Raw genomic sequence first — 115,278 nt, forward strand, 5'->3', positions numbered from 1 at the left:
TCCGGGCGGGCCGGTGATCCTCTGGGCTCCATAGTACTGGGAAAGACTCATGAGGACAGAAGCCATGTCTCCTGTGTTCCCAGCTGCATTCTTGGTGCTTAGCCCGGTGTCTGGCACACAGATGGTGCTCCGTGAATATCTGAGCACAAAGTTGAGCATGATGAAGGATACAGGATTCAGAATACAGCAGCAGCAGCACATTTGTGGTAGCAAGCACAGCGGCTGTGCTGGGAGACTCCAATCTCTCTCTTTACCTGGTGTTTGCAAAGGAGGAGTGTTCTACTTTGCACTGGATTCTTACACTATTCAGGCGGAAGAGATAGGCCTTGAGAAGGAAATACTCTAAATGTGAATAAAGGTAAACTAATTTGCAATCAGTTGATTGGAAAAATAAAGAAATCTAACTGTGTTTACACCCCAAGCCTGTGGAGCAAGTCTTGCTGGTTGCATAAGGTATTGTTTCAAATATTTGAACCCTGTAGATCACAAGTGATGATTCCAAGACGGATTCCTGGAGGGGATGTGCCCGAACAAGGCTTATTTCAACTGGGTTTGTCCTTAACACACCCACATTAATTTTTTTACGTTAGAAATAGCTCCAGATTCCTCAGTGGGCTCAAGTTACTTTTCAGGGGTAAAAGGAAAATCTCAGCATTTTTAGTTCCCCAAACCAAATCCCCAAATCGGGTCAACTTTCCCCTATTTCAGGCTGAGAAATCAGAGGCAGTAAAGATGACAGCAAAAATACTATCTGGCACTAACTAATATACTCTCAATAACCATTATGTAAATAATTCCAATAAAATATTAACTTTAATAGCCTTGCTTGAGTTTTTAGGGAGTTAAAAACTGCTACTTAAAACCCACACATGCAACTTAAAAACTGTATGTGAATCTGTTTTTATAAACTAAACGGCCCTGAAGTACTCTGAAATACTTAGAAACTACGTCAGTATTGAATTTATTGTTGTAAGCTGAATTAAATTTTAAATGAAGTAAGAGAGTCTCTTAAAGAAACGTTTCCAAATATGTCATTTGGTACAAATGAGTATTATTTTTTTTTTTAAGAGCTAATGTCGACATTTGATTTTTCGTTTGTGCAGCATTGCGTGGTAGGAAAAGAGTACTGGATTGTTTTGATCAGACCTCACTTAACAGCCTTGTAGAGAATGTTGGATTGTTGATCTGCAAATGGCAATAAGAAAACCTAGCTCAAAAGATTGTTGTGCAGTTAGAGAAGGAGATACAACACCTAAAGAATAGCCTGTCTCTGAGAAGAACGGTGATGCGCTGTGAGAAAAATCTGACCGACTCTTGCTGGCTTAGAGCCATGGGGGGGGGGGGGGCGCCCACCCTGAAAAAAAGCAACATCTGACCATGAGGTCGGTGGAATTACACGGTATCTGAATTGAGCATCAAAATAATGTGTCCCTATCTTTTAGTCACACGTGCTATTTGTTCCCCAGCAGGAAAATAGCTTCTGTTTCGTTGATTTGCACTGGGCAGGGAAGAAGTTGGGGAATGTGGCACAGCCTACCCGCCCCCCTTGCCCTTTCTTTACCAAGAGACCTGGATGGGAAGAGCTGGAGAGAAAGAGAACACAATAAAGGGTAAAGTACAGCAGCAGCTCTTCATGATAAGGGAGTTTGTAATGTTTTTGTTGTTTATTTTCCCTCTGCTTCCACTTTTCACCAAGCCTGCTTCCCCAAAGCCATAGCGGAAGATCGACAGCAGTAACTGTTTCGGGCTCTCCAGTGTTCTCGGAGCGCGTCAAATCACCGAAATTGAAGTGTAGGATGATCATCCGTGGTATACTCAATTATGGGCCCCCGTGCTTTGTCTTTCCCTACCTCCACAAGTCACTTTGCAGTTCCTGCCGCCAAAGCAGAGTGTATTTCCCCTCCTTTCGACTTTGCACTTGACCCCATGATTTGCTTTGGCAAGTTAGCAGATGTGAGGTAAATAGAAACTCCAAAAGTCCTTATGTGGCGAGGCCGAGCCTCCTGCACTGTCACTGGAGAAGAATCCTCCCCTCTGTGCAGCTAGCTGCTCCCTCAAGTCTGGGTCCCAGAATGAAAACACACGGAGAAGAGATCTGAGCTGGCCAGACCCACAGCTTGAACGGGAGCTCTCTGCTGAACCTCGCCTAAATCAGTTGGCTAACCTGTGGACGTGTGAACAAATAAATGATTGCTGTTTTAAATCACTGAGTTTTGGAGTGATTTGTTATACAGTGGTAGCTAACACACCACATTTCTGGTGGAAGAGAAGTAGAGAGAAAGGAATACTTTTTCATGTGGATTCACAGATTCATATGGATTCATGGATTCACAGGGGAAATGCTGCTCCATCAAAGGCTGGAGGAGAAGAAAATAGGTAATTGGGCCAGGGTGACAAGGAGACTACAAGAAAAGCAAGATAGGGGCACCTGGGTGGCTCAGGCGGTTAAGCGTCAACTTCAGCTCAGGTCATGATCTCACAGTTCATGAGTTCGAGCCCCATGTCGGGCTCTGTGCTGCCAGCTCAGAGCCTGGAGCCTGCTTCCGATTCTGTGTCTCCTTCTCCCTCTCTCTGCCCCTCCCCTGCTTGTGCTCTGTCTCTGTCTCTGAAAAATAAATAAATGCTAAAAAATTTTTTTTGATTAAAAATTTTTTTCTTAAAGAAAAACAAGATAAATCTGGAGGATGAGAGAAAATAAAATAAGAGAAGTGTCACCCCTAAGATTGGGTTGTGCAAAGTGACTTCCTTTCAAAAAGTATAGTATGGGGAGGGAGAAAAGAGTAACTTGCAAGTGGAGAAACCTGACAAACACTACCTCAGCCAGGTGACCAGTCAACGTTACCACTGGTAAGTCAGGCTGATCGTGTACAACCTGGGCATGATGTGATGAGAATGGTGTCTTCGCCTCTGGTCTTCTTCCAAAAACCCAAAACCCAGTCTAACCATGGCAAAAACACCAAACTCCAATTGAGGGACATTCTGTAAAACAGCTGACCAGCACTTCTCAAAACTGCCAAGGTCATCAAAAACAGAGAAAGTCTGAGAGGAGGAGAATTGGATGAAGATGGTCCAAAGATGCAAACTTCCAGTCATAGGATAAAGAAGTCCTGGGGCTGGAGTACACAACATGGTGACTCTAGTTAACACGGCTCTGTGGTTTGAAAGTTACAGAGAGGGGCACCGGGTGGCTCAGTAGGTTAAGCTCCAACTTCGGCTCTTGTCATGATCTCACGGTTCAGGAATTCGAGCCCCACGTCAGGCTCTCTGCTGTCAGCACAGAGCCTGCTTCGGATCCTCTGTCTCCCTCTCTCTCTGCCCCTCCCCTGTTTGTGTGGACACGCATGCTCTCTCTCTTTCTCTCAAACATAAAATAAAACATTAAAGGGGCACCTGGGTGGCTCATTTGGTTGAGCCGCTGACTCTGGATTTCAGCTCAGGTCATGATCTCACCATTCGTGGGATCGAGTCCTGCATTGGCGGATTGGAGCTGCTTAGGATTCTCTCTCTCCTTCTCTCTCTGCCCTTCCTCCTGCGGTCTCTGTCTCAAAATAAATAAATACACATAAAAAAATTTTATAAAGTTGCTGAGAGAGTAATCTCATCAAAAGGAAAAAACATTTTCTTTCTTTCTTTCTTTCTTTCTTTCTTTCTTTCTTTCTTTCTTTCTTTCAGGATCTATATGATATAATGATATTAACTGAACTTATTGTGATAATTTCATAACATATGGAAGTCATGCGAACATCATGTTGAATACCTTAAACTTATACAGTGCTGTATGTCAATTATATCTCAATTAAACTGGAAAAAAATATTTAAAAGCAAAGCAAAATGATACAGGGAAATTCTGAGAAACTGCCATAGTTAAGGCAACATGATGATGTAATGTGGTATCGTGGACGGGATGCTGAAGAGAAAAAAGAGCATTAGGTAAAAGCTGAGGAAATCTAAATTAGTTCATGATAATGTATCAATATGGATTTATTAATCATGACAAATGTACCATATGTAGGACATTAGCAATAGGGGAATCTGGATGTGGGGTATAGGAGAACTCTTTGCACAATATTTGCACTTTCTGGAAATCTAAAACTCATCTAAATTAACAGGATATTTTTTTTAACAATTAGAACACTAGATTTTCTTAACCAAATTCTCAGTTTCTGCCTCAAAGACCTTCTTTTTTTTGCTTTGATTTCACTCGTTGACATCTCTTCCTTCTCTTTCCTCAAGGCTTGGAAATTCTAGCTCACTCACCTCTCTTTGAGAGTGTGTTCAATTTCTCTTCTTGCCCTTCATTTGCTCCCATGTTACCTGCTCTTATCCTAGTACATCTGGCCAGTTTTCCTGCTCCTTGATTTGTGAGTGTCGGTAGCGTGCTGCCCTGGGCAGGGCAAGACAGAGCAGGTCTGGGCGGCCAACCTACTATCATCTCAGCAACTCCAACTTTGTCACCTGAAAGAGCATATCTTGTCTCCTTTGAGCAGAGATTATTTCTTTGAGGAACTGACAACATAGCATTCTCATCTCAGGCGCTAAAAAAACCTTAGAAGTTAAGAACATCATGGCAGGAACTCTGAAAATCATTTGGCCTACGCTCTCATTTTAAAGATGAGGGCCAGGAGAAAAATAAAGTGAACAGGATTAAGTTCAAAACCAGGTTTCCTAATTCAGAGATCATATGTGCAGTTAGTTGCACAACATTTTAAGAGAAATAATGACCCAGATCAATTACATTCATATCAGAAACGAAGGATCTACTTTGGGCAAAGCATTGTACTAGATGCTAGAGGTAATAGAGACATGATCCAGAACTGTCTCTGCCCCAGGGAGCTTTCAATGTAGGGATGGGTGGGAAAGAACACCAATATGTGGAATAAACATAATATAAGCAAGAATAATACATGTGCCATAAGTACTATAAGGTTGTGAGGAGGGAGACATGACATCCAACTGAGGATATCAGGAAAGGATTCATGGAGGGGGTTTCATTTGTGGTGGACTTTGAAGGATGGGTGAGATCTTGATGGGTAGTGTTGGGGGCAGAGGCGGGGAGTGGGCAAGACATTGGAAACAGAAGATCACAAGCCAAGTCAGAAATGTGAGAAAGGGTAGACTGCATTTGAGGAAAAACAAACCACCTGGTTTGGTAAGAAGAATCTTCAATAGATTAGAATAGTATTCTAGAGGGCTGTCGGTGACTGTGGCTTTGGTATGTAATTCTGTAACTAATAAGGGATGCCCAGTTTGTGTCACTGGTAATGAAGATGTGGTGTTTATCACTACAGAATAGTAAGGTCAGAGCCACACTTTACCTCCAATGCGGAGACACAGCGTAAGAGTAACTGGAGGAAGGCATGTCCTTTGAATGAGGTGGGAACAACTGGGGAACCCAGAGTGTTCTATGAAGACATGAGGCTTAAGTGGAACAACACAAGTATAGCCAGTTAAATGTGTGAGCAGTGAGTTATGCAACACGATGAGGGTGAGGCTGGGAGGCTCAGGACACTACAAATAAGGGGCTCATTTTTCTGGAATATTCTCTCGAGCTGAGCATCAAGAGGGTACTTAAGGAAATGAAATGGACACAATAGAAACAAAATTCCAAAGTGAGTGCTGGAATAAGTTGCAGATTTTCAAAGGAAATGCTCAACCACTAGTTTCATAATTCTAAAAATACTCACCCTGTAATAAGGGTGTCATGGACGGTTGCATGTATCAGTTTAGTCAGACGACAGTACCCAGCCACTCAATCAAACACAAACCTAGGTGTTGCTGTGAGAGTATTTGGCAGGTGTAATTAAAATCCGAAGTCAGTTATTTTTCGTGTGATTCTCTAGATAATCTAGGTGGGCCTGGTTCAATCAACTGAAGTTGAGAAGCATTAAGAGCAGAGCTGAGGTTTCCCTGAAGAAAAGAAGCGTCACCTGTGGGACGCAGCTTTGACTACTGCCAGAGTGTTCTAGGCTGCCCTTCCCGATGGCCTGCCCTATGGATTTGCCTCCACAATCATGTAAGTCAATGCTTTGCAATACATTTCTTAATATATATCTCCTATTGGTTGTTTCTCTGGCTGAACCCTGACTGATCGAACGAGTTGAAAGAGGAATGCTCGAGAGACAATTTACTGAGGATAACGTCTTTGGACAGAGATTTTGACCTGCGTTCCCTGAAGTGGGGGCAGCCTGGACTGATGGCAACCTCAGAGGCTGAGTGGTGGGCTTGCTCCTTTAGCAGAGGAGCTCCTGAACCCAGGACAGAAGCTTCCAGGTAAAGGTATGAATGAAACATACTGACATGTGCTTCCTAGTGAAAGCTTACTAAAATGATCATACATGGATTTTCCAGAAAGCCATAAACCCAGCGGCACCTGGGTGGCTCAGTCGGTTAAGCTCTGACTCTTGGTTTCAGCTCAGGTCATGATCTCACAGTTTCATGAGTTTGAGCCCTGAGTCGAGCTCTGTGCTGACAGCATGGAGACTGCTTGGGATTCTCTCTCTCTGTCTCTCTGTCTCTCTCTCTCTCTCAGCCCCTCCCCCACTCACGCTGTCTCTGTCTCTCTCAAAAAGAAATAAACGTAAAAAAAAATAAATGAAAAACAAAAAGCCATAAATCCATAAAGATAGGAAGCCTAGAAAAAGGGACAACAGGAACATCTTGGCAGCAAGGGGATAAAGGTGTGGTAAAAATCCCAGCAGAGCCTGTGGTGGACCAGGGAAGGTCTTTCTCTGAAGGGCCAGGCTGATATTGCAAGTTACTGCATGGTGGAGAACAGGGGGCATGCTGTTTCTGCAGGCTGACTGCCTACAGGAAGGGAGAATTTATCTCTCGTGTCTTCTTCCAAAGCCTCTAGTTAAGTAAGTTACTCCTTCCTGCCAGGGGAAAGGAGAGAAAGTAGGTATGGAGAGGCCAGTAGAATTATACAGTCATGTCCTCCACATGCCACCCCCTTCCCCCCCAATAAGGTCTATGCCATTTTTTAAAAGTGTTTATTTTTGAGAGAGAGAGAGAGAGAGAGAGAGAGAGAATCCAAAGCAGACTCTGCACTGGCAGCAGAGAGCCCCACGCAGGGCTCAAACTCACGAACCATGAGATCATGACCTGAGCCAAAGTCAAGAGTTGGATGCTTAACCGACTGAGCCACTAGGTGCCCTAAGGTCTATGCCACTTTTATGTTTTTTCTGGGTTTCACAAGGACTGATTTTAAAAAGGCACAGGCACAGTTGGATTATAACACATATCAGTTAAAACCCCACATTCAGAATCTCCCAATAACAAAATAGAGAATGAAATAGCTTCAGAGGATTTTTCTTTAACATAAAATTAAGTATAATAAATTCAGCAAAGTACAACCATAGATAGCTAGCCATTGTATTGGCCACCATTTCTGGCTGGTTTCAGTAGAAAAGGGATTCATTGCAGTGATGTTGGGTCTCATGGAGAGCTTCAGGGAAGGCTTAAAAGGCAGGATTGGAAAATGGGCAGAAATGAAAGGAGGCTAGCCAGCCAGGAAGGGCCTGCCTCCCCTGCCGAACACACACACCAGGGCTGTGGCTTGCATCACTGCTCCTGAACACATTTTTGGCCTTTGCTCACCATCACCACTCCCCAACCCCCGCTCCACCCCACGAAAATGGATGGTGCAGCCACTGTCAGAAAGAATGCTCTACTTGCTTTGCTTCTTTCCAACGCTAACTTCAGGTTCAAAGACCTAGGTGCATGCATCTGACAGGCTAAATCCAGGTCATGTACCCTCTCCCTGTTAGGTGATGTGACAAAGTCGGTATCTGCTGTTCTCACCTGATTGTGGGAGGGAGACCATTCATGGGGAAGTTCCTAAATATAGGAATGAGGTCCACAGGCTCAGAGGTGAAGATAAAAAAATGACAAATGCACACTACAACACTTTTCGGCAGTGGTGCCTACAACCAAATATTCTTGTGTATTGAGGCAAATCATACCTAACCCCACCATTTTGTATTCTATAGTGCTGTTATGATCACCAGAGAGATAAACACAAAGTGCAATTTATCAGGAATTAAAGTCCACAAAACAAAATGTTAGTACAACAATAAATCTTGGTTGCAAGGAGGAGAATCAAGGAAGAAAACAGCTAAGACAGGAAATATGGAAGTTCTCATGTGCACTATATCACACGTTTTTGCTACTTTTTAAACTCGAAGCATTTGTCATGTGAGTACAGTGATTTAACATCCTCTTCTCAGTTCAGAAATGGAACCTCAGGCCAATATTTAAAAATGGCAACCAAACTTTTGTTTTATTTCTTCCTGTCTTTTTCTTAAATATTCAGCTTCAGTAACAATGTTGATAAGTGTTCTTGGCAGATTGCCCCTTAATTATTCTTTAACACTCGCTACAATTCAGGACTCTCATTTTGAGAGTAAGGTTATGCTGGAATATAAACAGTTACTATTTTAAAATAACGTTTGCACAGCAGCATTTCCTTTCCTTGGTTGGAAGCGGTGAGATGGAACTCGCTGCACGCTTCCCACATCAACTTGTCAGTCCTAGACCGGACATACCTGCATGCGTCAAAGAGAGCTTCAAAAATATATTTTAAAATACGTTTGCGAATTGGCATTCCTTATTCTTGATTACGTGTTTTATGTGCCAGCACGTTTCTCCAGGCAACCATACTTGAAACTGGCATTCTGAATATATCATAATGAGCATGATAAACTTGACTGATGTGAGTGTACTTCTGGTTAAAGTTATGGTTCCCACACTGCTACTATCCTCTTTGCCTAAAATAAATTAGGATCATTCTCCCCTCCCCCGCCCCACCTCCACCCTGCCCCATCTCCAAGTCTGGCTAATGCCTGTTAGTTCTTTAAATTCAGCTCAGTCATACTTGTCTTCTGTCTGTTCATCAGACAGGGGTCATTTATTTCTGTCTCAGAACCTTTGTACTTGTTCTTCTTGCAAGTCCCAGGGCCTCCTATGACTGGCTCCTTCTGATCATTCATTTCTCAGCTCGACTTTCACAAGAAATGACTGTTTTCCTAGCCCCCTCATGTATCACCATCCTCCTCCCAGCCAATCACATTTTATCCTATTATCCTGCTTCATTTTCTTAGTATTGTCTCTGGAAACATTGCAGCTTATTTATTAACTTATTTATCAATTTGCTTACATATTTCACTGGCTCCTCCCCATCTTTAACACTGTGACTTATAATTAGAAATGTATTTTTGGTCTGTGTCCCATTTCTGGCACAGAGCTACAAAAACCCTTGGAATATCCTAAGTGGTCAGAGCGATAAATGTGTCATTATTCATAACAAACCCCTTTCAACCACACTTGAATTTATGTTGATGAGGTGACTTGAGGAAAGCACCTAAAGATGCTGGCTGGTTTTCAGGGGAACCAACCCTGTGTTTAGAGGATTGGAACTTTCAGTCCCTCTATCCGCCCCCTGTCACCCACCCCCCCGGGAGGGGAGAGGGGCTGGAGACTGAATTCAATCAACCATGCCTAAAACATGAAGCCTCCAAAAAACCTCAAAAGGAGAGGGTTTGAAGAGCTTCTGGGTTGGTGAACGAGAACCTACCTAATGCTGGGAAGATGGCACACTCCAAACTCCATGGGGACAGGCGCTCTTGTACTTGAGACATTTATGGATCTTTCCCTACGTTGTCTTCATTTGGCTGTTCGTTTATAGCCTTAAAATCCTTTGTAATAAGCCAATAATTACTACTGTCTAGTAAGTAAACTGGTTTACTGAGTGCTGTGAGTCGCTCCGGAAAATTAATTAAACCTAAAGGGGGTGCCATGGGAATCTCTGATTTATAAGTGGTGGGTGAGGAGCACAGGTAGTAATCAGGACTTGTGACTGTGCCTGAAGTGGTTTGAGAGGGAGGCAGTCTTGTGAGACTGAGCCTTTAACCTGTAAGATTGGATGCTGTTTCCAGGTAGATAGTGTCAAAATTGAGTTAAATTGCAGGACATCCAGCTGTTGTCGAAGAATTGCTTAATGCGTGTCAGAAGTGAAGTTGTGTTAGAGAAAATGGAGGAAACATATAGCAGTGTGTTTTTCTTTAGACCACCCCACTAGAAAGAAAGTTCTCTGGGCACAAGGACATCGTTTGTTTTGTTTCAAATTGTTAACCTTGTGGGATGGGAATCTTGAGCAAGGAAGGTGCCTTTCTGAGAAAAATGCCAACACCAAGGAAATCATTCTCCACAGTTGTGGAGAGTGCTATAGTAGTAAAGACATCAACTGACCACTTGTATCCAATTTTCCTAGAAAAAAAACGAACCTCCTGGATTTTTCATTATACAAACACATTGATTAAGTTAGTTGATGTTGGTTTCTGTTCTTTGCAACCAAAAGAGTATTGACTAATACACCAGTGAATGGACTCTCCAAATTAAATCACCCAGTTAGGCAACCAGTTAGGGTTTGAAGGGTGTATATTGCCATAAAATCCCACGTCTGGCAGGAAGAGTCCTGGGATTACTCAACCTTCAGGCAGCTCCCAGACACCCATATCCACACACAGGAAGGTGGCTGTTCAAGTAGAACTCCTCCATATGGCAGATACAGTTCCTGCCTATGCTTTAGTCTTTTGCTCCGTATTCCTTATAAATAGAACCCAGAACTTCTTTTAGAGAAGGCTGAAGCTAATAATGATGATGGTATTCCCCCATAATGATTGATTTAGGAATGGGCATGTGATGCCATTCTGCCCAATGAAATATGTGAGAATCCAGAGAGGCTTTTGGAAAAGTTGTCTTTGCTCTTCCAAAGGGATTTTGGGAAGGAAGCCCTTTCCCCCTCTTCCAGCCTTTGGGTATTGTTAGGCAAAGACATAAATCTTAGACCTGTTGCAACCATCTTGTGATGTGACTAAATAAGCCTGAAGACAAAAGACAAACAAAGCCATGGGGGTAGCGGAGCGAAACCACGGCCGGATCTTCCCGCAACAACCACACAGCTCTTACTCCCTGTGTGCTATGAGACCCTTTACATGCATCTGTGGGAAGCTCTGAGGTTCTCTTTCATACTCCTTTAGTGTCATGGTGTCATAGCACAGGAGCCGTCCTCTGTCTCCTTCGCAGGCAATTCCTCATGCGACCATTCCAACACATTTTCTTTAAAAAATCTACAGACCAAAAGTAGGCACTAACCTTTATATTTAATGTGCTCCCACCCTCCCCCCCGGGGGATGTATGTAAAGTTCTTCCAATTCTTCCTCCATGCCCCAAAGTGCTCCTAAGGCTGCCGTGGGACAGGACTTCAGGCCCTGCAGCTCAACAATCAGGCAGTCGAGGAGGGGAATGTCAGTATTCTCTTCCTGTCAATAACCAAAAGTTTAATTTAACCTGGGAGCAATGGAGAAAGAACCACCCTTCCTCCAAAGGGCAAGAAGAAATTGCCCTCTCCCTAGTATCCCAAACTTCTCTCTGGACTTATGTCTCGTGACCTCCCCCTCTTCCTACCCTCACCACCCTCTTTTCTTTTATGTTGTGGAGGTATAGTAGGTGGTGGTTGATTGCAGAAAGGTTTTTCTTTCACCAATTCAAAATCTCTTTGTAGGAATGAAACTGGCTCCAGTGTTGCTCTTTATAGACTGTAAGGTATTTAGTGCGTCTTTATTTCTCAGCTTTGGGCCCCAATGCTCAGTGCCGGCCTGGGTGCTCCAAATCTAGGGTGACTCACATTGAGTAACTCAGGCTATCTGTGAGCTGGACACTATCTTAACATATTCCTTCCATACACTACTGTGAGGGACAGTGAGGGCAGTATGTGTTTTCAGGAGGTGGAGTCTTCGGTGAGGTACCCCCTAAGGACCCGGAAACTGGGTCATCCGCTGAAGAATAACCTTTAAGAAGTTGACACATACTGAAACAGAGATAGAAAACGTCACTTCAAAGAAACCAAATGTTACTCAGGCAGTAAGACTAGACTTTAACCTGATTGATTGTACTGACTTGTTTAGGGAACAGAATGGGAAGTAGAGATGGTCAGTCATGGCTTCATAAAAAAGAAGTCACAGATACAAACGCAAACTATGCCCAATTAAGAATGGGTCACAGAAGAGATTAGGAGTGGATTGTGTATCCAGTGTTCTTGAGCCTTTGGCAAAGCCAGTCTTCAAGTGGCATGGGCGAAGTTCATTGGTAGTTTCGTGGCCTTGGCATATCTTCATTCCTATTTGGAAGACCGTCCTATTGAAAAATGGATACGTCATGTCACCGTAACCTGATGGGAAGAGGAGCTTGAAAGAGCTGTGTTTCTAATTTTCTTCCCAATTCCATGTGTACAATCAATGTCCGAGGATGACACGACGTCCCGTGTTGGTTAACCTAGAGGGTGAGTCATGCAGACTTTGAGGGCTGGGGTCCCTTTTGTACTATCAGTAGTGAACTGGCATTCTGATTTATGCATCATAAACATGGTCAATGTAGTGCACCCCTCAGAGACGGACTTGTTCTTAGCAGGCTGATAGAAGACGTCTGCTGAGCCCAGGAGCCAGGCACCAAAAGAGTCCCCAGGGTACTCGGTGCTGTCCTCTGAAGCCTCTTGGGAGAAGTTACCTACATTGCCTTACTCGACATCTACCACCCCACCCCAGTCTACCCTCTTTGAACACAACTGTGTTTCTGTATACACAATAGTAGAAGGAACATGGGTTTTGACATCACAAGACCTGGATTTGAATTCCATTTTTGCTACTTTTTAATTGAGTAACTTGAAACAAGTTACCTAACTTCTCTGCACCTCATTCTCCTCGTTTGTAAATTGGGTTTTACACAGTGGTGAATTAGAGGGATAGTGTATACAATACACATATTATAATCTCTGAAAAACACTATACACTCAATAAACCCTTACTACAAATGTTGACAAGTGAGAAGTAGCTTAACCTCAAGATCACACTGTAGGAAGAACATTCCATTGAACTCACTCCCTTGCCTCCCAAATTATATGGAAAACATATCATACTCTTGCTCTCTTAACACTCCTTTTACCTGAAAAACCCAGCACGAGGGAAATTTTACTGGAACTCACCACCACTTGGACTTAGGCTATCACTCTTGATTGAAGTTGCAGGTCCCACATTATACAGTTGATGGTTCCCTTTCCCTGAAATGATGCCCCCTCCCTGGTCCACGACCCAGATATCTCCTGTCACTCCTCCAAAACTCAGCTCAGACACATGGGCCTTTTGTTTTCTATTCTTCAACTGGGCAAACCTTTGCCCTTCCTGGCCCTTTCACTCGGCATCCCTCTGACTCCAGAGCTAGAGAGGTTCTTCCTCTCCACCTCATGGACCTGTCCACCCAACAGGCATTTTCTTGTTTCATTACTCCACTGCATTCTTTTCTTCATGGTATGATCCCTGCCTGAAGAGACATCAACTTATTCTTTTTCCTACATAATGTTTGGTTTTCCTCCACTAAGCTTGACTGGATCAGAAACTGTGTCTGTCTTGTGTGCCACAATGAACCCTTGAGCCTAGAACAGTGCCTGGCACACTGTAGTGTTCAATAAAGATCTCTGAATGTGATAAACGGACAAATACCACTTGCTCTGGAAAGCCTTCCTTTGCCACCAGGATGAGTTAGGTCCTCCTCCTCTGAACCTCCAGTGTCCTTTGGGCATGCTTCTTTGTATAACGCTTGAACTATGGTGTGATTACTAATTGTGTTATTTAAGAAATACCTGTCATGCGTCCTCACACAGTAGCAACCCTTTCAGGGGTAAGGTGGGAAAGAGGAAAGGCAAGAACCCTAGAGAGGAGTTGTGTTGGAAACACCACCTGTTTGTGGGGGTAAAAGTGCTAAGTCAGTAGGGTTTTCAATCAAGTTCCCATTAAGAAATTTTGGGAAGGGGGTAGGCGATGGTTCTGGAGAGAGGAGACTATATCCCTGGGCACCACAAGCCTACTGTGGAGTGCAGCAGTGGAGGTGAACTAGTGTCATTGTGCTGTCAGGTAGGGACAGGTCCCGAGTTGCGTGGAAGCAGTACAGAAACTCCTCACCTTGCGCAGAGCACAGAAGAGCTGAAACTGACCATGTTGAGGGGCTGTGCTGCAAAAGGGGCTGAGGGAGCCTCTAGCAGAGGTCTGCTGTAGGACTGCTGGTAGGGCATCCAATGAAAGCCATGATGAGCCTTAGGACTGTGCAGAGGTGAGCCCGGGTTCCTGTGAGCACAGGGAGGCCAGTATGAGGACCCATGGGCGTGGCTGAGCGCCCTACCCTCCTCTGATGTGACAACAACCCAGTAAGCAAATCCAGGTGCCATCTTGCCCAGTAGAGGGACTTGTGGAGAAATAGCCCTGAGAAGGAATTAAACTTTCAATCTATGGAATATTTAGGCAAAATAAAGCTGTTAAACCCGAAGAGACAGAATTGCAAATTTGAAAATTCCTCCTACCCCACCCTCTCCTACTCTTTATCTAGTGAAATAAAAGCTGGAAACCCAGCCTTTTGCCATTTTTACTTTTCTCCATTCTTTAGACTATGAACTCTTTGAGGAAAGAGTCTTTGGTTGTGTCTTCCTACCGTCTAGCACAAGTGGGAGCCCAGACAAAGTTTTCCATTTTCCAGCAGTTACACGAAAACTAAAAAGAAACAGGTGAAATTAATTTTAATAACATATATTATTTAACCCCACATAATCAAAGTATTATTGTAACATGTACCAATATGAAAATAATTAAGGTGATATTTCCTTTTTTTGTACTAAGTCTTTAAAATCGGGGATGTATTTTACACTTCTCTCACTTTGTGCTAGCCACTTTTCAAGTACTCAAGAGCCACATACAGCTAATCCTTGTTTTATTGGACAGCATAGGCCGGGCACAATCCCTGCTGCAGAGCAAGTAAAAAAGTAAGTGTTTGTCCAATGGGTGAATTTATAATACTAAATGCTATCATAACATCTTCCTGCCTCTAATAAAATTTTTGTTCCTTTCAAAGCAGGGCCGAACAATAAACTATATTTTGCCTTTGATGTGTAGCATCTATAGTGCTTGACCAACATGACTTAGCATTCAACTTAGAAACTATAAGGAAACATAGATCTTAATGTCTTAAAAATGCACATTCAAGTATGACGTTGACTTGACTATGCTTGTATAAAATCGTAACTCAAAAAAAACTTGCAGCCCCTTCCGAGATAAATATATGTATATTTTGTCCTCAACTGCATGGGCCAGAGCTAATATTTGTGTAGCTTGGTATTATCTATTATGTTTCACAGAATCTCTGAGGCTTGTTCTTAAAAATTCAATTAAGATGCTCTGTATCTAATTATTAACCCATTTCATGGTTTATTGCTTAGCTTCCCAGTTATCAATAACTGTGCTCATTTTGCTTAACTGAAGATTAATTCGATCAAAAAGACAATCTGTGCCTTGTGGGAATTTCCTGTTGTGCAAGATGATCATTCTCACGACTCACGACTATCTGGCTAATCATTTCCTACTATGAACTCCCGGAGTTGGAACTATTTGCTCTCCCTTTCTAAGAATAAAGCTGTATCTTCTTTCTTCTGGTTGTCTTTACTGCTTTTCAATGCATTCTATGCCAAGGATGTTTAATTCCCCCCCCCCCCCCCAATTGCTGTTGATCACAACCAGCCAATTTTTGTCTCTCTTTAACATCTACTTTTTGAGTGTATGAATTGGGCAATACTATGGAGTGACAGCCATTGAGTGGCCTGTTCCCCCCAAGTAATTTATGCCAGCAGTTCACAGTGGTTCCATTGCCAGTATATTTTGCCACTTCGCTGTTGAGAATGTCTTTTACTAGGTTAATATCTATAGTGGATAATAAATTTCATATAACAGTAGTTGTGCGATGCACAGAATCATCAATGACCACGTATTAGCAGCATTCCTGGGTCTCAACAAAACAGAGGGGGAGGGATACGAACAACTCTCAGGGTCCCCCACCAAAGCAAAGTTTACAGATTCTCAGTCTGAGGAGGAGATGGGGCAGAGTCTAATTTAAGGCCATAATTATCCTCCTTTGGATTCTCCCAAATGGTGTTCCCGGCGATTTCCTCCAGCTTGCTCCTCTCTTGCTCCTTTCTCTTTTCTGGGGAAGTTAGGTAGTTTATATCCCATAGATTCGCTACACTGGCAATTATGGGGCCCTTCCTTCTTTCAACAACCTTTTATTTGGCATCTACCACATATCAAGCTCAGAAGGTACAGTGGGGTCAGATGGAGCTCCTTTCCTCAGAGTGCGTGGGCTACCAAAACTCCTACAATCGTGATCAACTTCCCTGCTCAGGCCAGGAAGTCACTGGCGTCCTCACTGGTGTCTAACCCCAAACTTTTTTCCAGTTTCCTTAGGAAGAATTGTACCAATAGCAGTCTCTTAAAATTAAGTCAAGGTAGTTTTGAATAGAGGTATTAGGTACTTACAAATCGGGTGTTTAGAATATTTACACATTTACAAATTCTGAGTGATATCCTGTTCCAACTTGTAACGTAGGCGTGCTTGGCTTCTCTGGAAACTAGAAAACGTTAAGATTGAATTCAAAATAAGTATTTCAGAAATCTTACAGGTGAAACCCAGATCTGTTGCTAGGCAACCTGACACAGTCCCAAGTGGGGACCAACTTGCCTCCCACACTTGACCATCTCTCCCCAGTGGTGGGACGCGGAGACCTCATTGGCTCCCGTCTCCTCTCACTAAACTCCCATTGGTCGGAGAACCTCTCACTCCGTTCCTGTTGGCTCTCGCTGTCTCTCGCCGCTCTGTAATTGGCAGGCCGGCTCTCGGGCCACCCCACGTCACTCTCTCACCCCACTTCCTCGGCCCTCCAACTTTATCCCCGCCCCTTCCCCCGCCCTTCCAGCCACGAGGGAAAACCCTAGCAAGATCCCGCCTCTAGTTTTCTTCGGATTGGTAGAAGCCGGGCTGGGGGGCGGGCGCTGCCGGGCTACTCTGTGGGCCACGATTGGCTGCTGGAACCACTGCCCAGCCTCCCACCGACTGCCGGCCTTGCCGGAGTCGGGTGGGTCGGCGGCTATAAAGCTGGTGGTGGAGGGGAGGCCCCGCGTACTGCCCTTTCGTGGCTCGCTCCCTGTCCACGACCACCACCCGGAGGTCACGTTTGGGTGAGTGCCCCGCGCGGAAGAGAGCTAAGTTGCTGCGGCGCTGCGGGCGGGCGAGGTGAGGGCCGGGCCGAGGCGGTGTCCTTGACTAGGCCCGTAGGAGGTCCTGCTTGGTTCGGGTGGGGAGGAGGTATGGACCCGGCCCGAGAGGAAGGGGCGCCGCGAGCAGGGCCTTGAGGGGCCTCCCCTGCCAGGGGCCCTGGGGCTCTCACCGCGGTAGGTCTGACGAGGGGCCGAGGAGTCGCAAAAGGAAGAAGGCGAAGGGGCGTTGAGGGCTAGGGTTCTAAATGACATAGCCAGGTGCTGGAGGTGCCGGGGACGTGGCCGTGATCGCCGGGAGGGGATTTGGGGGCAGGGAGGTGCATCAGGAGGGGACGATGAGCTGGGCTGCCAGGACGTTCCTGGAGCTTTGGGTTAAGGGTGGACGCCGAAGGATGGGGAAGATTATAATTAGATGGAGGCTTGTAGGTTGGCAAGTGGGTGTGTCCTCCTGCAGCCACATAGAGAGTTGCTGGCAAGTGGGCATAACTTTTGTTCCCTGGCTCAGGTGCAAGAAAGCATCACAACCGTGATTTAGCCTGGAGGAATACTTGGGCTCTTGACTGCTTCAGGCAGCTTGCGTCAGATATCACAGATTCCGCCTCCCACCTTCCCGCCTCCATATTTTTTATGCCCATATTAAAAAAAAAAAAAAAAGGTTTCCTTGGTGTTCTGAAATCCCGTACCTCCCTCCTGCTAATAGCTTCGGGGCCAGTCCGACCTGATATGGTGATGTAATGGGCAGGCACCCACAGGGCCTTCACACACAGTGGGTTTTGGATTAAGCCAGGGACATTTCAAAGCCAAGTATATGGTGTCTTTGAAAAACGTGCGTCCTGCTTTGACCAGTGGTGGAGAAAAAGATTACTCTCACCTACCCTGGAGGAGGGATTTGGACAACAGATAATGAGGTGGTCTCTGCTTGTCATGTTTGCCCTATGGCCTTGGCCATCACAGGCTTTTTTTTCGAGGCTCACCTCTGGGGCATGTCTTTCCTGCTCCTGATGCTCTTGTCATCCAGCTGCAGTAGAAGGAGATGTTCTGGCTGCTGCTAAGTAACATTTGCTCGATTGCACGGATGAACTATGAAAAACAGTGGCAGGCTACGTGACAAAATTAAGACAAATGGAAGTGCTCATATAGTTAACAGGTTTTTCCTTCTGCGATGGAGCTTGGGCTTTCATTGTACAGATTCTGTTAGAAGGCGGATTGGAAGTCCTTAACATGGATCTGTGCCAAATGGTTCTTTGCATCTTGAGACGTCTAAGCCGTTTGTGTTCTTTCTTTGATCAAAACTTTGTTTTTAAAATTTCAGTTATTTTTGTGGGGGTGGGGAGGGTAGGGATAGCATATTTTATGGAAGAGGAGAAAGACTTTATTTCCTTAGTGTTTAACCTTTGCAAGTCTCTTTCTCCTAAATGTGTAGGTTTATCCTTTATTCAGTTCTAGTTTAGTCAGGAACCCCAGTTCTCAGGAAGGTGTTTCCAATGGGGAGAAATTATGGGATATTATGTTTGAGGCCATAAGAGGCCACATCATCTACTGGTAGTTTCTGGGCCTTGCTTTTCATTTCGTTTTCTTTAAGTACTTATCTAGAGTGCTTTTATACCTTGTTATTCTTTTTTATTTTATTTATTTTTAATTTACATCCAAGTTAGCATATAGTACAATAATGATTTCAGGAGTAGATTCCAGTGATTCATCCCGTGTATAACACCCAGTGCTCATCCCAACAGATGTCTTCCTTAATGCCCCTCACCCATTTAGCCCATCCCCCCACCCACAACCCCTCCAGCAACCCTCAGTTTGTTCTCTGTATTTAAGAGTCTCTATGTTTTGTCCCCCTCCTTGTTTTTGTATTATTTTTGCTTCCCTTCCCTTATGGCCATCTGTTTTGTATCCCAAATTCCTCTTATGAGTGAAGTCATATGATATGTGTCTTTCTCTGACTAATTTCACTTACCATAATACCCTCTAGTTCCATCCACATAGTTGCAAATGGAATACATTGTTATTCTTAACTGTGGGAATGACTAAGATTTTTTGATTGAATTGAGATTTTAGCTAGCTTTTCTGGAAGGAAGTGCAAAACCCTGATATTGATGTAATGTGTGTTTCCTGGGTACCCTAAAATTATTTAAACCCATAAAGCAGTGGAGCTGAAGGGAGATGCAGTTGAGGTTCTGGTTCGAGGAATTTGATCGGCTATATATTCAGAATCTATGTTTAGTTTCATGTAGAAAGGAACAGAGTCTTATAATTTTATGTTGGGTTACTAACAAACCAAATAGAAGGGTGTGATATTTTTATGTTTCTCAAGATGGTGGTATAGATTCAGAGGTTTGAAAACATGTTACCCAATCTAATGAGAGGGTGGTAGGACTCAATTCTTAATAATCTATTCATTCTGACACTTGGCATGTGATGATCAGTTGCTGTCTGTCAATCGAGTGTAGATAGAGTAGAGGAGCTCAGTCTTCATCTTGGCAGGGTGTGTGCCTGGGGATGTATACATACGGGAATGTTGCTAAGACCAACAGACTCCTTACATTTTTCAGTAGAAAGCCACTCTTCTGAAACACCTTCTAGGCACTATTTGGGGCTGCAGCTCATTTACAAAGCGATAGCAAAAGGAACTGACTAATGAGGGCTGCTCTGTGTACTTGAATCTAAACGATTTGTCCTCTAATTGTGATAACTCCAAATTTAGCTCCTCAAAAACTGGCAGTAGAATGCCCTTTACTTCAAGGTCTCAAAGGGATTTCAAAAGAATCAAAATACACCCCCTCTCCCATTAGGAGCCAAGGAATCTAGTATGGATAAGAAGACTGTCAATAACTAGTTTTCCATTGAGAGTAGAATATGAAGACTTTGAGTGAATCACATACTTGCTGTAGAAGTGCGGGACCCTGATGAGAAAACTCTAGGAAACCTTGCTGGAAGAGGCAGCTTAGAACAGGGCCTTGAAATAGGAGTAGAATTTATGAGCAGACCAGTAACTCTGGGGAGAGGCAGGAATGTCAGTTTTTACTTAGAGAACTAGACCAGAGTGTACAGGCGTTGCCAAAGCCTTCACCGTAGTTTTGCATGCTTGCTCCTAAGGGGGAAAGATGGCCAGCTCTTTCTCATGAGAAAGGGTGTCCTGGATTTCTCTCCTTTTATAGCGAAAAAGATCAGCAGGCAACTGCTTACCATTTATCATGGACCAAACTGTGTGCTGGGTGAACTTTTCTGACTACTTGTTTGAATCAAGGCTGTAGAGGGATGCCAAAGATGGAATTCAGAACTCTGAATAAGCCCCAGGAGAAAGCATCACTGCATGAACCTGGTTGGCCCTGGCAGTCTCAGCAGTTTTCAGTTTTAATCTTTGCCAAACTAGAAGTGCCTATATTGGGCCTCTGGAGGCTCCAAACAGGCTTTGTGGTAACAGTGCCCAGCCGCTTGCGGTTTATTAACTGCTTATTATCCTGACCCATGCTGCTCCATGATTTGCCCTGAAGGGACCTTCTATTAGAAATAAGCTGATGGTCAGCTGGAGACTTTGGCCTTGCTGTTTCAGTCACGATAGAGAACCCTTCTAGCAGTTGCAGAAGAGAAAGGAAATCCCTTTCTAATGGGTTATTCCCCAAAGTGGCATTTACACCCTCCGTTTCCTTTCCTGGTCTCCTGGCCTCTTCTTCTCCTGGGAGCTTAAGTAGCACAGCAGTCCTCTGTGAATCTTTTTTCTTGTGTTTCTTTCTTTGCTCTAATGCCCTTTTCTCTGTCTCCTTTTCTTTCCCCTCTTCCCTCTCCTCTCTTTCTCTTGCTCCCCTTTCTCCTCCTCCCCTCCTCTTCTCTCTGCCTGTCTCCCCCCACACCCCCCCCCCCGAATTTAAATAATCAAAATTGAAAGAGGGAATATTGGAAGTTCAGGAGAAATTTCCTTGGGAAAATAGTGTCAAATACATATGCCTACATGGTTTCAAGAAGAAATATTACTAAGTTATTTAAATAGTCTCAACATGGAAGGGGAATCATGTTTTCCCCTCACCAGTGAGGACTAGTCCCTGTGGTCTGCTTAATTTGCAAGTTACAAAAGCATAATTGAAATAGCAAAGAACAAAATGCAGGTTATTTCTCAAAGTGTATGTATAATTCTGTAATCAAAGAGATCTTTTGAAAAGTTTTTTTTTTTTAATGTTTTTTATTTTTGAGAGAGCATGAGCAGGGGAGGGGCAGGGAGAGAGGGAGGAGAGGATCTGGAGTGAGCTCTGCACTGACAGAAGAGAGCCTGATGTGGTTCTCAAACTCACGTACCGAACTGTGAGATCATGACCTGAGCCAAAGTTGGATGCTTAACCAATTGAGCCACCCAGGTGCCCCAAAGAGATTTTTTGGAATGTAGTAGTCTTATCAGGGTTTATTTATTTGGGGTGGGGGGGGGGTTAAACTTAATGAAATAAAAGGAACTAAATCTGGGAGGAGCTCTTAAATGTAATCATGTAAAAGAAATAAATCTTTACTAAATTATTTACTAACAATAATTCAGACTACTGAATGCGGTCTCTGGTTAATCAGTCAAGGGCAGACGCTAAGTTTGCCAATAATTACATAGAGAGAAAAGGTAATTGTGTTTTCGTTAATATAGGAACTATTGTCTCGAGCAATACTCCTTCAGAACAGATGGCCTGAAGAAAGTGCTCCAGTGTCACCTTCCTATTGCATTTCCACATAATTTAAATGATGATAAAGCTTAATGCTCGTTTGTCTTGATACTGCATGCTTATCTTTTTAACAGAAGCACTATAGGGAAAATTACTTTTTAAAAAGTTGGGAAGGGTGAGGGCGGACCTGTTGAAAACTAGGAGCACAAGATTAAATACAGGAAGGTAATTAGGTCTTGCTAGAAAGATACATATTTCATTTGAAAAATTCTAAGAACTAGGATAATGATGAGTTGGTGCTTGATATTACAAAACATTTTTTAAGCTTATTTATTAATTTTGAGACAAAGAGAGCACAAGAGAATGAACATGAGCAGGGTAGGGGCAGAGAGGGAGAGAGAGAATCCCAAGCAGGCTCCACACTGTCTGCACTGAGCCCCAGTGCTGAGCGGATATGTGGCTCAATCTGATGAACCCGTGCAGTTATGACCTGACCCCAAACCAAAGAGTCGATCATTTAATTGACCAAGCCACCCAGGAGTCCCTTCACTCCATTTTATAGAAGAGGAAATTGAAGCTCAAAGAGGCACAAATCACTAAAGCCACCAACTCTTAAAAGTGTAGAGCAAGCTCTTGAATGTATCGATCTCATTACTCCAGAGCTTGCTAGTCCTGTACAACTTATTGATATTTCTTTCCTTCAATTCTTAATAATGCAAAGTTAGTAAAGACAACTAACAACTCTCCCAGCATCACACTTGATTTAAAACCTGAATCGGTAATACGAACTTCGTATGTCAGGTCATTACCAGGACCGAACCTACCATTATAAGCACTAATGAAATAAGGTGCAGATGTTTAATAAGCTTTAAGTACCATTTTTCCAAGCAAAGTCAAATTTGTTCTATGGCATGTGATTGGGCAAGGAAATGCTTATTTGAACACACTTGGAATTGGAGTCATTATTTGAATTCGTGTGGTGGTTTATGACTTTAAAAGAAGTTCTTATTTGAAATTCCTAGCGCCTGAAGGAGGAACCAGAGTGACAGACCTGGAGACTACAGTCCTTTATCCCTCACACAGGTATGGCATCCTGTCGTGCTGCCGAAGGAAAGTGTTCCTCTCCCATGGAAGGGGGAGATTTAATTTTCATCCCAGGGCTAATAACCATTTGTGTGCCCCACACATTCTTAAAATCCATTACAGAGTTATACCTTATCTTTAAACACGAGTTAATGCTGTAGTGCCTTGGGAGACCATTCAATTTTGTGATTGTCAGACTGATGTTTAAAATCTAGAAACTGATTTTTTAAAAAAGTGTGCCTTTTCTCTCCTTTTTAAAATTTTGAAAGAAAATTTCTGTATTTTATTATAAATGCAGAATAGAATCCCCATTATCCCACTTACATATTTTTTAATTGCGCATACAGTGCTCTGAAAAATAACGAAATACCTTTTTACGGGCAAAAGGTTAAAAATATTTGAAGGGGATTTTTTAACTGTCAGATCTTTTTTTAAGTTCATTTATTTTGAGAGAGACAGAGAGGTGCGAGTGAGGGAGGGGCTGAGAGAGAGGGGAGAGAGAATCCCAAGTAGGCACCATGCTCAGTGCAGACCCGACAGAGCCCGATGTGGGGTTCGATCCCTCAACTGTGAGACCATGACCCAAGCTGACATCATGAGTCAGATGGTTAACCATCTGAGCTACCCAGTCATCCCTAAACTGTCAGATTTTTAAACTATATTCTATTTAGAGTTTTTTTTGTGGTATTTAGAATAGTGAATTAACCCATTCTGTATGGAGTTAACACCATAATGTGAAAATCTGAGATCTTTAGCTGGCTTTTTTCTTTTCCTTTTTATAATTTATTTTTGGCCTGCTTCAGAGAGCATTGAGAGGACAACACAAGAGCATATGCTTAATAGGATAGTTAAAAGTAAAGATTACAGTTCAGAAACTATACCATATTTTTTGTTGTTTGAAATGCCATGGAAACAATTACTTCCTTGTATTAATTTTCCATTCTTTTCCTACTTAATCTTACTCTCCCTTAATTTCAACCAAAAGCTAAATATTTCAAATTAGATGGGTTTTTATTGGGAATATAATAAACATCTTGGCCATCAAAACCCCTCAAACAATGAGCAATATTGATTGAGTCAGATACTGTAAAACTTTTTCCATACCAAGATTAGGGTCATGATTGACTTTCAACCTGATGTGAGTGGGTTAGTTAAGCTACATTTTTTACCCCAAATGAAACAAGGTACTTAGTTAACCCCTCGGAGGTTTAAGAATAACAGAGTTATACCTTATTTCTTAAGTACCGTAATATAAGAACTGATCAGAGCTGGTCAGATTATGGTAAATATGGATTAATTCTGGGATCAAAGCCTTGCATTGTGGCTTCTTATAAACTGGTTTATACCTTCAGAAGATTGTATATATTTGTCCATTTTCTTTCCAAAAGCATTGCAAACTGTTGGGCCAGGCAAGGGAAATCACAGTGTCCTCAGGACGTTTAGAGCAGTTTGGAGAGTTGTAAAGAACCTAAAGTGTCAGCTTGTGGGAAAGGCTGGGAAGGTGGGTGATCCTCCTGCCCCTGGTGACTTCAAGGATAGCATGTAGGAGGGGTTCCTCTTCTAGGGATATGGACTGGTCTTTGTTTTTAAACACTAGTTATAGAACTCTTTTCTGTGGATTATGCAGAGGACTTCATGTTATTTTACTATAAACTGAGAATCTGCCTAGTGACATTTTAGTTCCATTATGTCTTTATTTCAATTTCAGTGTAACGCAGTGTAGATGATCATAAACTGCTAGGTTTCCAAGGAAGAGGGGAAAGAATAAAAGAAGAAAACAGATGCCTCTCTGTTAATGTAGCCAATTTGACAGAATTTCTGTCTAGTCATGACGGTTGAGGATAGAAATCTGGGAGCCATCCTAAACACTTCCTTCTTTTCTTAACTTCTAGTCAATCACAATTTCTGCTAGTTTTTTGCTTCCATATCTTTTGAAGCTGTTCCTTCTTCACCCATCATGTAGTAATTGCTCTGGTTCATGACCTGTCTTCTCTGGACTGCTGTATCTGCTCCCCAACTCACATCTGTTCTCTACACAGCACTGGTGATTGTGCAAAATGTTGACTCTCAAAATTTTTGACCATGACCCTCAGTAAGAAATATACTTTATATTGCAACCCAGGGTATGTGTGAATAATTGAAACATAATTTTCATGAAAAAATTCTTAAATTTACTGTGTGCCATGCAATCTGATATTTTCTGTTCTTTACTATTACATTTTAAAAAATGTTGTTTGCCACCCACTAAATTGATTTCCAGAGTTGGAAAAACACTGATCCGAACACTAATATGACCCAGGTCACTCCTGTTTAAAACCTTGATGGCACCTTAATGTCTTTATGATGAAGTCGAAGCTCCTTACAATTAGCATAGCAGAACTGTTATGACCTGACCCTGACCTAGTTCTACTGACGTGTTACTTGTCTGATCTACTCCCTGGGCCTCACATTTCACTTAGTAAATTAGTAAAACTTTTCATAGTTCTTTGCTCTGTGCCTTTATGTATGCTGTTCACCCTGCTGAAAATCTTCTACCACCATTTGCTTCTGTAGAGCTTTACTGATTACTCCTTACTCATTCCTAAGACTCAAGTCAGCACCAGTAACCAAGAAGCCTCTCTCCCCACTCTTGCCCCGCCACCAGGTTGGGTTGGGTAGTTCTCCATAACATAATCTGACTGTCTCTGCTGTTTCACTTGTTTAGTATTAGGTGTTTGTATCTTACACACAAGATGGTGAATATTTATTTGAAAGGGCAAGGGTTATCTCCTATGAAACTGGTCCCAAATGTTCGGCATATAACATGTCATTGTTTAGGTGAATAAAAAAACATATACATAAGATTCTTGTATTTAGAAGGAAGATTCAATGATATCCCTTAAGACCTTTTTTTTTTTTTTTTTATGTTTGTTTATTTTTAGAGAGAGTAAGCATGAGTGGAGGAGGGGCGGGGAGAATCCCAAACAGGCTCTGTGCTGTCAGTGCAGAGCCTGACGTGGGGGGCTTGATCCCACAACTGTGTGATCATGACCCGAGCTGAAATCAAGAGTCAGACACATAACTGACGGAGCCCCCTAGGCGCCCCACCCTTAAGACCTTTAACTTAGATTTTGTGATTATATCTCTAGGGGCTTATTTTTTAAGTTTTAATATACTCATGGCTTGATGGCTTATGGGCTCAGAGTAGATTATTACATGATTTAAGGATAACCTCTCTGTTTTAGATATTCTGTCAAGATTTCCATAATTAACAACTCACTATGTCCGTAGTTTGTAATTCATTATACCTGATAATATACCAGAGTTTGCAGAGTGGCAGGGGACAAATGACATAAATATAGGATCTTATTTTCACGTTTAGGAGTCAAAGTAGTGAGTTGGTCAATGCTGTAGAAGGTTGGTGAACCAGTAGGACACAGGTAACTCTCATAAGCTAAGACCTTTAGGTCAACGAAAACCTGAAATTCTGTCACCTAAATAGCACCTTCCAATTGTGTGATGCCTAAAAAGGAAATTGAGTTGTAGAAGTTTATCTTTTTAAAGTTTATTTATTTTGAGAGAGAGCGGGGGAGGGGCAGAGAAAGAGGGAGATGGAGAATCCCAAGCAAGCTCCATGCTGTCAGCACAGAGCCTGGTGCAGGACTCGAACCCACCAATCGCGAGATCATGACCTGAGCTGAAATCAAGAGTTGGATGCTCAACTGACTGAGAGCCACCCCGGCTCCCCAAGTTGTGGAAGTTTAAACAAAGAAAAGGTTCTTTCTCTAAAACTAACAGGCTGTGCCATTCTTCAAAGCCTGACGACTATATTCCTCTGACTCCTGTGCCGGCTGGGTTCTGGGTAGACTGCCCATGGAAGTACTCAAGAGAGATTGGAAGGTGGGAAGAAGGGGCGGTCTTGTTGTCAGTGGCGGTGGCAGGAAGGGTTGGGATGGGAGGGGTATCTTGGCTCTAGCTCAGTAGCAGAGGTGCTAGTGCTGACAGCCCCAGCGGCTTCAGCAGGAGTGTGAGCTCTGGGGATTTGAATAACCACCTTCCCCTTTTTGCTCCTCTAGCCCAGCCAACAAATTTGAAACCGTTTCCCTCTATTAAATTCTCCCCTGTGAGAAATAATTTAGAATAACTTCTCTTAATGAATACAATCTCTTAAAAAAATTGAGACTCTGGTAGGTCATGTGACTTGCCCGTAGGCAGGCACGTAGCAATGGTGCTGAGTGGCTAGCACATTTATTTTACTGTTAGTAAATAAATCTAGGCACTACTGAAAGTATGTGTAGTGTGGCAACAGTTTTCTATAGTGCCCTTTTAAAAAAAAGAAGGGGTGGTTTTAAAAAAAAATTTTCTTTTAACGTTTATGTATTTTTGAGACAGAGAGAGACAGAGCATGAACGGGGGAGGGTCAGAGAGAGGGAGACACAGAATCGGAAACAGGCTCCAGGCTCTGAGCTGTCAGCACAGAGCCCGACGCGGGGCTCGAACCCACAGACCGCGAGATCGTGACCTGAGCCGAAGTCGGCCACTTAACCGACTGAGCCACCTAGGTGCCCCAAGAAGGGGTGGTTTTAAGAGGTGTTATCTAGATGCCACATAAGTAATATATGGATTACCAGTTTTCAAATTTGAATCAGTTTTTTTTTCCCCTGATTTAGAAGCTAAGTGATACCTTGTGATCATTTGTTGCCTATATACTGGCTGTAGAAAGTATAGGATATTGGCATATCACCCTGTGATGGGTCCTGGAACTTATTTTTGCTTAAAATTTTAATCATATGGGTTCTGGGTGAGGGAGTGGGGTTCTTTATAATAACAGGGGCCTTGTACGGATTGATTTGGTAGACTTCTATAGTATGGCTTTTCTTTAAGTTTGTCTGTTTGTTTATTTATTTAGAGGCAGGGAGGGGCAGAGAGAATCCCTGGCAGGCTCCACACTGGCAGCGCAGAGCCCAGTGCAGGGCTCGAATTCATGAACTGTGAAACCATGACCTGAGCCGAAATCAAGATTCAGAGGCTTAACTGACTGAGCCACCCAGGCGCACCTCATTTAACAATTTTTAAAGTCCCTTAAAGTCAATAGCTGTGAATAATCCATATATCTATGATGACTGACTGACTGACTTATTTAAACGTTCTTGGGTGGCCAGGAATGGATTAGGTACTTGAATTCTGATTTGTGGACCATATTACTAATTGTCATTGTATTTTATCTTATAGTTCTTTACAACAGAAGGATCTTATTTGAGTTTTCTTTACCTTTAATAATCATTTCTTAAATCTAAAGAGGTCCAGGGTTTTGTTTGTTTTGCTTTTTAAAGATTTTATTTTAAGTAATCTCTGTGCCCAGCATGGGGCTCAAACTCATGACTCCGAGATCAAGAGTCGCACATTCCATCAACTGAGCCAGCCAGGGACCCCTGAAAAGGTCTAGTTTTAAATCAGGTGCAAATCTTTGTAAAAGACAGTAATTTTAAATAATAGTATTCCATTCATACTACAATGACTACTTTCACGTATTAAAATTGCCCCTAATATAGTCAGTGGTATTGCAATAACATTGTGTGGTGACAGATGGTAGCTACACTTGTGAGCAGAGCATATTGCATGGAGTTGTCGAATCTCTATGTTGTACACCTGAAACTAATGTAACATTGTATGTCAGCTATACTTCAATAAAAATAATAATAATAATAATTATTATTATTATTATTATAAAATAAACTTGACTCCCCTAAGTAAAATATACTAAACTTAGAACTTAAATTAACATTTTGGGTGATAGTTGAACTTTTAATGTTGATGTCTTAAGTTTGAACTTGACAATCTGGAATTTATAACCTAAAACAACATTTTTTTTCTGTTTTTCTTTCTCAAGCTCTTTCACCATGCCTGGGTCACTTCCTTTGAATGCAGAAGCCTGCTGGCCAAAAGATGTGGGAATTGTTGCCCTTGAGATCTATTTTCCTTCTCAATATGTTGATCAAGCAGAGTTGGAAAAGTATGATGGTGTAGATGCTGGAAAGTATACTATTGGCTTGGGCCAGTCCAGAATGGGCTTCTGTACCGATAGAGAAGATATCAACTCTCTTTGCATGACTGTGGTTCAGAATCTTATGGAGAGAAATAGCCTTTCGTATGATTGCATTGGGCGTTTAGAAGTTGGAACGGAGACAATCATCGACAAATCGAAGTCCGTGAAGACTAATTTGATGCAGCTGTTTGAGGAGTCTGGGAACACAGATATAGAAGGAATAGATACAACTAATGCATGCTATGGAGGCACAGCTGCTGTCTTTAATGCTGTTAACTGGATTGAGTCCAGCTCTTGGGATGGTATGTTACATGTTATATGTTACATGTTATTCCAAAGAAACTCTCCTTGAGGATGCATAGGCCCAAACGACCTTTTAATTAATGCCATGTGCAATCTTGCCAGTTACGCTTGTTTGAATATGCTCAGAAATATAGCTCTTTCAACTAATCTGAATTATAAACTTGTTATCTTTATCATGTAGGACAAAATTATAAAAATTTGGAATATTTTTTTCTTTGCCAAAGATGAGGAAAGCACATTCTAGAAAAATAGAAGACTTCAGTTTATATGTGTGATATTTATAGTGGTGATCACCTTCTTATATATTAACAAAAATATTTTTCAGGACGGTATGCCCTGGTGGTTGCAGGAGATATTGCTGTCTATGCCACAGGAAATGCTAGACCTACAGGGGGAGTTGGAGCTGTTGCTCTGCTCATTGGGCCAAATGCTCCTTTAATTTTTGAGCGAGGTGAGTGTTTGAGAGAGCATTTCTTTTTTTATTAGCAAAGTGTGCCAAGAAAGTTGAAAACAGAAACAGAAGCCGGTATTTACTGAGTGTTCATTAAATGCGGGTACTGCCTGCTCAGTGCTTTATTTGTGTTACTGTATTTAGTCTTTACAGCGATTTTATGAGGTAAGTAACATCATTCTCATTTTACAGAGAAGTAAGATGGGTTTAAGTAACAACCAAAAAGAGCAACTGGCCCATAGTCACTCATTAGTGACAAGTTTAATTTGTTTTCAGTTCAGTAGAGCAATTGTGATGTCCCATTTAGACATATGAAGCTTGTGTAAAATGTTGCAGTGAAAGAAGTCTTAGGCCTATCCATGGATACTGTTGTTTCATTTCAATTACATGTTGGTCTCACCTTGTGATTTCTATACTGCAAGTGGCAAGAGTAGATTATTAAGGAAAGTCCCCATATAATGGGATATGCTTACTAACATACAAACATCAAGAAGCAGAAATACATATCATCTTCCTTTTTTGTTCTAATAGGACTTCGTGGGACACATATGCAACACGCCTATGACTTTTACAAGCCCGATATGCTTTCTGAATATCCTATAGTAGATGGAAAACTCTCCATACAGTGCTACCTCGGTGCATTAGACCGCTGCTATGCTGTCTACCGCAAAAAGATCCGTGCGCAGTGGCAGAAAGGTGGGTTTCATCCATTCTCCTTGGTTTTGGTATCTGTTGAGGGCAGTGCGATATACTAAGTATCTTTAGTGAGATGTTGCTTTGTAGGAGTGTCCTTTAACCATTTCTTCCTCACCTACCAGATTGCATTTTCCCATAGTTTTTGGGAATGTGTAATTTCGGAAAACAGGTAAGCTTTGGAAATGAGGTATGCCTGTGCAAAAATACTTACATTTATCCTCAGTAAAAAATTAAAACTAGGGTTAAAGAAAGTGACTTGGGGGCACCTAGGTGGCTCAGGCAATTAAGTGTCCGACTCTTGATTTCAGCTCAGGTCAGGATCTCACAGTTCATGAGTTCGAGCCTTGTGTTGGGCTCTGAGCTTACAGTACAGAGCCTGCCTGGGATTCTCTCCCTCCCTCTATGGCCTACCTAGGATTCTCTCTGCCCCTCCCCTGCTTGTGCTGTTTGTCTGTCTGTCTCTCTCTCTCTCTCTCTCTCTTTCAAAATAAAAAAACTTGAATTTTGTTCATCTTTTGACAGAGGTACTTTTATAAGGCTTTACTTTGCAACTGTGATCCAGAGCAAACTCTAATGAAAATAAATCGCTGAAGTGACTCCCTCCGCCCCATAGGTTGTTTGCATTTGACCTGTGAATTCATACTTGCTTTTTCAGTGTCCTCATTAATCTCTATCTTTAATCCTAAAAAAATTTCTTGAGATATACTCAACAGTACAGTATTTGAATTAGTGCTATTAAAACACACAGTATCATATAAATCAGGCTTTTTCCATAAACTAACTTTGCTTTTATAGAGGTTGTGAGAGAGGGTTAAAAATTGAATAACATAGTAAGATTCAATAACATAGTAAGATTCATGGTGGTCCTGGAGAAGAAGCATTCTTGCATTGTGTAAAATGTCATACTGTTTAACAGTATTTAACAATACAGTGATTTTCTAGCTTTTTATTAGGATCCATAGTGAGAAGTACATTCTACTTTGTCTATGCTTGCTAAATGGAAACAAAAATATCATGAAATTACTTATCCATGCCACAAGTTATACAGTTTGCTATTTGCTACTGTATTGTCTTTCATTAAAAAAATACTGTAAGGTTAAAAAAAAAAAAAAACAGAAAAAGCTGGCCCCAACCCACTAAATTAATTACAGACTCTTAAGTATGGAAACAGTGATGTGGTAGTGGATATTGTTCTATCTCTGGATGTCTTTTTGATCTGCATTTTAAGCCATTAGAGATTATTTCATTATACAGTATATTTTTGGTTGCTTTTTAAAGATATAAGAACATCGTAGCCTTGTTCTAAAATCAGCCTTCCAAAGATAGTGGTTTAAATGAATTTCATAATTTCTTTGCGTTTCTCTTTCAGAGGGAAATGATAGAGATTTTACCTTGAATGATTTTGGTTTCATGATCTTCCACTCACCCTACTGTAAGCTGGTTCAGAAATCTCTAGCTCGGATGTTGCTGAATGACTTCCTTAATGACCAGAACAGAGATAAAAACAGTACCTATAGTGGCCTGGAAGCCTTTGGGTAAGAGGAGTTGTTATGATTTTTTTCCTTCTGTGTGAGAGTATCATTATTTTTATAGACATGAAAATTTTAGAGTCAAAAGGATCTTAAAAGTCATCTAGTCTAACCCATCTATGTCATTAGTGAAGAAACGGAGTCCCAGACAGGTGGTGGCTTACCTACATGAATTCTTTAGTTATTTCTCATATTTTCTGATTTCCTCCTTTTAGATCTGTTCCTGTTGTCACCATAATAATATAGCCTGATGAGTGCTCATATTTACTACTACTACAGCCTCTGAAATCTTTTCCCTGCCTCTCAAGCCCCTGTGCCCCATCCCATCTCACACGCTGCCGCTATCAAAGTCGCCTTTCCTACTCCTTCCACATTTTCCCCACTCCTGGGGCTCCCTAGAATGCCATGCCTGTTCCTTCTTGCCTGTGGCCCTTCTACGTCTAATAAAATTCTACTCAACTTTTTAAGACCTGGCTCCTGTAATATCGTGACTTTTCTAACTAAATAGACATTATTATGGACTTGAAAGAGTAGTGTATTCAGCTTGGTGGCGACGAAGCTTTAGTGAGTTTATAAACCCACTAGAATTAAGTTGTCTTAACATGATTATAAAAAACTTCAACCAAAAAGACTGTATGTGTGCAACTGTTACATCTTCCATAACCATTAGCATGTTGCTACTTGGCTTTTAATAAATAAGGAAACTAAATCATACACACCGATTAGAATATTAGTTACGTCCACTAGTATAATAAAAATGTAGTCTTTGAGCATTGTAAGATGGTCTTTTTTCTTAATCTTTCAGGGATGTTAAATTAGAAGATACCTACTTTGATAGAGATGTGGAAAAGGCATTTATGAAGGCTAGTTCTGAACTCTTTAATCAGAAAACAAAGGCATCTTTGCTTGTGTCAAATCAAAATGGAAATATGTACACATCATCAGTGTATGGCTCCCTTGCTTCTGTTCTGGCACAGTAAGTACCCATTTCGGCTGCTTCACTCCTCTCATTTGGGGATGTTCAATTTCGAAGACTGAAGCTGCTGGCAGGCATGTTGTTGGCAGGTCACAGGATGACATTTTATTGCTAGGCTCTCTACCTACTGTCCATTGACCCAAAGAGAAATGGGACGAGGCTGCAGTTACTCCTGGGTACTTCGTTTCATACTGGCTTTCCTGGCTCCTGTTCTCGTGGTCTTCTTACTCTTGACCCGCAGTTGAACTGTAAATCCCTGGTTGGCAGAGTAACTCATTTTATGACATGATGACTTTCATAAAGCCCCATCATTCCCAAAGAGGCGAATAGTCTTGTTTCCAGTGTGCTTGTTGTAAAGCGCTAGGTTGGCTTCCTGCGGCTTCAGTATGAATTTTGACTCCCAACTCAGTCTTCCCACACCTTGTAGTTTTAGACCAGTGGGACTTTTTCATGACATTTCTTCCCTCTGCGCAGGTACACGCCTCAGCAGCTGGCAGGAAAGAGGATCGGTGTGTTCTCTTACGGTTCTGGCCTGGCTGCCACCATGTATTCCCTTAAAGTTACGCAAGATGCCACACCAGGTAAATGCCAACACTCCCAACAAGTGTGTATCGAGAAGCTGCCGTACCAGGGTCCATTCAGCGGGCTTCCCAAGTGAGCGCTTGAATCTGTCCCGCAGATAATTACATTTGAATCTTCATCACTTCTTTCAACGTCACCAGAGTTTTACTCTTGAATGATCTGCCTTAACTGGGTAAATAAATGGCAGGATTATGTCTGAGTTGGGAGATCTTTTTCCCTCTCATCTGAGTCAGAAAAAATATATAATGAGCTTAAAAAAATCTTATTATGGCGGGGTGCCTAGGGGCTCAGTCAGTTGAATGACCATCTCTTGATTTCAGCTCAGGTCATGATCTCATAGTCTGTGAGATCGAGCCCCATGTTGGGCTCTGTACTCAGCACTGAGCCTGTAGCCTGCTTAGGGTTCTGTCTCTCTCCCTCTGCCCTCCCCTGATCACGAGTGTTCTCTCTCTCTCTCAATCTAAAAATAAAGAAAGAAAAAGAAAGAAAGAACACAGCACTGCACTATACTTCCTCCTCCCCAACAGTTTTAAAATATATATATTTTTAGAGGTTTTATTTATTTTTGAGAGAGAGAGCTCAAGGGGGGAGGTGCAGAGAGAGAGGGGGATAGAGGATCAGAAGCCGGCTCCGTGCTGACAGCAGACAGCCCGATGTGGGTCTCGAACTCACAAACCTCAAGATCATGACCTGACCTGAAGTCGGATGCTCAACCGACTGAGCCACCCAGGCGCCCCATTAAAAAAAAAAAAAAAAAAAAAAAATCTTATTATGGCATAGTGTTTGACTTTTCCTTCTTCAGCAAGTAACTATTTTTATCCTTTGTGTCAGTTTTAAAGCATTTATAACCAGGGGATATAGGTAGGGAAAGGGATGCATATCTGTTTACTACAGGCAACTTTTGAGTCTGATCATACGAGTAATAGCAAACCGTTTCTTTTTGGTTTGGTTTTATACTAAGATATTTGATTTTTATAGGTTTCTAGTTTTTGGCTTATATTTTGAGAAACTTTTGCCCCTTCCCTGAGTAGGAAGGAGCAAAACATGGAGAAAAACTGGTGGAAGACTTGGCATTACTCTAAGACTGGATCATGTATTGACCATAGACAAGTTACTTATAGTTTCACATCCCACTGATTTCCCGACTTGTCTATTGTCTGATACCAAACAAATGTCATAGGGAGGCTGCACCAAACAAATACTATCATATCTTTCAATTAAACAATATCAGGTAGTTCTACAAGGAACAAAAAGTTGTTTTTCCATTTGGTAGCATTTTGTTCAGGCTTTGGGGCATGCTACTTTTGTCTTTTAATTTTGGTGTTTACTGTTTTAGGGTCTGCTCTTGATAAAATAACAGCAAGTTTATGTGATCTTAAATCAAGACTTGACTCAAGAACTTGTGTGGCACCAGATGTCTTTGCTGAAAACATGAAGCTCAGAGAGGACACTCATCACTTGGGTAAAAATACCAAATTGTGTTTAAACATTTATACCCAAAAGCCTATTGGAGGGCTCTAATAATATGAAACATGTTACATGTAAGATAAGGATATCTAGGCTTTATTCGGTACTAATCCGGTATCAGTAAAAATTGTGGGGAAATACGCAACTTTTTATCCCTAGTTTTATTACCAGGTGAATTGTATATCATAACTAACGTTTCATATTCTCTTCCTTTCCTTTAGTCAACTATATTCCCCAGAGTTCAGTAGATTCACTCTTTGAAGGAACATGGTACTTGGTCAGAGTGGATGAGAAGCACAGGAGGACCTATGCCCGGCGCCCCTCTCCCAGTGACGACACCCTGGGGGAAGGAGTGGGACTTGTGCATTCAAGTACAGCCACTGAGGTGGGTAAAGCTCGTCGTGCTTGTTCTCTGCCTTTGACAGTGTAAGAAATTTCCATCCCCACATCTCCGGGGGACCCAAGACTGAGCCACCTAAAGGAATGTCGAGAAAGCAGAGTAATTCAGAGCTAGGGCTCTGGTGTTGGATTCCAGCTGTGCCATTTTCTACTGTATGAAGTGCTTTGCACTCAAATTATTAGCAGTTTGAAAATGGATAGTAAATACTAGGTTTTATTAAGAATACCAACATTTAAAGGAAAACTGATGTAGAGAGAAGGCTCATTTTGTGGTAATGTCTTGGTGAGAGAGGAGCCCCCCTCGTCTCTTCAGGCCATTGTCAAATCTCTATAAATTGTCAAGCAGCAACAATAATAGCAATGATTTGAATTCCTATTATATGCTAGGAACTTCATCTACATTTTATTTTTTTAATGTTTATTTGGTTTTAAGAGCAGAGAGAGAGACCAGGGAGGTACAGAGAGAGAGGGAGACAGAGAATCCTAAGCAGGCTCTGTGTTGTCAACGCAGTGCCCGATGTCGGGCTCGAACTCACGAACTGTGAGATCATGACCTGAGCCAAAATCAAGAGTCAGATGCTTAACCGACTTAAGCCATCCAGGCGCCCCTATTTACATTTTCTGATTTAGTCCTTACAAAATCCATCTTGAGTAAATGATGCTATCCCCATTCTACAGATGAAGCTGCAAGAAGTTAGATGATTTGCCAAGTCAAGGCCACGCTTTAAACTAAGGACTTTATGACCTTGAAGTTGTTTATTTTATCTGCTCATCACAAACTTGATGAATGCATAGGCTCGCTTCTTGCTCTTACACAAATTAGGTAGCAAGTCGTGGCGCTAGAGTGAGAGTTGGCAACGCAAGAGTAGCAAGTAGAATACTGTGTATGGAAGGTCTCGGTGGTCTTCTCTCCCTCGCTCTGAGTATTTGTGTATTACTTCACCATTAGGTAGCGAATCGCTATTTAGTTCCTTCCCTGAAAGGTTCTATAGGATATGTGTTTAGCATCAACCTCTCCAAAGTTGTCCTTTCTCAGGTTTTTCTTTAATGAGAATTTTAATTAGCACTCTGTCTCTAAAAAAACCCCAAGGAGTCAACAACTCTTTTTCCTTCGATTTTAGCACATTCCAAGTCCTGCTAAGAAAGTGCCAAGGCTCCCTGCAACAGCGGCAGAACCCGAAGCGGCTGTCATTAGTAACGGGGAGCATTAAGATACTTGTGTGAAGTGGAAGACTTAAGTCAGTGTGGGTTCGGGTGGGGGGTATGTATGGGAACAGTTCTGGGAATGGGATGTCTGGGGACAATTTTAAAGGATTACATGTTATGTAACTTTTTATGTGACTGACATGGAGCCTGGAAAACTATCGTGTTCTTGGGAAAGTCTCTTTGCTCAATTTGCTAACATGCTTCCTGTCGTGGTCTAGCCAATGCTTAATGTACCGGAATGATGTTTAAGGGCTCTGTAAACTTCATACCTCTCTGGCCATTTGTATGCATGAAGCTTAGTTTTTAAATGTAGTATGACGAATTGTGCGCTTTGGGCGAAGAAAGCAGAGGTACTGGTCTCCGATTTTAATTTTTTTAAACACGTAAGAATTTTGTACTTTGAACAAACAAGCTTACTGAAAGTACCTGTGGTTTTTGAAAAAAGTTTCTAGTTCAGGGCGTATCGTCTTAAAATGTGATATGCACAAACCCTGTTTAAAAATGGCAAGACAAACCTGCTCTTTTTCTATAATTTATAAATCCTGAAGAGGGAGAAGAGTTGGGATGATATGGCACTGGTTCTGGAAACCGGAATGTTGCTTTAAATCCAGGCCAGCAGGGATGAGTTATTGCAATGACCTCTGTGAACAGAGAGATGCTAGCGTTGAGTGGACGTTTGGCATAGACAGCGTGCTGCACTGGGAGCTATGGCTGTACCTCTGGGTCTGCTTCTGGATCGTTGGCTCAAGGTGGATTATACTGAACAACACTGAGATGTCGGTGGAGCTGTGTATGAGGAAGTGTTGGGATCCTTCTTTGCACCTTATTTTGAAGAATAAGTAAAACGTCTTTCTGGCTGCCTTTAAAACTTTTAAAACAAGATGGAAGGATGAGGCAGGGCATTATTAGGTTACTTCTGATGCTTCAGTGTTATGAATTCAACTTAAAGACTGACAGCCTAAATTCATGGTGTAAGTATTCCTTTTTTTTTCTTTTTTTGTTTTCTTTTTTGGGTATCTTTTCAATGAAAAAAACAAAAAAAAAAACAAAAAACTGCAACCCACGTTTTTATATAGTATGACCAGCCAAAAAGAGTATTCCATTTCAAGTTCTGGAAGTAGGATTTATAAAGCATTTTTTTAGACTTTCACCTTAAAAAACCAACAAAAACTATCACATAGGATGAATAAGAAGACTGGTTAGATCGTTTTGTAGATCTTCTTGGTGCTGAATATGACATGAGCCTTATAGATTGTAACATAGAGATAGTTGGAACTAATGTACAGAACTCAATTTTTTAAACTTTATTTGCTGTTAAATTCTGTGAAGTTTCAGTTATCTCAGATAAACTTACACAAATATGAACTGTAATGTTTCAGATTGCAAGGTAATATGTAATGTAGTGTTTGTAAAATACTCTTGTCTGATATTAACTAGTGGTATTTTGATTTGTACAGTCATAATTTGTTAAAATGACTTCATTTTAACATCTACTGATGTAGATTAATAATGTAAGTTCACATTTAAAGATTAATGGGAAAATGGTGCATGTAAGACTTTCACAAGTATTGGGAGTTTGGTATGTTTTGAAAAGAGTTAATTTAACTTTTGGGTGTCAGGAAATGGGTTTCTCAAAGTCCATTGCCGGCAATGGGCAAGCCTGGTGAAATTGTCAGAGCATTAACTGTACACCTCATCGACAGTGAGGTGAATAACTTTGAATAAAGTTTTAGAGAAATATTTCGGATATTTGAGTATTCTTTTTTTTCCCTCCTGAACTAAGAATTTAGGCAAGAAATCAGCCAAGGTGCTATTTCTAAATATGGGCATTTGTTTCATTTCATTTCATTCATTCACTAATTTATTCATTCATCACTCAGCAAACATTTGAAAACCTGATATAAGCAAGGCACTCTGCTTAGGTCAGAATTAAAGAGTTATAAGGCATAATGTCTTGTCCTCAAGGAGCTATTCATCTAGTGTGGAAGAATTTGTACTCATAATTTATTATTTTTACCTTTTAAACAAAGTGGGTGATCAGCATGTATAAATTTGGCTGTAAATATTTATGAAGAGAGTTACTGTGTTTTCCCGGAAACAACCTAAGATTAAGAGTTACCAATTAAAGATCAAACTTTACAGCCAATGAACTGCTTCCAACCAGCAAGAGCCTCCAACGTAAGGGGAGCCTCCAACGTGGTGCTGGTGCTCCCAGGGGTTTTATAGAGAATTTTCACATTGGCAGTAATACTGGACCAGATCATCTCTAAGAGCCGTATCAACTCTTAGGATTATATGAATTAGGAATTAACCCAGATTATTTGCTAATCCCAATCAGCTCATATCATCGTGTCATGTCTACATTCAATACTTAGTGATAATTTCTTAACCTTCTGGGTTTTTGTTTTTATGAACACTAATGAGTAAGTTTAAGATTAGCGGTAGATCAAACTCAAACAGATGCAAACAGGTACTTTTGATCCTCCTGTGATTCAGTTGAAACGCTTCTTCCCTTACCTCCTGTTTGAAATGTCCTGAAACACTAAAGACGTCAATAGAGCAAGGAATGAATGTAACAGGGTCTTGAAATCATTTCAAGCGAGGTAATCTTGACATCAAAACGAACACTTTTAAAATTTCGCAACTACTTTTAATTAAGTCCTAGGTTCCTTGTGTTTTTCCAAATTGGTGGTCAAAGAAAACAGTCGTCCTGTGATTCCCCTCCCCCAAATTATTATAATGGTAGTAATTTGGTGCTGAAGATTATGAATAGCAATCCTCAAGAAGTTTATAGATCATCAGAGTTCTGGCTTATAATAATAATGCATTTTTATTTTAAATGTTTAGAAGTAAAAAGGAATTCATCTTTTCTTTGCCCATGTTTCATCATTGTGCAAGCCTCTACAGTAAAAAAAAAAAAAAAAAGAAATGAGGGGCACCTGGGTGGCTCAGTCGGTTAAGGGTCTGACTAGCTCAGGTCATGATCTCATGGTTTGTGAGTTCGAACCCCGTGTCGGGCTCTGTGCTGTCAGTTCAGAGCCTGGAGCCTGCTTCGGATTCTGTGTCTACCGCTCTCTCTGCCCCTCCCCCACTCATGCTCTGTCTCTCAAAAAATGAATAAATGTTAAAAAATTTAAAAAAGGAAAGATTAAAGTTTTGTTAGACTGATTTTACAAAAGCATCCCTGTGCCTCCATGTCTTTGAGATGCTATTAAGCAAGCACCTCCAACCCACCTTAGCAAAACTCTTGATCTTTAGGGCCTCAAGAGTTGCTTCCTCCCTGAAGGCTGCCTAGACTGCATATGTGCTTACTGCAAATGTGCTTACATTTCACTCTATCAAATTCCTTATTCAGGCTTGCAAACTCCTAGAGGATCTGTTCTCTGCCTACTTCAACTCAGTACCACACTCACCAAGATTTACAATGTTTCCATCTACCCTGTCTTCTCGGCTCCTCAAAATGTGCCAGGTTTATTCAGGCCTTAAAGCCTTTGGTCTATGCATCAGAACCCTTCCACACATTTCAGATGCTCTCTGCCTTGCCTTCAACTCCAGCCACAAGGGTGGCAACTGTCTCCATTCAGTCTTTGCCCAGGACCCCGGAGAATGTGATAACATCTCCCTTTGGATTCCCGCTATAGACCTTTCGCCTCAGCCTCACTGTGATGTGGGGTCCCCGCAGAACTCACATGGCACTAATTTCAACAGGCTGCAAGTGCAGAGGAGTTAAGTTCCCACGGCCACCCTTGACCAATGGTGGACCTTTGGCTGGCGGATAAATGTTTCCTCCTTTTCTCCCTTGGGCAGACAGTTCTGAGAAGCGTTTCAGAAGTTTCCTCAGAAGATGCTACAGAATCAGCCACCAGTTGGCCCATGGCCAATTTGCGGTGCATCCTTATGTGGCTTTCCTCTATTCAGTTTTACTCCTGTGCGTCTCCTGCGTCCTGGGTCATTTCCCAAATATGTGAGTTGCATGTAAGCTTTTGTCTCGGGCTTTTTTTTCTTTTCTCCTCTCTCTCTCTCTCTCTTTTTTTTTTTTTTTTTGTTAGAATCCAGGCTAAGACGATTGATACCCAGAATAGCCCTATAATGCAGACCCTCAGGGTAGGGGTTGAGGGCTGGTTTACTCACCAGTCATGGCAATCACCCCATTGCTGTTTGTAGTAGGCATACGACTCCCCCCGCATCCCCAAAGATGACCATGTCTAGAACTTGTGAATATGTTTACCTTACTTGGCAGAAGCAAATGTCATTAAGGACCTTGAGCTGGGGAGATTATGCTAGGTGGTCTGGATAGGCCCACGCTAACCATGCAGGCCCTTAAAAGCAGAGAACTTTTCTGGGCTGTGATCAGAGGGAGATGTGAGTTATAGAAAGATGGTCAGAGAGATGTAACATCGCTGACTTTGCAGATGGAGGACGGGGCCACAAACCAAGGAATGTGGACAAGGAATTTGACAATTCTTTATCAAAGTCCAAGCCTTGGTAAGAAGAGATTGGGATACTGGGGCCTGAGTTAGTAACCACAGTGTAGATGAACCTGAAAATGCTGAGAACAAGATTCTGCTTACATAGGACTGGCAGAAGCAGCTGTTCCCCCTTGTCTGGAGCCGCTGCCAAGGTCTCTGGTGAGGCAGATGCCTGCAAGCTGAGGCATGACCTCCTCGAGACCATCTTCCAATACCCTTATTATTCTCCAAACCCAGAACCAGGTCAGGCCTCAACAGCTGCCACACAGACTGAGGAGAGAAATACAGCGTCTGTGTGGGAAGAAGTAGCTTGGGCACAGGAGGAATTGCAGAATCAAGCTAATATGTATTATCAGGAACCAGGGCAAAATGTGTTCGAGTGGATCTTGAAGACATTGGGCCCGGGGTGGAGGTCGAGGGAAAAATAGCAGGTGGGATAAGGGAGAGCTAATCATCCTGGGAGCATTTACCCATGACTTGGAGAGGACACCATAACTGGTCCTAACATGCAGCCAGGATGGCTATAGAGGTTTGGACATGAGTGTGGCCTGCAGTAAATGAGGCAGAGATGGCACAGTGTTAAGGAAAAGGTAAGAAAGTTCCGGGAGGTACGAATATTAGAAAGGTTTCATTAAGTGAGACTGAAGAACCACCTACGTACATTCCCCAGGAGGACATTACCTTCACTTGAGGCAATAAAGAATGTTCTGGGAGGGGTGTACCAGCACTTATGTAAAGGTCAGTGATGGCTACACACTGCCAGCAGGCCTTGGCAGTGGGAAATGCTGCCAAGGAACCAGGCGTGCTATGATCAGCGGGGATGATGGGATTCTAGAATGACAGAGGCCATGTATTATCACTTAAATGTCAGAGGTGAGGTGGACATAATAGAATGGACAGTCTGGCTGGAGTGAAAATCAAGGAGCCTTTGTTTTGTGACAAAGGCTAATAGTTCACAGAGTTCTGAGTGACAGCTGGCTAGAGTGTTACCTGACTTGTATAACCAAAAAAAAAAAAAAGAAAAAGAAAACGAAAGAAAGAAAGAAAGAAAGAAAAAGAGGCAAGCTGGTGAGGAGAGGCTGATACAGCCTGTCACGAGAAAATCATGGTCCCAGAGCTAAGTTATAGACTCAGTGCACAGTGACTGGGAGGCCAGGTCTTGAGGAAAAGCCTGCTGGCACAAGTATATATGGTATACGTGCCCAGAATTTTTAAGGACTGTTGGCTAAAAAGTCCAAACTGAACTGGATAGCAGGAAATCCTAAACACTATTATGACCCTAAGTGCGGATGGGCGTCTTTAGAAACCAGGTGATGAGTGGAGTTCTGGCCAAAGTCTGTCTCCCAGTGGGTCCCACCTTGGGGTTCCTTCCCCAGTCTCCAACTATCTACTTGGGATCGATACTTTTAGACCACTGACCTGTGGAGGAAGAGCCACGTGGAAACCTCCAGGGCTGTACCCTCTCCCAGGCCATGTTTGTAAATCACGAGCAATCACACGAGGAAATGAAGCCATCAGTATTACCATCCAAACTCAGCTTCACTACTAAAAAAATTTAAAGGCACAAAGGTAATGGGCTCCATCAAAACCTCCTTTAACTTATCCATCAGACTTCTAAGAAGAGAGCAGGCAGATAAGAAAGGATGATGGCTGTTCTCTGTTGTCGCCCCCACGCAGGATGCGGCATCTTCACTGGCAGCCTCTGGCACTGATAGGCAGCTGTTACTTTGGAAAATGCATTCCTTTCAATTTGCATCAGAAAGGAGGATCAAAACAATGCGTGGGACGGGCAGCTGGTCTCATTTGCTCCAGGCAATTGTCAATCTCCGGCTCGAGGTCACAATATCATCTGAAGGACTTTAGCCTGACAGTGCGGAATATCACGCTAGCCCACTGTATTGTGACAGCGTCCTAGGTGGGTTTAGCATCAGAAAGTGGCAAGAACTCAGATGCCCTAGTGAGACTTATGTGTGCCAGAGCGTGGGTGATAAACACCCTGAAGAATCAGGGGCCTGTTACATTGACCAAGTATTCAGAGGCCCAATGACCTGGGGCAGGCCTACACATTCCAAGGTAAAGGACAATTTGTTGCATCTTTTACCCCTTAGTGCTGAGACAGAGGCACAGGGTTTAGTAGGACTCTCTGGGTTTTGGAAGTACATTACGTTTAGTACATTCTTCCAGTTCTACCTGTCATGGCTGCCCGTTTCCAGTAGATCTCTCTCTCTCTCTCTGTCTCACACACACACACACACACACACACACACACACGATCCAGTTTCAGGCTTTGCAGCAAACTGCATTGCCACCCTGGCTGTATTACATGACGGTGAGGGATACTGTGGGGGGTCCGGCAATCCCAGTGGAAGGCTACAGCACAGCCCTGTAGGGTCCTGGAGTGACACCACACTTTCTGCAAAAGAGAACTCCTTGGGCTCCTGGTGTGTTATGGGGCCCTAGGAGAGACTAAGCACCTGATTACGGGACGCAAAGAGACAAAGCAAACGGAGCCATCTCCTCATGCACTGGGTCACTATCAGATCCATGGAGTCATAAAAGCAGATGGCACAGCAGCGACCTTACTGGAATTGACATCTACTCAGGATACAGGTTTGCCTTTCCTGCCCGCAGCATACCCTCTAACACAATCATGCTATGACACAGAGAATATCTGATCCGTTTTCATGGTATCTCTCATGGCATTTCCTCAAAGACTTTCGTGGCAAAGGCAATGGGCACTTGACCATGGGATCTACTCATCTCACTATAAACCTCAACACCTGAAACAGCCAGCATAAATAGGACAATGTAGTGGTTCAGCCAAGGCACTGGCTCTATAGGACAGTATCCTGCAGGGTTGAGGTTGGATCCTGACAGTCTCCAGGACTGGGTACAAGCACTTTAACCATGGCTGATGGATATGTGTCCCCTGTTGTTAAAATACACAGACCGGGTGGGGTGCCTGGCTGGCTTGGTCAGTGGAGCATGGGACTCTTGATCTCAGGGTTGTAAGTTCAAGCCCCACATTGGGGGTAGAGATTACTTAAGAAAATCTTTATTAAAAAAAAAAAAACAAACTATAGGCCTGGGAATCAACAGGTAAAAGTAGGATTGCCTTCTCTCACATCAGTGATGTGAGAGTGATCCACTTGCAGAATTTGTACTTCTCTTTCCTACAACCCAGGTTCAGCTAGATTAGAGGTTTGGGTTCCCAGGGGCAGGGGGATGCTTTCACCAGGGGACCCAGTAAAGGTCCAGTGAACTGGAATCCATGACTATCGCATGGTCACTTTGAGGTCTCTGTGCCAGTTGACAAGCAAAGAGAGGAGCTATCATACTCGTGGAGATTATTCACCCTGATCATCACAAGGGGATAAAGAGGAGAATGTCTGGAACCCAGGAAGTTCACTGGAGCCTAACTTTGGGGCCTCATGACACCAGTGAACAGGCAACTGCAGCAACCACGGCCTGACAAGGGCAAGGCAACTCAAGGCTCAAGTCCTTTTTTTTTTTTTTTTTTTAAGATTTTTTAGAATCTTTACACTAAATGTAGGGCTCAAACTCACAACCCCAAGATCGAGAGTCACATGCTCCACCAACTTAGCCATCCAGGCACCCCTAGAGGCTCAAATCTTTGATGATAAAGATTTACACCATACTAGACCAATCTAGGCCAGCTGAAATGCTGGCCAAAGGTGAGGGACCTTTAGAATGGGTGACAGAGGAGGGAGGGATGAATCCAATCCTAGCCTCGGGACCAGCTGCGGTAGTGACTGTGGCTCCATAGTCTTCAAAGCGTGGTCCCTAATGGCATCGGCATCACCTAGGAACTTGTTAGAAACGCAGGTTCTTGGGCCCCTCCCCAGATGTGCTGAATCAAAACTCTGGGGGTGGGTTCTCAAGGTCTGTTTTAACAAAGCCTCCAGGAGATTCTGATGCACCGGACCTGAGAACCACTGTTGTAACTTGTCCTACTAATCCTCCTGCATGGAGTGCCAGCAGTGACTTGGATTTAACAGAGGGTGGGTCGGGGCAGAGCCTGGGGTGGTGTGTGTGCCAGGTAGCAGCTATGCGCCCATCAGATCCTTCCAGCCACGCTTCTCCCTCCAGCCACTGAGGCTGTGACTGTTTCCATGCAAGTTTGAACAACCTTACGCAGGTCGTACTTGATCGTATCTTGTCACCTGACCCTGGCCACCTCCGGGGCTTCTCTGACACTATGGCACGGGAAGCACCAGGAGCTCATCTGGCACTCACACATCATAATCTGCAAATGTTCTTCCAAAGCATGCTTCAGGGGTACTTACACACAGCAAATTCTGGGGATGCAGGGCAGGTGACACCATGGGACCACTCTTGACTAGTGGTGAACAGGAGGTGATGGGTAAATGTTTCTCCATTTGTGCCCTAGGCAGACACCTGAGATGTGTTCCATAAGGCTCCTCAGAGCGTCCTGCAGGACTGAGTGCCGACCACCCATAGCTCTGGCCAGTCTGTGTTGCCTTTTCCTGTTTCTCTCCCCTGCCCCTCTCTCCTCTCCAGGATCATTTCCCAAAGAAACTATTCTACATGGAGCCTCTGTCCTAGTCTTTGTTTGGGAGGAACCCAGTCTTGAACCCCTAGCTGCCTGGAATGCTCTCGGCCTGCTTTCCAAGGGTCACTGCTGCTTCCTATTCAGATCTCAGACTATCTACTCCAAGTATCCTCTCCTAACAGTCCCATCTAAGGTAGCAAACCTCTAATATCACATCACCCTATTTGCATTCTCTTTAAAGCATCTATCACTATCTGACATTTTTTCTGTAAAAAATGCCTTTGTCGGTGCCTTTGTCCGGCACTAGAATATCCTGCACAGGAGGGGAGGGGCCGGGCCCGTGTCATTCTTTGCTCTTTCCTCGGCACCTTAAACAGTTCCTGGCAGAAATATTTCTTGATTAAATAAATGAATGAATGCTAGAGTTGAAGAACAAGAAAGCCAATCTAGGCTTTTCTGGGGGGGAAATGCAGATCTTAAATTTAAATTTATTTAAAAATTACAAAAATGTCTCCACCCAAGTTGTCCATGAAAAAATTTAAAAGCAGCAACAATGCTCTTGGTTAATTATCAGCAGTTAACGCAATTTATAAAATTGAACAAAACTTAGATGTGTGTCTTATGCCTCTATAGACACGGGACCCTTTCTTCAGGTCCCTTTCTTTCGGGTCTGGTAGTATCATTATCGGGACACTTTCCAAAGCCTTTTTTCTTTGGACTCTATGTAAAATGATCCGATAGACCCCTGTAATGGAGCTTCGGGCATCTCTCCCTTGGTTGTTTCGAATGTGCTCTTCTGTAATACCCAAGTGTTCTAAAGTGCTTTTGACCTCGTTTTCTTCTTCCTTGAGGGTGCTGGTTTCGGACAAATGTTTGGGATCCAGTTGGAAAGGCTCCAGAGGGGTGGGGTACGGCACCCCTTGCATCCACTCATTGCTCATGATGGAATCGATGCCGTGCCTGTCGGTGGGTACGGGCTGAAGGACGCCCCGGATGAGGCGGAGGCAGGGCTCGGACACGTGCGGAGGCACGCTGTATGCGCCCTCCAGGATGCTCTTCTTCAGCTTGGCCACGGTCTCTGCCCGAAACGGCATGGTGCCGGTCACCATGAAGTACAGAAGCACCCCCAAGGCCCAGATGTCCACATAAATGCCGACATAATGCTCGTCTCGGAAAAGCTCGGGCGCCGCGTAGGGAGGCGACCCGCAGAAAGTGTTGAGCATGTCGCCTTTTTTACTTACTGTGCTGAATCCAAAATCACCCACCTTCACACAAGTATTACTGGTATAAAACACGTTTTCTGCTTTCAGGTCTCTATGAATAATTTGGTTCTCATGCTGTGGAAGAAGACACAGGGAAAAGCTATCATTTTCAAGGAATAATACTAACAGAAGCGAATGTGTCAGTTGCTCTGAAACAGTGAAGTGATAGATGACGGAGTAATAACCAGTTCAGCGGATGTCAACCTAACTCAGATTGCAAGCCTCAAGGGCCGCCCGGCCATGCCCTTTAGCCAACGTGACACCCACACATCCCCCAAACAGACCAAAGGTTCTGTTCTTCCGTGGGGCAACGGTTGGACTCTGTCTGACACTTGTGACTCAGGAATCAGTACCAGAAATGAAACTTAGATCTTTTGAAACTACATGCTCCAAAACACAACGAAACGGTAATCCTTCATGTTTGAGGCCATGAATGAGTTTTTCTGGCTGAGCAACTCTTGACTAGAGCCAACACCAACGAGACTTAGAGCCCTCCCCAACTTTTCAACCTTGCTCCTTTGTGGGGGCTCCTCTCCAGAATTCAGTAGAAGGAAAGAGGCTATATTCAGCAAGTTCTAGCAAGTCCCATTGTGGGTGGCGAGCATGTACCCCACCCCCACTCTTGTATTCTGGATCCATACAGAAAACCTTGAAGACCCCTGACCTACTTAGTCCCGAGGGCTCTTGGGATGGTTTAATGTGACTTTGCTGGGCTTCCTGGGGTAAGAATCTGGGCTTTGGAGCCTGATGGCTGGGTTAATTTTAGGTTCAATGATCCCAGCAGCGTAATATGAGTGTTTCCCTTCTTTGTAAAACGAGATACCGGGAGCCACCTCATGAGATTGTTGTGAGGGTGGCCAGTGGTACCGTATTTGCAGTGCTCAGCAAGGTCCCAGCCCAGAGTGGACATGCTCAGTGGAATCTGGATCTGTGTCCATGACTCACCACTGGACAGATGGGAGAAATGTCAGGGCATGGAGCTTCGGAGGCCTCAGTCTGAGTTCCCTCTGCTCTCCCACTCAATTTCTTTTCCAAATAGGATGTGAAAGACTCTTTGCCCATCTGCTCCATTGCTCAATGTGGGTCTGGCTTACTGCCTGGCCCTGGGACAGTTCACCACAGCATGGGGCCACTTAAATGACACCTGGTGGAACTGAAGATCTGAAGCACCCACCCCCATTATGGTTGGGCTTTTCTCTCTCACTCACTTCCTTTTCCTTCTCTTCTCCCTCCCAATGCCTATCTCGGGTCCCTGGGTCACTAATTTCCCTTAGTAATTTGTCCAGGAGGTCACTGATGACAGCCTTGCCTCCACAGCATCCAGTCAGAAGAATGAACTAGAAATAGCCTCTCGCCTCACATAGACCCCAGACGAGTGTCTCTTTTCTGCCAACTGTACTGAGACTGCACTAGGTAAAGAGGACAGCCCAGACTTCTGCACTAATGGAGCCGTAAAGATGGTGGTCAGGCCCACGTGTCAGGCTCCTCAGTGTGTGGGGGCAAAACAGCCAACAGTGGAGAGGGCACAGCAGAACCAGTTCTGGGAGGAACTAGGGGTGTGTGTGTGTGTGTGTGTGTGTGTTTTAGGAGTCCACATTTACCTAAAGAAATGATCAGAGGACTGAAGTAAGAATGACATAATAAATGCTACTCAGCTGAGCACAGAGGGAGCAAGAGCTGGAGGAATTCACCAAAGGCAAGAAGGGTCTGTATGAGCTGACGTGACATTGAAGAAAATTCCAGAGAGAGACAAAACTGAGCGGAATCATGAAGGGTGGAGAGGATTTGGAATGTGAGACGTGGTAAGAGGGGAGAGAGACACAGAGGCAGGGAGACAGGGCCCTGAAGCAGCGTGGAGCCAGCTGTCTGGCAGTGACAAGATGGGGGCAAAGAGTGTAATCTCGTCTAGACTCTCACAGAAGGGACTACTGTCTGCCTTTTGCAGGACCCAAAGCCTCTGGGGACGCTTGGAGAGTGGCCAACTGGAGCCCACGCTCCCACTGTGGGCCACGTGGGGGCAAGACTCCATCCCTCACACCCACTCACCATGTGCTTCACGGCAGACACAATCTGGGAGAAGATGAGCTTGCTTTCTGGCTCTGAGAGTTTCCCTTCAGTGCTGATTTTCCCAAAGAGTTCCCCACCCCCTGCATACTCCATCACCAAGTGGAGCTTGGATAGGGTCTCCACCACTTCATACAGACGGATGATGTTGGGATGGTGCAGTTTTTCCATGCTGGAAATTTCACGGGACAGTAGCCTTTGGGTTTTCTGGTCCAGCTTGGTCTTGTCCAGGATCTTAATGGCCACCTTTTCTGGAAAAAAAAAAAAAAAAAAAGAGACGATGTGCCCATGTTTACAGGTGCATAGATAGCTAGAAGTGTGAGGAACCCACAGGGGCCCCTTTGCTTTACTGGACACAGAGGTTAAATGGCTGTTCTCAAGCTCCTGGAGCTCATCAGTGGTGATGACAGACAGACGGGAGTTCCTTGAGCTCACGACAGTGCTCATTCCTGGGATCGGTGTGAGTTTTCCTCACACAGCTTTTGTGTGTTTTCCTGTCTTCTAGGACTTCCGGACTTCCAAGACTCCTGTCTTCCAAGGAAGTTTCAGTTTGATGATCTTTATCTAGTTGTCTGGGTAAAGTGTAAGCTTCTTTGCTTAGCCCAGAAAGCCCCTCCTCATCAGACCCAACCCCCCTCTTCTGCCTCATCCTGCATCGCTCCTGTCCACAGTCCCCCCAGCCCCACGCACAACGTTACACAACTGTTTGTTGTCCCCTGAAAAGGGACTGAACATCCATGCCTGGGACCTTTCCTCCATCTGGATCATTTCCTCTGCTTGGCTCGTCACTGCTTCCCTGTTCTGTACTCAGGTAACTCCTGATTACCCTTCAAGGCTAGCCTCAGAACCAGTCCCAGGATGTCAATTCTGTGTATTCTCCGTACGATAATCTCAGCACACCGGCCTATAGATGCTGATTCCTTGTCTGTCTCCCCCTCCTCCCTCTTCCCACGTGGCTACGTTTTATCTGACTTTGGCAGCACAAAGCACATGATGTAAGAGTACGGGCCACACAAAGGTCTGTGCAGAGGTCAGGGGGTGCACGAGACTGACTGGCAGGGTGACATGTGGCTGGCGGGAGGGTTCGCTGGTATGATGGCTCTGGACTGCAGTTTACTGTTATGTATTGAGAGCCTTAAGCATGGCTGCATGTTTTGAGCCAGCCATTTTGGTCGATTAACCTTCAAGAAATAATCTGACATGGGCACAAGACTCCCTATGTCAGAAGACTTTGGTGACATTGGGAACAGCACCCAGCAAGAGAGACAGCTAAAATGAAGTGTGGTCCATCCATCTCTATAATGGTACACCATGCAGCTGTCAAATTAATGATGCTGATTTTTATTAATTGACATGAGGTGATGTTCAATACAGAACAAGTGAGAAAAAAATACAAATACACATTTGCATAGAAAAAAGTCTGGCAAGTTATTCACCAAAAAGTTTAGAATACTTATTTTATTAATAGGGGGATCACGGGTGGTTTTCCGTTAATTTTTTTTAACTTATCTGTATTCTCTAATTTTCCTACAATTAATCAGACAATTAACATATATTGCATAATAAAAATGGTTAATGTTTGAACACAGTGAATCTACTCCAAAGTAAAACAATTCATTTTTTTTTTTTTTTTTGGTTCGAATTGGACCACATTTTGTATTAGGAAGAAAGAAGTTTCCAGGCAAGTAAATGGGAAAACAGGATTGCAGGGCCCCTGGAGACCCACAACTGCTTTGAAGAAGTTGGGCACAGTGGCTGTGGGCGCAAAAATAGATGCCGCTAGTTAAAAATAGGAGTGTTGTTTGTATATTAAAGTAGCTCCTCGGGGCTTCTGGAATGGAAAGGGGCAGGGTTCTCTGGTCTCTGAGGTCATGCTTGCTCTAGAGGAGGCAACACTAGGGAAGAAGGAGGCGAGTCACAACGGAGCAGAACCCTTGGGGTTTTGTGTCACCTCAGTGGGCAATCGGCCCCGGGGATGCACTGCCACTACCAGCCGTCCGGGCCTTCTGCCTCCCCCGTCATGTCTTTTCTACTGTTCCGTCCTTAGGAGTAAGATTCACTTCACCTGCTTACCAGAAGCAGAAACTCTTGGTCTTGGGTAGCCTGTTAGGTAGAGCTGCTATTTTAACAGCTGGAATGATGAGCCCCATCCTTTAACCTGGCAGATCGGCTGCAGAAGAGCCCCCACCGCCGCTCTTCCCTGATCCTGACCCTGAACCTGACCCAGACTCCTGTTAGGGTGCATATCCTCTTTGCTGCGTGGCAGGCAGAGGCACGTGGTCGCCCACATTGCGGGCACCCAAGAATCAGGTCGCGGTGAGGTCAGGCTGCTGTCACAAACCTCCTCTGAGCACAATTCGAGTCTTATTTTATTTTTTGTTTTCTTTTATTTCTTAAAGTTTATTTATTTATTTTAAGAGAGAGAGAGCAAGCAAGGGAGGGGCAGAGGGAGAGGGAGAGAGAGAGAATCCCAAAGCAGGCTCTGCATTAACAGCACAGAGTCCGACACATTCCCATGAACCATGAGATCATGACCTGAGCAGAAGTCAGGAGTTGACGTTTAACTGACTGAGTCACCCAGGTGCCCCATTTTTTAATTTTATTTTATATTTGAGTGGCTCTTGGCAAAGGCTGCCCTCCCAGGGCCTGGACCAGAATAAGGCAGGAGAGGAGCTGCGAGAGGGAGGCCTTTCTTTTTTATTATTATTATTTTTTTAACGTTTATTTATTATTGAGAGACAGACACAGAGCATGAGCAAGGGAGGGGCAGAGAGAGGGGGAGACACAGAACCCGAAGCAGGCTCCAGGCTCCGAGCTGTCAGCACAGAGCCTGACGCGGGGCTTGAACTCACAAACTGCGAGATCATGACCTGAGCCGAAGTCGGTCACTCAACCAACTGAGCCACCCAGGCGCCCCGAGAGAGGCCTTTCTTAAACTCTGTGCCCTGGATCCCCCCGGGCCTCACTCCTGTCCACCTGTTTCCTCTACTTGGTGTCGAATCAGATTATTGCCATGTCTCCTAACATAAATGTATGATCATAGAAAACATGAAAAAGGCTCCAGCATCCTGGATTGTCACTAAGTGAAAGAAACTGCTCTTCCAAGGAGAGCGAGGTCTCCAAATCCACTCTTTCAACAAGGGTTCCGTGAGCACGGACACAACGTGCCAGGCTGTGAGGAAGACACTGTCCCTTCAGCTCAGCAAGGGACAGAGACTTTTAAAAAGCCCATATTACAAGTGCAGCACGTGTGAGGAAGGGGTGTGGGTGGAGCATGGAAAGGCCTCCCTGGGAAAGGACATTTGAGCCGTGACCGAGAGGTGAGGAGGGAGGCCAGGCACGTGGCTGTGGGATCACATGTGTGCCAGGCCCGGGTGAGGGACAGAGGGACACCATGTATGCTCAAGGACTCGAGCGGGAGCCCACTGTGCTGGACACAGAGAATGAAGGGAGCCCAGTGGGGTACGCGGGATCAGAAAATCCGGAGCTTTGGAGGCTTTGCCTGTGGGACAGCGGGAAGACAGTCCACGGTTCTCGGGAGAGGGATAATCTGACTTCTGTGTCTGAATGAGTACTCGGGCTGCACTGAGGGAAATGGATAGAAGAATAGGCCTGGGAGCAGGTTGGCGGGTTGGGAGATCCCAGAGAGAGGACTCTCCTGATGCTGGCAGGAGGGAGAGAGACTGGACACACTTGAGTAACCCTCCCCTTTCTCCAAATCTGGTCAGGAGTCTGACACAGGTCCCATGTAGTGGGCAACACATTCCTTAAACTAGGACTTGCAGACTTGAATATCTCAAGAGGCCAGGGTGGCGATAGGGTGGCGAGCTTGCATAAAGCAACCGGGAACAGTGGGGACCACGGTGTCCTGAGGAGGACATGCCCCGGTGCAAACTCAACTCCAGACAGTTGTCGCTGTTTGCCACGGAGACTCGGTGTTGTCACATCTGATTTTTTTCAAGAGAAGCCAGACCTCTGAATTTTTATGCAAACGTTCCAATTGCTAAATGACAGCAACTAATTCACATTTTTAAACCTAAAGTGAACCAGGCAGAATATATCTGGAGGACCAAAGGGAAAAGGGGAGAAAATCGATATTAGAACACAGAGGGTGGTGTCAAAAATTTGCCACGAGAGGATCTAAGATCGTCTTTACAGACACAGAGCCAGGGGCTGGGAGAATAGGTATCAGGTCCTCCCTCTCGTTCCTTTGATCCCCTGCACGAGACCAAAGCCAACTGGAACCCAGAGAACTACGGAGACATAACACAGTCTGGGGCAGAGAGCAGAATGGGGGGCGGAGAGTGGATCTGGAGAGGCAGGTGGAAGATGCTGGGCACAGCAGGCTTGCAGGGTAAAGGTGCGGGAGGTGATGTGGGTGTAAAGCAAGAGGCTGTGCTTTCCCTGGAATCTGACTAAGTGTCAGCTAGAGGAAGGTAGTGCAGAGGCAGTGAGGGAAGGTTCTAGTGGTTGGGATGTATAGGAAAGAAGATCTTGAAGCAGGAAAGGCCCTGATACCTTGGGGTATTGGTCCACACACCTTTTGATTGGCTTTCTTTACCCATGAAATATTTTTGAGCACTACTCCGGTTTCACTCAGAGGAAAAGCCAGAGTCCTTCCTATGACATAATGACCCCACATGATCTGGTGGCTGCTGTCCCCTGGCCTCATCCCTCTGGCCGTTCCTGGACTACTACAGGAACTACAGTACTACACTCCCTCCTTAGGCTTGCTACCCTCTCTGCATGACTGCTTCCCCCCCCCCCCCACATCTGTGGGCAGCAACCTTATTTCTTTCAGATCAGTGATCACCCCCTCAGGAAGGCTGTCTCTGCCAACTTATCTCAAATAAATGTGGCCCTCTCTGTGTATATATATATATATATATATATATATATATATACACACACATATGTATATATGTGTGTGTATACACACACATATATACATATGTGTGTATATATATATAATATATGTGTACTAATATACACATTTTAAATGTATATATAATCATGAAAATTAAAAAGATATCGTGACAAATAAATATAAATGGAAATCCTTTTTTCCAAGTTTATTTATTTGTTTTGAGAGAGAGAGCACGGGGGAAGGGCAGAGAGAGAGAGAGGGAGAGAGAGAATCCCAAGCAGACTCTGAGCTGTCAACACAGAGCCCGGTGTGGAGCCTGAACCCACGAACTGAGAGGCCATGACCTGAGCCAAAATTAAGAGTGAGCCGCTGAACTGACTGAGCCACCCAGGTGCCCCCGGAAATTCTAATATTGCCTTCCCTTATCCAGTGATCATCTTGGGCATCCCCTAAGGAATGGGCACCTTACTTTGGAGGCCTCTCGGGGTCAGCAATGACTCCCAATTTGCTAAGACCAATTGTTATTTCTTAGGCTTTATCCCTTCTCCTTGAAACACCTTTATCACTTGGTTTCTATGGCATTTCTCTTCCCTCTTTCTTGTGGTTTTTTTTTTTCTTATTGAAGCTGACATACGATGGTATATTAGTTTCTGGTGTACCATATAGTGATTCAAATTCCGCACATAACGCTCACCTCGGTAAGTACTCCCCACCCGTCACCATGCAACGTTATTGCACTATTATTGACTATATCGCCTGTGCTGTGCTTTCCATCTCCGTGACTTATTTATTTTATAACTGGAAGCTTGTGCCTCTTAGTCCCCTTTGTCTATTTTACCCATCCTCCCCCCACCTTCCTTGCCTCCGGTAATCACCAGTTTATTCTCTATATTTAAGAGTCTGTTGGTTTTGTTTTTTAGATTCCACATATTAGTGAATGCACATGGTATGTGTCTTTTCTACTGCCTCTTCTACTTCTAAGCCTCTTTTGCTGTGTCCTTTTCATCTCGGTAGCCCCTGAGTGTTGGCTACCTGGAGGCACAGTCCTTGGACTCCCTCCCTACAACCATTTCCTTGGTGATTCCAGATGCAGAAGCATGTCTGCCTGCATGACCTCTCCACTTAGTTGTCTTAGTTTGGATTCTGCCTGAAGCAGAGTCCGAGGCAGGGATGCAGGTGCAAGTAGTTTATGAAGGAGATAACCCCAGGAAATACAGATAGGAGAATGAGGAAACGAGATGGGAAAGGAAAGATGGCCAGTAAATGATGTGTTACTAAGCAAGTTATCGGTCATCCTGCTGAGTTACTATGCCTCGATATCACAAGAAGAGCTGGCGTATTTATGATTCAACTACTGCCAGTAATTGGTTTTTGGCCACTCCTGGGGGATGTAAATTCCCCTCTCCTTCTGGCCTCCCATGCCTGCGGGAAGAGCAGGCTCCAGAACCCAGAGAAAGTCCAGAGGCAGAGAGATAGAGAGACTGGCATGTGAAGGTTAGGCTTGCATGCACCGAGGTGGTAAGGTGCCTGGAGGCGTGGGTGAGGCCCCGACATGTGTGCGTAATGGATGTGTAAAAGTACGTACGACACAGCATGTTCCGTACTCTGGGTCTCCTCCCCCCACCCCCAGACGTGCTCCTCCTACAGTCTCCCCAGTTTCAGTAAACGGAAACTCTATTCTTACACTTGTCAGGACCAAAACCTTTGAGGATTTGACTCTTCTCTTACACCCCACTTTGAATCTGTCAGCGGATCCCTACTAGGTACAGCCAGAATCCAGCCGCTTCTCAGCATTCCACTGCTAACTTCCTGCTCCAAGCCACCACTAATCTCTTGCCTGGATAACTGGCACAGACACCTCCCTGATCTCTCCTTTTCTGCCTTTGACCCCTCGCAGTCTATTTTCAACAGAGCAGCCAGGGTGATCCTATTAAAGCATAAGCCAGATCGTGTCACTTCTATGCTTGGCTCCAGTTTCACTCAGAGGAAAAGCCGGAGTCCTTCCTATGACATAATGACCCCACATGATCTGGTCACTGCTGTCCCATGGCCTCATCCCTCTGGCCGTTCCGGAGTACTACAGTCACACCCCCTCCTTAGGCTTGCTACCCCCTCCGCATGACCACTTCTCCCCCACATCTGTGGGCGGTGACCTTCTTTCAGGTCAGGGATCACCCCCTCAGTAAGGCTGTCCCTGCCAACGTATCTAAAATGTGGCCTTCTCTGTTCCCTATCCCCTTTGTTTGATTTTCTTTTTATCACTCACCACTATGTAACATAATGAATATTCTCCTGACTTATTTTTGTCTGTCTCTCCCCAGTAGAATGTAAGCTTCATAGCACCATACTGTTGTCTATTTTGTTCCCTGCTGTATTCCCAGTCCCTAGAAGAGTACCTGTTACACAGCAGGTGCTCAACAAATATTTGTGGAATGAATGCTCTGATCTAACCTCACAAGAACCCAGGGTGAGGAATATCATCACAGAGTAAACTCAATTTGGCACTTTGCTTTTTCATTGACTATTCTGTTCCATGCACCTTCCACGTTACTGTAGACTCTTCATTAATCCTGATTTTTAATGGCTGTGTAACCTTCTATCCAGTGTATATGCTCTCATTTACCTGGCAATTCTTATATCATTGGATCACGTAAGGGATTTCTAGTCCTTTGCATGATAAATAACACCCGCAATGAGCATTTTTTGGTTACAGTATTTCCAATATTGGACCTATTTAGGATGGATTCACCAAAGCCGCTTTAAACCGTTTTTAAAATAAGAAAACATTGGGGTGCCTGGGTGGCGCAGTCGGTTAAGCGTCTGACTTCAGCCAGGTCACGATCTCGCGCTCCGTGAGTTCGAACCCCGCATCAGGCTCTGGGCTGATGGCTCGGAGCCTGTTTCCGATTCTGTGTCTCCCTCTCTGTCTGCCCTTCCCCCATTCATGCTCTGTCTCTCTCTGTCCCAAAAATAAATAAAAAACGTTGAAAAAAAATTTTTTTTTTAAATAAAATAAGAAAACAAGCTTTCATTGCTGTTTTAATGAATGTGTTCAAGAGGAGGTATCATTTCTTTAAAATCCATGAGCCTTCTCTATGAAGCTTTACTCAATCTCTTCCCTGTCCCCACTGGGTTCTCATGAGGAGTTTTATACTAACTTAAGTTACCAAATATTCGTTGAATGTTTAGTTGAATGTTTACTATTTATAACCCATGTGGGGAAATTCTAAGGATCAAAATGATACAATGACACCAAGGAGCCTGTAACCAGAACACCCAAGATTTTCGCTACCCCCTGGATGTGTTAAGACCCAACTCTTTATTTCCCGTTCTTACTTTCCCTCAGGCTCCAGGGTGGCTGTTAGACGCCATGACCTTCATGTTCCCCCAAATCAGTGCTTCCAAATCTTCCCTCTCAAATCTGCTTCTTTTTCTATAGTCACTACCCACTTCTGAGTTGCTAAATAAATGGGACCCTGGGGATCACTTTCAATGCCTCTTCTCCCTTCCTGCTCTCACCCATGCAACTGACCACAGGGTTTTCCAATATTCTGAAATATTTCTCAAATGCATCTCCTTCTCTCCATCCTTCCTGTCACTTCTTTAGTTGAGAGGACATCATCGTTCATCTGGACTATTAGACTAATACTTTTTCTGACTTCCCTGACTCTTGTCATGCCCCAACTTCAATTTGCTTTCCTCACTGAAAGTTGATCATATTAATCACTTTGTATTAATTGCTTGCTTAAAGCTCTCCGGTGGCTCCCCAATACCTAAATGACAAAACCCAAATGCACAGGAAGACTCTCCATGATCTAGTCCCTGCCTGTGTCACCTTCTGCATCCCCCTTGCGGAATTCCTTTTAAATTTCCAAATACTCCCCTCACTAGCTCATACCTCCATGCGCTTCATAAACCTCTAGGCCTACTGCGAGCCCGTCCCGGTCAATGACCCTTTCCTGCTCCCCTTGAGCACAGCTGAACACACCCATTTACCTTACTCTGTGGCCACACCTTCCAGTCATATCCCATCTCCAGTACCTACTGTGAGTTCCTAATAGGCTACCACCATATTGTACTCGACTCTGTAAGGCCCAGAACAAAATATCGGTACGGGAGTGTTTATTATATTTTTAAAAAGGAAGGTGAGGGGGCATGAATAAACTGATGAATAAATAAATTGAGAGAAAAGAAGAAAGGGTTCTAGAAATATGAGACTAGAGCAACACACAGGAAGACCAGGGAAGAAGAGGTCAGGAGGGGCAGCAACAGAGAAAGGGACAGGCACCCGTGGCCTCATTTACTTTTGTTTGTGACAACAGATGGAACATAAAATATTCAGAGGCTGAGTGCATCATCTCTTTTGAGAAATTTCTAATCAGCTTAAAAGGGGACTCATAGCTCTGCCCTATCAGCTTGCAAGGCCCAAGGGAATCTAAGCTGTTAGCTATAAAAATAAACTCCAGCCAACAGGGGCCTCCACTGGAGCCTTCCTTCTAGAGATCCAAAACAGCTGGTGCCCTTTGAAAACGACTGTCCTAGGAGCTGCCCCCCCCCCCCCAGCACTGAAACTCTCTGCTTTCCTGGGAATCTCCTCCATTGTCTTGTCCAGGCTGTCCCCAGTGCCTAGAAAGCCTGATAACAATTCCAAGCCAGCTGGCTTTGATGGGGACCATACTTACACAATCACTGTCCACATTGTACAATCTGATGTGGCTGGGCAATGGGACAGCTGTTTGAAATTCCCAGCGAAGCTTTCTAAGCCACTTGCTGGTAAATCTCCTTCCTCTCTCAGAGGTAAAGATTTGGAAGGCACGTTGCTTCTCTCTTTCTTTTCCAGTCAGCTCAGGGTGGCCAAATGTCCCTCCTCCTTTCCTCAGGCCAGTTCTTCGGATCCCTGAGACTCCACTTCCCAGTACCGGAACCACCCTCCTCTTTCCTGAGCCTTCCCTGTCGTTGCATCTGGGGGCTCCCCCTGCTCCCCTGCCCAACCTCTCAGCTCCCTTCATTCTCACCTTCCTGCTCCTTCCTGACCGGGGGCCCACCGAAGGCAGAACCACCCAAGAGAGGCGGGGCGTGGAGCCAGGACGAGCCCGTTACAGGATGGGCCTACCAGTGAGGCCCAGGATTTCCTTTTCTGTCACTCAATTACCTGCCATTACGTTTTCTGTTGTTCAGACTTGCTTGTTGAACTGATTTTTCCACTCCCTGTGCTTTTGGCCTTCGTCCCCCTCTTTTGCACATATGTCCCATAGCCAGAGGGTGACACTGAACCTTTGACAACAGGGCTACTCAGTGGTGGGTCAGCACTGAGGAGAGCATGTCAGTGAGGCCACTGAGGCACCCAACTTGCACAGCAGAAAAATGCCGTGTTCTCTGAAACTCAAGGAACTAGAATTCAGTTAATTTTGTAATACAACAGACGAGAAGCCTTCGGCATTTGAGCAGGAAGTCACCGTGTAAATGCCAGTTGTTGCTGTCATGCGTCTTCTTCTGCCCTCCTTACTTAACAGCCTGTCTGCAGACTTAGACACTTGCTTGCTAAGGGCTTGCACTGATTTCTGTGCTTAGCTGCTTATCGGCTCTGGCGGATGTGTCCGTTGATTTGCTGTGCTCTCTACTCTCCCCTCTCAGAGACACTACTTTGGACCTCAGGCTCTGCTGAGAGAGCCGTGGGACCTGTGGCCCTAGAGGCTGCAGCTGACCCAATGCAGGCGTGCCCTTGAACTCAGTGGTGGCCTGTCATCGGTTGGTGGCTGAACAGTCACATTCTCTCTCCTCAAAATTTGAGCTGTCATAGAATGAAACTAGTGGTATGGAGATGGGTAATAAAGCTGGGACATCGTGTAGACGTGGAACTGGCAACAACCATTTGTGGCCGTGCATCTTCCAATAATCATGCAGAGAAAGCCACTCTGCAGGAGGAAGTATAGAGAGGCAAGACTTTCATCAAGGGAAGCAGAAATGAGCAACCACGAGCCCCAGAGAAAGAAGAGATGGAGAGTGTGATATCTTGAGACCCGGCTCTGCTTCCCTGCTGTGGGCCCACAGAATTCCCCTCGTACACACGAGCTAATCTGAGTAGGCTTCTGTTCCACGAACCCAGCTATGTGTGACTCGGCAGGCCTAAAGAACAGAGACTTTTTTGAAATCAGACTAATAATAGCATCTGATGAATGGTTAGTGTGGCTCTGTCTAGGCACATGGTAGATATTCAGTGTGTTAGATTTTAAAATTTTACTCATGAAGAAATTGAGGCGCAGGGGTGCCCTGGTGGCTCGGTCAGTTAAGTGTCCCACACGACTTCGGTTCAGGTCATGATCTCACGGTTTGTGAGACTGAGCCCCACATCGGGCTCTGCACTGACAGCAAGAAGCCTGCTTGGGATTCTCTCTCTCCCTCTCTCTCTGCCTCTCCCCGGCTCATGCTCCCTGCCCCCTCAAAATAAATAGGTAAACATTAAAAAAAATTGCACAGAATGATAAAGTAACTTGTTCTGGGTCACACAGAAGTAAAAAGAATAATAATCCCACCCAGGTCTCACTGATTCCAAAGCCAGTGTCTTTCCACAGTATTCACTCCATGCCCTTCTGCTACTTAATGACACGGCTCTCACTTAGGCACCGTCTGAACAGGGAGAAGGGCCGGCAGAAAGCAGGCTGCAGGAAGAACCTGTGTCACTTCTGGGACACGCGGGAGGGCTAGATGAGGTCCGTGTTTCCCAAAGTGGAGCCGGTAACACTCACGGGGCGCAAAATGATTTTTGTGCATGGAAACCTCCTTAAATGGCACTGATGCACAGCATAAAAACACTATTCCTGCTTCAGTTATTCTTGAATCCTCCTAATTAAGGCAAAGAGAAAGTCTCAGATCGGTTTTTGGAATGTTTTACTTTTTTGTTACTTGGCGGTTTTCCTTTAAAACCTTGTGGAAGTTCCTAAGAGACTAAATTTTAAAAGTTCTCACCATACACAAAAAAATCCTAACTACGTGAGGTGACAGATGTTTTAAATAACCTTACTGAGGTAATCATTTTTCAATATATACAGACATAATAAAATCACTGTGGTGCATATTTTAAACCTACCCAATGTTATATGTCAATTATGTCTCAATAAAGCTGGGCAAATACATAAATAATAAATCTTTTAAATTTGTTTGCATCATATCTGTTTTTGCCATTACCTTCTATTCATAGCAAGTGACGTTGGTTTTTCATTATTTAAATAACATTACATTTCCTTCCGAAGTAAGTTTAAGTAAAAAAATCGAGTTGCACCAATGATAGCTACCCTTTATTGAGTGGCTACTATGTGCCATATACTTTGTATACGTTTTTTCTAATTTTCCCAACAATTCTAAGGTAAGAATCATTATCTCTATTTTATGGCTGAGGCAACTAGGGACCAAAGAGTAAGTGCCTAGGAAGGGACTGAACCAGGACCTGAAACAAATTCATCTGATTCTGAATCCCTGTTCTTTCCATTGCCCCACGCTGCTTCCTCACCACTGGAATCTAACACCTGAACTCACACCCAGGAAAAAGCTCCAAGTTGGCCACATCTGGTAGCCTTTGCTCAGCCTTTGCCCCGTGGCCTTTCTGATGCGCTGGACATGCTCTCCTTTCTGAGTTCCTCCCCTGTTTTGCCTTTACCCAACTTCTCTTCTCCCCTTCCTGATCATGTCTTCTCTCCCAGTTTCTGGCCCCTCGTCTCCCTGTGTCCCCTTTGTCTCTCATTCTTGCTCCAGACCACTGAAAAGCAACACATGTCCCAATTAGATTCGAGTTACAGCACTAGACCTACTTTTGTGGATAAAGTCCGCACTGTCACTGTCTGCTGAAGTACTGTCATTTACCCAGGGAAGCAAGGTGAGTAGCCGAGATGTGAGGATGTGAACCCAGATGCTTGGGCTCTGAGCAAGACAGAAGGAGACCTGGAGCTCCAGTGACTTGGGACTATGTATGTGTGCACATGTGTGTATATGTGTTGGGGGGCGGGGGTGACTTTTATATAGGGGCCGAACATAGAGATGGAATTGAAGGTTGGAGCAGAAAAGAAAATAAGAGTCAACTCTAATATGAGAGAAGAGTGACACTGGAGATAGGGTAGCAGGCTGGGCCTATGGTGAGAACAGGTCAGTACAGTACTCTCAGGAACAGGATAGAGTCCACGGGGTTTAGGAAGTTGGTAAATTATATCAAGTCACAAATGTTATTTTCCTGCCTTACAACTCCCTTATGATAATCTCTAGGCTTCAGCTAAGTTACACGTGGCATGGGGGAGAGTCCACACTGGGCTGGGCCAACAAAGGGCTGCCGGGCTCTCTGTAGAGTTCTTCCTTGAAGCCAGAGTCGTGGGCACTGCTGGTCTGGGGTCCTGAGTGTCTGGATCCAAGGAAACATGGGTCTTTGCTAGACGGCAAGGAGCCAAGCAACAACGAGAACTAGCACAGAGTAGACTGAAGCAGAGAAGGTCCTGAGATCAAAAGCCTTTCCCCCAAAGGTAACAGAAGCAGCAGCCTCAGGTGTGGAGGGGAGACTGAACCCTGCTAGCTACTGGCAGTGGTGACCTGGGAGGCCTCCTGTGCCATTTGCATTGACACACAAACACAAACAGAAGTAATAAATAAGGACTTGGAATATGAGTTGCCTGGGAACCAAGCCCTACCCCACCCCACTTCTCCCTGGCCTGACTGGACACGGTCCCCTCAACGTTGAATGAGCTCATCCACACGGTACAGTGGGAGAGGTTTTAGAGTCAAAATCCTCTGAGATTGAACTGCCAAAAACCACATTTGACTTCTTTGGATCTTAGTTTCCATATCTCCAAATGGAAATACAAATCCTGACCTCACACCATTACTGTGGAAACCAACTGAGGTAACAATGGAAGGCGTGTGGCACAGGGCTTGCGCCCAGCAGGGCCACCGTAATGTCGCTTCATCTGCTTCCCTGGCTCTGGCCTCCTAACCCTGTCCCCACACTAGGTCCTGATACCACAGGAGACAATCCAGGAAGGTCAGATCCTACCTTTAGTTAGGGAGTGAATCCCGAGCTTGACTTGGGAAAAGTTCCCACTTCCAATTTCCCCTCGGATTCTGTAGAAGCCAATACGTTTCCCCAGCGTGATCTCTCTCACCACCTTCTCATCTTGGGACATGTCCTGGGTCAGCTTCTCGAAGGGTGTCAGCTGGCGGGGCTGCCCCTCCTCATCCTCCTTGCTGCACTCCGTCTGACGGCCACTTTCCACGCTATCCCGCCGTTCCCACCTGGCATAGTGGGGGGTTACCAGGCCGCCTCCATTCACGTACACTGCAGTCATCGTCCACCCCAGGCTCACATCTCCGTCTCGGCCAAGGGCACCAATCGAAGGCAGGCTTGGGGAGCAGTGCCAAGGGCCCGGGGGATGGGAGATGGGAGTTAGGGCCTGCCAGAGCCCCGTGTCTGTGACAGCTGGCCTGCAGATCCGGGTAGGCTCCTTGATGAGCAGACCCCTTCTTGGTCTGATGGGGGCAAAGGCACACGGGCCAGCAGAGTCTGCCCAGCCAGGCCAGGAGCCACCCACCTCACTCAAGACATTTCCCACCTTCCCTCACGTGGCACTTCCCAGCTCTCACTGTATAGGCCCGCACATCCAGTTACCATAACCACTCTCCTGCTCAGGCTCCAGGAACTTTCTGGCCCACCATGTGGTCTGATGCTCTGTGGAAGGTGGCTGCGTCCCAAGACAAAGCCTCCAGTTTGCTATTTCCTTTGATGGCCGGAGAATCTTTCATTGTGGTGTGTAAGAGCCCCGTGGAGGCCCCCGGGTCCCTGCTGCTGGCGTTCCCTTCTGACCTCCTTCATTTTGCACTTCTGCTGGCCAGCCTCAGGGCCCCCGAGACCCAGTGATCTGGACCCTAGGAGAGTGGAAACTTGCAAATCAGCCTTCTGGTCACACGGGCTGCCAGAGAAGGATTAAATCCCTGCAATGTCACTTTAGCCGGCCTTTATTTAGATGAGGCTTCCTCTAAGCCGTGAGCTGTCTCAAAAGTTTGGCAGGTGCTGAATCACCCTAAGAACAGAGAATAAGAAAATTTATTAGCCTATGCCAATGTACTGTACAGGATTTATAATGAATGTGAAACTGCCTTGTAAGCATTGATCTAAAAAGAAAAAAAAAAAAGCACTGTACAAATTTCAGTTATGACTGTCAGTAGTAAATGCTTGATTATAGATGATTTAGTAAGAAGAAAATGTATACACACACTCCTCAATCTACACTTTAGAAAAGCACTCACAGCCTGTAAATAGTTTTAGCAAAACTATTTTTCTGTTTCTTGATGTTTAGGAAATATGCATGTTGCCTTAAATTGCTTTAAAGCCAGACTTTTAAAATAATGATATGGCATTAATGATGATAAAGGTTTCCTATTAATATCAGTTTTCAAAAATTCTTACATTGATTCAAAGAACAATGTTCTTTACAATTTTTCCTATATTGCTTGTTCCCACTCTTTTTTTCTGTGCCATTTGATGACAAAGGCTAATTTTTCTCCAAGCTTATTTTCTGGGTATTTCTAATCAGGTATTAGCCTCCAGGCCCAACAGCTCATTCTGAAGGTGCAGAAACAGAGGATAATGTTACTGGAGGGTAAAAGTCTATGGCATCCTCAGTGATAAGAAATACTGTCCAGTGTGAATATCTTCATGACTTTTTCTCCTGCATCTTCTAGTAAGAAATAATCACTTTCTGAATCCCTACTGTGCTTTGTGCTTTTTTCCAAAATGTCTTATCTCCATGAAAATGGGCACTGGGTTTAACTCATCTGTATTCCCTGCTCCCCTCCTCTTTCCCTCAGCATGGAGCACAATGTCTTACAGAAAGAAAGTCTTTCCCTATCAAAATAACACTAGCATTCTTCACAGAGCTAGAACAAATAATCCTAAAATTTGTATGGAACCAGAAAAGACCCCGAATAGCCAAAGCAACCTTGAAAAAGTAAACCAAAGCAGGAGGCATCCCAATCCCAGACTTCCAGCTATACTACAAAGGTGTAATCATCAAGACAGTATGGTACTGGCACAAGAACAGACACTCAGATCAATGGAACAGAATAAAGAACCCAGAAATGGACCCACAAACTCATCTTTGACAAAGCAGGAAAGAACATCCAATGGAATAAAGACAGTCTCTTCAGCAACATTGTGCTGGGAAAACTGGACAGCGACATGCAGAAGAATGAACCTGGACCACTTTCTTACACCATACACAAAAATAAACTCAAAATGGATGAAAGACCTCAATGTAAGACAGGAAGCCATCAAAATCCTTGGGGAGAAAGCAGGCAAAAACCTCTTTGATCTTGGCCGCAGCAACTTCCTACTCAACATGTCTCCAGAGGCAAGGGAAACAAAAGCAAAAATGAACTACTGGGACCTCATCAAAATAAAAAGCTTCCACACAGCAAAGGAAACAATCAGCAAAACTAAAAGGCAACCGACAGAATGGGAGAAAATATTTGCAAATGACATATCAGATAAAGGGGGTTAGTATCCAAAGTCTATAAAGAACTTATCAAACTCAACACCCAAAAGATAAATAATCCAGTGAACAAATGGGCAAAAGACATGAATAGACACTTCTCTAAAGAAGACAGCCAGATGGCCAACCGACACATGAAAAAATGCTCAACATCACTCATCATCAGGGAAATACAAATCAAAACCACAATGAGATACCACCTTACACCTGTCAGAATGGCTAAGGTTAACAACTCAGGCAAAAACAGATGTTGGCGAGGATGTGGAGAAAGAGGATCTCTTTTGCACTGCTAGTGGGAATGCAAACTGGTACAGCCACTCTGAAAAACAGTATGGAGGATCCTAAAAAAACTAAAAATGGAACTACCCTACGACCCAGCAATTGTACTACTAGGTATTTATCCAAGGGATACAGGTGTGCTGTTTTGAAGGGACACATGCACCCCCATGTTTATAGCAGCACTATCAACAATAGCCAAAGTATGGAAGGAGCCCAAATGTCTATCGATGGATGTAATGGATAAAGAAAATGTGGTATAGGGGTGCCTGGGTGGCTCAGTCGGTTGAGTGTCCGACTGTGGCTCAGGTCATGATCTCATGGTCTGTGAGTTGGAGCCCTGCATCGGGCTCTGTGCTGACAGCTCAGAGGCTGGAGCCTGCTTCAGATTCTGTGTCTTCTTCTCTCTCTGCCCCTCCCTCACTCATGCTCTGTCTCTCTCTGTCTCAGAAATAAATAAACATTAAAAAAATTAAAAAAAAAAGAAAATGTGGTATATATATACAATGGAGTATTACTTGGCAATCAAAAAGAATGGAATCTTGCCATTTGCAACTACGTGGATGGAACCGGAGGATATTTATGCTGAGTGAAATTAGTCAGAGAAAGACAAATATTATATGACTTCACTCATATGAGGACTTTAAGAGACAAAACGGATACACTTAAGGGAAGGGAAACAAAAATAATATAAACAGGGAAGGGGACAAAACACAAGAGACTCATAAATATGGAGAACAAACTGAGGGTTATGGAGGGTTTGTGGGAGGGGGGGATGGGCTAAATGGGTAAGGGGCATTAAGGAATCTACCCCTGAAATCATTGTTGCACTATATGCTAACTAATTTGGATGTAAATTAAAAAAAATTAAATTAAATTAACAAAAACTAAAAAAACAAAGTCTTTGCCCAATGTGTGTTGAACATGATTTTTGAACTTGAGCATTCTGAACCAAAAGCCTGAGTGAACATAAGAGATTGTCTTGGGAATGTGAATTTCCAATTCTGTTTGATAATATCACATTATTACAATTAAGTACAGAGTTGCTTACATTATTACTGTCATTAAGTATGGGGTTGCCAAATAAGCTAAAGACAGGAAAAGAGTCAAGTGCCACCCAGCTCTGTTCCTCTTTTTGCACAGGGAGAGAGGAAGCTGGAAAAAGGATAAGGGATAGAGGTTTAAAAGGGGCCAGGTGTTAGGAACCACACACATCTCTAGATTAGGGTCTGATTACAATGTTTTTAAAATGTTAAGACAAGAGATCCTTAATTAAGTTTAGGAAAATCTAGCCACTGGTTCTTTTTTTTTTTTTTTTTCAGAGAGAGAGAGAGAGAGAGAGAGAGAGAATGAGAGCACAAGCAGGGGAGAGGGACAGAGGGTGAAAGAGAGAGAATCCAAAACAGATTCCACACTCAGCATGGAACCCAACATAGAGCTCAATCCCATGACCCTGAAATCACGACCTGAGTTGAAATCACCAGCCAGACACTTAACCGACTGAGCCACCCAGGTGCCCCTAGTCACCGGTTCTTAAGCTTTCTGGGATCACACTCTCCTTTGAGATTCTCATGGAATCTATGGTCCTATCCCCAGAAATAAACAGCACGCATGTATAATTTGCATCCAATTTTAAGGGGTTAACAGACCCCCCGGAATCCATGCTCAGACTAAGAATCTCAATGCAGATGGAGTGGCACTAGATCTCCCCCGATCCCTGGCAGAAAGTTACCACACAGATGACAAGTGGAGTAACATGAATTATAATTCTGAAATTATAACTCTAGCTTTACCTACATAAAGAGAGTAGGGATTTTAGACAGGAAGCAGTGCTTGATCACCTCCTGTTCCAGCAAACTCTATGAAGAACTTGGCTTGGTGTCCTTCCTGGGCCTTTCATGCAACTCCAGAGCACCTCACCACTCTGCAGTCTCTGCTGCTGACCTCCTCGTACCCCAACTAGATACGCACCTGGAGGGAAAGGACCTGCACCTTATTCTATTTCCCAGAGCTCAGCACATTGCCTGGCACGTATCTGATAAATGTAGACGAAGAGGGAATGCATTAATTTACCAATTTATCAACCATTACATTTGGATATGATTTAGTAGAGGTAAAGATTTTTATTTATAAAATAATAACGCTATCCCAAGATTTACTTGAATTATTCAGAAAGCTTATTTCAGTCCATACTTCCGAGGCCAGAGCTAACCTCTCCCAGCTGTTAGGATTCTGGGCCCAACCTAGTGTAGGTGAGAGTTTAATGGGAATTCCGACATCCCTCGGAGAATTACCATAGGGCTGCTTAGAAATGCAAAATCTTCCTCCTCCTTGCCCCTTCCAAAGGATCAGCTCTCCCCAGGCACCCGCGCCACCCAGGCCTCCTGGAACCTACTCTCTGACTCCCCAAGCTCGGCCATCTCTGCTGGTTCTCCCATCTCCTGATTTGGGCTCCGTATCTTGAACCCCATTCAGGCCTGGGATTTACAATTGGCTTTTGGGCTTGCTACCCTGATTAGTTTCAGGTGCCCCCAGGAATTGCTCCTCTTTCTCTTCCTAATTCGACAAAAGAAGGTCAGACTCAGTTGTCAGGTGTCAGGCGTTATCTTGCATAACACGCACTCTACCTGCAAATTAAATTTCTTGCGCAATGACCTTAAGACTAATTGTCTTTCCACAATGGCGAGGGAGACAGTCTTCTGTTTATATCAGATAAAGAAATTTTGCAATTTTAAAAATGTTGCCATGGGTTTGTATTAAGGATGAATTGCAACCTGTTGAAACAAGTTGCAAGCTGACTGGAAAAAACTGAACCCCTAACTCATCCTACTCCAAAATAAATTCCAAACAGACCACCTGAGTAAATGTAAAAAAATGAAACCATAAAAGACTAGAAAAAAAATTTTTTTATGATCTCAGAGATGGTCAGAAAAGAAAACATTAAATTTGACTACATCAAATGCTTACTTTCTGTTTGCCAAAAGGTAACATAAAACAATAAGGCAAATTAAATGATAAACTGGTAGGAAAAGCTTTCCAGCAAGTATGACAGACAAAGGCCTGATTTTTAGATAAAGAAATTTTACAAATTGATCAGAAAAATGCCGATATCCCCAAAGAAAATGATAAAGAACATGAGCAGACACTGCATAGAAAATACAAATGGCTCTAAAATATAGAAGATGCTCAACCTCACTTACAACCGAGAAATACACATGAAACTACACGGAAATTAGATTTTTTTTACAAAGAAATTTGGAAACTACAAAAACATTTTTGGTAATGTCCCAGCAAGATAGGGTGTGGGGACACAGGGACTCTCATCCATTACATTCATTACTACTGTGAGTCCACGTGCCTGGAGGGCGACTGGGCTCTAGCTCTGAAAGCACACATGCACATACCCTTCACTTCGGGGAGTCCCCTTCTGGAGTTTATCTTATGCACGCTGCACAAAAATATGCCTATTTCTAATATGAGGATTGAGAGACTGATACTCACTACCAGGTTGTTTTGCGGCAAAAGCTGGAAATTGTTTACGTGGCCATAAATAGGGAACAGGTTAAATCAATGATAATACGTATATAATGGATTGCTATGCACTTGTGAAAAAGAATGTGTTGCAATCTGCAAAATGTCCTGTTAAGAAGACAGAAAAGTGTATGTAAATGGGATAGCAAGAATGTAAGAGGGGCGCCTGGGTGGCTGAGGCGGTTAAGCGTCTGGCTTTGGCTCAGGCCATGATCTCACAGCTCGTGGGTTCAAGCCTCACGTCGGGCTCTGTGCTGACAGCTCGGAGCCCGGAGCCTGCTTCAGGTTCTGTGTCTTCCCCTCTGTCTCTACCCCTCACCTGCTCGTGCTCTGTCTCTCCCTGTCTCTCAAAAATAAATAAACATTAAACAAATTAAAAAAAATAAAAAGAATGTAAGAGAGAGGAGACAATATCTAAGGAACTGGCAGGAAGTTCTGCATCTGGGGAAAAGAACTGGATGGACAGCTGGAGGGAGAGAAAGGTGTACTTTTTACTATTTACTCTTTTATATGATTTACATTTTTTCCATGTGCATGTATTTACACTTAAAAAAGGAAACAGTTTAAAAAATGTGATGTGTTGCCATCTTACACAATAGGTTTGCTTTCTTTTGGTTATGCAGGGAAATCATTATACCTAATTCTCTTAATATCTAATGGATTGCTTTTAAAATCAAAACATAATTAGGAATTCTGGTTAAATACAGGAAATTTTACCCTTCCATGTATTTCTATTTCCTTCCAAACACCCACAATAGGAATAGGAGGGAAAAGGGTATAAACTCACAAGGACAAAGAGAGTAAGAGAGAGGAGAGCAGCCAATGTGAGATGTCAACGTGTTTTTGCAGGGTAGGAAAGCAAACTGAGGAGCCGGGAGTGATTTGGCAAAGACAGTGACAAAACCCGCAACCTCCATCTCGTTGGCATGCCAGTGAGATTTGAGAGTCACCTTTCTGAATGCTCAGAAGATTTCAGACCAGGATAGACCAAGTGCCTCCACGTTTGGGGGCATGAAGCAGACAAAAACATGATGGGATTGTTTGAAATGTGGTGCAATTAGAGCCCCAGCCCTTTCCCTTTTCAAAGCCAGATTGTTACTTTCTCCTCCTACCCCCAGCCCAGCTCAGGAATGCAAGGCCCAGGCAGGACAGAGGGTTCAGTCAGACTCTGCTTTGTGGGATACACCGGCCCCTTCTTCTCTCTGCACCCCTGCACTCTGAGCTCCCAGAATGGAGGGAAACAAGCATATAATCTTCCAGGCAGGGGATTCCTCTCACCCCCCCCCCCTTGTTGTTTGTTTGTTGATTAAGTAAACTCTACCCCCATCGTGGGGCTCAAATTGACAACTCTGAGATCAAGAGTCACTGTACTACTGACTGATCCAGCCAGGTGCCCTGGATTCCTCTTTTGGATAAACCAAACAGCTCAAGAGAAAAGACCTCCTGAAACCAATATACGCAAATTCTTCAACACAAAAGCCGCCTGACCACCTGCCATGCAGTCCCCCAGATGCCAGGTTCCCTGGCAGGCAGGGAGCTTCCAGTCAGATTTTAGGGCCTTCTGCTTACAATGCATGTCCAGCCAAGAAGGACCAGGCACCTGAAGAAAGGCTCCGAAATGAAAGAAAGAAACCATGCCCAACTAAAACGACAACAACCAAAAGGAGCTGGAAGGGAACAGCAATGCAGGAAGGAGGAGACCAAAGATAAGACATTGCATCCATAAAACCAGGACGAAATGCTAAAACAGACAAACACAAGCCCTCAGAGAACAAGAAAACTCTTTTGGAAAGGGAAATTAAATATTTCAATTGAAGATTTGTAAAAAAAAAAAAAAAAAAATCTAGAAGAGATGAACAATAGAGAAAAAAGAAAATTTGGCAATCCATTTAGAAAGTCCAACATCTGGGGTGCCTGGGTGGCTCAGTCGGTTGAGCGACCGACTTCGGCTCAGGTCATGATCTCACAGCTCGTGATTTCAAGCCCCACGTCGGGCTCTGTGCTGACAGCTCAGAGCCTGGAGCCTGCTTCGGATTCTGTGTCTCCCTCTCTCTCTGCCCCTAACCCACTCGCATCCTGTCTCTGTCTCTCTCAAAAATAAATAAATATTAAAAAAAAAATTTTAAGAAAGTCCAACATCTAATTATTAGAGTTCCCAGAGTCACACTATCGTGTCCCCAGTAAAGTAAGACATATGACTCCTATTGTACTCGAATTGCCAACAAATTTCAAAAATAGTAATGAATGAGGGAAAGCTCCAGATTCCCAGATATTCCAATACAATAAAAAAGTAGAAGAAAAAATCTAATGGAAAGATAAATCCCACTTGGATATGTATATAATGAATACTCGTTTTTATTTTGCAGAATGTTTTTTTTTTTTCCCTAAAAACTTTTCTTAGATGTTTGGAAGCAGAAATCCTGACTGCAGGTCGTGGGCTTGCTACAAATAGCTTACATTTACATTACTTTCTAGTAGTGGCCCAAAATGTCAAGTTACATCATGCCAAAAATATGCAAATGATGGAAATGATGACATATCTAGTTGTGGATGAAATCTTCCTTTTCTCAGATGCATTTGCTAAGGGTTTTCCCTTTTGCCCATTTGATTTCGACCAATGTTTATGAAAGCTTAGAAACCCAATCAGCCAAAAACATGAAGTCACATCACTGTAGCTCAAAGCTTCTGGAGGAGGCAGATCGGTCCTTAATTATTAGCTTACTGCGGTTGCATAGCAATGCATTAAGATTAAAGAAAACTGAACTTACTTAGTAATTCATGCTCTTGACTTGCAACCCACTGCGAAGAGTAAATCAAAGAAAACCATCTGGCCTTTGTTCTCTTTGTCTGAGTTTAAATTACAAAACTAGGCAAGGCTTTCTGAGGACCTTTTGCCCTGGCTGGCAAGGGCAGGCACTGGTTTGCTTAGAAGAAAAGCTGGGTTTTCTGTGCGGCAACTGGCTGCACTGATAGCTGAATCCCACGTAATGCTTCTCAGGCATGGTGCATTTCTGGGAGAACCTTTAGCAAATAGTTTGCTTCACTTATTATTATTATTCTTAATGTTTATTTATTTTTGATAGAGCATGAGCAGTGAGGGGCAGGAGAGAGGGAGATACAGACTCTGAAGCAGGCTCCAGGCTCTGAGCTGTCAGCACAGAGCCAGATGTGTGGCTCGAACCCAGGAACTGTGAGACCATGAACTGAGCCGAAGTCAGAGGCTCAACTGACTGAGCCACTCAGGCGCCCAAAATAGGCTTCATTTAAAAAATATATTTTACAACTTAAAAATCATCTGCACTGTCTTAGCTTTTGCTCTTAGCTCTTTATTTCTCAACACACATGTCAAGATCTCCATGGGGAGCAGTTGGGAAATTTTGAAGCAAATGGAAAATCAGTATGAACTGGGTGTGCCCTACTGATGAATAAATAGCAGAGCTGTTCTTAATACTACCCCTTGCCCTGCTTGACATCCCAGGCTACTTTGCCAGCCACTCAGCCCAGGTCTCCTCCATTCCACGGACACCCACCGTCCATGGCCAATCCACCCAGTCTGATGAGCTTATGACATCAGCTCTTCTCCCACAGAATTCTACCACACTTGAGGTTCCCTCAGCCATCAAGGTCAACCTCAGCCACCAAGGTCACAGACTCAAACACCTAGAGGGCCATGCAGGTGTTCTATGGGGCTTAGTGCAAGGCCCATGCCTTCCACAGTGCCCATCTCGGCATGACAAGGAAGTCCAGACTCAGTTTAAGCCAGAGAGGACATGCTAGAATGCAGGCTTACTTTTGCTTGGTCTTTTGTTAAACGCAGCTGGAAATCAAGAAATCTTTGGTGAACTCTCTCAATTTTTAAATGGTAGATTAAGTGTGTGAGTTTGTGTGTGTGTGTGTGTGTGTGTGTGTATTAAATATTTTTAAAATACTGTGTTGCCAAGTGAAACTGAACCATCAGGCCAGATTTGGCATTCAGGTTGCCAATTTGCAGTCTGCTCTAGGTTTTCTAGGGACATCACCAGAAGAAAAGGGGAGGGTCATCCAGAGGTCCACAGTCAAGGTCACCTGGGAGTGGCACAGATATCTGCATTAGTACCTTACAGTCTTGTAATATTTAACACACACACACACACACACACACACACACACAATCAGTCTTTTATTTATTTGTTTGTTTAATGCAATGTCCTCGAAGTTTATTTAGCCATGTAATTTGTTCTCCCAGAATATCTTTTTGTCATGGGCATTTTTCTTATAACTCTGACCTCAGAGTTAGACAAAGCTATAAAATGCTCAACTGTCGGTTAAAATATCTGTAGGAATTTGGGTCCCAAGAAGATTAGTAAAACTATTCAGTATGGAACAAAACAGAAAACAAATTTGTTGAGTTTAATCCACATAGCAGACTGGCTTGGGAAATGCCTGTCTCTGTGACATCTAGAATGACATAGTAGTTCCTCAGTGATCGAGTATCTTTTAACTCTGGGAAGATTTATCATTAAAAACAGAAATGTTTAAGAGACTCAATCCCATAGTATTAGTACTTTCGTTTTGATGATGTATAAAACTGGTATTTTATGTACTTGTGAAGAAAATTTAGCAGAATAAAGTAAAAAAAGTTTTGTGATGCTAATTTTCAATGAAGAATTGAATAATTGGTTTAGATTTGTGGTTTTGAGTTGGAATTTTATTGTTTATAAATAGCATTGGACTGTATTTAAGAAAACATAAGGTTTACCCTGTTTAGATGTTTAAGTCATCTATACTAAAAAAATTATTACTATTTTGGAAGTTTTTTGTTAATCATATAAAATGCTTTATTTAAAAGGAAATGAAATAAATTATAAATGCAGTTTAAAATGTTTAAAAGGTTTAGGGGCGCCTGGGTGGCTCAGTCGGTTGAGCGACCGACTTCGGCTCAGGTCATGATCTCACAGCTTGTGAGTTCAAGCCCCACAATCAGGCTCTGTGCTGACAGCTCAGAGCCTGGAGCCTGTTTCGGATTCTGTGTCTCCCTCTCTCTCTGCCCCTAACCCACTCGCATTCTGTCTCTGTCTCTCTCAAAAATAAAGAAACATTAAAAAAATTTGTTTAAAAAAAGGTTTAAAGTTTTAAGTGGGCTCAAACATAAATCTTTAAAAATAATTGTTAGATGAGAAGTTGGACCACTTTCTTAGACCTTGCACAGAAATAAACTCAAAATGGATTAAAGGCCTAAATGTGAGACCGGAAACCATAAAACTCCTAGAAGAAAATATAAGGAGTAATTTCTTTGACATTGGCCTTAGCGACATTTTTCTAAATATGACTCCTGAGGCAAGGGAAACAAAAGCAGAAATAAACTGTTGGGACTACACCAAAAGAAAAAGCTTTTGCACAGCATAGGAAACCACCAACAAAACAAAAAGTCAACCTACTGAATGGGAGAAAGTACTCACAAATGATATAAATGATAAGGGTTTAAGATCCAAAATATATAAAGAACTTATACAATTCAACACCAATAAAAACACAAATAATCTCATTAAAAATGGGCAGAGAATCGGGGCTCCTGGGTGGCTCAGTCGGTTGAGCGACCAACTTCGGCTCAGGTCATGATCTCACGGTTTGTGAGCTCGAGCCCTGCATCAGGCTCTGTGCTGACAGCTCAGAGCCTGGAGCCTGCTTCAGATTCTGTGTCTCCCTCTCTCTCTCTGCCCCTCGCCGCTCATGCTCTGTCTGTCTCTGTCTCAGAAATAAATACACATTCAAAAAATTTTTAAAAAATGGGCAGAGGACCTAAACAGACATTTTTCCAAAGAAGACATACAGCTGGAAAGCAGACATATGAAAAGATGCCCAACATTGTTAATCATCAGGGAAATGCAAATGAAAACCACAATGAGGTATCACCGTACACCTGTCAGAATGGCTACAATCAAAAGGACAAAAATAATAAGCGTTGACGAGGATGTGGAGAAACAGGAACTCTCACACACTATGGGTAGGAGTGTAAATTGGTGCAGCCACCGTGGAAAACAGTATGGAGTTCCTACAAAAACAGAAATACCATATGACCCAGTGATTCTACTATTGGGTATTTACGTAAGGAGAACAAAAACATCGATTCAAAAGGATATATGCGCCCCCAGTGTTTATTGCAGCATTATTTATGTTAGCCAAGATTGGAAGCAATCCAAGTGTCCATTGATAGATGAATGAAGAAGATGTGGTACATATATACAAGCAATAAGCCATAAAAATTACTAAGCCATAAAAAAGAATGAGATCTTACCGTTTGCAACAACATGGATGGACCTAGAGTGTAGAATGTGAAATCAGTCTGACAGAGAAAGACAGATACCTTATAATTTCACTTACATAGGGAATCTAACAAAACAAAACAAGTAGACAAGCAAAAAGCAGAAACAGATCCATAAATACAGAGAACAAATGGATGGTTGCCAGACCGAGGTGGTGAGAGGGATGGGCAAAATGGGTGAAAGGCAGTGGGAGATACGGTGTCCAGTTATAGAACAAATACGTCACAGGGATAAAAGGTACAGCATAGGGGATATAGCCAATAGTGTTGTAAAAATGTGTGGTGACAGGTGGTAGCGACATCTGTGGTGAACATAACATAAGGTATAGACTTGTTGAATCCCTGTGTGCTACACCTGAAACTAACGTAACATTGTGTGTCAGCTATAAGTCAATTTAAAAAAAATCAAAGTTCTGGGAAAAAGCGTTGTTAGGTGAAATGATACGCCTGGAATTTCCTTCAAAATAATCAGGAGTGAAGGGAATGATGGCAATTTAAATGAAACAAGACGGGTCATGAATTGATCACTTTCAAAGCTGCATGACGAGCACCCAGAGACTTACCACATGCTTTGCACCGTTTTTGCATCTGTTTAAACTTTTCTATAATGCGCTTCAGAAGAAGATTGCTACAATCCACTAGGTCAAAAATACATTCGTAGTTTTAAAACGTTAGGTATTTTACAACAGGTGACAGTGCCAAACGGATGGATGGATGCGTAACACGACAGTCCTACGATGTGGGTCCTACGATGTGGGGGGGTTGTCATTCTCTTTTCATATATTGAAGCAAAAACAAAAAACAAAACGAAGCCCTAGGAAAGTTAAAAAAGCTAATTGTGCAAACAGACACATCACAAGGTGCTCAGCATCGCCCATCAGGGAACCACAAACCACAAGTACAATGAGATGTCACCTCACATCTGTCAGGATGGCTAAAATCAAAAGTACAAGAAACGAATGTTGGTGAGGACGTGGGGAAAAAGGAACCCTTGTGCACTGTTGGTGGGAATGTAGAGCGGGGCAGCCAGTGTAGAAAACAGTATGGAGGTTCCTCAGAGAGTTAAAAATAGAATTACCCTACAATCCAGGAATCACACTACTGGGCATTTACCCCCAAAACACAAAAACACTAATTCAAAGGGATACACGCACCTGTATGTTTGTTGCAGCATTATTTACAACAGCCAAATTACGGCAGCAGCCCAAGTGTCCATCAATAGATGAATGGGTAAGGAAGAAGATATGGTATATAAATACAATGGAATATTACTCAGCCATAAAAAAGAATGAAATCTTGCCATTTTCAGTGAAATGGATAGAGTTAGAGAGTATAATGGTAAGTGAAATAAGTCAGAGAAAGACAAATGCCATATAATTTCACTCATATGTAGAATTTAAGAAATAAAACAAAGGGGAAAAAAAGAGAGGAAAAAAACCCAAGAAGTAGATTGTTATCTATAGAGAACAAACTCATGGTAACCAGGGGGAGGAGTGGGGTGGATGAGGGAAATAGGGAAAGGATTAAAGAGTACACTTATTGTGATGAAAAAAGTAAAATGATAAAAAAATGGAAATATGCCTTTAAGTAAAAAGAGAGAGAGAGAGAAAGAAAGTTGCCTTTGATGTCCTGATTATTAACTCCATAAGAGTGGAGGCTGTGCAAGTAAACCTTATAACATGTGGAACCAGGAATTTCAAACACATAGGGAAGAGAACATTGTCATGCTCCAATCAGGACATAGCAGAAACCCAGGGCCTTCCCCATAAAGACTTCAATCTCATACATAATTCATTTCCAAAACACAAATCTTCCCATCTCCTCTGAAGGAATATGCCAGCCTCTAAAGAAATAAGGAAGGACATTAAGGCACAGGGTTGAGTAAGGCATAGCATTAAGTGACAGAATGGAATCATGGATTGAATCACACCAGAAAAACAACATGTAGTCTTCGTTTCCTCAGAAATAATGAATTTAGGAAACAGTGTGCGAACATTCATGCCTATTTGCAGCTTGTCGCTTATTTTTAGGGGTCTAAAAATATTTGCAAGTCAAAGCAGACATTGCTCTTTTCTGCCTTAGAACTTCCTTCAACTCTGATGTAGTATGTTCACTGAGAAGCAGGGAATAACATTTGAAGGATGGCCTTAGGAGGTGATAGGAAAACATTGTTCTTCTCTATCTGAGCAGAACTCAAGAAGGTCTGTCATGACAGGAGGCTGAAGGGCTATGGTCAGGGAGGGAGAGAATAGTGTTCCAGAAGAAAAGCTCTTACTTTTACCATGTAAAAAGTTCAGGTGGATTTGAAACCTTTATCACAAGCCTCCCATACCTCATAAGTGATCCCTTCACACAGTATAAACAACAAATCCAAGAATTCTTTTTTTTTTTTTTAATGTTTATTTATTTTTGAGACAGGGAGAGACAGAGCATGAACGGGGGAGGGTCAGAGAGAGAGGGAGACAGAATCCGAAACAAGGAATTCTTAAATAAATTCTTAAATATTTAATAAATAAATAAATTCTTAAATATTCATAAATATACCCAGTAGTGGAAGTAAATGAGGGGTAGTGATGACAGTAAACAGGAGAGAAGTTATTGAATATAAAAAAGTGAACCGGGGGTGCTTGGGTGGCTCAGTCGGTTAAGTGTTAGATTTTTGATTTTGGCTCAGGTCATGATCTCACGGTTTGAGAGTTTGAGCCCCGTGTTGGGCTCTGCACTGAGAGCATGGAGCCTGCTTGGAATTCTCTCTCTCCACCTCTATCTGCCTCTTCTCGAATCCTGCTCTCTCTCTCTCAAAATAAATACACTTTAAAAACTTAAAAAAAAAAAAAAAAAAGACCTGGGATGGTGTACAATAGCAATCTGCACTAACAGAATAGAGAATTAAAAAACCAAAAATCTCATAGACATGGAAATTTCCTATGTAATTGACATGGCATTCCAAACCGCTGGCAAAAGATAAATGATTTAGTACATGATGCTTGTGGAGACTGACCCAAAAGGTGGCTCAGGTAGGCGTTAGCTCATCCAACACCCAAAATTCTCCATCAGATGTCTCCATTCTTTGATATTCATATTTTCTTAAATTAATATAAAGTGCCATGCCGACTAACACAGAGGCTCACATCTTTTCCAGTAATATTACTACCCTAAGATCCATACATATAGAAATTCTAAAGTCACTGTTGGGTGTTTAGACATGCACATATGTATGTATGTATGTATGTATGTATGTGTCCACAGAAAAAGTATTTGCATATTCACAGTAAAAGATCTGGACTGAACTAGTGGATGACAACCCGAAGGGGCAGAGTAATGAAGGGAGGGTATGGTAGAGGCTGTGAGTTGTCCCATCTCTATTGGTTCTTTGTTATGGCACTGATTCTTAGCTCTGACCCACATCAAAGTCACCATAGAGCTTTTTTTAAATGGGTAATCCCAAGCCCTGCTCCCAAAGATGCAGACTTCATTGATCTTGAGAGAGGGCATGGTTTTTTGTGTGTTTTTAAGTTTCTCAGGTGATTCTATCGCATAGCCAGCTTTGAAAAACACTATTCTATGACAAAGTTTTGTTTGGGAACACTGCTACCCAACTGATATATTTCCCAGTCTCCCTTCTAGTTTGGCTTGGCCACGTGTCTGAGTTCTGATCATGAGCTGTGAGCAAAAGTGATAAATGCAATACCAGGTTGTGCCTTTAAGTTTCTATCTATCTATCTATCTATCTATCTATCATCTTTCTTTTTCTCTCTCTCTCTCACTTTCTTTCTTTCTTTCGTCTCTATTTATTGAGAGAGTGCAAGCAGGGGAGGGGCTGAGAGCGAGGGAGGGAGAGAATCCCAAGCAGGCCTGGCATGGAGCCCAACACTCACGACCATAATCAAGAGTTGAACATTTAACTGACTGAGCCACTCAAGCGCCCCCAGGTTGTGCCTTTAAAAGGAAAGAAACATGTCATTCTCCTCTTCATTTTTCCATTCTTCTTGTAGGTTGGAATATGGATATGACAGTGTAAATGGAAATAGCCATCTTAGACCAAGATGGAAGCCATGAATTGAGAATGGCAGAGCCACAAGACAGGAGGAACCTGGGCCTGCAACACTACACAGCCACCATATCAGCCCTGGATTGCTTACTAGTAGATTTGGTTGTGAGAGAATTAAGATTCTACCTTCTTTAAGTCTCCGTTGTTTTGACCTTTGCTAAAGCAACTTAATGTTTACACAACCTAATGTTATATAATGTTTACAAAATGAACTTGTTTCATTTCTTGCTTCCTGGGTTTCTGTATTGTTTGAATGTTTTAGAACATGTATAATTACTTTAAAAATTAGAAATGTACATATCTATAGATAGAAAGTACCTGGGTCAAGGAGAGAATAAGAACTGCAGACGTCAGATACTGGTTTTCTGATATCCCAAAATATTCCAAATTATTTATACTTTCATACACAGAAAATTGACAAATATTTATGGAGGACTGGTCATATGAAAGAAACTAAGGTTATATGAATAACTATGTTTCTGTTTTTAAAAGCACCACATTTACTTAATTTACTTATGAGTAACAAATTAATTTCAACAAAACAATACCATCTATACTTTTCAAGTAATATTGTTAATCTAAATTTCATTGGTTTGAAGTTTTGTTTGTATTTAACTTGATAAAATTTGTTTTGCTTCACAGCTGTATATAAGCTATAAGGAAAAAGACTTAGGGTTAGAAAGAGATTAGGGTCTAGACCTTCCCACTAAATGCCTGTGTGACCTTAAGCAAGTCCCTTCCCCTCTCTGGGCTTCAGTTTCTCTACTGGCAAGTGAGAGTGATGGACCCCATGATGTCTACAGAATCATTTCCTGACCTGAGATTCTTGATTTTAACATAGGAAAAAAGCCCTCCTGAAGTCCAAGTGTCACATTGCCCCCTTCTGGACCTTTGTAACATTCACCTGAATGAGATTATTAAAAACCCATAAGCCTACATGATGATGCTGAATATATTTAAGTCCAACTCCTTCCCCCTCACAAACAATTTAGAAAACCCAGTTTGAGTATTTTCCAATAGAAGTAATAGAAGACGAACCAGGAAAGAGAAAGGCCAAAAGCATTAAAGGAGCAGGTGCAGGTGTTGATATGGTGGTGGGGGTGGACTCAGGACACAGTAGTTATCTCCATCTCTTCTCCCAATATAATAAGTGGTATTGGCTGGTCTTTATCAAATGCCTACTATGTGCCAAAAACCAATTTTTTAACCGATTAAAAAAAATCCTTCCAACAATTCTTCCCGCCAGGCCAAGAACATCTGTGTCCCGAGCAGCTCCTGATTATTCCCACAATTATGCCCTTTTTCCTCTAAGTCTTTCCCATCCTATGAAGATGGTTCCTTTCTTATTTCCTTCTAGAAGCATTCTTGACTACTTCATACGGCCCCACTACTATCCTGGAGCACTTGAGACCTGCATCTCATAATCTGGTCCTTGACTTCATGATTTTTCCATCTCGTGGGAGTCAAGCCTTCCCACAAACTCTCCTTGAGAGCAGGGTCCATGTGCAGGGCATCACGTCCACCCTCTCCCATTCCCCATCACCTAGAACAGTGCTGCTCGCATGGGGCTTGACTCACAAGATGACTATCTCTACTGCATCCTCCAACTACTTCCTCTGTAGAGGAAATTGCTTGTACTTTGGGTAGCAATCGCTCATATTTACTCTAAAGTAGAAAAATCAAGCTTCTGATTTTCTTCTCCAAATGTGCTTCTTTCACATCTTGGTAAATTGCAACACATCTTTATAGCTGAAGCCAAAACCCTTGATTCTTCTTTTTACCTTATGTCTTGTGTTCAATTTGTCAGCAAATCTTCTTGGCTCTACCTTCAAAATATATTCAGAACGGGATCATTTTATCCCATTATTACCCAAATCACAGTCATCCCATTATTACCAGAGTCCAAGCCACAGCCGGGTTTAATTGGATTACAGTTGTGGTCTTTACAGCTGGTTTCAGAGCTTCTGTCTTTACCTGCCCCCTGCCGACCCCCAACATGGTCTGTCTTGAACACAACATCTGGGAAGATGCTTCTAAAAGATGTCAGATCAGGGACGCCTGGGTGGCTCAGTCAGTTAAACGTCTGACTCTTGATCTCAGCTCAAGTCATGATCTCATGGTTCGTGAGATTGAGCCGCCCCATGTTGGGCTCTGTGCTGACAGCTCAGAGCCTGCTTGGGATTCTCTCTCCCTCTCTCTCTACCTTGCTCCCCACTGGCATGCACATGCTCTCTCTCTCTTTCTCAAAATAAATCAACTTACAAGTAAATAAATAAAGGATGTCCAATCACTTCTCCATTCAAACCCTTTTGGTGGCTTCCCTTCTTCCTCAGAATAAAAGCCAAGACCCTTAAAATGGCCTTCAAAGTTCTGTCCAAGGTGGTCCTCCCTCCGGCATCAACTCCAGTCTCCCTTTCACCTACTCCACTCCAGCCACACTGGCCTTCTCTCTCTTCCTTGAGGGGATCAGGCCTGCTCCTACCTTCTACAAACTCCTCCTTGCCCTTTAAGGATCACTTTAAGTATTACCTCTTTCAGGAATCTTCCCCATCCGCCCACCTTAAACCTGGTGGAGTTCTCGTTTGTACTTCCAACATCTGTGGCTAGTACTGTGATTTTCTCCACCTTTTTGTACTATTATGACTTCTACATCAGACTGTTCATCTCATCAGATTGTAAACCCATTAAGGGTAGTAATTGTATTTGACTTATTTAAACTATATTCATAAGAGCTACAGTAATCAAGATGGTGTATAAGGATAGACCAATGGATCACAATAAAGACTCCAGAAATTGACCTACACATACATGGTCAGTTGTTTTTCCACCAAGGCACCAAGCCAATTTAATGGGGAGAAGGAAGTCTTTTTTTAACAAATGGTGCTGAATCAACTAGATGTCTGTGTAAATAAAAGTTGAACCTTGACTTTTATCCTATACCATACACAAAAATGAATTTGAGATGGATCATTGACTTAAAACCTAGGGCCAAAAAGTTTCCGGAAGCATACACAGGATAATAAATCCATGATGCTGAAGCAGGGCAAGCTTTTTGGACTAGATACAAAAAGCACAAACCATAGAAAAGAAAAAATTTGGTTAGTTCGACATCATCAGACTTAAAATTTTCTGGGTTGTCGAAAGATACCATTAAGAAAACCAATAGAGAAATCACAGACTACACTAAAAATCTAGGGCTCTAAACAGCATCTGGCACACAATACATGCTCAATTAAATATTTGTTGAACACATGTATAAAAGACCTGCCTCCTTCTTGTCACAACATACAGCTATCCTGACAGGTGCAAGAGATGTCAATACTCTGACTGTTGAGTGGGCAGTGCCGGTTAGAGGGAAAATCTATCCTACTGGAGGGAAAGAAAAATTATCAAGGCTATTTATCAGTTGAGATAAAATGTGTCAAGTCAGCAAACTCAAGGGCTTGTCTACAGGTTACAAGGACCTGTAGTGAATCACACAAAATAAGGAGTCGGTAACTGCAGAACATTCACATGAGTAAATTAGCTAAAAATACAGGTGGAATTTCACCAAATGGAGCAGGAAGTATATACCTCCTTCCTCATTGCCTCAGTAATGCCAATGATGTTATAATGAGAACTAGAGACACTGAAACTAGCACATGATGGTGAAGCTACCAATGTTCTACCTAGAGGAAGTGGGAGGAGTTTTATCAACAAAACAAGGGGTCAGGAAGGAAAAAAATTTCATTGGGTAAAAAGGGTTAAATTGATCCTATATGCTTAAAAAACTGCTTCTGGGCATGGCATAGACCGAGGCTAAACACACATTCTGGTTTGCATAAGACTGTCTAAGCATGTCCTGATGCAATTAACAGTAGCTGCTTTTTCACTCTCAAAAGTGTCCTTGTTTCCATATATAATATGATCATCCTACTTATATGTGGCATTCCTTCCTCTTACTTTGTTTTCTTCTTCCTCTTATTTGGGTAGTCACTGAGGATAAAAATAATCACGTAGTTGCATATCGGTTGTATTATTTGTTTTACCTGTTAGCATCACTCTCTGGAAGGAACCTCAGGCCAAATGAGAGTGAGTGTTCATTCTGATGACCAGTGTAAGACTGGGTTGAGCAACTATACAAGCTGGTGTTTAAATTGCTTCCCTGCTCCCTACTCTAAACAGGTGAGCTGGGCAGGGGGAGTCTTCAGTGTTATTATACAGTTCTATTTTATTCCGAAAAGCACCAACTTTTAAATCAATATTTTAACCCACAATTTAATTTAAACCACAATATATTATTCATCGGGACTCTCTTTTAAAGACATGGAAACTGAGGCATGGAATGATCTAGTTAAATGACTTGTTTGGGATCATAATCTGGGGTAAAATTATCAGATGAGACTCCTATTTATGATCAATTTATTTTCAGTTCACCCTCACCACCATCATTCATTCAACAAACACGTATTAAACACCTATTATGTGCCATCAACGTCCTCTCCACACAATGCGTTATTCAGGACCCTAAGTCCTGGATAGTCACTGCATACGCATGGTCTAACATAGGCAATCTGTTGCTGAGAAAAGAATGTCAGGTGCTAATGTTCAATGTTTGAAGTAAGTTCCATGCTTCTACTAAAAAAAAAAAAAAAAAAAAATTGACCAGAAGGAACCTGCAGTTCTACAGTAAGACAAATCTTTTTTTTTCAAGTTTATTTATTTATTTTTGGAGAGAGTGAGAGAGAGAGAGAGCACAAGCAGGTGAGGGGCAGAGAGAAGGAGAGATGGAATCCCAAGCAGTTTCCGCACCATCAGTGCAGAGCCAATGCAGGGCTTGAACTCATGAACTGTGAGATCATGACCTGAGCTGAGATCAAGAGTTGGACACTTGGCCGACTGAGCCACCCCGGTGCCCCTGCAGTAAGACAAATCTTACTTGTACTCCCGATTTGTACTTTAGGGGTCCAAGCAATAGTGGGTTATGGAGCACTTTGATGGGCAGAGGGAAGAGGTTCTTACATCCAGTAATGGAAATAACATTCAACCTTTCTACTGTATCTTTCTAATCTAAATATCTTTTGTAAGTCTCAAAAAGAATCCTTCAGGGGCACCTGGGTGGCTCAGTCGGGTAAACATCTGACTCTTGGTTTCCGCTCAGGTCATGGTCTCACAGTTCGTGAGTTCGAGCCCCATGTTAGGCTCTGTGCTAAGAGCATGGCACTTACTTGGGATTCTCTCTCCCTCTCTCTCTGCCCCCTCCCTGGCTCTCGGTAGCTCTCTCTCTCTCTCTCTCTCTCCTTCTCTCTCTTAAAATAAATACATAAACTTTAAAAAAAGAATGTTTCATGATGCTGCTCTTTTACATGATAAAACCAACTACAGTCTTTAATTAGTATTTTGAATGGCTCATACATTTACATTAACAGCATCACCTTTGGTGTCTTTGATTCCTGAGCCAATTGATCTGCCACAGCTTTGAAATCTCAGACAGCAATCCATTCATATTAACCTAATTTGAAAATAAATCAACTGCTTTCCAGCCCTCTGAATTATGAGGGCTCCTCTCTGTTCTGGTAACCTCTGGAATGGAGTTGGTTTTTAAAGGTAGAAAACAGCTCTTTGCCATAGTAATAATTTAACAAAATGAAACAAGCATACATAAGAAGAGGGTTGTTTCTTCTTAACAGCTCAAGCTTCAAAATCAATTCATATATACATAAATGGCTGCTACTAAGAAAATTTGTAGGTAGGTAGCTAGGTACTATGGATAATGGGAACTTTAAAATTGCATTGAAATTTACTAGATGATCTCAATTAACTATTGTGGTCTTTGTTTAATAATAATTGTTACAGCAATAATAATAGCTAGCTCTTATATATTACATATTACATGGTAGGCAATATCTTATGTGCTTTATGTGTACTAACGATTTAATCTAGAAGTCTGGGAGGTAAGTATTAATATCTCTACTTTACAGAAAAGGGAGGTTTAATCAGCATAGGGAGGTCATCAGGCAACTCTACCCATCTGGGATTCAAACCCAGTCAGTGAGGCTTCAGTCTTGGGCATCTTAACCACTATAAAGGGCTATATAGTTATTTCCAGAATGTTCTTACAACAGTGAAGTACATTTTTTTGTTTAGGGTTTAACATTTGGCATAAGGAAAGTTGAATATGTTGTCATATCCATCTCTAGTCTAGTACAAAGCAGGCTTTCAATAGGTGTTGTGGGTGAATGAATGAGTTAATTAAGTCTAGAATTATCATAGGCTTCCTCTTAGTTACCTCACTGTCTTCCTTCTTCCTTCTTCTTCCTTCTTCCTCTTCTTATTGCCCACCCTCCACCCTACCAACTTGGTTAATGATAAATTTATCCTGTCTTCCCTCTGCTAAGTCCTAACCAACAGGCTTGTACTTCTCATCTTTCAGTGATCGGACATCCTGCTGAGAACACACAAAGGCAGCTGACAATCCAGGGGGGTCTGTCAGCCCAGAAGAAGCACCAGGGTCACTGAGAAGAAGCAGAGATTGTCCATTTGGGGAGCACAGGGACTTCTAAGACTGAAACTCTCTTGCCTCATCCCCCAAGATCTGCACCAGCCATAAGATGCTTCACTTATTCATTCAACATTTAATGAGCCTCTCCCAAATGTCAACTGTGCCCGACATCAGACACATCAGACACATATGACATTGAATGAGAAAGACATTGTCTTACTTTTTACTGTGATCACTACCTCTCCCACAACAGCTCCACAATCATGTAATCTTATTCTCTTAATCTCTTCATTACTGATCTCCACATCTTTTGGGGATGCTCTCTCTCTCTCTCCACTTAGTACCTGCATGGAGATCATTATTCATTCATTTATGTATTAGGTGAGCACCTACTATGTGACAAAGACTGTTCTAGGTGTAGGGGATATGATAATGAGCAACGTGGAAAGCATTTCTGTACTAACGGGGTTCATAATAACCTCCAAGACTATCTATTCATTCAAGACTATCCTTCATTCTTTCAGTTTCCTTAAAGAACATAAAATTACATAAAGTAACAATTACAACAGTATGTTGCATTTTTAACACATACAGATGTAACAATTATAACAATAATAGCAAAACAAAGGGGAGATGGGAATGGAGCTATAAAGGAGTACAATTTCTAGACCTCACTGCAATTATGTTAGTATAAATTTAAACTAGGTTCTGATAAGTTAAAAATATATTTTAAGCCCTAGAGTAACCTTTCAGAAAATAACTAGAAATATATAGTTAAAAATCATTAAAAGGCTATCTATATGCAGAAGAATGAAGTTAGACCTCTACCTCAAGCCATAAACAAAAGTTGTCTCAAAATGCATCAAAGACCCAAATTAAGAGCTAACACTATAAAGCTCTTAGAAGAAAGCATAGGCATAAATCTTCACAACTGTGGGTTAGGCAATCATTTGTCAGCCTGTGACAAAAGTACAAGCAACAAAAACAAAAATAGAAACTGGTCTCATTGATTAAAAACTGTAATGCTTCAAAGGATGCCATCGAGAAAGTGAAATACAACCTGCAGAATGGAGGAAAAAAAATTTTTTGCAAATCATGTATCTGGTAAGGGACTTGTATCTAGAATCTAGAAATAGAACGCAATAATAAAAAGATAAATAATCCAATTAAAAACCTGCAAAGGACCTGAATAGACATTTATCTAAGAAGATACATAAATGGTCAATAAACATATGAAAAGATGCTCAACATCATTAGTCACCAGGGAATGCAAAATCATAGTAAGACCTCTTCACACCCACTAGGATGGCTAGAATCAAAAAGACATACTAACAGGTGTTAGCAAGGATGTGGAGAAACTAGAACCCTTGTATCCTGCTGAGGGGAATGTAAAATGGTTCAGCCCTTTGAAAAACAATTGGTCAATTTTTAAAAACAGCTGAATATAGTTATCAGCAATTTCACTCCTCGGTATATACCTGTAAGAAATGAAAACATATGTCGACACACAAACTTTTATACAAGTGTTCCTAGCAACATAATTCATAATAGCTAAAAAGTAGAAACACCCAAATATCCATCAACTGAAGAAGGGATCAATAAAATGTGGTATATCCAGATGATAGAATATTATTATGCCATCAATAAAAAGAATTGAAGTACTGACATATGCTGTGACATAGACAAACCTTGAAAACATCGTGCTAAGTGAAAGAAACCAGTCACAAAGGACTATATATTGTATGATACGATGTACGTAAACTGTTCAAAATAGGCAAATCTTTAAAAAGAGAAAGCAGATTAGTAGTTGACTGGGGTTTCGGGGAGGAGTTGGGAATGCTGTTAGGCAGAGCAGTGTTTCTTTTTAGGGTAATGAAAATGTCCTAAGATTGATTGTGGTGATGGATGCACAACTCTGTGAATGTATGAAAAGCCATTGAATCGTATACTTTAAATGAGTAAATTGTATATTTAAAATATATCTCAATAAAGCTACTAAAATACACTTAAAATAATAAGAGGAATTAAAATGTTACACTAGAAAATATTCACTTAATGCAGACTACCCAGCCAGCTGCCTCCAAATCTTTTTCCATAACTACCTTGACCATGTTTTGGATTAAATATCCTTCTGCTCCCAGACGATTCATGTTCTCTTTTCGGCCATTTATATCTCTACCTGTAACTTCCATTCCTGTTCACATTCTTAATAGCTATCTCCCCTTTCTTGCCTACAGGTCTTTGCCCAGACTGTCTAAATGCATAGAATAAAGAATTATGCAATCCTGGAATGTTAGAAATGGAAGACATCTCCATGCTCCTCTCTCCCACCTCTTCATTTCAGAGATGAGAGGACAAAGGCCCAGAGAGGTTATATGACTTGTCCATGGTCTCCAAAATACTTTGTCCTTGCTCACCTTCCCCCAAAAGCCCTCTTTAATTAAGCAAATGTTTCCTTATCTTTCTACCCAACCTCTGATACTTTTCTTTACCGCATTACTCACAGGTATCAAATGCATTGATTACAAGACATCATTCACATTTAAACTCAAATCTTGCATACCAGAGGATAAAAGCAATTCTTTGATCTCTGTAGCCACTACATCTGCTCTCAGCTGCTGCAGCTTTTCATTTGTTGTTACGAGGAACAATTCAAAATTCACAGGAGGCTGGCTCCTATGAGCTCCAAGTTGACTGGCTTGGACAGTCTGGAAACCCTGCCTGGTTTCCATAAAGGACACCCCCTCAACTCACCTCACAGAGAACCATTCCTAAGGTCTTCATAAAAGAGCACTTTAGTGCATATAAAATATGGCATCTCTACATTTTTAAATGCTCTCAGGAAAGAAAATGGTAACAAAGGGCATTTACATTTCTTTATCCATTTATACCTAGAAGTATACCAGGATCAAAGATTAAGTTGCTTTTTAAAAAACAAATAAGTATTCATCTTGATGGGAAACAGAAAAGCTTCTAGGGGGGCAGGAAATTCATAAATCATGCAGTCATTCTGGACTTTACATGAAGAGAAAATACATCAAAACCCCACTGGCCTTTCATCTGAAGGGAGCCTGGTATATAATGATGTAAATCCATTAATGAACACGAGTTGTGGAGTCAAAAATCACACAGGCCTACCTGGCTTGGAAAAGCAAAATAAACTGCTCTGAAAAACAGTATGGAGGTTCCTCAAAAAATTAAAAATAGAATTACCCTATGACCCAGCAATTGCACTACTAGGTATTTATCCAAGGGATACAGGTGTCCTGTTTCGAAGGGACACATGCACCCCCCATGTTTATAGCAGCACTATCAACGACAGCCAAAGTATGGAAAGAGCCCAAATGTCCATCGATGGAGGAATGGATAAAGAAGATGTGGTATATATACACAATGGAGGATTACTCAGCAATCAAAAAGAATGAAATCTTGCCATTTGCAACTATGTGGATGGAACCGGAGGGTATTATGCTAAGCGAAATTAGTCAGTCAGAGAAAGACAAATATCATATGACTTGACTCATATGAGGACTTTAAGATACAAAACAGGTGAACACAAGGGAAAGGAAGCAAAAATGATATAAAAACAGGGAGGGGGACAAAATACAAGAGACTCATAAATATGGAGAACAAACTAAAGGTTACTGGAGGGGTTGTGGGAGGGGGGATGGGCTAAATGAATAAGGGGCACTAAGGAATCTACTCCTGAAATCATTGTTGCACTATATGCGGACTAACTTGAATGTAAATTAAAAAAAATAATAAATTAAAAATAATTAAAAATTTAAATATTAAAAAAAAAAAAAGGAGAGTCAGGGCCTTCCCACGTCTGACTGTGCCTCTCCTGCTCCAAGAACTGCTTGGCACAGGCTTCTGCACAGAGGACCTTCGTGATTGAGGAAGAGAAAGGCAAGTGTAATTAGAGACACTTTGTTCCCTAGAGCGGCACCGTTTGGGGGCTGATTGAGGGAGTGATTACACAATGCTGAAGAGGCAGGTTAAGTGCTGCCCACCAGGGAGCCAGGAGGCTTTGGAAGCCAGTTCTGAGAATTGCATACTGTTCCATAGTGCTTGCTAATTGACCCGGTATTTCTGGATGAAAAAATTTCCCCAAGGAGTGGTGTTAAAGTAGATAATGAGGATCTCTCATCTCACAGAGCAGTTCAGAAGCAGAGTTTGAGCTCTGGAGACTAGATATTTCAGTGCATCAAATGGCAAGATCACCGATTGAACACGAAACGATTCTGTAGGTGCATCAAGGTTTCCACTGTGATTCTCAGCCCACACTCCGCTCTCCCGGCCCTGTACTACCTTAGTTGGAATAATTTTATGAATTATTTATAATTGTAAAGATAAGGCGTGTATAGGCGAACAGCCATAAGGTCCACGAAAGGGCACATTTCTGAGAGCTTCATGAAAATAGTCACTCACTATTCACTGAAGCAGGGATCTAGTCATACATAAGGAAAGATATCTGCCAAGTGCAGGAAAAGTTCTGGACCCACGAGTTCCCAACCATTGACAGTGAAATGAAATTGGGCTGAAGGTGGAGAATCCGAGGAGCTCTATCATATTTTACTCTGTATACTTCTGCGTGTGCCGTTTTTACTATGATCACCACAGAGATTTTCCTGGCCTAGGGGCTAAAAATATACATTTATCTCCACCAATATCTGGAGGTTGTGGCCTGTCTCTGATGACCATGGATGTAAAAGTGACTCCTCCCCGATATGGTAAACCACTCCCCCCACCACGGACTGAGATGGTCTAGTCCAGTACTCCAAAGTCGCGATTTTTAAAAGTTTGCAATTCAGAAATAAGATGGCTTAGAAAGAAATGAAACCTGGCACCACATTAAATCAAGTGGTTGAAATGGTGACATTGCTTATACAGAATAGATTCCCAAACAGAAGTAGACACTCAAATGTTGGTGATGAACATAAATGACACTTAGGGAGCCAGTATCCTGCACTGGGCCTGGAAGACCATGGAGAGGGAGCTAAGCCTCTATTCGAGAAGGCATCTGTAAATATTTTGTCTTGAAGCTGGGGCTTTGGGAATCCTGAAGAAAACAGTGCAATGAGCCCTGGGCCGAGGATCATGGGGAAAATTCTCTTCTCAGTCCCTGATGCTTTGGTATATTCAGGAACAATCCCAGAGATATATTTAGCTGTTGCCTGGGGCTTTGTTCCCAGACAGATTTGGGGGCTGGGAGTGGGTGGTGCATGACGCTGGGAGAAAGACGAGTCTCTATCAGGCGGCATCTTCTCTTTTGTGCCACTGAGCAGGAGTCCCAGAGTGAGTAAGGGGACCAGGTTACCTCTGCGTGGAGGAGCACATGCCAGGGGAGGATAAGCGATGGGTGAGAGGATTGGGAGGCCCTGCTGAGCCCTCCTCTCCTGAGCCAACTTGAGTCAGGAGCCTCATGACAGAGCTGTGCTGAAATGGTGGTCGTGTCGGAGGCTGAATCTGGTCCTGAGGATTTTAAAGTCTGTGAGGGTCCCCAGAGGAGGGCATTTTAAAACACTCTTTGGAGCCTGGACGAAGTGCAAAACATGGAGGGACTCTGCAGGGGGAACAGATGTGAGAGGTGTGCCTGCCTCGGGCAGTAGCACTCCAAAGGCAGAGCTTGGCCAGTACCCTGTGGGCCCGGTCAGAATCTAAGCGCCATCCCAGGTTTCTCTCTTCCCTTCACCTAGTCCTGTAAGCCCCCCCACTTCAATACCACCCCAGTCCTTTCACCCATCAGCCTGACTCCTGCACGACTGGATCCCACAGCAGATGGAGAGGCACATGCAGGGACGAGCCAATAAAAGTCTTAAAATATTTTGAAATTTGATCTTTTTCAAGGCATCTCAATAATCATCATAAGAAAAATCAGAACATGCACTTTATTAGGTATTTTATGGTTATCTTTGCCTAAATTCTAAATTGCATGTTAGGCTGATGAGGGCAATTGCCCCCTAATGGTCTAAATCCTGCCCTGGACCTAGCTGGCCGAAACAGCCTCTTGACAGCCTTTCCTGCATGCTGTCTTTCCCAGCTCCACTCTATCCTCCAGGAAACCATCTGTAGGAGCTTTCTAAAATTTAGGTATTACTGCTCTGCTTAAACGAACTTCACTAAAATGAATATGGAACAGGGGCGCCTGGGTGGCTCAGTTGATTAAGCATCCAACTCTTGGTTTCGGCTCAGGTCATGATCTCACGGCTTCGTGGGTTCGAGCCCCACATTGGGATCTGTGCTGGCAGTGAGGATCCTGCTTGGGATTCTCTGTTTCCCTTGCTCTCTGCCCCTCCTCTACTCGTGCTGACTCTGTCTTTCTCAAAAGAAATAAGTAAACTTTTAAACAAAATTTAAAATGAATATTGGGTGGAATTCAATCTCCATTGCATGGTCTAGAAAGCTCTTCGAGATCTGGCTTTTGATTTTATTTCTAGTCTTATTTCTCATGTCCCCTGCTCCCACTTGCCCCACTCCATATGCCCTGATAGGATTCAGGGCATGCTACCCCAAATACGGCACCTTGATATATTGAGTGTTTTAAGTAGGAGAGTCCGTTTGACTTCCTTCTCCCCTGAAACATGCTGTAAAATCTTCAGGTGAGGGGTGCCCTCCCTGTACCTGAAGAAAAAGAGCATCCTTATCTCTGAAGACAAGGGGCACCAGTTAGAATCCTAACAATTAGGCCTTGCTAAGCTTCCCCCAATTTATACACTTACCTCATACAGTGGTCCCTCCTTATCCTTGGGGGATGTGTCCCAAGACCCTGAGTGGATGTCTGAAACCACAGAAACTACTGAGCTCTGTGGATACTATGATATTTCTTATATGTGTATATCTATGATAAGGTTTAATTTATAAGTTAGGAACACTAAGAGATTAACAGCAATAGCTCATAATAAAATAGAACAATTACAACAATATGCTGTCATAAAAGCCATGTGAATGTGGTCTGCCAAAATATCTTATTGGACTGTACTCACCTTTCTTGTGAAGATGTGAAATGATAAAACGCCTGTGTGGTGAGATGAGGTGAATGACGTAGGCATGGTGACCCACCGTTAGGCTACCCTTGACCTTCTGCAGATAAGACAGAAGGAGAATCTTCTACTTCGGGGCCCCACTTGACCTCAGGTAACTGAAATCGTGGAAAGCAAACCCGCGGATAAGGGGGGACCACTGTACTCCTTGACTTATCATAGTGTTCCTCCACGACTCTCCACTCCTCATCAAACCTAGCATAAAATACTCAGCTCTGTTTCTGTAGGTCTTCATTTCCTTGTAAAGGCTCCCATGTCGCATCAAACTTAGGTTAAACACTTGTATACATTCTTCTCCTGTTAATCTTTGTCAATTTACTTTTCAGACCCAGCCAAGGACTCTAGGAAGGTCCAGGAGCATTTTTCCTCCCCTACAGCCCTATATTTGAGAACATCAAAATACTTGAGGGCCTACAAGCATCCCATGCTGCTTCATGCCTCCACACCTTTGTACATGACATTCCTTCTACATGGACTGTTTTCTTTAACCTGTTCCCCCTCGAACCTTCCAAACTCTACCCCGCTGTGCAGTCATCCTCGACTCCTTTAAGTCTGTGGTACTCTCAGAGTATTTCATGCGCCTGTCTGTGCACATCTGTCTCTTGTGTGAACATCTCTATCTGTCTAGACAATAAGGGTACTGAGGGCAGAGAGGATGTTCTATTCACCTCTCTCTCTAAAGAGTGCCTGGCACATCATAGGTACTCAATACTTGTTTATGGAATAGATGAATGAGTAAACAAATTAAAACAGAGTTATTTTGTTGGTAAGCACAACAATTATTTTAAATTCTTGTTTTATAAGAGATTAATTCCATTCTTTTTCTTATTTCAATCGTCTAATGGTTAAAATTCTACTTATTATTCAAACTTCTCTTCTCTTCTCTTCTCTTCTCTTCTCTTCTCTTCTCTTCTCTTCTCTTCTCTTCCCTTCTCTTCTCGAAACTTCAGGCAGAACACAGCTCTTCCTCTGGTATTTCCCGCACCAACTCTGTGTTTTCCTTGAACATCTTCACATTCTGTCTGGTGTTTGTGTTACTTGTGCACATATTTGTCCTCCCTACTGGAATGTGGGGTTCTATGGGGCAAGTCCTCAATCTTATTAACTTCAGGATTCTGGACACTGAGTACCCAGGAGGAGTTCATAAGTGCCACGTGAATTGATCTGAGTTGTGCAGATATTTTAAAGGGTAGTGTGGATCCCAGAAGATACAGAAATAGATATTTCTTTCATATACTTCTCTGGTGGAAAAACAACAGCAACAGCAACCACAACACTAAAACAACTGTTCTATGATAAAGAAAATATAAAGGCAAAAAAAAAAAACAAAAAACTGAAAACAACCAAACAAAATCCCAAAACTCTTTGAAGTATCTTCTCTTGAAACAAGGGCACATTTGTTACATGTGCCCCCAGCCGGAATAACTCTGGCTGGAAAATTTCTGAAAGATTGTGGGTTTGGTGAGATGCCCTGTTGTTTTTCTAGAACATTCTAAGGTTCCCAGTGAAGCACACCTCAAATGTGGGTAGACATTCCTAAGAAGGCTATTTGAGTTGGAAGCATCAGAATGTTTACAGACCAGCATTTGCTCCAGCCCACAGACAATAAAAACAGCCCAATTATGGCTTCCTTTTGGAAGGTTAAAATGATCACAGTAAGAATAAAAAAGGCTCCATATTCCTTTGTTTTTATTTTTAGGGTGTGATATGTTAGCAGCCTCCAGCAGAATTTGCTTTATTTTAAAGCATGCGAAATAATCCCTGCTCTATTTTCAAGACCTTCTCTGCACGTCTCAATTCCTCCAGAGCAGTTCTGCAAAATACACATCCATGCACTTGCCTTTTGCCCTTCTCCCCACTCCTTTCCTTCTTTATGTTTATACTTCCCCAAGGGAGCCAAAGCCAACACTAATTAGCAGTGAATTAAATCTTACCTCCAGGACACCAGAGGGTCAGTGTTTACCCAGGGTTCCAAGGCATCCCTGCTCTCCTTCCCACAGGCTCAGACTCATAGTTAAATATCCAGCCCTGAAGGGAAGTTCTGAGATCAGAATCAATTATGCAATTTATTCCTAAAGTTTTACCTTTCCTATCATAAACTATCTTTTTCCTGCCGGGGTAGTTTTACGTACCTAGCTTGCTAGGACTGGAACACATTTGCTCCTTACCTCTTTCAGCCTTTAAGACCCTACTGAAATATGACCTTCTTCATGTTTTCTTTGCTCTACTTACCTAGACAGTTAGTTGCTTCTTCCTCAGTCCCACTGAGATCAATCTTGATATTCCCATATCTTATGTTCCATCTTGATATCCCACATCTTACGTTCTATCAGTTCATATTCTAATTGTATTTTGTCTCTCTAGACTGATCTCTGCTGCTTATTTATCTCATATCTTCAATATTCCCCAGCATCTAACCCTAGGATATGAGAGGCACCAAATAAATATTTTTTAAAAGAAAAAGGATTAAGACATAATATATGAAAGGCACTGTAACAGAAACTTGTAAACTGCAAACTAATAGCACCTTTTGAAGGACATTTGAAAGAAGCCACACTTTCAGTTGGTGTTAGCATAGTATCATTAGCATTTTATTCATTCTAACAGTGAAAAAATAAAGGTGCTTCTTTTAAGCGTTTACACTATACCAGATACTGCACTCTGTTATGGATTTAATCATTATAACAAACTCTGTTTGATGATATTAAAATTCCCGTTGCACTGATGAATAACTAACATTTTAGAGAGGTGAAAGAATTTGTCCAAACTCAAAGAGCTGGCAAGTAGCAGGGAGAGCAAGGGACCCAAGCCTACCAGACTCCATTTGCTGCCTCTATTTGCTGTATATTACTGTGGAACTTAATGTTCTAGGGAACCAGCAACCACCACGAAGTCCAGACTTGGGCATGACATGAATCAGCCATAGTAGCGAGGGCAGGCAGGAGAATCAGAAAGGAGTATTCTTTGTTTTTGGATAAACCACTGGGCCCGATCAACATCAGTAACAGTTAATACACAAATTAATTTTTTCTTCATTCCCAGCTTCGTAATGGGCTTATCACCACTGCAAAGTAGCCAAATTGACTTGATGAAACTCTAGATAACTCTGTGCTTTTGAATGACAACCTATAGTGAGAAAGTTCAAAATGGGTCATGATTATTATCATTATTGCTAAATGAGTCCAAATGCCTCAAAGGAGGTTATAAATAAATAAGAGCAATCCTTGCTATACATGTACATGCCATAGAAAAAACAAGCTATACTTTAAGCTACAACCACAACTCAGGTCATTTTGGAATAGAATACCGATTGAAAGTTTGGCAGCCTCTACAAGAAAGTGAAATTATAAGCCAATTTCACTCCCTAACCATAGATATCAAAAATGTAAAATAAAATAGTAGTACTAAATCAAATCCAACAATATATCTATAAAGGCATCTCTCAATAAAATGTCTCTCAAGAATATAAGCCTTGCTTAACAATAGAAGATGTACGAGTTTTATTAAGCACATAAATTAATTAAAGGAGAAAATCAAAAAGGTATCTCAGCAGGTGCAGAAAAAGCATTTGCTAAAACTGTACACTCATTATTAATAAAATATCAGCAAACTAGGTGCAGAGGAGAACTTGCTCAAACAAGTTAAGTCTATCTACCAAAGACCTATAGTAAATATCTTTTTAAGTGGCTCAATATTAGAAGCAGTCTTGGGGTGCCTGGGTGGCTCAGTCAGTTGAATGTCCAACTCTTGGTTTTGGCTCAGGTCATGATCTCACGGCTTTGTGGGCTCAAGCCCCACACCAGGCTCTGCGCTGGCGGCATGGAACCTGCTTGGGATTCTCTCTCTCTCTCCCTCTCTTTCTCTGCCCTTCCCCCACTCGTGCTATCTCTGTCTCTCTCAAAATAAATAAACTTAAAAAAAAAAAAACAAGCTGTCTCTTCCTACAAAGTCAGGAAGAAAACAAGGATGCCTTCCAGTACTGCTTCTATTCAATGTTTATTGGAACCTCTAGCCAATGAAAGAAGACAATAACTAAATATTGAAAAGAAAGAAATAAAATTATTCTTATTTTCAGACACATATTTTAAACATAGAAAATCCCAGAGTCCCTACTCAGAAACCGTTAGAACTGATAAGTAGGTTTAACAGTGTTTCTAGATACAAGATTAATGTAAATCCAATAACATTCGTATTCACCAATAATACTCTGGTAACAATAAAGAAATAATATATATTCCATTGACAAGAGTAGCAATAAAATTCCCGAGAAACCTAAGCATAAATCCAATAAAGGAGCTGAGAGAGACATAAATTAGGAAAATTATGAAAGCTTATGGGAGAACATAAAAGAAGTTCTAATAAATGGAAAGACACCATATTTAGTAAAGGAATGCTCAACATGATAAAGATGTAAACTCTCCCCCAAACGAACCTATAAGCCTAAGGGATTTCAGTCGAAATCTCTACTGTTCTCTGTTTTTGCGTGGTGGTATGCTTAAAACGGTATATTTGGTCTTTTGTTCCATGGCACCCACGTGCAAACAGACCTGTTTGAATTTCACAACATAGACTGGTACTGCAAACATCTAAACCTTCTAAAAGAGGTATGAGCAAAACTATTACATATGGGTGGTTCAGAAGAGCCGCAGAAACCTAGAGTTTTGAGCAATTTTGGACAAGGCAATGAGTTGTACTGGGCATGGAACTGGGGGGACTCTTTTTCAGCATTTCCATGAATTAGCTAAAGCAGGAAATGTTCAGCAGATGATTGTAAACCTGACAAGTTGAAAAGTTGAGATGGGGTGTCTGGGTGGCTCAGTCAGTTAAGCATCTGACTTTGGCTCAGGTCATGATCTCAGTTTGTGGGTTTGAGCCCCATGCTGGGCTCTGTGCTGACAGCTCAGAGCCTGGAGCCTGCTTCAGATTCTGCGTCTGCCTCTTTCTCAACCCTTCCGCCACTCGCACTCTGTCTCTCTGTCAGAATAAATAAACATTTTAAAAAAAACTAAAGAAAAAAAAAGTTGAGAAAATCAAAATCTACCTAAGGAAGATTTCATAAAAGTAAATGAGCTTTTAGGAAGGGGGAAGATAAGGTAGGAAAGGAAGTGCCAATGAGGACTTATAAGGAGAAAAAAAACTCCAAAATAATTGCCAACCGCACTGAAGGTGGTCAGGGATGGGGAGCGTGGAATGACCTCAGAACAGCAGTCCTTAGAACCTTGAGGATATCAATCAGGCATCGCTGTTTCAACAAGCAACCTAGATATCAAAATCCAGGGTGCAGTTACTCCTAAAAGTGGCAGAAGGACATTGGAATGCTTAATCTCTTCAGCTATTTGATAACATTATTTCCCATGAGAAAATCTAAACAAAAATTGGTTGGGTTGACTGAGCAGGCAAATGATCTAGATTCTAAATCTTTCATTTCAAAAATAAAAGTAATAAGGAACTAAGGTTGTAGAACATTGGTGGTGTCATTTAGAAAGGAGATAAAGCTTTCCCCCACTTTCCAAAAGTAGAGGGTTCGTATGAAACCGTTCATAAGCTGAAATGGCAGAAAAGTGAAGGAGCCATTACCATTCATTTTTATGGGATTTTTTTTAGCATTCCCAGACCCCCAAAATACCCTTCTTGGGCTTTTCTAATCCTTTGGGACACGTTTTGCTAGCAGATGCTCAAAATAAATTGCGACAAAGCACAGATGCTCACAGACAACAGCTCAAAGCTCTGTGATGCTCGTGTGCCCAGTGTAGTTCCCGAGGAAGGAGCTCGGTGTGGCCTCTGCCACTGTTCCGGGTGTACTGCCCCCATAGAGGCTCGCGGCAAAGCCGACGCTGAATGCATGTTCACTTTTTGCCTTTTTTCATAAAAGCCAAAATCTTCTGCAGATTTCTCTCGGTGAGTGAAAACAGGTACCGATGTAGGTTTTTTGGTAAAAGCGGGATGGTGTAATGTGAACTTAGAAAAGCGGGGGATACCTGTAACAGCAGAATGGGAGTGGGAGGGCTGGAGTTGAACCACCAAGAGCACACTGTGTCAAAACTATTAACCTGTGATGTGCTGCTAGAATTTCTCAGAACACAAACCCCGGGACAGGTGAGTTACGCTTCACGGCCACTCTGCTCCTTGGACCAGAGATGTTAGGTCATTGAACATGTAAAGAATTCAGAACCCGGAATAGAATAAAACAAGTCTTTTCCTCCCGTGTCTTTCTTCCCTCCAGCCCATCAAGTACCACTGACCTTCCGTGCTGTTTAGGAAATGCCGTCCTTCTGCCAAAAATGAACGGCAAGATGCTTGGCTGGATGGATATGCATGCGCTTTGTGACCTCATGTCAGTTTTCCTCTGCAGTCTTACTTCTTAACACATCCTCAGACCAAAGTGACCTGAGGCCACAAGCAGATTGGCTGTTTCCTGGTTTCCCTTGATGACCCAAACACACTCAGGGACTCTTAGGAACACAAAGTAGAGGACCCCCCACGATTATTTCATCTCTCACTTTGTATATGAGAAACAGATCCAGAGAGGAAAGAGACTTACTAACTGGTGGCCAGGGACAAAACAAGAACCAAATTTCTTTAATTTGTTTGTTTCCACTGTCAGTCCAACAGAATATATGCATTTGTAAAACAAATTGTTAGGATTTTAAAACCGAGCTAAGGGGAAAAAAAATAAACAGTTAAGTAAATAGTTTTATTTTAAATCAACTCGAAAGAATATTTGGAAGATACAAATATTTTCTCCTGATTAAGGAGGGCTTTATTACTAAATAGCCCAAGGTCACACTCTACTACATTCTCCACAAGAGAATAATCTAGAAGATAAAATAATGTTTCTTCTCATATGCAAAATTTCTCTGATAAATTTTGTGACGGCAGAAAAGTATATCTGCCTTAATATGTAAGTGGCTTTCTAGTCTGCGTCATCAGTCCTCAAAACACTCTTAGGCCAAATCAATATCGTAGTATTGTATCCCATATTACGAAGTGGCATCACAGGCATTCGCCACATGTAATCTTGGCTTATTATTTATCGTATGGTTGCCTTCTATCTTACTAGTAACTACCATTTAATAAGAGCCTACAGTAAATAGCAAGCACTTAATAAGTGGAATGAACATAGCATTTGTCATTCAAACCAAGACATTTTTGAGAATAGAAGGGGTTGCTATTAATAATCACACTGGGACAACAGATGCAAACCAGGGCTGTCGCTGGCAAACTGGGACATATGAGCACCCTATCAATAAGTGACGAGTGTGGCAAACACTGCTGGCTGGCTCACTCAACATCTTTACTAACTCTTTTCTCCCTTCCTCAACTTCTGCTATAGAAGCTGGAAGCCCGCGTGCTCTTTCTCCCCGACAGCTAGGGCTGGCCTGGAGACACAGTTCTGGCAAATGGGACCTTAGTAAGGGATTTTCAATATCTTATGCTTCCCCATAAAATGGCATAGTTGTAAGTGGCTCAGCTCCTTTCCCTTTCTTCCTGTGTGGACCTTGTCTGGAGGTTTCGTGGCCAGCTAAACAAACTGAAATGATAACCATGAGAGCAAGAGGAAGAATGGCAGAGCAGAAAGATAGCAATAAACTAGGTCTCTAATGGCAACTAAAACAAAGCTATCAATGATTTCTCGCTATATATGAATTGTGTCTTCCCCAGAATTCACACGTTGATGCCCTAAGCCCCGGTGTGTTGATATTTGGAGACAGGATTTAGGTTTAGATAAGGCCACAAGGGTAGGGCCCCCACGATGGGATTTGTGTCCTTAGGAGATCAGAGAGTTCCCTCTCTCTGCCATGTGAGGACACAGCAAGAACGTGGCCATCTGAAAGACAGAGACGGTGCTCATCAGAACCCGAGCGTGCTGGCACCCTGGTATCGGACTTCCCACCTCCAGAACCGTGAGAAAATCAGTTTCTGTTGTTTAAGGGTCCCATTTTATGGTATTTTGTTATGGCAGCCTGGGCAGACCAAGACACCTATCTAGATCTCTTTTTCTACGTGAAAATAAACCTCTTTTAGCCAAGCTAATAGACCTCTTTTTATTCCTTGCAGCCAAAAGCATCCTTAACTTAGAATAGCTACTATTATTTGGTTCCAATTAGTTGATACAGATTTTCTTTAATCCTTACAACCGCCCTGAAAGGTGCCTGCAATTTACCCTCATTTTTACGATGAAGAAACTGAACGCAAGAAGGACTTGATAACTTGTCCAAAGTTGTACAGGCAAGAAATATCAGTTGGATTTCCAGCTCAGGCCTCTCTGACCTCAGAGCCTGTGCCTCACACACAACAGATGCTGCTGTGTTACCTGGTCTCACGAGCAGGAGCCGTGAGTGTCGCAGGCAATCCCCCGAAAAGATGTTGCTAGAAAGAAGGATGAAAGCGAGATGATTCTCCCTGACCTTCTTGCCACCCTAAGCAATGTGAGGTCGTTACCTTCACACTCTATTATGGAAGATTCTGTCAACATCAATGAAATGTCCAGTTGAGCAAACATTATTTTTAAGTGCCTGCCTACTTTATGCCAACGAGTCTGAGGTGCTCACCAAGAGTCATGTGGATGTGAATAAGTCATCCGCTGGCGGGACAAAGTAGATACCTAAACAGACCAGTTAAATATAATGGACAAAGCAGTTGGCTAGAGATGCGCACAGGAGAGTGGGTGCTCAGAGAACAGCTAGCATGTCGTGAATGTTTAGGGAAAACTTCCTGAAGCAGATGAGGCCTGAAGGCAAGCAAGTACTAAGGTAAGGAAACGTAGGTGAGGAAAACAGGGAAACGCGGCATCTAAAAATGTATCGTTGGGGCACCTGGGTGGCTCAGTTGGTTAACCAACGGACTTCGGCTCAGGTCATGATCTCATGGTTTGTGGGTTCGAGCCCCACATCGGGCTGTGTGCAGACAGCTCAGAGCCTGGAGCCTGTTTCAGATTCTGTGTCTCCCTCGCTCTCTGCCCCTCCCCCGTTTGTGCTCTGTCTCTCTCAAAATTGAATAAACGTTAAAAAAAATTAAAATGTCTTGTTGAATTCAAGGCATTTATATAAAGGGTGAGCAAATCTGTACCTCTTCGCTTTCTACACCAGCTCACGAACTGGTGGTGTTGAGTATGTCCGAGGAGTATTTGTCTAAACTAAAAGCTCAGAAAAGTTTAAAAGGCTTTCTTATTTTTTTAATATTTATTTATTTTGAGAGAGTGTGTGTGTGAGTGCATGAGCTGGGGGGGAAGGGGGGAGAGAACCCCAGGCAGGCTCCACACTGTAGCACAGAGCCTGATGCGGGGCTCAATTTCACAAACCGTGAGATCATGACCTGAGCTGAAATCATGAGTCAGATGCTTAACCGGCTGAGCCATCTAGGCACCCCAAGTTTAAAAGGCTTTAAAAGGAATCCTCATGATTCAATAAGTATGATCAGAGTGTATTTTGTTAACCAAGAATGGAACTAATAGTCTGTATTTGAATCGTTGTCTCTGTGGGCAACATTCACAAAATAATCTAGCATTTTGCACAAAATCTTGAACGAAAGAATTTTAAGTCATTGATCTGCAACTCACTGAATATTCTAGCAGTGTGACAAACAGGTTTAAGCCAAGAGCATCCTTACTTAGCATTGCTATATAGTAACCTTTGAAAGTGTCATGTCCTGTTTTCTATAGATATTAACCAATGCAATTGTTTTAGAGCTTTGGTAAATCTTTTTGACCTTCTTTGCCAGACAGTAGCCACCAGACCACACAGAATGGTTCTTACATGGGTGTTATGTGCTGCACAGAGTGATTCTTTTTTTTTTTAATTTTTTTAATGATTATTTATTTTTTAGAGAGAGAGCGAGAGAGACAGAGTGCAAGTGGAGGAGGGCAGAGAGAGACAGAGACAGACACCCAGAATCTGAAGCAAGCTCCAGGCTCTGAGCTGTCAGCATAGAGCCCGACGCGGGGCTCGAACCCACGAACCGCGAGATCATGACCTGAGCTGAAGTCGACACTTAACTGACTGAGCCACCCAGGTGCCCCCAGAAAGGGTGATTCTTAAGGAAGCCTGAGTTTAAGCAAGACAGAAGTACTCCTCTAAATGAACTGTTAAATGTCTCCGGCCACAGCCAGCCACCCAGTCCACACTCTTCTGAATAACATCTTTGCTTCCTGGGATATAGTAACTCTCTGGCATGTGCAAATGACAGAACACAAAAACGCCAACATAAATTTGCCTCCATGCTACATGCAGTGCTCTGAGGAGACACGAATCCTCACTGGGGCTGCTCAAGGCTTAATTCCAAAACCATGAAAGAGTTGCTAAGTGACTGTTTCTGGCCACACGTGTCCTGTGTGAGGAAAGCAGGCAGGCGACTGTCATGTACTGTGGAAGAGCCAAACTGGGTCAGATCTCTCAGAAGGAGATGGGGGAGATCAAAGCAGGCTGGACTTCTGGAAGTGTCTATACACAGAGGCTTTCTCACTGGCTTCCTAGCCTCAACTAATCACTGAGGCTGCGAGGAAAAACCAAAACATCAGGCCATTTCTCTTGGCCTTTGCTGTGCATGTGCCAAGATCCACACCTCCCAGCTTGGTGGCCCTACTGAGTCATGCCTCGCTACTTCCATTCAGGTTCTTGTCCATGCCACCCCCCACTCCTCCATCATATTTTCACACGAGTATTCCCTCATTCTGCTGAATCCACACTTTTCAGGTGCCATCTCCAGAATGATTTTATTGCGTAGGAAAAGATAAGACCTGTCTTAGTTGCAGGGGGACTTCTCAAATTCATGATGGGAGGAACTCTCTTTACACCTGCCCCAAGCCCAAAGGGTCCAGAAGAAAGGGCTGGCTTCCCAGACAATTAGTACTTATTGAGGGCCTAATTTGTAAGGCTCTGTGTTAGGATCAATACAGAAAAGAAAACAAATATGTCATACAGAGAATACTGACTATCCAACAACAAGGCAAAAGCTCAAAACATAAAGATAAATGGAAAGAGCAACAAATAAAATTGTATGTATGGTATGTCAATTTTTTTTCTTTGTTTTTAACTACCAAAAACAACCCTCTGAAATGTTAACCATGATAATCTCTCTAGCTGGGATTATACACAGGATTAGAGAGAGATTTATACATGATTATTTCTTTCATTTTAACATTTATTTCTGTATTTTTGACAATAATACTAGCACCAATGACATTTATTTTGTGCCGGGCACCATTCTAAGAGCTTTACATGAGCCAACTCATTTAAGTCTTACAACAATCCCAGAAGGTACCTGCTGTTATTATGCCCAAAAAAGGGAGGCATAAAGAGATCAAACTATGTGCCCACGGTCACATTTATAGTAAGTAAGTCACAGAGCCAGGATTCAAATGCAGCAAAGCTATTTCCAGAATTAAGACTTAAACCCTATGCAAATGTATAACTATTAGGACTACATCAAAATAAAGAGCGTCTGCACAGTGAAGGAAACAATCCACAAAACTAAAAGGTAACCCACTGAATGGGAAAAGATACTTGCATATGACACGTTCAATAAGGGGTTAATATCCAAAATATATAAAGAACTTATACAACTCAAAAAAACCCCAAATAATCTGATTAAAAAATGGACAGAAGACATGAATAGGCATTTCTCCAAAGAAGACATCCAGATAGCCAACAAACACATGAAAAGATGCTCAGCATCACTCATCATCGGGGAAATGCAAATCAAAACTACAATGAGATATCACCTCACACCTCAATGAGAGATACTTTTACTTGCTAAAGTAAAACACAAGAAACAACAAGTGTGGGTGAGGATGTGGAGAAAAAGGAACCCTCGTGTACTGTTGGTGGGAATGCAAACCAGTACAACCACTGTGGAAAACAGTATGGAGGTTCTTCAAGAAGTTAAAAATAGAACTACTTTACAGTCCAGAAATCACCCTACTGGGTGTTTATGCCAAAAATACAAAAACATTAATTCAAAGGGATACATGCTCCTGTATGTTTGTAGCAGCATTATTTACAATAGCCGAATTATGGAAGCAGCTCAAGTGTCCATCAATAGATGAATGGATAAAGAAATGGCATATGTATATACAATGGAATATTATTCAGCCATAAAAAAGACCGAAATCTTGTCATTTGCAATGACATGGATAGAGCTAGATAATATACTGCTAAGTGAAGTGAGTCAGTCAGAGAAAGACAAATACCATATGATTTCACTCATGTAGAATTTAGGAAACAAATGAGCAAAGAAAAGAGAGAGAGAGAAACCAGGAAACAGCCTTGGCATAGAGAACAAACTGATGGTTACTAGAGGGGAGGTGGGCAGGGGGATGGGTGAAATAGGTGATGGGGATTAGAGAGAGCACTTGTGGTGAGCACTAGGTAACGCACAGAATTACTGAATCACTATACTGTACCCCTGAAACTAATATGACACTGTATGTTAACTATAAAATTTATTTTTAAAACTAAATAAGACTTAACAACTACTTCTTGCTACCTGTGGAATATATATTGTTTTATGATACATAGTTTATAACAAAGAAGTAGAATATTTCTTTATAATAAAGAAAACAGGTTTAAAGAAAGGAACAGAGGAGAGCCTGGTTTGCTCAATGAGCTAAGCCTCTGACTCTTGATTTTGGTTCAGGTCATGATCTCATGGTTGGTGGGTTTGAGCCCCACATAAGGGCTCCGTGCTCACGGTGCACAGCCTGCTTGGGGTTCTCTCTCTCTCCTTCTCTCTCTGCCCCTCCCTCCCTCTACCTCTTTCTCTCTCTCAAGATAAATAGGTAAACTTTAAAAATGAAAAAAGAATATATGACAAAGTAACCAAGGAGAGAGAGGAGGCTGGGTAAAAGAATGAGTGTTTAAAAGGGAGTCAGGGCAGAACGACTTCAGGCAGGGCAGGTGGGGATCCCGGCAAGCTGGCCTAGGAGGCGGCCAATGACCACACTCTGGGCCTTCACGTGCAACGACCTGTTCCGCTTCGACAACATTAACTTGGATCCACCTACAGAAATGTAACGGATTCCTTTTTACTTACAGTACCTCGCCCACTGGCCAGGGTATTTCATCATTGCAGAGACACCTGGTGGAGAGTTAACGGGTTAGATCACGGGTAAAGCAGAAGGCTCCGAAGCTAGGGAAGAATGGCACGGGCATGTCACGGCTCTCTCTGTCCCTCCCCCCCCCTCCCCCCCCAGAATTTCGATGCCTTGGTTTGGCTGCTAAACTTATGGAGTTATTAGAGGAGACTTCAGAAAGAAAGGGTGGATTTTTTGTTGATCTCTTTGTAAGAGTATCTAACCAAGTTGCAGTCAACATGTACAAGCAGTCGGGCTACAGCGTGTACGGGACAGTCATAGAGTACTATTTGGCCAGCAACAGGGAACGTGATGAGGACGCTTATGATATGAGGAAAGCACCTTCCAGAAACACTGAGAAGAAATCCATCATACCATTACCTCATCCTGTGAGGCCTGAAGACGTTGAATAACCATGGGCAGTGGTTCTGAGGCTGATGTTCCAGATATGTTAGGGCAATATTATTTTCACGGGATGATCCTGGAGCTCTATCGGGAGAAAAGTAATCATTTAGGTCTTACAGACTTCAAGAAAATACAGGTTACAAATTTGAGTCTCATTGTTTCCTGTTAGCAACATCGTGCCTACTAAAGCAGTTCAGTGTAATAAAATTCAATCAAAAAGGCAGCTGGGTCAGATGGAAACATTTCACTATTTGGGTTCAGAATATTCACTCTGTGTTAAGGGGAAAAACATGCTCCAGTCTCCTCCTACATTCTGTGCCTGAGAACCACTGCTACATATATATATATATATTTGTTTTATATTGTCTGTTAATTGAAGCTTTAAAAGCATATGTGAAATGTACAAATCTAAGATGTATAATAAAATGCATTGTTGACCCTAAAATAAATAAATAAATAAAAGGGTCTCCGGAGAAATGACTGCACACTTAATATCTCTGGATTTGTTGCCTCGCATGCAAAACAAGAGGGTGAACAAGTCTACATTCTAGAGAAATATTTACCTTGCAGGTCACCAATGGTTGGCATGGAGGATGCCTCATTATTTTAGACTTGGCCATCACATCATTGATTAGTCCACAGCAAATGTACTGTCTCTGTGCTCTAATTTAATTGTAAAACCAACATGTCCCATAAAGCAAATACACAAAGAATATAAAAACTATTTGTAGAGCTAAGGGTAGGACCCTATACGAATGAGAGCACTGATCATTGTTAAAGACAAAAAGTGGTAAGAAAACAGAAATGGAATGCAGGATGGTCTGGCAGCATGCATGATTCCCAAGAGCAGCAACCAAGTATTCAAAACTAAATATCTTGAGTTGATGCAATCAAGAATAATCAATATGTGACAATGAAAAGTAACCAATAAAATGGAATGATTTTCCAAGTATGTCTATATCATTAATTCCCCAGAAGAGCAAGATACAAGTTCCTCAGGACCAGTAGGTAGAGGAACATAATCTGTAGAAAGCAAGTTCATATTTAGTGAAACTTCACAAAACAATGAGAGAATCCTACAAGGTTCCAGACAGAAAAAAAACAGATATCATGACAAGAATCAAGAATCAGAATAGCATTGAACTTTCAGCAACATTGAAAGCTGAAAACAATTAACCGATACCTTCCAAAATTGGCAGGAATTAATTTCCAGTCAATCCTACACCCAAGCAAACCGTCAATTAAGTGCAAGAGTAAAATAAGGACATTTTCAGACATGCAAGGTCTCAAAATTTTATTTCCCATAACTCTTTCTTAAGAAGCTACCAAAGTGGGTGCTTCAGAAAATGAAGCAGTAAACTAACACAGAGGAAAACCAGAGAACAGAGAATGGGGACAAAAAGGAAGTGAAGGGAAATCTCAGAATGCTGGTGTATGTCAGACTAGGAAAGAACTGGTTCAGACTGGGGCTCCATTTTGAAGAGCTGGGTGGGGGTTGGGGGGCCTAGAAGGATCTAAGGACTGTCTGATGCATTTCATTGTATAGAAAATACCAAGGAGAGGTGTTTTACAGAACCATTAGAATATTTGATAAGAAAGAGCCAGAGGTTCTTAAAAATTAAGCAAGTAAAAAACAATTATTTTCTCCACAAAAACTTTTTAAAGAATGATGATAGGAGATGGCAACAATAGAATGAGACTAGTTTTGTAAACAGCTGGTCCTTTCAGCAACTGAAAGAAAATCAGCCAATGAATTGAGGTTTTTTTAGTCCTTAGAGAAATACCATAATGAGACTCAAAAAATGAAGGTGGATTTCACGTTATATTTTAATTTTTAAATTCTTCAAAATGAAACTACGTATTTGGCTATAAACATTAACCTACTAAGACGAAGTATTTTTTTTCCTTCTTTTAAAACTGTAAGTCTAGGAGCTTCCAAATTTCCCAATCATGTGCCATCAATGTACAAAATTGATTTTATAGGATTCACTGCTCAGGAATTGTGGATGTACTGTATAAAGGATTATAGTTCTTTGAAGACACCAACATTTGCTACTGAAAAGTATCTGAATGATGCTACTGCTTCCCCCAAATTAATCCATCTTAATTGAAAACCTCAGGCTAAGTCAAGAGCATAGAGGGCTCTATGGCCTACATGTAGTTATTACTGGGAAATTTAGATTTCATACAAACCTGCCTTTATTTTAAATGCAGTGTAGTTACTAGAAAAAAGCGCACACCTCAAACTAAATATCCAATCCACATTTTTTCCTAACACAGAAGAAGGCCTCTCTAAAGGTTTTTCCAGGCTCACCACTTAACAGTGGTCAAGCCAAAAATAAACCCATGAGGCAAATTCAACAGCGCACAAAACAGGAGTCCATGGAGAGCAGGACTTAGCTTTTCCTCCATTCACCTCTTTCTGGGACCCCCACCCACATTCCCCATCTCCTAATTAGAGAGCTGATTAGGACTCCAAATTATAAAACGCTAAATGGGGAGGGGGATGTGGTGCAAGGCCGCGATTCCTTTAACACCAAACACTCTCCTCCTTCATGCTTCCCCCCTTATTGCAGCAGCTGTGGGAAGAGAGCTGGGCCAGCGGGGTTGATTGGCTGGAGGGCAGTGTTTACACTCAGTTGTCTAAGAAGGAAGATCTGTGTCACAAATTGCAAACTCTGGAAAGATAAAATTTGAAAACAACATGCTTGGGCTTTAGTATTTTAAGGAAAAGAAACAAGTATCTTATAAGCTCATTTATTATTACCATGGTGACATGAGGGGACGTGAGGAGATCTCACGAACAGTTCCTGGTTCCAGCCAGGCTGCGCATCAACGGCGCGGGGCAACTTCTTCGGTTACCATGGCAACCAAAATTAGAAGTGCTTTTTGCAACACTAACAGAAACCATCTTTTGAAGCGCTTCTGTGAATCACATTGAATACTGATGATGCAAGCTTGAGTGATACATATTTTTCAAACATTAAAACACACACACACAACGTATTGCCATACACAAATACTCCTTTTAGATCCCGCGTTGAAATCTTGACTTAACTTGGAATAGATTTTTCGGTCTGGTTTTGTTTGTTTCCCTTTTGGATTCCCGCGGACTCGAGTGCAAACGCGATTTGTTTAATTTCCAAACTTGTCTGAATTGCACGGGTAAGAGCTAAGAATGTGGTTCATTTGCTCCCATTTTGAAACGGGATGAGAAGTGGGGTGGGGGAGGGTGGGTCTAACAGAGAACCCTCTTGTCTACTAAACTCTGGAGGACGAAAACGCGGGTGGGGGGTTGAAACGGGGGTAGGGGGTAGGGGGAGGAGAGGCAAGGAGGGAGGAAAGAAGAGGGAGGGAAGGAAGGGAAGGAAAAAATGCGGAAGGCTGAATCTTTGCTGCCCCAAGAGCACCTTTATCTGTTACTTTGACCTCTCCATCTGCCCAGGTGTTGTGTCGGGAACACAAAAGCTGATCAGAAATGTCATTTTACAGACCCCGTTGCCATTCTTTCCTGGTCATCCTGGAGCTCCTAATACTCCCGAAGGGACATCCGGGAAGAGACGAGGTTCCTCCTTACTCGTACAGTCTTTAAAAAAGCACGATTCTTTAGGGAGCGTCGTGGTGTGGGGTGTGGTGGGCCACAGCCGTTCGCTGTCAGCGCCCTCTCTGCCAGTCCGGGTCACGCAGGTCCCCACCTGGGCTCACGTCCTGGGGCTCGGGTCCCCGCGCCAGGTGCGCGCCGGGCCGGGCGCGAAGCCGCCCTCCCGGGCTCCCGTGAGGGCGCGCACTCCGACGCGGGGGCCCGCACGGTGCCGGGACGCGGGGACACACGCGCGCGCAGACCCAGGGGCGCCGCACACTGCACGGGCACCGGCTCGCCTGCGCCTCCGGCTACAACGCCCTCTGCTCGCGCTCGCCGCTGGGAGCGCCTGCCCTTCTCCCGCGCCCAGCTCGCGCCCTCGCCCCTCCGGGAGCCGTGCCCCCTTTTCCCCCTCGGCTTGCCGGGGACGGGCGCGCTGCTCGCAGCCACCCCCCTCTCCCCCCGCCACCAGGTCAGCAGCCTGGGGGAGGAGGGGCGGGAGGGGTGGAGGTGCTGGCTGCGAGCCCCGCGGCCCTCGCTTACCTTCGTGGCGAGCCCGGCTCACGGACTCGGCTGCGCGGGGCCAGGAGCTGGGGGCGGTTGGAGCTGAAGCGGGCGCCGCGCGGGAGGTGCGTGGGTGGCGGGCGCCGCGGCCGCGCGGGAGGCTCCCTGAGCTGTCAGGGACCGCGGACCTGACCGACAGCGGCCCCGGCAAACCCCGCCCGCTGGCCCCGGCTCGGGCTCTGCAGCGGGGACAGAGGCGCCCCGCAGCGTTTCCCCGGAGGACCAATAGGGAGCGGGGGGCTGGCCCGGGGGAGGGGGCCAGGGGCCGGTCAGGCTCCGGGACTAGGGCCCGGACCTCGTAGGCCGGTTTCTATGGCAGCCAGGAAGGAGGGGCTGGAGGGAGGGGGGGTGCGCGGCGCGGGGACACCCATCGCAGACACTGGAGGAGGGGGGGCGGGTTGGCCCTCTCACAGAGAGAGTCCCTCCTACGGGATGGATGAGAACCGGCGACACAGCCAAAAGAGGGTTGACACAGCTCTCGTCCGCTCACGCCTCGTACTGAGCCTCTCGAGCCTCTTGATCAAAGGTTTCCCGTGTCCTTGGTAGACCGGGACCCAGCAAGCTTACCAGCAGAACGGGGTTTCCAGCAAACCCACCGTGACAGCTCCTTCGGGTGAGTCTGGCAGGGTTTAGGCTCTGCAGAAAGAAGTGCTAATGCCACCCTCTGCCCGGATCCCTCCCGTACAATATATCCAGTTCCTATGTGTCATTTAGACTGTGAGTCCCTAATCTCTTGCCTACTCCCCAGCTATAACCCTCCGGCTAATGGTAGGTGCCAAATATTTTTACAGTTTACAAACAAGGAAGCCAAGTCACTGAATTGAGTGTTGAGCGGAGAATGCGATTCACAGACTAGCAAAACCCGTAGGATAACTAGAGGTTATCCACTGAAGTTCAAGTCCTTCATTTTACAGAGGAGGAAAGTGAGATCAGAGAGGTCAGTTAACAAGGATCACACAGCTTGGTTAATGGCAAAGCCAAGACCAGCACCCTAAGTCACAGCTCAGCAAGCACTCTTTCCACCTCCTCATGCTCCCAGATTCTGTCTTCCTGATTGCCAGGGCAATATTTACAAAAGCAAAAGTGTAGATGAGTGAGTTTTAAATCTATTTATTGTAGAAATTAGGGAACCCAAAGATTCCTTGTTTTGCTATTTGCCAGGCCTTATTATAAATATTTTCAAAAGAGTAACTGATTAAATCCTCACAATAACCTTATTTTAGGTATTATTACCATCTCTTTGGACAGATGAGGAAACAGCTCAGAAAGGTTATTTGACTGCTCAGCTGTCCAATGCTGGTGCTGGAATTCAAACCTAGGCAGTCTGACTCCAGAGTCAGTGCTTTTCTTCCTCACTCTGATGCCTCTTTGTGTGATTGAAGGGGCCAGGAAGAGGAAGAGGAAGAAATAAAACCTTGGACAGCTCCAGGGACTGGCCACTGAGATTGGCGAGAAACCAAAACAACCTGGAATGTTTGCTTCCTTGTTTGATGAGAGTGGTTATCTACTTTACAGGATAAAAGTTCTCTGTGAGAAAGGTTTGTCTTTAAAGGGAGGCCCTTTCCTTAAAAGATAAGAGGCATTTTTTTTTTTTTCTTTTAAGAGCAGTCTTTGGTTGGATGGCTTAGTTGGTTAAGCATCCAACTCCTGATTTTGGCTCAGGTCATGATCTCCCCATTTGTGAGTTCCAGCCCGGCATTGGGCTCCGTGCTGAGTGTGGAGCCTGCTTGCGATTCTCTCTCTTCCTCTCTCTCTGCCCCTCCCCAACTCATATGCACTAACACTCTCGTTCTCTCTCAAAAATAAACTTATCAAAGAATAGTCTCTAAGACAGCACATGCCATCAGTTTGTTTTCTTTCTTTCTTTTTTGAAAGATTTTATTTTTAAGTAATCTGTGGTCTGGAACCCAGAACTCGGAGATCAAAAGTCACATGCTCTGCTGAATGAGCCAGCCAGGTGCCCCTTGTTTTCTTTCTAAAGCAGGGTAAGAGTTTACATGTTTACAAATGTCATATAAAATACTCCTTGAATCCTATAACATGACAATACACAGGATAGGAGTTCATAAGGAAACTGCCTGGAAGCCAAGAACTTCAAACTCACAACCGAACATGGACTCTCTCATAGACCCTTGCATCATGCCCCCATGGAGTATCATAGATACTAGATTCTAGTGGCTTGGAAGGTCACTGAAGACCTGAGGCTATCACAGAAAAGGAAAACTTCAGCATCAGAGACGACTTCTAAAGTCCATTGGCCAGATTCCATTCCAGAAGCCTCCTGCACCCCTATTTCTCCTGCAGCTATTCTGCTGGGGTCTACTCCCTTTCAAATCAGAACTGTTCCTTCACGCTTTCCTTTCCCTTGAAAGTCCTGGGACCCCAGTCATATAGGACTGACTGTTCATTCAGTTCCCTCCACTTGAAAGAAGTGTTGTTTTCTCCTAGAAAGGGCCATTCAGTAGGTTGATTACAATGTAACAGCATCTAGAAGTTAAAAATTGTTGTTTTGAAGAGTATGGGGAAATATTTTCAACATACTAAGTGAAAGCAAAAGTTACAAAGCAGAATGATACAAATTTGTGATATGTTTGAGCAGAAGGAAATACACTAGATATTGGTAATGTTTTTTGTGAACTGGTGGAATTGCAAGTGGTTTAAATAACCTTAATATTTTCAGCATTTTTTCTTTTTTCTACAATGGACGTATATGTCAGAAAAAAATATTTTAATGTCAGAAAAATATTACTTTCCAAAAGAAAAAACCTATAAAGTCCATTTAGTCTCGGTTTTCTAAACCCTGCTCCATTGTGTTGGCAGAAAGTAGTCCTGGATGATTCTAACCCAGGAGGTACTTGTTCTATGCTTTGAGAGCCTCCTGGCAGTGGCTAAAAGTTTAGACCTTTGAGTCATAAAGTTACACCTTGACTCCCAGCTCTGCCACTTATTAGCTGTATGAACTCTTTAGTTGCAAGCATCTTCTAACCTTAATTTTTTCATCTGTCCTCTGGGAATTGTGAGAATTAATGAGATAAAGTTACTGGTGAACAGTTTAACTAGGTTGTCTTAACCTGGAGTCCATGTGCTTGGAGTGGTTGGTGGGAGGATCCCCCACTGAAAGTGTTTAAAGTATGCTCCTTTCATCACAGTCTCTAAGTAGTTGGGGCCCCAAGCAGGTCAGCGCTTCTTCTAATAAGTGCTTAATAAGTGGTAGCTACTTTTGCTATTTCAAGTTCTGAGGGATCGTTCCACATTTGGTACTATTCTAGGGCATATGGGGACATTCTACTCATTTTCTGGATATTGTTACCTGGTACACTGCATCCCTGCTGAATGTGAACCTGGGCTATTCCTGGGGTTGGACTATTCCTACTCTCCTTCCTCCTTTCCTCTGATAGGGATATTTGACAAATCTTGGGAGAGGAGATAAAACTTTTCTAAGACTGCATAGCGCTGTAGAGCTGGATCTGCAACTCAAAAGGCGTATGTGGTTCCAGAAAAAAAAATGTCTTTATCCTGTTTAGGATCTGTGTGCTACCTAAATCTGACAATTCATGTCTTTCCACAATTCAGAAAAATTCCCAATCTCTTTGAATATGACTCCTCTCCCATGTTTTACCTTTCTTTTAGGATTTCGAGTTGGACATTATGTATGTCAGAGCTCATTCTATCTCATGTCCTTTTTCATGTTTTCCAGATTTTTACCTTCTGTTTAACTTCTTTTACACTCTGGTAATTTCTTCAGATCTGATATTTCACGAATTCTCTCTTGGCTGTAATTGATTAGCTGTTGAACCTGCACACTGATTTTATAAGCCTTGTCAGTGCAAATACAACAAGATCACAAGGTGGAAGCATGAGAATGCCAATTTCATCATTTCACAGCAGGAGGTCAATTGACAGTTTAAAAATGAATCACAATCAGTATTTATTGAAATCCTTTGTCCTTAACTTTATAAGAATCTTTTAAGAACTAATATTTCTTGGGGCGCCTGGGTGGCTCAGTCGGTTAAGTGGCCGACTTTGGCTCAGGTCATGAGCTCACGATCCGTGCGTTCGAGCCCCGCATCAGGCTCTGTGCTGACAGCTCAGAGCCTGGAGCCTGTTTCAGATTCTGTGTCTCCCTCTCTCTGACCCTCCCCCGTTCATGCTCTGTCTCTCTCTGTCTCAAAAATAAATAAACATTAAAAAAAAATTTAAAAAAAGGAACTAATATTTCTTGCAAGAAAGATTTTTCTGAGCTTTACCATTTTATTCTGCTTATTTGTTAAATTAAGCAAAATAAAACTGAAAGAATTAAAACTAGCATGGTAATCCTGCTTTAAAAAGTCCTCTCTGCATCTCCCTCTCTCCTCTTCCTTTTCCTTCTTCTTTTTCTTCTTCTTCTCCTTTTCCTTCTCTCTCTCTCTCTCTTGCTCTCACGTGTGTGTGTGTGTGTGTGTGTGTGTGTGTGTGTGTGTGTGTAGAGATAGATATTCATATATTCATGTAATGTTAACAACAGGTATTTCTGGTTAATGGGTCTTAGAGTAGATTTTTTTACTTTCTTATTTCCTAAAATATGTGAATCTTTTACTTGTATAGGTGTAATTTAATATTAATAACAAAATGAAAAAAGAAAGAGGTCACAAATTTCAGTGGCTGAATGAGGGGCCACTGCCCCTGCCTCTGCCAGTCAGCTTAAATTCTATCGATATCCTTGGTACTTTATTTAATTCACTTGAGATCTTCCTGCCTCGTCATTTAGTCTAATGTTCA

General features: G+C 42.9%; 2 protein-coding genes and 1 pseudogene across 4 annotated transcripts; 2 read left to right on the plus strand and 1 right to left on the minus strand.

Moving 5' to 3' along the window:
• Positions 1 to 16,944: 16,944 nt before the first annotated feature.
• HMGCS1 (3-hydroxy-3-methylglutaryl-CoA synthase 1) lies at positions 16,945 to 38,238 on the plus strand. 2 transcript variants are annotated; one of them, XM_015063323.2, is made up of 11 exons: positions 16,950 to 17,102; positions 22,804 to 22,864; positions 28,734 to 29,191; positions 29,518 to 29,643; positions 30,175 to 30,339; positions 31,709 to 31,874; positions 32,674 to 32,844; positions 33,319 to 33,425; positions 34,763 to 34,888; positions 35,115 to 35,278; positions 36,414 to 38,238. In XM_015063323.2, exons 3-11 carry the CDS (start codon positions 28,744 to 28,746, stop codon positions 36,501 to 36,503), a joined length of 1,563 nt encoding a protein of 520 aa, XP_014918809.2. In that variant the 5' UTR covers positions 16,950 to 17,102; positions 22,804 to 22,864; positions 28,734 to 28,743; the 3' UTR covers positions 36,504 to 38,238. The 2 variants fall into 2 exon arrangements, with proteins under 2 accessions (XP_014918810.2, XP_014918809.2); XM_015063324.2 differs by lacking the exon at positions 22,804 to 22,864 and having other exon boundaries at positions 16,945 to 17,102.
• A 7,731-nt stretch (positions 38,239 to 45,969) lies between these two features.
• Positions 45,970 to 110,840, minus strand: NIM1K (NIM1 serine/threonine protein kinase). Of its 2 annotated transcripts, XM_027076219.2 has the most exons (5): positions 95,717 to 96,796; positions 94,837 to 95,321; positions 62,726 to 63,749; positions 48,810 to 49,078; positions 45,970 to 46,838 (listed from the first exon to the last, which is right to left on the minus strand). In XM_027076219.2, exons 3-5 carry the CDS (start codon positions 63,015 to 63,017, stop codon positions 46,089 to 46,091), a joined length of 1,311 nt encoding a protein of 436 aa, XP_026932020.1. In that variant the 5' UTR covers positions 63,018 to 63,749; positions 94,837 to 95,321; positions 95,717 to 96,796; the 3' UTR covers positions 45,970 to 46,088. The 2 variants fall into 2 exon arrangements, with proteins under 2 accessions (XP_026932020.1, XP_026932011.1); XM_027076210.2 differs by lacking the exons at positions 94,837 to 95,321; positions 95,717 to 96,796 and adding an exon at positions 110,500 to 110,840.
• Positions 105,832 to 106,422, plus strand: LOC106967128 (N-alpha-acetyltransferase 20-like; annotated as a pseudogene).
• Positions 110,841 to 115,278: the final 4,438 nt, after the last annotated feature.

Source organism: Acinonyx jubatus, chromosome A1 (genome assembly GCF_027475565.1).
Source record: "Acinonyx jubatus isolate Ajub_Pintada_27869175 chromosome A1, VMU_Ajub_asm_v1.0, whole genome shotgun sequence".
In the NCBI taxonomy this organism is placed as follows: Eukaryota; Metazoa; Chordata; class Mammalia; order Carnivora; family Felidae; genus Acinonyx; species Acinonyx jubatus.

Bases quoted from the DNA above. Each gene is read 5' to 3' on its own strand.
- NIM1K (XM_027076210.2), bottom strand. From the start codon at position 63,017: ATGACTGCAGTGTACGTGAATGGAGGCGGCCTGGTAACCCCCCACTAT. The intron at 49,079-62,725 runs GTAGGATCTGAC...TTTTTTTTCCAG, and splicing joins GATTCACTCCCTAACTAAAG to AAAAGGTGGCCATTAAGATC. The intron at 46,839-48,809 runs GTGAGTGGGTGT...CTTCTTCCACAG, and splicing joins TGTCTGCCGTGAAGCACATG to CATGAGAACCAAATTATTCA.
- HMGCS1 (XM_015063324.2), top strand. From the start codon at position 28,744: ATGCCTGGGTCACTTCCTTTGAATGCAGAAGCCTGCTGGCCAAAAGAT. The intron at 29,192-29,517 runs GTATGTTACATG...AATATTTTTCAG, and splicing joins TGAGTCCAGCTCTTGGGATG to GACGGTATGCCCTGGTGGTT. The intron at 31,875-32,673 runs GTAAGAGGAGTT...TTAATCTTTCAG, and splicing joins AGTGGCCTGGAAGCCTTTGG to GGATGTTAAATTAGAAGATA.